At 45.9% G+C, this 144,179-nt stretch overlaps 6 protein-coding genes across 10 annotated transcripts; all 6 read left to right on the plus strand.

The window, feature by feature from the left end:
- Positions 1–735: 735 nt before the first annotated feature.
- On the plus strand, positions 736–7,224 carry fpr1 (formyl peptide receptor 1; the record flags this gene model as incomplete). The annotated part of the gene is made up of 4 exons (XM_083761289.1): positions 736–1,034; positions 2,286–2,703; positions 3,923–4,126; positions 6,934–7,224. The coding sequence occupies 4 exons, from the start codon at positions 736–738 to the stop codon at positions 7,222–7,224; spliced, it is 1,212 nt and encodes a 403-aa protein (XP_083617415.1).
- Positions 7,225–19,039: 11,815 nt separating this feature from the next.
- Positions 19,040–29,721, plus strand: LOC310855579 (uncharacterized protein). 4 transcript variants are annotated; one of them, XM_083760642.1, is made up of 3 exons: positions 19,040–19,172; positions 26,543–29,308; positions 29,360–29,721. In XM_083760642.1, the coding sequence occupies exons 2-3, from the start codon at positions 26,897–26,899 to the stop codon at positions 29,711–29,713; spliced, it is 2,766 nt and encodes a 921-aa protein (XP_083616768.1). In that variant the 5' UTR covers positions 19,040–19,172; positions 26,543–26,896; the 3' UTR covers positions 29,714–29,721. The 4 variants fall into 4 exon arrangements, with proteins under 4 accessions (XP_083616768.1, XP_083616770.1, XP_083616769.1 ...); XM_083760644.1 differs by having other exon boundaries at positions 26,543–29,032; positions 29,252–29,721; XM_083760643.1 differs by having other exon boundaries at positions 26,543–28,601; positions 28,797–29,721.
- An 11,953-nt stretch (positions 29,722–41,674) lies between these two features.
- Positions 41,675–62,736, plus strand: LOC310856073 (uncharacterized protein; the record flags this gene model as incomplete). Its single annotated transcript, XM_083761290.1, has 6 exons — positions 41,675–41,864; positions 46,243–46,310; positions 48,186–48,242; positions 59,199–59,275; positions 59,393–62,648; positions 62,732–62,736. Exons 5-6 carry the CDS (start codon positions 59,441–59,443, stop codon positions 62,734–62,736), a joined length of 3,213 nt encoding a protein of 1,070 aa, XP_083617416.1. The 5' UTR covers positions 41,675–41,864; positions 46,243–46,310; positions 48,186–48,242; positions 59,199–59,275; positions 59,393–59,440.
- Position 62,737: 1 nt separating this feature from the next.
- Positions 62,738–71,500, plus strand: znf1035 (zinc finger protein 1035). 2 transcript variants are annotated; one of them, XM_083760640.1, is made up of 3 exons: positions 62,738–69,455; positions 69,536–71,079; positions 71,348–71,500. In XM_083760640.1, the coding sequence occupies exon 1, from the start codon at positions 62,762–62,764 to the stop codon at positions 69,401–69,403; it is 6,642 nt and encodes a 2,213-aa protein (XP_083616766.1). In that variant the 5' UTR covers positions 62,738–62,761; the 3' UTR covers positions 69,404–69,455; positions 69,536–71,079; positions 71,348–71,500. The 2 variants fall into 2 exon arrangements, with proteins under 2 accessions (XP_083616766.1, XP_083616765.1); XM_083760639.1 differs by having other exon boundaries at positions 62,738–71,079.
- Positions 71,501–78,878: 7,378 nt separating this feature from the next.
- Positions 78,879–98,709, plus strand: LOC310856074 (uncharacterized protein). Its single transcript, XM_083761291.1, has 7 exons — positions 78,879–79,003; positions 82,961–83,008; positions 88,810–88,944; positions 90,578–93,169; positions 93,650–94,125; positions 96,225–96,566; positions 97,776–98,709. The coding sequence occupies exons 4-7, from the start codon at positions 90,616–90,618 to the stop codon at positions 98,592–98,594; spliced, it is 4,191 nt and encodes a 1,396-aa protein (XP_083617417.1). The 5' UTR covers positions 78,879–79,003; positions 82,961–83,008; positions 88,810–88,944; positions 90,578–90,615; the 3' UTR covers positions 98,595–98,709.
- Positions 98,710–106,158: 7,449 nt separating this feature from the next.
- Positions 106,159–118,816, plus strand: LOC310856075 (uncharacterized protein; the record flags this gene model as incomplete). The annotated part of the gene is made up of 5 exons (XM_083761292.1): positions 106,159–106,276; positions 112,089–112,229; positions 113,111–113,284; positions 114,765–115,025; positions 117,041–118,816. Exons 2-5 carry the CDS (start codon positions 112,158–112,160, stop codon positions 118,814–118,816), a joined length of 2,283 nt encoding a protein of 760 aa, XP_083617418.1. The 5' UTR covers positions 106,159–106,276; positions 112,089–112,157.
- Positions 118,817–144,179: the final 25,363 nt, after the last annotated feature.

Genomic DNA, 144,179 nt, shown 5'->3' on the forward strand with positions numbered 1-144,179 from the left:
ACCACGTCCAGGGACAGATTATCCATTGGGCCAGTGGGGCCGTGGCCCGGGGGCCCTTCATGGCTCTCAGGGGCCCTTCAGGGAAATCGGGTTCGTGCAGTACTAGGTTTGACGCTCTAAAAGGGCTCCTGGGACCCTTCATTGGCTGTTGATTTTGTTAAATCTAGGTTAAAAAGATGATAAAAACACGGAAAAACACGGAAATGTGGTGCGCACCGGCCCCAGGGGGCCCTCGTGGCGGTTAATCTGTCCCTGACCGCGTCTGATAAATAGTTTCACATTAAACAATGATTGTTTCCACTGAGCATGTGCCTGTTTGTTTCCCCCCTCCGCCACCTTAATAATAATAATAATAATAAACTTTATTTGTATAGCACCTTTCATACATAAATGCAGCTCAAAGTGCTTCACAAGGCAGGACACAAAAATAGAATACAATAAAACACAAGTAGTTAAAATGATAGAACAATGGCAAAGAACAAAATAAGAACATAAAAACATAGCGAAAAAACAAATAAAAACACCACATGCAGCAAATCAGTCAGGGCAGGAACGCACATATTAAAACTCAACTAAAAGCAAGAGTGAAGAAAGAGGTGAGTCTTGAGTTGGGATTTAAAAATGTCTACAGAGGGTGCGTGTCTGAGCTGGAATGGTAATTTATTCCAGGCTGTTGGGCCGTAGAAGCAGAAAGCTGCCTCACCATATTTTTTTACCTCGTAGGTTTCAGAAACCATGATGGAGTTCCTGAGCACCACGGAGCCCGTCTACCACCACCATAACTACCACAACGCCACCGATGGCTCCTCCTCCTCCTTCTCGGCGGGAGGCGGCGGCGACGGCGGCAACAACAACGGCTCCTTCGGCGAGGAGGAGTACGACGACTACCGCGACGAGCACGCCGAGCTGCGGCAGTCGCTCAACGTCATGTCGCTCATCGTCTACTGCCTGGCGTTCGTTCTGGGCGTGCTGGGCAACGGCGTGGTCATCTGGGTGACGGGCTTCAAGATGAAGAAGACCGTCAACACTGTGTGGTACGTTTACGTTTACGCTAAGACCGTCAACACCGTGTGGTACGTTTACGTTTACGCTGCAGCGGAGGACGTTGTTTTGGGATGTCGCTTTAGAAGTACGTTTGAACCTTAGAGTATATATGAATAGAGAAGGCACCCAGAGGAAACCCTGAGGCCAAATGGACATAGTGGCCGAATGAAGGTATTGCAGCCTGGCCCCAAACACATGAACAACGCGCTGGTCCGTTGACTATCATTGTACACGTTCACGACGGCAGCACGTTCGTCCGCGTTCGTGCACGTTCAACGGCAGCGCGTTCATGTGTTTGGGGCCAATCCATCCCAGAATGCTCTCTGTTCCTACCCGGAAGGAGGAGTGAAATCGCCTCATGCGCTTTTGAGCAACTTAATGCAAGTGGATGGAAGGAGAACTCGGATGCCATCTCTATTCATATATACTCTAAGGTTTGAACCCATTCTGGACGGGGGAAACACTTTTGGTGTTTTTAAGCAATGTTATACTTTAGCCATTGAAAAATAGCAGATTTACACAAGCTCGTAGCTTGTAGGTCTGCTATTTTTGAAAAAATCGTGAAAATGTGGCCCAAATGTTTGAATATATATTCAAACTGAATGAAGTGTCTGGTGCTGGGACTCTGTTGCAACGCACAGGTCCTCGCTCTACTCCTGGACTCCTACGTCTCTCCAGGAGTGGACCTGGTGAGACGTAGGAGGGGCCCGGACAGGAGACAACCCACAGAGCCTAGTCCCTCCATGTGCCAGAAGTGTACCTCCAAGCCCTGGCAGAGTAGTTCTGGAGTAGTTCCAACGGATTGTGTGGCCCTGGTTTTTCCCTAGTGGGACTGATCGAGGGTTTAGCTACTGGGATGTATAAGTCGGGACTTGATCACTCCCGGCTGGGTCGCCTGAGTGAGGGGTATGATGTTGGGTTGGATGTTGGAAGACCCGAAACCCCGTTGACCTCAGGATACATCACTGAGGATACGTCCCAGGTGATGACCTCAGGATACATCACTGAGGATACGTCCCAGGTGATGACCTCAGGATACATCACTGAGGATACGTCCCAGGTGATGACCTCAGGATACATCACTGAGGATACGTCCCAGGTGATGACCTCAGGATACATCACTGAGGATACGTCCCAGGTGATGACCTCAGGATACATCACTGAGGATACGTCCCAGGTGCATCCATGCGATGTTTTTTGTTATAATTCATCCATTCATTCATTCATCCATCTATCAACAGGTTCCTGAACCTGGCCGTGGCTGACTTCCTGTTCACGGCCTTCCTGCCGCTGAGCGTGGCCTACACGGCGCTGGACTTCCACTGGCCGTTCGGCCGCTTCCTGTGCAAGCTGAACTCCGCCGTGTCCTTCCTCAACATGTTCGCCTCCGTCTACGTGCTGGTGGTGATCAGCGCCGACCGCTGCGTCTCGGTGGCCTGGCCCGTGTGGGCGCAGAACCACCGCTCCGTGCGCGTGGCGTCGGGCGTCAGCCTGGCCGTGTGGAGCGTGGCGCTGGCGCTCAGCGCGCCCTACTTCGTGTTCCGCGACACGGGGCCCTCCTTCCACGACCAGGACATCACAAACTGCTTCAACAACTTCGCCTTCAGCGACGACTACGAGACGCCGGCCGTGGTGCGTCTCCGGCAGTTCAGACACCAGGTCAGTACGGTTCAGGGTTCTGGTTCAGACCGGTTCAGTGGGTTCAGGGTTCTGGTTCAGACCGGTTCAGTGGGTTCAGGGTTCTGGTTCAGACCGGTTCAGTGGGTTCAGGGTTCTAGTTCCCATTGCAGTCAGAACTGTCATACTGTCATATCGCGCCACCGAGTGGCGCGCTACGAGCTTGTAGGTTTTTTTTAAATCGAAGACACTTTTAGAATCTGATCTCAGGTCAGAATGGGTTCATCAGACCAGTGTGTGTGTCCAGTGGAAACCTCGTATGAATCTGATCTCAGGTCAGAATGGATTAAGAGCGTCTGCTAAATGCCTACATAGTAAATTGTAGTTCAGACCGGTTGTTGTTGTTGTTTTTGGCAGCAAAGTTATTCGTTTTAGTTTTTATTCATTAGTCTCTTGAATAGTTTTCATTTAGTTTTCAGTCACATTTTAGTCACCTGGCTGGAATGTTTTAGTTAATAGTCTAGTTTTAGTCGACTAAATGACATAGGATTTTAGTCGACTAAATCTACAGTTGATTTAGTCGACTGAAATGTATTTTGGCGGGCCTTGATGCCGTAGTAAAGACTGTTTTTACACTTGTAGATCGGCTGAAAATAGCCGATCTACAAGCTCACAATGAGCTTGATTGATTCTTGTTCAGACTGGTTGTTATTGTTTTTGGCAGCAAAGATTTTAGTTTTAGTTTTAGACATTAGTCTCTTGAATAGTTTTCATTTAGTTTTCACATTTTACTAGTCACCTGGAATGTGTTAGTGTTAGTCTAGTTTTAGTCGACTAAAATGTCATAGGATTTTAGTCGACTAAATCTACAGTTGATTTAGTCGACTGAATGTATTTTTGGCGGGCCTTGATGCCGTCGTAATATGTTTTTTACACATAAACGATCTACAAGCTCACAAGGAGCTTGATTGATGATCCTGATTGTAAAACTAAATTAACCCATTTTGGGGCGGGAACCCCTTTTGGTGTTAGCATCATGTTATGCTTTAGCTATTGAAAAATAGCAGATCTACAAGCTCATGAGCTATGAGCTATGAGCTTGTAGGTCTGCTATTTTTTGAAAAATCGAAGAACGACTGACATAGAAACATAGCTTTATCAGAAAACTGTCAGGATGTAGAAGACATGTTTAGAATCTGATCTCAGGTCAGAATGGGTTAATAACCTTTCCTGTCCAACTGCCCCCCGCCCCCCCCACCAGGCCATGACGGTGACCCGCTTCCTGCTGGGCTTCGTGGCGCCGTTCAGCGCCATCGTCTCCTGCTACGCCGTCATCGTGCACCGGCTGCGGCGGAACCGCTCGCTGGCCTCCCGCTCGGGCCGGCCCTTCAAGATCATCGCCGCCGTCATCACCGCCTTCTTCCTGTGCTGGGCGCCCTACCACGTGATGGCGCTCATCGAGATGGTACGTACGTCTGTTTGTGTCTGTTGTGTGTCTGTTGTGTGTCTGTATGTGTGTCTGTTGTGTGTCTGTTGTGTGTCTGTATGTGTGTCTGTTGTGTGTCTGTATGTGTGTCTGTTGTGTGTCTGTTGTGTGTCTGTTGTGTGTCTGTTGTGTGTCTGTTGTGTGTCTGTTGTGTGTCTGTATTTGTGTCTGTATTTGTGTCTGTATTTGTGTCTGTTGTGTGTCTGTTCCTGTGCTGGGCGCCGTACCGCGTGACGGCGCTCATCGAGATGGTAAGTCTGTATTTGTGGGAAATATGAAGATTCAAATCTATATAGTATATTATTGTTGTTCCATGCTATAGTCTGTCTGTTCGTGTCTGTGAGCAACGACACCTTAACCCATTCTGACCTGAGATCAGATTCATACGAGGTTTCCACTGGACACACACTGGTCTGATTAACCCATTCTGACCTGAGATCAGATTCTAAAAAATGTCAGTCATTCTTTCAATTTTTCAAAAATAGCAGACCTACAAGCTTGTAGGTCTGCTATTTTTCAATAGCTAAAGCATAACATGATGCTAATACCAAAATGGGTTCCCGTTCAAAATGGATTAATAATAATAATAATAATACATTTTATTTACAAGTAAGACGCGCAAACGCGGGAAGCGAACGCAGCTCGTAAATTGCAATAACAACAATTAGAATAAATTACGTACTTTTTTTTTCTTCTTTTTAGTTAGTAATTGCGTGTGTGTGTGTGTGTGTGTGTGTGTGTGTGTGTGTGTGTGTGTGTGTGTGTGTGTGTGTGTGTGTGTGTGGTTGTGTGTGTGTGTGTGTGTGGTTGTGTGTGTGTGTGTGTGTGTGTGTGTGTGTGTGTGTGTGTGTGTGTGTGTGTGTGTGTGTGTGTGTGTGTGTGTGTGTGTGTGTGTGTGTGTGTGTGTGTGTGTGCTACAGCTGCGCCCTCTGGTGGCTGGCGGGTGGTGTCACAGCGGGACAGACAGACACACAGACATGATCTGCAGGGTCTCATAGTTAGTGCTCATTGCGTTCGCAATCGCTGCGTTCGCAATAACGCACTTTACATTTGAAACAAATCTCAAAGTGCTACAGGCAGAAAAAAATGTAAAGGAAAAAAATTGTTAAAACAGTAATAAAACAGTTAAAACAGCACACAGGGCAGCTTAAAAGTCGGACTGGGCAAATGCCTTACTAAAGAGGAAGGTCTTTAGTCCCTTTGTTGGCCTGAAAGCCTGTCTTAATCCAATCAAGCTGTATGTAAAAGACCATGTCACACCTATTGTTTGTTAGGAGACCCTGCTGGGCCTGAACAGGTATCAATTCAATTCAATTCAAAGGGCTTTATTGGCATGAGAAAACATACGTTTACATTACCAAAGCAGAAAGAACAATACAACAATACAGCAATACAATCAAAACGAAAATGATGTACATTTGAAGGTCAGAATCTTCAATAGATCAAATTCTATGTACCAAGATCACTCGATGCAGGTATAGTGCAGGAATAATATACACAATGATTAGTCTTTAGGGTGGTTGTGTTCCATTTGATATCCTTCTCCTATCACAGCAACTCACAAATCTTGCTGCTGTGTTTTGCACATTGTTGTGTACATTGTATGTGTCTCTGATGTCTTATAGGTACAATGGAGAATGGACAGATGGTTAGGAAGTGTAGCTCGGTTTCCACTTCGTTTAGTGTGCAGTGGGTGCATAGTAGTCTGTCTTCTCTCGGGATACAGGTCTGCCTATGACGGCCTTTCTCGATCGCCAGACTTTGCTCACTGAGTCTGTACCTAGTTAAGATTTTTCTTTGTTTTGGGTCGGTCACGGTGCTCAGGTATTCTGCCACGGTGTATTCTCTGTTTAGCATTCTAGTTTACTCTGCTTTTGTGTTGCTTCTTTCCAATGTGTCAGATAGTTTTCCTTTTGCTGTTATCGGTATCACTAGGTAGGTTCCTGTCTCAGGGGGGGGGGGGGGGGGCGACAGCCAAGAGAGTCATTGTATTGTATACCTTTGTGATGGTGATGGTTATCTGTGGACCTGCTTTTGGGCTATAAGAGAGGACCTATAGGGAGAAGCTGAGGGGTCTGGTGGGAGGGAGACCACCAGAGAGAGAGATGGAACTGAGAGAGAACATTGAGTGAGACAGGCTAGGCCTGCTAGACTGAGAGATGTTGTTTAGCTTTGTTGCTGTTCTTCTGAATAAACGACTAAGCAGTGTTGTTTTCGTCGACTAAAACTAAGACGAAAAATGTTCGTCGACTACCTTTTTCCACTGAAGAAAACTAAATGGAAACTAAATTAAAACTGTGCTATGGTGACTAAAACTAAGACTAAATATACTGACAATTTCGTTGACAAATAAAAACTAGACTAAAATGTTAGGAAGGGACTAGTTTGACAACAGATCCAGTATAAGTCATTTTACACTTGGTTGCATGCTGAAAATAGCAGATCTACAAGCGCGACGCGTTGTGAGCTTGTAGATCTGCTATTTTCAGCAAGTGTAAAATAAGTCATTATGACGGCAACAAGGCCCGCCAAAAGAATACATTTTAGTCGACTAAATCACCTGTATATTTAGTCGACTAAAATCTTATGATATTTAGTCGGCTAAAACTAGACTAACAATAAAACATTCCAGGTGACTAAAATGTGACTAAAACTAAATGAAAACTTTTCAAGAGACTATAATGACTAAAACTAAAATAGAAATTTGCTGCCAAAAACAACACTGCTTCTAAGATATACATTCACCCAGATGGACATATAATACTATATTGATCTCCATGACCCAGGTGAACCACGCGGCGGTGGAGTTCAGCGAGACGCTGGACCACGTGACCACCATCGGCGTGCCCATCGCCACCTCGCTGGCCTTCCTGAACAGCTGCCTGAACCCGCTGCTCTACGTCTTCATGGGGCAGGACTTCAAGGACAAGGTGCGGCGCTCCGTGCTGAAGGTCCTGGAGCACGCCTTCACGGAGGAGCCCTCGCAGCGCTCCAACGTCACCTACACCAACTCGGGGGTCATCGGCGGCGGCGGCGGCCGCAGCAAGGAGAAGTCCTATTCCGACGCAGAGGTGTAGCGCCCTCCGGAGGCACGGAGGAGATCAGAAGAACTTTGGGGGGGTTTTTTTCTTCTTTTTTTTGTTCGTGTTTTTTTTGTGGTTTTCGCCTTTATTTTATATATTTAACCCATTCTGACCTGAGATCAGATTCATACGAGGTTTCCACTGGACACACACTGGTCTGATTGACCCATTCTGACCTGAGATCAGATTAAAAAAATGTCAGTCGTTCTTCGATTTTTTTCAAAAATAGCAGACCTACAAGCTCATAGCGCGCCACTCGGTGGTGCGCTACGAGCTTGTAGATCTGCTATTTTTCAATAGCTAAAGCATAACATGATGCTAACACCAAAATGACACGACAATGACAAGGAGAAGTCCTATTCCGACGCAGAGGTGTAGCCTCTCCGGAGGCACGGAGGAGATCAGAAGAACTTTGTGTTTTTTTCTTCTTTTTTTTGTTCGTGTTTTTTTGTGGCTTTCGCCTTTAAAGAGAATTATTTTTGCGGCTTTTACGCCTTTTATTGGTTCTAAGGGACAGACAGTAGGCTGACAGGAAACGGGAGAGAGAGATGGGGGGGGGGGGGATGACATGCAGTAAAGGCCGTGTCGGGTCCGGGAGTCGAACCCGCGGCACACTGCGACTGGATCACCAGTCGGGTGCCCAGACGGTTATTACGTCACCACCGCCTGGGCCAGAACTTTGTGTTTTTTTCTTCTTTTTTTGTCATGTTTTTTTGTGGCTTTTTTTTGCCTTTATTTTATTTATTTTATAGAGGGACAGAAAGTATACGCTGACAGGAAATGGGGGAGAGAAAGATGGGGGTGGGGGGGGGGGGGGGCGGGGGGGTGACAAGCAGTAAAGGCCGTCGTGGATCAGGAGTCGAACCCGCGGCACGAACGCTGCCAGACTGGATTACCGGCCGAGAACTTTTGTTGTTTTGTTTTTTAATATTTTTTTTGATCCCACGATTTTTCCACCCAGTGTCAATTATTTAATGTAATCCTGGGCGCTACACGCTTCCTCTGCCAACCTGGGGAGGGCGCAACGGACGGAATGACTGACCTCATGCTTCCTTCTATGCATGAGGAGTCCAAGCTGCTTCCTTCTTTTCACCTGACAGAGGGGAGGGAGTTTAACCCGGTTGGACCCGGTCGTAGCGCAGTAGCGCTAGGAACAGCGAAGGAACTCCGCGGTATTCCCGGAAATTCCCAGAACTTTTGCAGAGCACAAAACAATGACTGAGATCCTTTTTTTTTTGGCTGCGTTTTGTTTTGCTAAAGCCTTTTCCTGTCGGACACACACACACACACACACACACACACACACACACACACACACACACACACACACACACACACACACACACACACACACACACACACACACACACACACACACACACACACACACACACACACACACACACACACATTCACACACACACACACACAGCTATTTTTGTAAGATTCATCTGGCTTACAGGCTAATAAGGAGCCCCTCCTTGGACTTTATTTTATTATTGTGTACAATTGTAAATATATCTTTATTTTTTATTATACATGTATAATAGCGTCCGTTGTACTATACAATATGAGATTGAAACGATGATGACAGAATATTCAAAAGAATCCTATACTGTATGTTGTCGACGCCAGAGTTTTCAAAACACGGAATTGTTTGGAGACTAAGATTTTCCAGGTATGGGTTAAGAAATGATACATGTCAGTCAGTCACAAAACATGCTTATGTTTTGTATACCTTGTGCTGGCCGTTGGTTATTTGCGATGAATATAGTCTGGTGTATAGTATACGCAAAGTAAGTGTTGTTTAACCCATTCTGACCTGAGATCAGATTCTAAAAATGTCTTCTACATCCTGACAGTTTTCTGAAAAAGCTATGTTTCTATGTCAGTGGTTCTTCGATTTAAAAAAAAATAGCAGACCTACAAGCTCATAGCGCGCCACTCGGTGGCGCGCTATGAGCTTGTAGATCTGCTATTTTACAATAGCTAAAGCATAACACGATGCTAACACCAAAAGGGGTTCCCGCCCCAGAATGGGTTAAAGCAGTGATTCTCAAAGTGGGGTGCGAGGACCCCCAGGGGTCCATGGGGGTGTTCCAGGGGGATCGGTAAAAAAATGATAGTTAAGATATGAACTAATGGACCCTATATTTGGTCTGTAACTCAAGGTCCCTGGCATAGCTTTTCAAATGGGGTCCACAGGGCTAATAAAGTGTCAATTTGGGGGTCCAATTGACATGACACAGGTTGAGAACCATATGGTTTAAAGCTGACATCTGGAACTTGTTTTAATCGCTAAAACATTAATCGGTCCTTGAGGGAGTTCCAGGGGGTCCCCGGCTAAATGATAGTTTGGAACCGAATGGACCCTCATGGGTCTGTAACTCTGAGAGTGTACAAATGGACCCTTATGGGTCTGTAACTCTGAGAGTGTACAAATGGACCCTTATGGGTCTGTAACTCTGAGAGTGTACAAATGGAACCTGGTGATTTATCTATAAACAATGACCACTCAGCCATACGTTATCCTGCTTATCACACGGCTACTTAATACATAAATTAATAAATTGACCCAAAACCATAGACTGTACAAAATATGGACAAAGCGTTCCCCGGGTCTAACATGGACGTAAAATGAAGCCTGTAATTCCTTGCACTGTAAGTCGCCATCTTTCTAGATCCGTTTGGGCCCAGCTGGCCCATTGGCTGGCCCAGACAACGAGGCGGGACTTCCCCCCTTCTTCTTCGTTGGTTTTTATTTTGACTGAACGGGGGGGGGGGGGGGGGTGGCTCCCGTTCATAGACTGTAACGGTAGCCACGCCCCTCAGAACATGCGCAACTTTATGGTCATTTTTTTAATAAATGGGACCATAATTTTCCAAAAAGAATATTATGACATTAGAAATTAGACTTTAAACTAGTGACTGGAAGCAGAAAGTATTCATGACCATGTTTATTAAGGTAATACAGTCTAGGTGAAGTTGGGCCCAAATACATGGACTTCTATGGAGCTATGGGGTTTTTTTGGGCCCAATGACAGCGCCACAACAGGCCATTATATGAACTTTCAGGAAGTCCCGATTTCCTTAGTGGCTTCACAAAATATCTGTCTGACTGCCCCCCTGGTTAAATATCTGTCTGACTGCCCCCCTGGTTAAATATCTGTCTGACTGCCCCCCTGGTTAAATATCTGTCTGACTGCCCCCCCCCTGGTTAATTATCTGTCTGACTGCCCCCCTGGTTAAATATCTGTCTGACTGCCCCCCTGCCCAAAACACAACAAAACGAGGTATTTCCTTGCTTGGTAATGAGAGTATATTCCATAAGTGTCGCGCTGGCTGGCCATCTGCCCAGCTGCAGCACTGCAGTCGGAGAACGAGGAAGTGAGTTGATCAAATAGAATCCATTTTCTGGTACTGAAAAAAAAACATGTTTGAGAGCAATGTTTAGCTGTAAATGACATTGTGTGTGTGTGTGTGTGTGTGTGTGTGTGTGTGTGTGTGTGTGTGTGTGTGTGTGTGTGTGTGTGTGTGTGTGTGTGTGTGTGTGTGTGTGTGTTTACATGATGGCTGTCATGTTGGAAATAGCAGTAAATCAAGTGGGGCGCCAGTGTTGTTTTTGGCAGCAAATTTCTATTTTAGTTTTAGTCATAGTCTCCTGAATAGTTTTCACTTAGTCTTAGTCACATTAATTTTTAGTCACCTGGAATGTATTAGTGTTAGTCTAGTTTTAGTCGACTAAATGTCATATGATTTTAGTCGACTAAATCTACAGTTGATTTAGTCGACTAAAATGTGTTTTGACAGGCCTTGATGTCATTGTAATGACATATTTTACACTTTGGTTGCATGCTGAAAAAAGCAGATCTACAATCTCACAAGAGTGAGATTGTATATCTGCTATTTTCAACATGCAACCCAGCATAAAACTGGATCTCTTGTCCACTAGTCCCTTCCTAACATTTTAGTCTAGTTTTTATTTGTTGACGGAATTGTCAGTATATTTAGTCTCAGTTTTAGTCATCATAGCTTAGTTTTCATTTAGTTTCCATTTAGTTTTCTTCAGTGGAAAAGGTAGTCGGCGAACATTTTTCGTCTTAGTTTTAGTCGACGAAAACAACACTGGCGGGGCGGTCTGTTATCAAGAAATAACACACCGCTGAATTCTGCGATTGGCCAATCAGAATCAAGCATTCAACCAAGCCATGTAATAAATGTAATTAGTTACTTTTCACCACTATGAAATGCTCTATGATGGGTTATGGTTATTTGTTATGAAACATGATGAGTCGGTTCTTTTAACTATAATTATTATAATGTGTTGTTAGCATAAAGCATTATCACAGACAGACAGGCCTGTAACTACAGTTACCGAGTAGAGACGCGCCATTTTGAAATTATGACAGATCTGCGATTATGTCCGATATATTACATTATTAAATTATATTTATATTAAACTCATTGTCATTTTTCATCTTTTGTTCTGCTGGTGGAAGTAGATGGTACTAAACAGCCAATGATGATGTTTAGGTGAAATAAATAACAGGAAAAACATTTTTAGCACAAAGCCATCGAGTACAAAGCCATCGACCGCTCACTTTATTATTGATTGTTGACACAAATATCTTGAGATCGGTTGGATACCGATTTGCCGTGGATGCACTGGTGGGTTAGCAGAGAAATCTTATATTCATGTATGTACAGTATGTATGTATATGTATTTATATAAGATCTTGTTTAAAAAATAATCTGCCACTGGGGGACGGGTTTGGGAACTGACCACAGCCCTGCTATTAGTATCAATACTATCATGTATTGAACTGACCACAGCCCTCCTATTAGTATCAATACTATCATGTATTGAACTGACCACAGCCCTCCTATTAGTATCAATAGAGCACCGAAGTCTGACGTCACTTTCAGTAGAGGGCGCTAAGTCCCCAGGTTCATGTATTTGTTTAGTTGCATTGAAATCCCCATTGAGGCGATTTGAGATCGCCTCATATAACAACTGTGTTTGAAAAATGAACATGTCACCCCGGCCGCTTCACTCATATGGATATGAAGAATCAACTGACTGAGAGAAAACACTAATGTTACTGCTGCTGAATTAGTTACATTTTCGCTAGAAGCAGACTGTATCATATATGAGTGACTGACTGTTGCAAACGATACAGAGACACCTCCCTGACAATATAACGATACAGAGACACCTCCCTGACAATATAACGATACAGAGACACCTCCCTGACAATATAACGATACAGAGACACCTCCCCGACAATAACGCCGAGACAGCTTGTTTATTGTTGGACCACAACGCTTATAGTAGACAATATTAAGATCACCCCATGTTATTCTCCATATAGAAATTACTTCCGCGAACCAGGGGGGGAATCGAAGGGATGAGCGAGTTACGTCAGGACTTCGGTGCTCTATACTATCATGTATTGAACTGACCACAGCCCTCCTTTTAGTATCAATACTATCATGTATTGAACTGACCACAGCCCTCCTATTAGTATCAATACTGTCATGTATTGAACTGACCACAGCCCTCCTATTAGTATCAATACTATCATGTATTGAACTGACCACAGCCCTCCTATTAGTATCAATACTGTCATGTATTGAACTGACCACAGCCCTCCTATTAGTATCAATACTGTCATGTATTGAACTGACCACAGCCCTCCTATTAGTATCAATACTATCATGTATTGAACTGACCACAGCCCTCCTATTAGTATCAATACTTTCATGTATTGAACTGACCACAGCCCTCCTATTAGTATCAATACTGTCATGTATTGAACTGACCACAGCCCTCCTATTAGTATCAATACTATCATGTATTGAACTGACCACAGCCCTCCTATTAGTATCAATACTGTCATGTATTGAACTGACCACAGCCCTCCTATTAGTATCAATACTGTCATGTATTGAACTGACCACAGCCCTCCTATTAGTATCAATACTATCATGTATTGAACTGACCACAGCCCTCCTATTAGTATCAATACTGTCATGTATTGAACTGACCACAGCCCTCCTATTAGTATCAATACTATCATGTATTGAACTGACCACAGCCCTCCCATTAGTATCAATACTATCATGTATTGAACTGACCACAGCCCTCCTTTTAGTATCAATACTATCATGTATTGAACTGACCACAGCCCTCCTATTAGTATCAATACTGTCATGTATTGAACTGACCACAGCCCTCCTATTAGTATCAATACTGTCATGTATTGAACTGACCACAGCCCTCCTATTAGTATCAATACTGTCATGTATTGAACTGACCACAGCCCTCCTATTAGTATCAATAGAGCACCGAAGTCTGACGTCACTTTCAGTAGAGGGCGTCAGTCCCCAGGTTCATGTATTTGTTTAGTTGCATTGAAATCCCCATTGAGGCGATTTGAGATCGCCTCATATAACAACTGTGTTTGAAAAATAAACATGTCACCCCGGCCGCTTCACTCATATGGATATGAAGAATCAACTGACTGGGAGAAAACGCTAATGTTACTGCTGCTGAATTAGTTAGATTTTCGCTAGAAGCAGACTGTATCATATATGAGTGTCTGACTGTTGCAAACGATACAGAGACACCTCCCTGACAATATAACGATACAGAGACACCTCCCTGACAATATAACGATACAGAGACACCTCCCTGACAATATAACGATACAGAGACACCTCCCTGACAATATAACGATACAGAGACACCTCCCCGACAATAACGCAGAGACAGCTTGTTTATTGTTGGACCACAACGCTTATAGTAGACAATATTAAGATCACCCCATGTTATTCTCCATATAGAAATTACTTCCGCGAACCAGGGGGGGAATCGAAGGGATGAGCGAGTTACGTCAGGACTTCGGTGCTCTATACTATCATGTATTGAACTGACCACAGCCCTCCTATTAGTATCAATACTGTCATGTATTGAACTGACCACAGCCCATTAGTATCAATACTATCATGTATTGAACTGACCACAGCCCTCCTATTAGTATCAATACTATCATGTATTGAACTGACCACAGCCCTCCTATTAGTATCAATACTATCATGTATTGAACTGACCACAGCCCTCCTATTAGTATCAATACTATCATGTATTGAACTGACCACAGCCCTCCTATTAGTATCAATACTATCATGTATTGAACTGACCACAGCCCTCCTATTAGTATCAATACTGTCATGTATTGAACTGACCACAGCCCTCCTATTAGTATCAATACTATCATGTATTGAACTGACCACAGCCCTCCTATTAGTATCAATACTATCATGTATTGAACTGACCACAGCCCTCCTATTAGTATCAATACTATCATGTATTGAACTGACCACAGCCCTCCTATTAGTATCAATACTATCATGTATTGAACTGACCACAGCCCTCCTATTAGTATCAATACTATCATGTATTGAACTGACCACAGCCCTCCTATTAGTATCAATACTATCATGTATTGAACTGACCACAGCCCTCCTTTTAGTATCAATACTGTCATGTATTGAACTGACCACAGCCCTCCTATTAGTATCAATACTTTCATGTATTGAAAACAGATATTACCCGCCTATTACTATATGAGACACAGACCGAGTAGAGGAGGATTAACATAACTAGTCTGACCTTTGACCTTTGTCAGAAGAAAATCACCTGCTTACGCTGACACCGGCACTGCAAACAAAAAGCCAGATCTACAAGCTCTCACCGTGTCGCGTCCGCGACACGGTGAGAGCTTGTAGATCTGGCTTTTTTTTTACACGTGAGCTGTTCTCACAGATCGCCTGTCTTGCTTTTCTGTTATCTAATATTTTTGTCCCACGATTTTTGCAACCCATTTTTTTTTTTTTTTCACCCAGTGTCAATATTATCTAATGCAGTGGCGTGCACAGATAGACACTAGGGGGTGCTAGAGCACCCCCTGCACTTATGGCAATTTTGCTCTTTTATCAAATCTTGATAAAGAAACGCTTCTTCTATATTATTTAGGCCCCCCACAATCTAAAGCTATGTTTCTATGTCAGTGGTTCTTCGCTTAAAGAAAAATAGCAGACCTACAAGCTCATATCGCGCCACTCGGTGGCGCGCTATGAGCTTGTAGATCTGCTAATTTTCAATAGCTAAAGCACCAAAATGTGCTGCACAAGGTGCCCTTTTTTTCACTCGAGCACCTGCCCCTCTAAATGTCTGTGCACGCCACTGATCTAATGTAATCCTGGGCGCTATACAGTTCCTACACCAACCTGGGGAGAGCATCGGAATGACCTCATGCTTCTCACCTCTAGCTTTTCTGTCTTGGATTATGAACGCCCTACCAACAGCCATTAAGAAATGTGAATCCCTATAGCCTCCTTCCAAACCGCTCTGTACCCTCCACTGTGCACCAATTGTGTAATTTGTTTGCGTGTGTAAACTTGAAACATTATTGTAGGCCTACTAGAAAAAAAAATGTCTATTTTCCCTTCATCTTTATCCTTTTTAGTGTAATAGTATTAGTTTACTATAATTAGATTAATACACGATAATCAACACTAACACTTTATTTAGAACACACCCACATCATATTACGGAGACGGAGTGCATGCTCAATCAATTATTCAATCAAAGCAAACGGCATACACAATTACACACTATTAGTTTGCCTCTTTTACAAAAATAAAACATACAAGTTAGTCACAACAAGGCTGCATTCTGTCGCGCGTGCCAAGCTGTCATTCTCTTTCTCTTCTTTTTTTTTTATATATTTTTTATCCCACGATTTTGTAACCCATTTTTCACCCCTGTGTCAATCATCTAATGTGATCCTGGGCTCTACACACCCTCCACCAACCTAGTCCCCATATATGGGGGACAAGGGGAGACCAGCCTAGTCCCCATATATGGGGGACAAGGGGAGACCAACCTAGTCCCCATATATGGGGTACAAGGGGAGACCAACCTAGTCCCCATATATGGGGGACAAGGGGAGAGCAACCTAGTCCCCATATATGGGGGACAAGGGGAGACCAACCTAGTCCCCATATATGGGGGACAAGGGGAGAGCAACGGACTTGAACTCATGCTTCCTTCATGCCTGAGTGTCCAAGTTGCTCCTTTACACCTGAGTTTCCCTGGTTGGACGTAGCGCGTGGAAGGAACACGTTATTCCAACCAGTTCCTTTCCCCTCCATCAGGCGCCCCGGCTGGCCAGGGGGAGGCAGTTTAGTGACCAGGATTACTGCATGTTTTTGTGAGGGTACCTACCCTAGGGGACACGGGGAGAACATGCAAACTCCACACAGAAAGGCCCTTTCGCCAACCCCGCCTTCAGGTATGGGCACTGATGACGTGGAGGAGGAAACACGCCGCCAGCACCCACAGCACCCCCAGCGGGAATCGAACCCAGGACCTTCTAGCTGTGAGGCGACAGCACTACCAACTGTGCCACCGTACCGTCGTCCCTTTTCCATCTCGCCCCACTACTCTACCTAGCTGTAAATAACAAACAAAATTCATATGTTCAATTTACAATTTACAATTTAGGCATTTAGCAGACGCTCTTAATCCAGAGCGACTTACATTAAGCAAGAACAAAAAAGCATGGGAATACATCACATAAAAACATTTATCATGAAACATGCGTAAGCTAAGAAAGTAACAGTGGAATATCTATATAATTAAACTATACATATATACTATACATATATACTATACTATGCTATACATATGTACTGACGTGCTATGACTATATACAATGCAATACGAGACAGGCAAATCATTTACATCTCCCAAAGTTCCGTACTGGTCTGTGTCAGTTCTCCATCAGATACAGGGGGGCCCAGCTATGGAACACCTACACAGCAATCTCATCAAATTCTACTTCATTAAAACATTTCAAACATAAGTTTAGGACCCACTTAATTGACCAGATCACCTAATTATATTTCTTTGTATCATCTATTCTTTTCTCTAATCATGTAAATAACCAATGTTGTGTTTTTGTTTTGTTGTTTTGTTTATGTTTTATATACTGCATTCATGTTTTCTGGATATTCTATATCTCATGTACAATGTTTCATTTTAATTTATATAGGTAGAGGCCTCGTATAAGCCCCTTGGGCTTTTTTGCCTAAGCCTAGCACCTTACCCTTTTCATATTTATGTTCACTATGTTGTTTTTATACTGTGCTGAATAAATAAATACAATAAATACAAAATACAATTATAGTGCCGTCTACATAACATGCTATAAGTCTGTATCAAATGCTATCTAAGTCTACAGAAATGCTATCTAAGGGGGTAGGGTAAGTGCTATGGGCCATGATGGAGTCTGAAGAGGTGGGTTTTCAGGCTACGGCGGAAGATTGGGAGTGATGCTGCAGTTCATGTTCATGTTGGTGATTATGTAAAAGGTATTATCATATTAATGTATATCTTTGTTAAGTTCACTCTGTATATCCACGGGCATAATAGCATGATGATGCCATTATGATACCATTGGGCTACATGGAAATTAACTGCTAGAATTGGTTCTAAATTCACTAATTAATGAAGCAGTCACCGACTGTCTCTGTGTCATGTTGTTCTTTCTTTAATTGTACAGAGTATAGAGATCGACTATATATACAATCAAATAAATCTGTATACAAGATAATTTCAGATTTCAGAGAGGGAGGGGAAATACTAAATTAATTGTTAACTTAACTGTTAACTACATTAAACCATTCTGAACGGGAACCCATTTTATAGTGTTAGCATCATGTTATGCTTTAGCTATTGAAAAATAGCAGATCTACAAGCTCATAGTGGCGCGATACGAGCTTGTAGGTCTGCTATTTTTGAAAAAATTGAAGAACGACTGACATTTTTAGAATCTGATCTCAGGTCAGAATGGGTTAATCAGACGAGTGTGTGTCCAGTGGAAACCTCGTATGAATCTGATCTCAGGTGAGAATGTTTTAAAACTTTAGTGATAGTGTTGAGAGAGAAAGATCCAATAGACCAACAATGGATTATTTCGTTTTTTTTCGTTGGACCATTCTCACATGTCCCAGGAATGGTTGGACCAAATACCAGCTCCATTTCTTTCTCTCTTTTATTTATTTTAGGAACATTTTGTCAAATATTATGCACGTTTTTCACCGATTTTGCCCCTATTTTTCGTTTTTTTTGATTAATGGCCCATAGCACTTATACCCTACCCCCTTAGATAGCATTTCTGTAGACTTAGATAGCATTTGATACAGACTTATAGCATGTTATGTAGACAGCACTATAATTGCATTGTATGTAGTCATAGCACGTCATAGTACATATGTATAGCATAGTAGTATAGATGTATAGTTTATATGTAGCCTATAGTTTCATAGATATTCCACTGTTACTTTCTTAGCTTACGCATGATGTTTCATGATAAATGCTTTTTATGTGATGTATTCCCATGCTTTTTGTTCTTGCTTAATGTAAGTGGCTCTGGATTAAGAGCGTCTGATAAATGCCTAAATTGTAAATTGTAAGAGTACCTCAATTTGCCATGTAGCTATTGCTGTAGGGCCCACTTCAATATATTTTGATGAGATCTTTTTTTATGGAAATGTCAGTGTTTAGTGATGGTGTAACAACAAATGTTTACGGTTAAAAATAAAAATAATAATAATTATAATTATAATTTGAGAAATACTGATACTGAGAAATACTTTTCACTCAGTGGCCCCTTGCTTGCATTACTAGACGAGGACAGCAGAGGGCGCAGTTGTACTGTTGGTACTAGGGGGGCCATGTATGTAAAGTAAAGATGGCCGCGCTGTTCCTCCGCTGGTGATCACCAGTGAGTTGGATAATGATCGATTATTTCATTTATCGTCACATCGCGATCTTCTTCCTAACCGTGGCCTGTGCTAGATCACCGTGCACGGTAAGTTGTGCGTGTGTGTGTGTAAATAAAGTAAACATAAACGGTTTGGTTAAACCAACGTGTAGCTTTGTGGTGTTGTTTAGTGACATGACGTCACATCGTCTTCAATACAGCCCGAGATGGCTTTTTCTCTTTGCTCATATCCGGTCAAGCGCCCCGCCCACCGCATCCGGTAATGTTTTACGTTGTTGAGGGTGTTCGTTTCCGTATCCGCCTCTGGACCGGATATACAAACCGCACAGTGAATCGGCCCCGCCACGGGCCCTAGCATTATGAACGAAGCACCAAGCTAAGCTAAGCTAAGCTAAAGCTAGCCGTTTAGCTTAATACGTCTGTCTGTGACTGTCGCCTGTGGAAAGAAAAGAACAGATCTATAAAAAGCTAGCTGGGCTTGTAGATCTGTTCCTTTTTGACAAGCGACGCCGTGTTCCTACTATGTATAACTGTGTGGTGGTTGTTTGTTTTGTTAGCTTATGGAGGGAAAGCTAGCCATGTAGCAACTGTATGCTATGCTATGCTGTGTTGAAATCAGTGTTGTTTTCGTCGACTAAAACTAAGACGAAGAATGTTCGTCGACTACCTTTTTTCACTGACTAAAACTAAATAAAAACTAAATGAAAACGAATCTATGATGACTAAAACTAAGACTAAATATACTGACAATTTCGTCAACAAATAAAAACTAGACTAAAATGTTAGGAAGGGACTAGTGGACAAGAGATCCAGTTTTATGCTGGGTTGCATGCTGAAAATAGCAGATATACAATTTCGCAGCGCGACGCGTTGTGTGATTGTAGATCTGCTGTTTTCAGCATGCAACCAAAGTGTAAAATATGTCATTACAACGACATCAAGGCCTGTCAAAACACATTCTAGTCGACTAAATCAACTGTAGATTTAGTCGACTAAAATCGTATGACATTTAGTCGACTAACGCCAGGGCTCCACTGGGCGCGTCTGCGTCGCGTCTCCGTCAGTGTCGGGAATGTGCCCTTTTAATCAATGGAGGGTGGCCGGCTCGACTGCCCGCGTTGCGTCGCGTCTCCGTCACCATGAAATTTAACCGGTTCGTTTTTTTGACGCACGCACGCGTGACGCGACGCAGACGCGCCCTGTGGAGCCCTGGCGTTAAACTAGACTAAACACTAGAACATTCCAGGTGACTAAAATGTGACTGAAACTAAGTGAAAACTATTCAAGAGACTATAACTATAACTAAAATAGAAATTTGCTGCTAAAAACAACACTGGTTGAAATGGACATACTGGCGTTAAGCTATATTAGCACCCTGAACAATGCTAACAACACGTGAAATTAAAATTTTATAATGCACCTGGAATAAGTCCACAACAACAAGCAAACATTGTCTTAAAACAATCGTTTTAACACTCAAAAGTGTTAGAAACAAGTCACAGTGCATAGGTTTTAAATACTCTTGCAGACCTTGTATTGAACTGTACTTTCCTGTGCTCTTTTTTCTGACTGTTAATACAGTATTCAATCAATCAATCAATCAATCAGTGGGTGTCTAGATACTTCCTTAATGTAAAGTAAACAAAGTCCACACCCACAACACCAGAGGGAGTGCAACAAACCATGTACAACCCAGATTCGGCACAAACAAGGGACTAAATTCTTTTCGCTCCTATGCCACCAAAATGTGGAACGCCCTACCAACAGTCATTAAGACATGTGAATCCCTTGACTCCTTCAAAACCGCTCTCAAAGGGCACCTACGGACGGCTGCAATTCGAAACTGGCCTCTGTAAAATCTGAATCCCCCCTTCACCTTTTTCCCCTCACTGTATATGTATCCTTTCCCTTTTTGCTTCCTTTATGATGAATTTTTGTTCTGTTCTTTAACTACATAGAAGTGTCTATTTGTACGTCTCTAAATGTTTTGATTAATTGACCAATGTGGACCCTGTTGTAAACAAGTGTAATGCTTAATTGGGTCGTCCACTCACAGTTAACAGTCTTTGTATTGAGTTTGTGCTTGAAATGTAGCCTACTGTAATTCTGCAAACTGTTAATAAATATTTCAATCAATCAAAAAAAGTCAGTCTGGCAGAGTCCACCACAACGTTCACAATGACAGACTAGTGGTGAATGATAATCTCATGCAAAGGACAACTTTGGTTTTCTTCAACCAAGGTTCATGTTTTAGGTTATTAGATACAGTAAAATATGTTTTTGTTTTATTTATTTTTTCTCCATTTGCTGCTTTCTTTTGTTTTAGCAATTTTAGCTGGTCACAAAAGATCACAGGATCTACTGAATGTGAAGGTCTCGGGGAAGCCACACTGTGGGCTGTATTTTGCGTGTCTTAAGTACCAGGTCTTATTACCTAACTTGAGTAAACTAAAGACCTGGAGGGTGGAGGCGTGGTCAATGCTCTTTGGCCACTCAGAATAGCCAAATGGCATTGATCACGCCTCCAGGTCTTTAGTTTACTGAAGTTAGGGAATAAGACCTGATACTTAAGACACGCAAAATACAGCCCTGTGTGTCATAGGCTCAATATGTCAGTTTGACACATTCAGTAGATCCCGTGATCTTTTGTGGTCAAATATAATTTATTGGGGTCTACTAGGACTATAGTAAATAATTAAAAAAAGAGATAGCTATAAAATATTGTAAAAATAATACATATTTAGCCCCATGTTCGAATGCCCCCGCCCTCCTGTCAAAAACAGTTAAAATCCCTAAAACGAAAGAAAGCAGCAAATTAAAAATAATCAACACTCATCTTTTACTTTCTCTAATAACAACCTAAAACATGAACCTTGGTTGAAAAAAAACTAAAGTTGTCCTGGTCATAGATCTATTTAAATATGTGTGTTCACATTGTCAAAATTGTTGATGTTAAATTCTGCCAGAATTCACAGTCTTCAAACAAGGTTTCCTCGGGTTGATGTTGACCGTGATTTCGGATGGCGATTATCGATGAATAATTGATTTAAAAAAAAAATAACGGCCCACACGTGCGTTCCTCGGACAAACAGACAGACAGACAGCGTTACATTCACAGAAAAACACCCAATGATAGAACCGCAGGATTTTTTGATTAATTGTCAACTGTTAAGTTCAATTGAATAATTTCTTAATGCCGATTAACTATTATCATCCTTAACCGTGATGTTAACCTCCAATCAGTGGAATCTACATATTTCGGGTAAAGATTATGAAAATATTATGGTAAAAACTATGACATAAAAAGGAATAAGGACATTGCCATGGGCAACAACTGGCTGTCAGTTAAGCATAACAATCAAGCACGCTATGCTTAATTACAAAAAAAAGAAGTAGAGACATAATTTGTCTCTAAACCTCAGTGTGTGTGTGTGTGTGTGTGTGTGTGTGTGTGTGTGTGTGTGTGTGTGTGTGTGTGTGTGTGTGTGTGTGTGTGTGTGTGTGTGTGTGTGTGTGTGTGTGTGTGTGTGTGTGTGTGTGTGTGTGTGTGTGTGTGTGTGTGTGTGTGAAGAGGTAGGGGGGTGTGTTCGTGTGCGCGGCAGAGTAATAGAGGGATGTGGATCTCTTACTGATGTTAAGATGCGACCTAGAACCAAACGTAGTCAGTTTCCGGTTTGTCTGCTCTAAGCTTTAAACCGCTTAGGCCTAAAAAAAAAAAACTTTGGTTTCCGATTGGCTGTCATTTTTGGGCTGAGTAGGTAGGGAATTTATTTTATTTTATTTTTTTATTTTATTTTTCGTGGGAAAGTTGGGTAGCAAGGAATTTTTTTTTTTTTTTTTTTTTTTTTCGTGGGAAGGATGGGTAGAGAGGATTTTTTTTAAACTTTTTTTTTTCCTACGGCAATGATGGATAGGCTTCTTTTTTAATAACTTCAATATTTGCCTGAAATACCATATTTTAAATAATGAATGGTTCAAGTACACATAACACTACGTCTACATGCCTACAGCTAAACATTTGAAAACTTTGAATAGAATGTCCACACACTGGTTGAATACTTAATACGCATGTTTCATGATAAATTATTTTTATGTGATGTATTCCCATGCTTTTTGTTCTTGCTTAATGTAAATCGCTCTGGATTAAGAGCGTCTGATAAATGCCTAAATTGTAAATTGTACTGTCTTACAGTAACTAGAAGGCTCTGACAGTAATGAAATGCACAGTCACGTCAAACTGCTGCCCCTCCTCCTGCCTGCAACTCAGTTCATTTGAACTGTGGAATCATGGCAGGTCTAAGACTACATTTGCAAGCCCCCTATTTTATTTAGTTGCGCCTGTGTTTTGGGGTGGCATGAATCTTTCATGCTTGTAAACATTGTGAAATCACGTGTACTTCATTTATTGGCCATCCAGTTTTAGGTAACGGTGGTGTCAGCAACAACCCACCTAACGTAAAACAACCTCTGCTTTCCAGCTCATGTTTTGACATAAAAAGTTAGAACGTGTTGCTGGCATCAACATAGCTATAGTGCTAGTTATTAAAAGACAAAAACATAGCTAACGTTAGCCCCATATATGATATGTGCCCTCTCCTCTCCCTACGCCCATTCATGTTTTGACATAAAAAGTTAGAACGTGTTGCTGGCATCAACATAGCTATAGTGCTAGTTATTAAAAGACAAAAACATAGCTAACGTTAGCCCCATATGTGCCCTCTCCTCTCCCTACGCTCATTCTGTAGCTCCGAGCACATATATGGGGCTAAGCTAACGTTAGCTAACGTTCTGACGGGGTAGAAGCATGAGCCGAATGGGTTTCCTCCTCCTCGCATCTCAGGGCTATAGATACCGAAAGTCAAACATGCCCAGCACGCACCCAGCCTGGGCGCCTAGAGGCTCCAGGGTGGGGGGGGAGAGTATGTCGGCTGAGATGATAGTCCATTTATCCGCTCGGTCGTGTCTCCCTTCTGCGGACTTAAACCGACACCGGCACGGTTTCACCTCCTTAATTATGTCTTCAAATGTTTTTGTACTCAATCGTATGATCTGTGGCGGTGCTTTGCACGGGCAGTGGACAGTCACAGACACCGTGCACAGGTCCATGCTGTATGTTGTCACTGTTGTGTTGTGCGTCTCCTCGCGATGACGCATTCCAAAACATTTGCGCACGTGATATTTTAGACGAAAGAAAACTTTATTTTGACTTCGCGCGTCCCAATGGTCTCATCAAAGATAAATTTAATTTTAATAAAGACCTTTTGGGTCTTACTCGGTCGCATTCTGAGCTTCTTTTTTTTTTTTTTTTTTTCTCCACCAAATGCCAATAAAATAATATGAGTCGCGCATATTTAATAGAGTCGGTCGGCAACCGGAAACCAAAGTTTTTTTTTATTAGGCCTTAGATTTTCTCTGGACTGGTTAACGGGAATGGAATGGAATTAATAATAGCCTTCTACAGCGACCGATGCTGACAACATTGTGCTTACTTAACTGACGCTGCTAAATCCATCTGTCATATCTTTATTCTTTAGTAATATATTAACCCATTTAGGACGAAACCCCATTTTGGTGTTTTTTTAAGCATTAGGTTATACTTTAGCTATTGAAAAATTGCAGATCTACAAGCTCTAACTAAGACGCACTCTTTTCCCAGAGCTTACTACCAATGGGCGTGGTTATTCTTTTTTATATATATTTTTTATCCCACGATTTTGTAACCCATTTTTCACCCCTGTGTCAATCATCTAATAATGTGATCCTGGGCTCTACACACCCTCCACCAACCTAGTCCCCATATATGGGGGACAAGGGGAGAGCAACGGACTTGAACTCATGCTTCCTTCATGCCTGAGTGTCCAAGTTGCTCCTTTACACCTGACAGGGGGGAGTTTCCCTGGTTGGACGTAGCGCATGGTAGGAACACGTTATTCCAACCAGTTCCTTTCCCCTCCATCAGGCGGGGGAGGCAGTTTAGAGACCAGGATTACTGCATGTTTTTTGTGAGGGTACCTATACCCTAGGGGACACGTGGAAAACATGTGAGGGTACCTACCCTAGGGGACACGGGGAGAACATGTGAGGGTACCTACCCTAGGGGACACGGGGAGAACATGTGAGGGTACCTACCCTAGGGGACACGGGGAGAACACGTGAGGGTACCTACCCTAGGGGACACGGGGAGAACATGTGAGGGTACCTACCCTAGGGGACACGGGGAGAACATGTGAGGGTACCTACCCTAGGGGACACGGGGAGAACATGTGAGGGTAGGCCTACCTACCCTAGGGGACACGGGGAGAACATGTGAGGGTACCTACCCTAGGGGACACAGGGAGAACATGCAAACTACACACAGAAAGGCCCTTTCGCCAACCCCGCCTCGGGTAATGGGCGTGGTTTTGATGGTATTATTAGCACAGTAGCTTTGTTTGAATGGGTCGGCATTCAGTCAGAGCCAATCAGAATAAGCCAATGAAATAAAGCTGTATTAAGACAATGAACCGGAGCAGGTGATGGGTATATATATGTACAGTATGCCACCTTCTGGAGACCCTGGACTACTGTAGTTATGAACTTCTCCCCCAATCTCTCTCTCTCTCTCTCTCTCTCTCTCTCTCTCTCTCCATTGATGTGAATCATTATGAATTAACTGGGGAAAATGAACTCCTCAGAAACGGAATCCAAAGGAAAGTACGCACATCTCTAAAAAACGTTCAGGTGCTGAACAAAAAGATACAGTACTTACAGGAGAAGGAGAACTAGTCCGCTCTCAAAGTGCACCTACGGACGGCTGCAATTCGAAACTGGCCCCCGTAAAATCTGAATCCCCCCCCACCCCCCCTTTTTCCCCCTCACTGTATATGTTTCTTTTCCATTTTTGCTTCCTTTATGATTAATTCCTGTTTCTGTTCTTTAACTATATAGAAGTGTCTATTTGTACGTCTCTAAATGTTTTGATGAATTGAACATGGTGGACCCTCTTGTAAACAAGTGTAATGCTTAATTGGGTCGTCCACTCACAGTTAACAGTCTTTGTATTGAGTTTGTGCTTGAAATGTACTGTAATTCTGCAAACTGTTAATAAATATTTCAATCAATCAATCAATCAACCCTTCTAAATAAATAAAATTACTGTGGGAGCTACGAAAGTGTGCGGAGACTACTTCTCCTTCTCCAAAATTAACTTCTCAAACATGTCAACCCATTACTAATTCAACTCCCCCTAATTATACATAGATTTGTTGTCATACTTCTCCAGGAAATAAGTTATACATATACTGTAAGTGTGTAACGAGCGAGTGGCTGCTTTGGATGACGTTGAGAAATGGCACCAAGGTGATTCTGGCCCCATTCGTATCCCATCTCTAACGGTCCAGTAGCATGAATAGGTCTAGCTGTCTCGTGCTTGGTTGCTTTGATAAAATTCTAATTACGATTCTTTCAATCATTCCCAGGTGCTGATCTAACCAAGAAAGTAGCAGCGGTGACCTGGACATGAAGATTGGATAGTGACCTTTGACCTGGACATGAAGATTGGATAGTGACCTTTGACCTGGACATGAAGATTGGATAGTGACCTTTGACCTGGACATGAAGATTGGATAGTGACCTTTGACCTGGACATGAAGATTGGATAGTGACCTTTGGAGCCATTCCGTAACTACGTCCCCAAATACGCATTTGAAGTTCAGATACAACCCTCACGGACCAATACATTGCCGGCCTTTTCAAACGAACCAACTCCGATATGAACTGAACGCCCGGGTGTCTACTACGAATGCTAAGGGCTTACCGAGACTTGAGGATTAATGCCATCGTCGGCAGCAATGGAGAAACAGAAGTCGACGGATAACGCCGTCTCGCTGCCGCCCGAAGGGGATCTGGCCTTCATCTGCACAGAGTGCGGCGAGGGCTTCTGCCATTTCCCCAACATGCTGAAGCACATGGCCAGCCACGGACCGCTGGAGTCTTTTCCGTTAGACGGCTCGTCCAATGGATTCGAAGTGCCCAGAGAATATGTGCTGCACGAAAATGGAACGCTGACGATCGTAGGTGGATTTGAGCCGCCGCCACCGCACGCCCCTGGCAAGCCCGCGCTACCGCCGGCTTTGCCGACGCAGGTCCCCCCGTCTGCCAAGCCGGTGTCTCCGGCTGTCCCGTCACGATCATCATCGCCTCCGAGAGACGCCTCGAAGCCGAAGCCAACATACGCTAACTTGACTCTGAATAAAGACCACCAGGGCCACTACCGCTGTGAGATATGTAACAAATCGTTCGGCAGCCGGCGGGGTTTGAATCACCACCAGCAATATCGAAACACGGAGCGCGGCTACAAGTGCACGCTGTGCTGTACCGTCTTTGGCAGCAGAGAGGACCTGAAGAAGCACCTGCAGGACCACGCGCGCAAGCGCTTTCTCTGCTGCGGACAGTGCGGTAAGCGGTTCCTGAGAGCGGACGCGCTGGACGCTCACGACAGAGAAAACCACCAGTCTCTCAGGGGGCTGTCCGCTCAGGGCCGACCTCAGGTCAACCAGGAGAAAGTGCTGGGGAAAATGTATCCCTGTAGGAAGTGTGACTTGAGTTTCTTCTGGATGTCGGATTTCCAGATACACGCGCAATACCATTGCAGAGGAAACGAACCGGGTAGGCACCACCTGGCGCCTTCAGGACATGATCTGACCTCTAGGAAGAAGAAGCCAGAAGAGACATTGCACGACAAGAACCGCAATGGCCCGAGCAGCAATGGCCCGTCGGTTGACGTGAAGGGCTCCGATAGTGGTGCCGTTAAAGGTCCCGGTAATCTGGCTGATCGTGAAGAGTCCGCCACAGCGTACCGGTGTGGATTATGCGGAGATCACTTTCAGAGGTTAAGCGCTCTGAAAGACCACCATCTCACGCATCAGACCCAGGAAGACATGGACACGTTGACTCAAGAGTCACAGACACCAGTTAAGCGACGGGTCAACAAAGCGCCGATGATAGGCAGGAAGAAAAAACGAAGGAGTTCTCCTGGGGGAAAACTGTATGCTTGCAAACAGTGCCCTCGTGTGTTTAACCATTCCAGCAGCTTGTCTCGACACATGAGGTACCACAAAGGGACCATGCACACCTGTGTGGTATGCCATAAGGCTTTCTCCGAGCGCTGTGCCGTCAGAAGGCACATGGCCATGAATCACAAGTCCGAGTTGGAGAAGAAACCGTGGCTGAAACAATTGCCCCCTCAAGGAAGCGTCGTACCCGACGACCCGACGCGTCAGGACGGCGGCCGACCCGTCTTCGAGACGCACGGAGAGCGGAAGCGGCAGCGCCGGGGGAAGCCGGCGCCGAAGGCCAGGCTGCCCTACGAGTGCCAGGAGTGCGGGAAGACGTTTGGGCTGCAGAGCGTCTACCGAAGGCACCTGCGGTATCACATGAAGCTCGCAAACTCACACAACAAGTGCCCCGAATGTCCGGCTCACTTCAAGACTTCGTCTGGTCTGCTGGAACACCTGAAGAGCCACCACCCGAACACGGGTGACACGGATATGGGACAAGCGTCGGACACAGCCGGGGCCAGGCAGGAGGATACCCCAGCCGGGGCCAAGCAGGAGGACACCTCAGCCGGGGCCAGGCAGGAGGATACCCCAGCCGGGGCCAAGCAGGAGGACACCTCAGCCGGGGCCAAGCAGGAGGTCACCTCAGCCGTGGCCAGTCAGGAGGACACCCCAGCCGGGGCCAGGCAGGAGGTCACAGCCGGGGCCAGGCAGGAGGTCACAGCCGGGGCCAGGCAGGAGGTCACAGCCGGGGCCAGGCAGGAGGTCACAGCCGGGGCCAGGCAGGAGGACACCCCAGCCGGGGCCAGGCAGGAGGTCACAGCCGGGGCCAGGCAGGAGGTCACAGCCGGGGCCAGGCAGGAGGACACCCCAGCCGGGGCCAGGCAGGAGGTCACAGCCGGGGGCCCCAGGGTGTCCTACGAGTGCCAAGAGTGTGGGAAGAAGTTTGGGCTGCAGTGTGTCTACCAAAGGCACCTGCAGTATCACCTGAAGTTTGCAAATTCACACAAGTGCCCCAAATGTCCGGCTCACTTCAAGACTTCCTCTGGTCTGCTGGAACACCTGAAGAACCACCCGACCACCGATGACACGGATATGGGACAAGCGTCGGACACAGCCGGGGCCAGGCAGGAGGTCACAGCAGCCGGGGCCAAGCAGGAAGACACAGCAGCCGGGGCCAAGCAGGAGGTCACAGCTGGGGCCAAGCAGGAGGTCACAGCAGCCGGGGCCAAGCAGGAGGTCACAGCAGCCGGGGCCAAGCAGGAAGACACAGCAGCCGGGGCCAGGCAGGAAGACACAGCAGCCGGGGCCAGGCAGGAGGACACAGCAGCCAGGGCCAGGCAGGAGGACACCCCAGCCGGGGCCAAGCAGGAGGACACCCCAGCCGGGGCCAGGCAGGAGGACACTGGCCTAGAAAAGGACAACTTGGAGAGGACGGAAAGTACTAACAATGTTACTACCAATACGGATAGTGTAGAAGGAAACGCAGCGGATGCCCACTACAAATGCACTGAATGCACACGGACGTTCTCTAGCTCGGAGTCGTGTCTCGAGCACCAGAGTTCTCACGGCGGCGCCGAGAACCGTGGGTAAAATGTCATGTTGCTTTCCATGTGAGGAGTTGTGGTGGGTGGGGTGGATTTCTTTCTTTACATTTTGTAAACAATGGTGGAACAAATTGCTGTATGATGATGATGATCTTTCTTTGATCGTACGAATCCGATTGGGACCAATCGTTATAAGTGCTGCCTCATGGGAGAACACCACAGAACCTTTTGAGATTTGTAGAAATTAAATGTCCGTTCAAGTTTGTTTTGAGAAAAGCACCAATCAAACCCGGTTCCTGTTTCCTCCACCAGGTAATGTTTTGGTTTAACTTCAGTGACACAAAGAAAAAAAAACAATGTCTACTTATGTAACCATTGATCTTATTGTTGCATCTTCTTCTTGCATACATTTACTCATGTGACTTGAATGTTTTGTATTCTTCCCAGTGGGTTATCCTTTTATCAGCCATTAAATGACAATGCCATTCAGTAGATTGAGTGATTTCCCATTAAAACTGACCAGTGTGTGTCCAGTGGAAACCTCGTATGAATCTGATCTCAGGTCAGAATCGGTTAATCATCAGACCAGTGTGTGTCCAGTGGAAACCTCGTATGAATCTGATCTCAGGTCAGAATGGGTTAAAACTGAAACAAAATAAATATCGTTCCTGGCATTGCAGAGTCGTCTACTCTCGACTTTCCACGACTGACGTTTTTTTGGCACGATGTTGACTGTACTGTACTGTACTGTACTGTACATAGGAAGCCATGTCCTGTTTCTGTACTTTTCAGTTATATGAGTATTCGGCTTAGAGTATATATGAATAGAGATGACATCCGAGTTCTCCTCCCATCCACTTGCATTAAGTTGCTCAAAAGCGCATGAGGCAATTTCACTCCTCCTTCCGGGTAGGAACAGAGTGCATTCTGCGATGGATTGCAATAGTGAGTGGCCCCAAACACATGAACGCGCTGCCGTTGAACGAGCACGAGCGTGCTGCCGTCGTGAACGTGCACAATGATAGTCAACGCGGACCAGCGCGTTCATGTGTTTGGGGCCAGGCTGCAATATCAAATTCGGCCACTATGTCCATTTGGCCTCAGGGTTTCCTCTGGGTGCCTTCTCTATTCATATATATTCGGTCACAGGTGCGGCCCCCAATGACCCCTAGCGCCCCCTAGAGAGGTAGTTGAGATGAACCGGTACCATTCAATGGGAAATATAGCACAACATCCTGGGTTAAGTTTATTTTTTTAAATGGCCTGTGCTGCTGAATGCCACCACCTGTCCTCTCCACTGTCCCTTAAAGTTAAACCATAAATGCCTCAAGTAACACTTTCTCAATACTATAAGTAATAATAATAATAATAATAATAGTAATAATAAGGGGGGAGTATTATTATGTCAAAACCCACATCAACTCAAAACTGTTCCCGTGTGTATGTGTGTGGGGAAAGGGAAAATGTTTGGCCTGTCACAAAAATGAAAAGTGATATTGTTCTATATATCTGATTGACTTTCATACCACTTAAATAATATAAAAGATCCGTTCCTCCAGATCTGGTACGTTGCAGATCACAGATCGAATCATTTGGTGAAGTGAGAATCGGCCAATTTAAATCTGTGGCCGATCAATCGGAGCACATCTTAGACGAGACTGTCCAAACTTGCCTTCTCCATGTATGTTGGTGTGGAGGAAAAATTCAAAACTCGAGAGATATCAGAGAAACTTTGCAGAAATATTGCAGGCGTTATCGGACGGTCCATAATATAAAGACCGATATACAAAACAATACCAACGCAGAGATAGCCTGATCGAGTACCAGGCTGATTTCACTCCATAAACAATTAAACATGTTGCAACCCATTAAGCCCAGATCAGTTAAAAAAAACATAATCATTGCTTCCAGTGCTTGTCCTGTAGGCCTACAGATTGTAGTTGCAAAAGAGTAAAAACTAGAAAAAGTGCCCTTCTGGGCACAGGTCTCCACCAGGATAGGAATGTAGGACATTGCAGCTTGCCTTCATCTGGCGGTTGGATAAAAGGGCAACAAAAGTAAACTAGAGAGACTGTGTACCAATTTGCGCGATGTTTGGACAAAATCTGTAGGTGTACTGTGCAAAAACTTGTTTTGCACAAAGCGGCCTCCTGGTGGCGCTATAACAGGCCGTTCTGGAAATTATGGGGCAGAGGTTCATCGTTGGCATCCAGGGAGTGTGTGTGCAAAATTTGGCATCGACCGGGTTAACGGTGCCGGAGATTAGCTGCTCACGGACACACGAACGGACGGACGGAGTGCAAAACATACTCTCCCCCCATGCCTTCGGCCTGGTGGAGACAATAATGTTGCCGCTACCCTTCTAGAACGTCACATTGTGTTTCATTGTGTGCCCCTTCATAGTCTGTGAGAGCTGTTCGTCTTGTGTAGCAGTTGGGCTTGAAATACGTGTTTTGGAATTGAAGTTCACTGGAACTGGAACGAGCCTTGTCTAATGACCACTGATGACATTGATATCATTATGATGATGGGTGGTCTTTAATTCCACTAACCTCACAAAATACCAACCCAAGTTTCTCCAAAATATAATGCAATAGCGAGGAAACTGAAAGGATAGTCTGGGATACTAACCTCAACTGTGCAGATGTTCTTCCTCAGCTCTCCTCCCCCACGACCAACCAGTAGGAGTCAGTACAGTGCAGTGAATGGAAATCCAGCCTCATCCGCCTACCTACCTACATAGCTAGCTATAGCTAGCTACCTCCCTCCTAGCCTCAGTCCCAGCCTTACTCCTGTGCGAAGAGAAAAGCCTGGTCACAACCTTAAGGCAGAGAGTGTGTGTCGGCGGCGGTGTTGGGCCGGAACATCCATTATAACACCGGTTACGATATTCTTTCGACCAATCGCAACACTTGTTTCATTCACGGACATTGTTAACAGATTCGTAAAGTGTCGACGTCATTTCCTTGAGTCGTACTTACGCCAGAATCGCGCTATACACGTTTGTTAGTTTGAGCGCCCAGTTAATTAAGCCAGAGGCACCGCAGCTGAGAGTTACATCCGGGTCTGTTGCTTTGACCCAAGACTCTGTTGGCGGAACTCAGACTTACTACAAGAACATTGTCTGACCCAATAGAAACCAGTATAATAATAATGAATTTAATTTTCACAGCGCTTTTCCAAGTGCTCAAAGCACTTTACAATGGTTCGTTCATTCATTCATTCATACATTGGGAGGTGAAGTGGCGAACAGTCGACACCATTAAGCGTCCTCACTTCCCACATTCACACACCGATGATGGCGAGCTCACACCCGACCGACTCATTGGAGGCAATGTAGGGTTCAGTGTCTTGCCCAAGGACACTTCGACATGTGGACAGGAGGAGGAGTCAGGATTCAAACCGGGGACCCAGGGATCATTGGACGACCTGCTCTACCTCCTGAGCCACGGCCGCCCGGTATAGATGCATACAGCTGAATGCATAATGAGAAGTGGGAGTTACGGTGGTGGTTCTGGTGGTTCTGGTTCAGTGGCCTTTAGTTTTGGTCCATATAAAGCGTTAGAAGGACTTCTCCTCAGTGCTATATGGGCCTGTCGACTGTAGTGCTATTTGGCTCTGCAACGTGGGAGGCGTAAAAACATCGCTCAACCAGGAGGAGTGTCTCCGCCCGGTGGATGATTTTACATGTTGGCCAAAAGGTATATTTTAGACATGAGGTGGGACTCTCAAGAGTGTTCCCAGATGTTCCCATCTCCACAAAACAGCCTTTGTATTTGTGAGTAGCGAAAGTGTACTTTTTATCTTTTCTTACTGAAGTTGACAGGCTGTTGCAGCCTGTGTGTGATGCGTGCGCAGAGGCCCGAAAGCCGCATAGTGTTGAGGAGAAGCCCTTTTAACTACTATATGGACCACAGCTAAGTAACCTTTCAGGTTTGACTTTCCCCTTTAGACTGGTCCCCCTTTCCTCTTAAATGCATCCACCACACAGAAGCACTGATCACACTTAAAGGTTTTATGACATGCATTTTCATTTCTTTTTCTTTTTTCTTTTAGGTTTTATGACCTCAATTACACCCAAAAAACCTGAACTTTGAACATTCAGTGGATTTTCTGTGGTCTGAAGTTTTCTTTGGGTTTTTTTGGGCCTTTTGAGCTACAATGAAAACAGGCAACACAGTGAAACTGTGACATCTGCTGGCAAATCCCATTGACATATATGGGATTTGCAGTAAGTGATGTCACTTACTGCCGGCAAATCAGACAGTCTCTGTTTGAGCCAGAAAACCCCAGATCACAGAAAATCTACTGAATGTTAAAAGTTCATGTTTTTTGGGTGCAATTGAGATTAGAAAACCTAAAAAAAGAACAATTCCAAAACCTTTTTTAAAATGTCACAATCCCTTTAAATAACTACCTCTGGAAGTGGACATGGGTGATGGGTTTGACCACATTGATAACAAGACACAACACAAATGCAGTGTATATTGATAGTTATTATTGGGCAAAATACCTTTCACAGAAAATGCCACTTTTTCCAGAATGAAAACTGTGTAAGACCAATTTTTTGATTGTGATGGATTGGATATGCCCTTATGTTGCTTTGAAGTCCCTGTGCCGCCTTCACAAAACAAATGGGACCGGTAAAAGGAAAGACAACAGCATAATGAATGGGGTATAGTGTTTAGTTTAACGTTTGGGTTGTAAGAAAGCGTTTTTTTTTTATTCAGAATGCATAAACAGTTGACAATATATCTGACTAACGTACACTCCTTTAGCCTGGCCAGGATGCATGTTATTGCCATGCCGTACGGTGTAAGCAGGGTTTTTATGGTTGGCTAATCGTATCTGTCTCGTCTTTCCTCGGTGTAGGGGTGCACTGCTTTGACACTCTGCCTACCCAGAGAGTTAACGTGAACACCTGGTCTGTGTTGGATCTAGTTCACTGCTCCTGTCACAGTCATGCTTTTTACAGGCAAAACCTTTTCTTCCTAAAGGTTGTTGAGTTGGTGCATGGTTTATCATGTGCTGTACGTGCTTCAACATATAAATTCTACAACTCAGTATATATATTGTTTTGATCACCACTAGATGGCGCATCTACATGCACCCTGACTTTTTCAAAGCAACCGAAAGTTACGTCACCACTCCAAAATGGTGGAGGCACTTAGGTTACTATGGGATTCGTCTCTTGTTATGAAAAATCTCTTTGGCTTCAATCAGGAATCTCAGGACCCACTACTGTATATAAGACATCTATCTCGGATCTCCCCACTGGTTTATAGGCCTACTATGCTGTGGTTCTATCAGATAGGACATCCCATTCCCTAGCCGAACACAGGTGGACTTATTGTGGCTTATGATCCCTGTCAGTCAAAGCTATGATGTGCAATTAGGCACAGCACTCTTAAGATGCATGGTTCATCCACCTATAAAGATCATCTTTGAAGATTTATTTTGGGTCATTTCTGCTTCATTCCGATGAGACAGAAACAGAGAAGCAAGCTTTTGCGGATGCAGGCGTCACAGAAGGACTTCGACTTCGGTAGGCCAATCAGAGGCAATGTCAACGTTTTGTTATCTCATGCCAGTAAAGCTCATTTGCTCATTCATTTTGTTTGCAGTTGGTTGTGCAATGCTATCAACTGCTGTAACTCAACTCTTGGTGTATGTTTCCCAAGAAAGGCATGGATTGTGTTACTGTGCAAACCAATCTTGTAGAGTTTCCAGCAGCAAAGATGGCGGAATCTCTGGTGACTTCAGCGCTGAGTGGTAGATGCAAAAGGCTTTATGAAAGTTGGAAGTGGCCTCAACCAGGTTCAACCCAAGGGGCCAGTGAGGCACTCCGACGTTGAAGCGCTGGGCCCTAGTGGTAAGAGGGAGGACTGCAGGCGGACGGTCGCGGACCCGTGGATTCATGACGAGGAAACCCCGTGCATCTGGGCTTTAACATTGAGCGCTCGGTTGCACTTCCGCATTTGGGCACCAAAATGTGATGCCCAAATGCTGAATCGGCGAAAAAAGGCGGAAATAGGGTGCTTCAAAACGCCACTGAGCAACTTCCACTGACATTAATAGCGGGGGGGGGGGGGGGGGGGGGGGAGCTTCGCGCCAGATCAGTCTCTATCCTTTTTATACTCTATGGTTCAACCTGACAAGAGTACCAAATTCGAGTGATTTCCTGTATCTGTGTGACATGGGGCGGCGGTGGCTCAGGGGTAGAGTGGCTGGATGGTAACCGCAAGGTTGCCAGTTCGAACCCTTTGGGCTCCCCCAGAGTTTGTGTCGAAGTGTCCTTGAGCAAGACACTGAACCCCAAATTGCTCGTGATGTGCTGGTTGGTGCCTTGCATGGTTTCCGCCGCCATCAGTGTATGGATGGGTGAATTGATGCACAATCTATGTAAAGCGCCTTGGATAAAGGCGCTATATAAATGCACCATTTACCATTTTACATGTGGGCATCTCCAAAAGTAGGTCTTAATTCCAATCGTTGTACTAATGGTGAAGTATAGGATTGGCTATCTTGGTATAAGTAATTAACAATGCAAATCTGTCTGGGTGATACAGACAGTTACATGTTGATCCCAACTCCCAAATGATCTAATCCTAATGCAACGATGGTGTTTATTGCCTATATTCTTGTCTTCTTGAATCAAAGCCAACCTAAACCTCAAATAATCTCACCCACTTTACAACTGCAATCCAAAAAGACCAGTGCTTCTACGTTCAACTTTCTACTCTTGTAGCTGATTTGGTCCTTTTGGAGTCCCGATGTAAAATGCTGATGAAGCCATCTTCGGCCTTCAAATGGTTCAATGTGTTGAACCACAACAATTCACTCTTATCCTGTGTGAACGTTTTAACTAATGATGGGTCAGTAACAACCTATTTACCTTCCATGAGGAATGATGAAACCACCTTCAGCTAGCTGCTATGCTAGTTGAGAGATAGTTGCCCGGTCATGGCTAGATGGAACCTGACTTCAGTCAATGCTGACATCATTCTCTCAAACACCCTTTCCAGGTCCATACTCTAAACTTAACTAAACTTTTAATCAACCTTTCAAGATTGAGCCTCAGCCTTGGAGAAAGTCAGCCACATCTACGCTACCCTTAGCTCTTGTTAAGAACGAGAAGTCCTTAGCTACACTACCCTGTGCCCCGTTTGACAACATAAGTGAACAGATTGTATGTAAATCAAATGTCCGGTCCAATCACAACCTGAACTCTCTTAGCCACTAAAGACTTGACGATTTTTACCCCCAACCCTAACTGCATAGAATAGCTGCCCATGGTCAGGCGACTTATCCCTTGGTTATGGCTTATGCTAACGTATGCTAGCTCGACTGATTAGCCTACCTACTAATGCTAGGGCTAGGCTAACAAGCATGCGATGACTATTCGGGTACTGTCAAGAAGTTCTGATCTTGTGATTGAAGGATCATTCATTCTGATGATTCGACATGGGAGGGTAGACAAAGGGTTAAATGAAACCCAAGCTAGGTGTGGCCATAGAGTATTAAAAGGATAGAGACTGATCTGGCGCGAAGCTCCGCCCCCTCCGCTATTCATGTCAGTGGAAGTTGCTCAGTGGCGTTTTGAAGCACCCGGAAGGACCGTCTACTTCCGCCTTTTTTCGCCGATTCAGCATTTGGGCACCAGATTTTGGTGCCCAAATGCGGAAGTGCAGCTGGGCTTTAACATTGAGCGCTCGGTTGCACGGGGTTTCCTCTTCAAGAATCCACGGGTCCGCCTGCAGTCCTTCCTCTTAGCACTAGGGCCCAGCGCTTCAACATTGGAGTGCCTAGCTGGCCCCTTGGGTGTGGCCTGCATCAAATGTTCTCTGCCCTCTATGCACTGTCCTACCGTCCTGATCTAGTGGAAACATAACCCCTCTGCCCGATATATCGTAATAGCTTTGTTATGAATGTTTTATGAATGTTTGCATAAGGTAGCATTAAGGACAAAACAGACCGTGTCAACTGACCACACCCACAAAGACTGACAGTGATTTAATTCCAACTGCATCGACGGGTCGCCTCCAGTTTTGCACAACAAAGCGATTACTTCTTCTGGTGAAGAATGCTTGCAGCCCCGTTCTCCTACTCAACGTATGACATTTGACCAACTACAGGTGACGACCACGAAGCCTTGTGAATTCACCTTGTGAATCGGTCTCCCGACCTGTTCTGCGCGATTCAACCACATCGCCACTGTTTCAAGTGGAGGCTTGGAGTATTTCAAGCTTGGCACCTGGGAGCTGACTAGTGTTTACTAATCTCTGCCCAGATCTGTTGGAACAATTGGTCATTTTCCTCGATTGAGCATCTCAGCAGAAAATTAGGGCGTGGAAGAATTGCACCTATAGCCCGGATTTTCCTAAAAGTATGTGGATTCGAACCGGCAACCTTTGGGATCATGCACCTGTCACTGTGCCTCAACTGCTGTTTAATTCAACTGTAACTTCAATTTAGGTCTCAGGACATTTATCTGTGTATTGTAGAGCAGAGAGACCCAATGTTTTCCCCATGAGCAAGCATTAAGGTGACGGAGGTAAGAGGAAAACTAAAGAAGAAAGTCTAGGCTCTTGGGTGGGTGGCCATCTGTCTCGACCACGTTGGGAAGGAAATAGAGAGAGAAATCCTTAAGAGCTGTAACATGTCTCTTCAGAAAGTCACTGCTGCTTTGAGTGCAATAAAGGCCTTTACACACATTTTTAGGTATGTCAGTTACACAGGAATTTTGCTGTGCTCAAGTACATCCCATCCCCCCCCCCCACCCCACCCCCTGACATTCCACCTGTACATATGATCATGTCAGACCACAATAACCAATTTAAATTGTCCTTTTTCATTTCTTCATGTTTTGTTTTTTTCCTTTTCTCCAAATTTGTCATTATGACATTTCCCAATTCCCAGTTTATCTTGAGAAAGATTAAACCTTTATCTTTTAATGAATTCAATGCTGATGGCTTCCAGTGTACATGCTGGCATTATTTTTCTTTTTGATACCCGGTGTAATCACTATCACTCTCTGTGACCCCTACTCGTTGGTCTTGGGTAGGATGTAGAGTGGACAACCAAGTCTCTTCCGTTACGTGAGACATCTCCAGCCACTGTTTCCCCCGCCTGACAGCAGTTTTGCTGGGATAACACATAATGCTGCACTTCCCAATTCTGCTCTCGGCTGAAGGTGCCCCCATCGGCCTGTAGGAGTTGCTAGAGCAGCAACAGAGATGGGGTTGGGATGGGATGACCATTGGGGGAAAGGTTTCAGCTTCACCCAGCTGATGGCTGCTCAGATGGTCATGATGAGCGCTCAGCGGCAAGCTGTTAGGGGTTAAGTATCTTGCTCAAGGACACTTGACAAGAATCGGCAGACGGGGAGGCGAACCGGTGACCTGATCACCAGGCGGCCTCTCCTACCCACCAAGCCACACCCACCTCAGATCACCCTCCTAAACCACCAAGCCACGCCCCAGCCCCAGATCCCCCCCCCCCTACCCACCAAGCCACGCCCCCACCCCAGATCTCACCCTCCTACCCACCAAGCCACGCCCCCGTCCCAGATCACCCTGCTACCGACCAAGCCACACCCCCCTCAGATCACCCTCCTACCGACCAAGCCACACCCCCCTCAGATCACCCTCCCTGATTGGCTGCTCATCCACGAAAACACAGCCTATTGGTTGTTGGAGTGCCTGATGCACCGTTTGAGGGTTCAAATCCCAGTCTCCACAGTGGCGGCCAGGAACTTTCCTTCAGACTCCTGTTGAAAGAATAACGATAACGATAACTACCGTTTCCTGTGCGTTGGCAACCAAAGGGTGCTAAATTGCTCTTTTTTGGGGGTATTCTTTCCTAGTTCCTCTCCATTTCCTGCAGTGGGTGGGGTTGGGGACAGAGCCAATCAGTGGGTGGGGTTGGAGACAGAGCCAATTCTCTGTGTACGGTGGTCGCTGCCAACCCTGTGCACAGCTGGGCAGGGGGCGGTGTCAACCGTCTCTTCCTGTGATGTACACAGAGTTTCCCTCATTGAACAGGCACCTCCCTCCACCGACCAGCAGGAGTCGCCAGTGCAAGAACATGCACACTGCTGCCTTTGTAACATTAGAGATTCGCGTGAGAAGCCAAACACATCTATCACTAAGCCCCCCCCACGCCACCCCACCCCACCCCCCCAGCCAGTCAGGGATAAATGAATGCTCTTGAAAACCAATCCGGGTCACTGTACCAATTTAACACCAAAAGGTTCTAACTCCCCCTCCCCCCCCCCCCCCCAAAGGAAATCCCTCCCCCTTGAGAACAGTAGCTGTTAGGCTTCAGGCAGAGCTACTCTGCCACACCTTGTCACCTGCAAATTGTCAAAGTTCACTGATGTGACCCTGAGTCTCTGCAGTGGAGGTCAAAGTGCTTTTTCTCTACCAGCTCAAAGGCACCCATAGTTACAGCAGAGACTGAGACGGTGTGTAGGAAAAAACAAAGGCAGTGCTGGCTGTGGAAGTATGCACACTTCTGCATGTGTGTTCACTCGTGCACAATGGGTCGGTCCGTCCTGCATTACGTCGCATTTTGCCCAATCTGGCCTGGCCTGTACCACTTGTCTGCGCCAGTGGTTCTCAAAGTGGGGTTCGGGGACCCTCAGGGTTCCAAATAGAACCCTTACGGGTTTGCAACTCTTGAGAGTGTATGAGTGGGAACCAAACGGGTTCCCTTGCGGGTCAATGTCCATTTGGTTCCGTGGGGGTCTTTGAAATTAAAAGGTTTTGAGAACCAGTGCTCAATACCAACCGAACAGCTCCCAGCTCCTCCACCCATGCTCGGAACAGAAGGAGTCGACAAATCAAGTTTGTTTGCATTGTTGACTTGTAGAGCCCTCAACCCCCCCTGAGGGGGGCAGTGTCTAACCACTGAAACACTGACCTCAACCCCCCCTGAGGGGGGCAGTGTCTAACCACTGAAACACTGATGCTTTCCCCACAGTTGCTCTTTTTCTGTTTGTGGATTACCTAAATCTGGAGAAAAGAAAATCAATATGAATTTTGATTAAAAAACTTTTTTGAACTTGATTAAAACTTCTCTCGTGTTCCAACATCAAAGGACCTATCGCACAAATAGCCTTGAGCCGAGTTAAAAAAAATGCATCAAATGCATTAAGGAATACAATTGAGTAAAAGTTGAGCAACTAAGTCCTTTAACCCCAGCCCTTCGAACAAAGTAATAATGATATACATTTTGAATATATACCATTTCTTTTCCCTTTGAAATTGGTGCAGCATTCAGCAGAACCGCAGCGTCCCTCTTCCAGGCAGCACATCAGAGCAGTGGAGAAAAAAAGGGCACCATCTTGTATCTGCCGCGTGCTTCTTGCTCCCTCTATGTTCTTGTTGCTCCCAAAATGGTGGATCAGCAGACGCAGGCACGCAGGCAGCCAGAACATTAACCCTTTACAACCACTTTGGTGTCCACGTACGTACGTACGTGCGCAGCACTGTCACAACAAGAGCGGGGCTGCAGTGAAAACAGACTTATCTGATACCTTACCAACCCCAGCACCCCCTCATATATCCATTAAAATGAGATGTTACAGAGATAGAGCGACCTGGCTGGCTGACTGACACTGACTGCAGGGACTGACTGACTGACTGAGGCTCTCCTTTCTTCTCCGGCAGCCATTGCACCCGACCTGCCGGCTGGCTGGCCGGCAGCAGCAGCAGTCGTCCTGCAGTAGCCACAGGCCGCCACCAGGGCACCAGACCAGAGACTGCCTCCTCCTTGGCTGGCTCCCCGGATGATGCTCCAGTCCAGTGAGTCCAGGATCCGGTGGATCGCGTTGTTTGTTGACTGACTGACAGCCATAGATAGAACGTCGTGGAAGGAGGAGGAGGAGGGGCGGGTTCTGCCGACGTCCAACTACCTTGTTATTGGTTATATCGGCGCAGTTGTGTAACACTAACGCGCAGACGGAATTAGTACGGCCGGGGCACGTTGGTTGGTAAAGAAATAGCAAGAAAAAAACAATTTCCTCCAAAAGAATTCAGAGACCTTTTGTTTCTCCTTTTATTTTGAAAGAGAGGAAGATATTAAATAAGAACAACTATATGGCTGGTATATAGCCATATAGTAACGGATACAATACAACACAATTAAACCACGCAAGGAACCAACCAGCCACGGAAGGAACAATCTTTTATCTGGTAAGAAGAGGAGGGTATCTTTAGACCGTGTAGCCGGAGCCATTAGTAGTTGTGCTAGCTTGGCTAGCCTATAGCTACATGCTAGCCTACTTAGTACACATGTAGCTACATGCTATAGCTAGTAGTATATAGACACTGTTACATTGTGTCCACATTCGGCAGCAAAACGCGCCACATCGTGTCAGATTAGCGCGCTGTGGTAACGGCGGAATAACCGTTGTTTGATAGCACCGTTAGATTCCCCGTTATGCATTACTACTATTATTATTATTATTGTTATTGTTGCCCCTTTCAGACCAACAACCTTCCGGCTAACGGTAGCTAGGCTGGCTAACGAGCAAAGCATTATAGTTACAGATGTCATTGTTGTGAATGGGATTAATGTGTGTGTTTAAATTCAGTTGATTATAGTGAAACTATATGGAGTTGTTGTTCATTGGTTTCTCGTGTTTTATTCATTTGTTTGACATGCGATACATGATGTCTCTTTATTAAGGCGAGGTGTGATGGTAATATTATGTTTATTATATCGGTGTTTCTTTCTTCTTCTCATAACTGACTGTTCTCACTTGCTTCGTGTCGTGTGTGATTGTCATTTAAACCATTAGATAATACTAAAGTGCTCTTATTATAAATGGATAATGTACTGAACAAAGAATAGTAGATAAATAAATGACTTGTCATACAATAGAGGGATGGCACACGTCGTTTTGCATCATGACAAGATGAGAGTGGACACTTTCTGTTGTAGCCTAAATGTTTAATTAATCACACGAGGTATAACTAAGACTTATAATAACATTATAAATGAGTAATATCATATCAGTGTTGTTGTGTAGTGGTTTGGGTGTCGTGAAAGAAAGATGGCTTTTTGAGAGGAGGAGATCAAAGTTTATTTAATTCACAAGGATTGATTTAACCTTTTATTGAAACCTTTCCTGGAGAGACATGGTTTGGACAACAGCATTCTGTCAATGACATTTATTACTGTTTACATTTTAGGCATTTATCCAGAGCGATTTACAGTAAACAAGGCGAACAACACAATGCAGAAACAGTGTAGCGTCTCAGTAAACTATAGGATCATAGAATGCAGAGAGACAGTGTAGTGTCTCAGTAAACTATAGGATCATAGAATGCAGAGAGACAGTGTAGCGTCTCAGTAAACTATAGGATCATAGAATGCAGAGAGACAGTGTAGCGTCTCAGTAAACTATAGGATCATAGAATGCAGAGAGACAGTGTAGCGTCTCAGTAAACTATAGGATCATAGAATGCAGAGAGACAGTGTAGCGTCTCAGTAAACTATAGGATCATAGAATGCAGATAGACAGTGTAGTGTCTCAGTAAACTATAGGATCATAGAATGCAGAGAGACAGTGTAGCGTCTCAGTAAACTATAGGATCATAGAATGCAGAGAGACAGTGTAGCGTCTCAGTAAACTATAGGATCATAGAATGCAGAGAGACAGTAAACTATAGGATCATAGAATGCAGAGAGACAGTGTAGCGTCTCAGTAAACTATAGGATCATAGAATGCAGAGAGACAGTAAACTATAGGATCATAGAATGCAGAGAGACAGTGTAGTGTCTCAGTAAACTATAGGATCATAGAATGCAGAGAGACAGTGTAGCGTCTCAGTAAACTATAGGATCATAGAATGCAGAGAGACAGTGCAGCGTCTCAGTAAACTATAGGATCATAGAATGCAGAGAGACAGTGTAGCGTCTCAGTAAACTATAGGATCATAGAATGCAGAGAGACAGTAAACTATAGGATCATAGAATGCAGAGAGACAGTGTAGCGTCTCAGTAAACTATAGGATCATAGAATGCAGAGACAGTGTAGCGTCTCAGTAAACTATAGGATCATAGAATGCAGAGAGACAGTAAACTATAGGATCATAGAATGCAGAGAGACAGTAAACTATAGGATCATAGAATGCAGAGAGACAGTAAACTATAGGATCATAGAATGCAGAGAGACAGTAAACTATAGGATCATAGAATGCAGAGAGACAGTGTAGCATCTCAGTAAACTATAGGATCATAGAATGCAGAGAGACAGTAAACTATAGGATCATAGAATGCAGAGAGACAGTGTAGCGTCTCAGTAAACTATAGGATCACAGGTAAACCAAGGACCTAGCATATCAGTCCGGTTCCCAAACGTTTCAGGTGAAAAGACCCCAAAGGGACATTTTAGACATTTGGCCTCGTACCCGAGCTAGTGAAAGTGGCCCATCACAATGTGCCACAAGCTTGTAGATTGACTATTTTCATTTGTGGCATTTCCTAGATTTGTATTGATTCAAAGCGATAGGAACCACTTTGCAACTGTGCGTGTGTGTGTGTGTGTGTGTGTGTGTGTGTGTGTGTGTGTGTGTGTGGGGGGGGGGGGGGGGGGGGGCTCAACTATCCAACGTATAGGATGCCAGGTGAACAAGAAACGCACCTGGCATCTGTCTAAAATAAAATAACATGCTATAGTTCCATTTTATATAGATAGATCAATATCAAGCTCAAAGTGTACAAAGTGCTAACAAAATGAAAACTGCTTAGTTTCAAGTGAAATCTTCCTGCTTTTGCAAAATAAGTGCAGACTAAGATTTTTGAAGAGGAATCACTAGCTGGACAGCTTTAGTTCCTTCTGGCGCCTAACGATAAGAACACAGGTTTTAGCATTTGTAAATAAACCATTGGCCGCTGGGGTTGCTGGGGCAGGTGAAGTTAACCCATTCTGACCTGAGATCAGATTCATACGAAGGTTTCCACTGGACACACACTGGTCTGATGAACCCATTCTGACCTGAGATCAGATTCTAAAAAATGTCAGTCGCTCTTCGATTTTTCAAAAATAGCAGACCTACAAGCTCGTATCGCGCCACTCGGTGGCGCGATATGAGCTTGTAGATCTGCTATTTTTAAATAGCTAAAGCATAACATGATGCTGACACCAAAATGGGTGCCCGTTCAGAATGGGTTAACCCCTACAGGTGTAGGTTAACCTTTTTAAACCTGCTAAAAGTGAAACCTGAGTGTATTCTTTTTTTATATATTTATTTCTTATCCCACGATTTTGTAACCCATTTTTCACCCCTGTGTCAATCATCTAATGTGATCCTGGGCTCTACACACCCTCCACCAACCTAGTCCCCATATATGGGGGACAAGGGGAGACCAACCTAGTCCCCATATATGGGGGACAAGGGGAAAGCAACGGACTTGAACTCATGCTTCCTTCATGCCTGAAGGCTCATACATAGTCTGGATTTTCGGTGGTGGGGTGACCACCGAACTACAACATGACGTCACGAGCCGCGGTGAAGATCAAACCACCGGCACCGCTCCAGCCCTTCTCTCTGTTTTTACTCACCACCGCTCAACGTTATTTCAGCTCCGGTGGTCAGCTCACCACCGGAGCGGTGGTCACCTCATCACCGAAAATCCAGACTATGAATAGGCCTTGAGTGTCCAAGTTGCTCCTTTACACCTGACAGGGAGGAGATTCCCTGGTTGGACGTAGCGTGTGGGAGGAACACGTTATTCCAACCAGTTCCTTTCCCCTCCATCAGGCGCCCCGGCTGGCCAGGGAGAGGCAGTTTAGAGACCAGGAATACACCTGAGTGTATTTTAAGTTCTAATAATAATAATAATAAAACTTTATTTGTATAGCACCTTTCATGACATGAAATGCAGCTCAAAGTGCTTTACAGAGCAATGGAGAAGAAAAGAAAAGCAAGGCATAAAACATAAAATAATAATAGCAGTTGTAATGCAATACAGTGAGGACATGAATAACAAAACAATTAAAAGATCAATTAAAAGCAATGCTGTAGAAGTGGGTCTTGAGCTGAGCTTTAAAAATGTCCATAGAGGCTGCGTGTCGAAGGTACAGTGGGAGTTTGTCCCACGCTGTCGGCCGTAAAAGCAAAAAGCTGCTTTGCTTTAGGCAAAGCCAGGGACCCCTCCAGAAGCAAAGTTTGAGTTAAAAACGTTCGCTGTAAAAGAATATATATATATTCAAAGATTTGCCCACGTTTTTACGATTTTTCAAAAAATAGCAGATCTACAAGATCATAGCGCGGCACTTGGTGGCACGCTATGAGCTTGTAGGTCTGCTATTTTTGAAAAATCGTAAAAATGTGGCGCACATCTTTGAATAATATATATTCTTTCAAAGTGAATGTTTTTAACTCAGGTCTAAATGGGGTAAAACCATCGTTCTTCTGGTCATCTGGTGTATTCACAAATGTAATTTACTTCATAGCTTTGCTCTTTATTCATTTATATAATATTAATTAATATGAATTAATGTAATTGACTTCATAGCTGTGCTCTTTAGTAAAAATGCATTTTGTCCATTGTCTCTTGCAGGCTGACAGGATTGACAGTCATTCAACATATCAAAGTTTGGATTAAAGCGAATGCTTGTTGACAATAAGGTAAAACAATATTATTTGTGTGTGTGTGCTTTGTGTTGTACTTGTCTTATTATGCATGACTTTTCACAATAGGCAGTTATGATTGGGTCATAAATTAAATTGATGAATGGATCTGGACTGAATTGTTAACAGGCGTTTGCCCAACATTTGGATAAGTTATTTAAGTTATTAATTATAATGTAGCCCAGACATTATTTTTTAACTTTAGAGTTACTTGACAAACTCAACAAGATCTACTCACCAAAAATAAATAAATCCAATTGCTGAAAATAGTTAACCCATTCTGACCTGAGATCAGATTCATACGAGGTTTCCACTGGACACACACACTGGTCTGATTAACCCATTCTGACCTGAGATCAGATTCTAAAAAATGTCAGTCATTCTTCGATTTTTCAAAAATAGCAGACCTACAAGCTACGAGCTATGAGCTTGTAGATCTGCTATTTTTAAATAGCTAAAGCATAACATAATGCCAACACCAAAACGGGTTCGCGTTCAGAATGGGTTAAACAATAAACAATGTACCTGAGGGGGCTATAAGACAAATCTAGGGTTTTCTTTATAACTTTGTAATGTCGTTTGTGATAAAATACTTGAACACAAAGTACTGCATTGGGGGTTTCAGCTGACAGACCCTTTGAAAACCCTTTGAAAACAAAGTACTGCATTGGGGGTTTCAGCTGACAGACCCTTTGTAAACAAAGTACTGCATTGGGGGTTTCAGCTGACAGACCCTTTGAAAACCCTTTGAAAACAAAGTACTGCATTGGGGGTTTCAGCTGACAGACCCTTTGAAAACCCTTTGTAAACAAAGTACTGCATTGGGGGTTTCAGCTGACAGACCCTTTGAAAACCCTTTGAAAACAAAGTACTGCATTGGGGGTTTCAGCTGACAGACCCTTTGTAAACAAAGTACTGCATTGGGGGTTTCAGCTGACAGACCCTTTGAAAACCCTTTGAAAACAAAGTACTGCATTGGGGGTTTCAGCTGACAGACCCTTTGTAAACCCTTTGAAAACAAAGTACTGCATTGGGGGTTTCAGCTGACAGACCCTTTGAAAACCCTTTGAAAACAAAGTACTGCATTGGGGGTTTCAGCTGACAGACCCTTTGTAAACCCTTTGAAAACAAAGTACTGCATTGGGGGTTTCAGCTGACAGACCCTTTGAAAACCCTTTGAAAACAAAGTACTGCATTGGGGGTTTCAGCTGACAGACCCTTTTTTATGTCAATCAATCAAGTCACCTTTACTACAAGTGTTTTACACTGGGGGCGGCGGTGGTTCAGCGGTAGAGTGGCCGGATGGTATAACCGTACAAGGTTGCCAGTTCGAACCCCATGTGGGCTCCCCCAGAGTTAGTGTCGAAGTGTCCTTGAGCAAGACTCTGCGTATGTGTGAATGGGTGAATGTAATGCACAATCTATGTAAAGCGCCTTGGATAAAGGTGCTATATAAATGCACCATTTAACCCATTCTGACCGGGCACCCATGTTTGGTGTCAGCATCATGTTATGCTTTAGCTATTTAAAAATAGCAGATCTACAAGCTCATATCGCGCCACCGAGTGGCGCGATACGAGCTTGTAGGTCTGCTATTTTTTTTAAATCGAAGAGCGACTGACATTTTTAGAATCTGATCTCAGGTCAGAATGGGTTCATCAGACCAGTGTGTGTGTCCGGCGGAAACCTCGTGTGAATCTGATCTCAGGTCAGAATGGGTTAACATTACATTTACCATTTTTTTACATTTAAATAATATCTTTTTAGGGTCATGTCATGCGATCTACCTGCACAGCCTTTGTGATCTGCTGGTAGATCAGATATAAATGAATGAATGAATTGTAAAGTGAAATTGGGCCGTTGTCTCTGCAGGCTGGCAGAGGAGGGGACGGACGGAGACATTCAACCATCTGGACTGAAGACACGAAGGTACGAGTGGGTTGTGTTTGTCTGTCCTCTGTCTGAAGACACGAAGGTACGAGTGGGTTGTGTTTGTCTGTCCTCTGTCTTATTTGGTTTTGCTGTGGTTGTAATAGAAGTCTGACGTCAATATCGGTAGAGGGCGCAAATCCACAGGTTCATGTACTTTTTATTTGCATTATAATCCCCATAGGAGGATTTTAGATCGCCTCATATAAGAACTGTGTTTGAAAAATAAACATGTCATCCCGGCCGTTTCACTCATATGGATATGAAGCATCAACTGACTGAGAGAAAACGCTAATGTTACTGCTGCTGAATTAGTTAGATTTTCGCTAGAAGCAGACTGTATCATATATGAGTGACTGACTGTTGCAAACGATACAGAGACACCTCCCTGACAATATAACGACACAGAGACACCTCCCTGACAATATAACGATACAGAGACACCTCCCTGACAATATAACGATACAGAGACACCTCCCTGACAATATAACGATACAGAGACACCTCCCTGACTATAACGATACAGAGACACCTCCCTGACAATATAACGATACAGAGACACCTCCCTGACAATATAACGATACAGAGACACCTCCCTGACAATATAACGATACAGAGACACCTCCCTGACTATAACGATACAGAGACACCTCCCTGACAATATAACGATACAGAGACACCTCCCTGACAATATAACGATACAGAGACACCTCCCTGACAATATAACGATACAGAGACACCTCCCTGACAATATAACGATACAGAGACACCTCCCTGACAATATAACGATACAGAGACACCTCCCTAACAATAACGCCGAGGCAGCTTGTTTATGTTTGGATCACAAAATAGTAGACGATATTAAGATCACCCCATGTTATTCTCCATAGAGAAATTACTTCCGCGAACCAGGGGAATCGTCGGGATGAGCGAGTTACGTCAGGACTTTAGAACCAGGGGAATCGAAGGGATGAGCGAGTTACGTCAGGACTTTAGAACCAGGGGAATCGAAGGGATGAGCGAGTTACGTCAGGACTTTAGAACCAGGGGAATCGAAGGGATGAGCGAGTTACGTCAGGACTTTAGAACCAGGGGAATCGAAGGGATGAGCGAGTTACGTCAGGACTTTAGAACCAGGGGAATCGAAGGGATGAGTGAGTTATGCCAGGACTTCTGTGCTCTATTAGAGCTGTTACGATTACAAATTTAACCCATTTTGACCTGGGAACGATTATACAAATGTCTTCTAAATCCTGACAGTTTTCTGAAAAATCCTATGTCAGTGGTTATCAAACATTTTCATGTCAAGGACACCCGAGATTATATGTAATTGGCCGCCGACCCCCATCTGAAAATATGATGTTCCAGGGACCCCCCCCCTGCCCAGAAGCAAAGATTTTAGTTAAAAACTTTGGCTGTGAAAGAATATAGGCCTATATTCAAAGATGTGTGCCACATTTTCACGTTTTTTCTAAAATAGCAGACCTACAAGCGCGGCACTCAGTTAAGTTATTAAGCTATGAGCTTGTAGATCTGCTATTTTTCAATGGCTAAAGTATAACGACGCTTAAAACACCAAAAGGAGCGGTGTGGTCTTTGGCAGCATATCTACTTTAGTTGTAGTCTCTTGAATAGTTTTCATTTGCTTTTAGTCACATTTTAGTCATCTGGGCTGTTGGTCATCTGCTAGAGTCAGCAGGAACTAAGGCGCGCTGACATGGAGAGTTTTATAGAGCGCCAAAGTCTGACGTCATTCACACATCCACCCTACCTGGCTCACGTTTTTCTCCCTCCCCCCATTTTGAATTCCAATCGTGTCAATTAAGCCATTCTGGGCGAGAACCTTTTTTGGTGTTAGCAATATGTTATACTTTAGCTATTGAAAAATAGCAGATCTACGAGCTTGTAGGTCTGCTATTTTTTACATAGAAACATAGCTTTTTCAGAAAACTGTCAGGATGTTGAAGACATAAATGACACATTATGACGTACATTTTCCCTTCATTGTCACTGGCGTTTACAACACAAACATTGAACTAAAGACAAACATTAACCCATTCTGAACGGGAACCCGTTTTGGTGTTAGCAATTATGTTATGCTTTAGCTAAAATAGCAGATCTAGGTGCTATCTGCTATTTTTTTTAAAGCGAAGAAAGACTGACATAGAAACATAGCTTTTACAGAAAACTGTCAGGATGTAGAAGACATTTTTAGAATCTGATCTCAGGTCAGAATGGAAAACTGTCAGGATGTAGAAGACATTTGTAGAATCTGATCTCAGGTGTATAGGAGGGGCTCGTGCCCCTCAAAGTGTGAAGTGAGGGGCGCTCTCATCATCGTATAACATCATGATGTATAACGTAACGTCTATTTGCTCAGACACATAATATGGTGTAAATTCTCCATTCATTGTCGATGGGGAATTTTATTTAGTTTGTGTCAGACGGAAATCTACACTAATGGCTGAACTGCAGGAGGCCCTCAAAAATATACAATAACACGTGTGAACCTATCGTCATACTCATACATAGCTATGGAACGATAAAATGTGCCTATAGTTCATTTTCAATGAGACGTGCGTTTTTAGCGCGGAGAAGTCGTAAAAGAAGTTAAACGTTTTTAACTCAAATCTTTGCTTCCACAATCTTTGCACCACTCAGTTCACACGTGTGTTGTTTTGTTTTTTTTTGCTAAAGAGATTTCTTGAGGGGTGTGAAAATGGAGTGACCTTTTCCAATGCTGCCAGCTCTCTGTAGCAGGTTAGATCATGTCATGATGCACACCAACTGCATGGGATCCAGCTCAGAAAGGCCCTGTGTGTGTGTGTGTTTACTGGTCCTGGTACCGGTCCTGGTACCGGTAGGGAGGCAGCGACTAACCGGGCCAAAACGTTATTATCGGCTGATACTCGACTTGTTGTCCGCCGTCGGCGTAATCGGTAAAAACGACGGTGGCGCTTACCGATGTATCTACGTGATTTAATTTGTACATTTACCCATTTTGGGGCGGGAACCCCTTTGGGGTGTTAGCATTATGTTATGCTTTAGCTATTGTAAAATAGCAGATCTACAAGCTCGTAGCGTGCCACCGAGTGGCGCGCTACGAGCTTGTAGGTCTGCTATTTTTTTTTTATCGAAGAACGACTGACATAGAAACATAGCTTTTTCAGAAAACTGTCAGGATGTAGAAGACATTTATAGAATCTGATCTCAGGTCAGAATGGGTTAACCCATTTAGACCGAAGGACGTGTGGGAACGTCATAACTAGTAACTAGTAACTTCTCCCCGGAGAAGTCTTGCCTCCGCGCACCGTTGGAGGCTCGTAGCGCCGGCTTCCATGCTGCTGCTGATCTACAAGCTCTCCAACGTGTCGCGTCCTGCCTGTTTTTGCAGCGCTGTTCGCTACGCGTTGAGAGCTTGTAGATCTGTCTATTTTTGCAGCGCTGGTGTCGGGGTGCGTCCGTAGGTGTTGGCCCTACGGTCAGCCTTATGCGGCTGAACGTATTTAACCCTAACCTCAGTCTTAACCCGCCACGTCTGGCACGTCTTAAAGGACCACTTCACCACTTTTCAACCTATCTTCATATAATAGGTCCTCACTAATAATCATGATAAAATGGCACAATTTTTTTCTACTCAGTCTGTGTCTCATAGGAGGGCTGTGGCCAGTTTAGAAACCGTCTTCCAGTGACATCATCATTAGACAGATTTTTTCTTAAACAAGATTTTTTTACAAAAATGTTTAGATTTTCATTATCGTGAGAACGATGGCTTCAATTTTTGCATTGCAACTTTTCAGGACTAGAAAGCCTGCAGTTTTTATTAGCTTGTATTACCCATCGATGATGTCACTGGAAGACGGTTTCTAAACTGCCCACAGCCCTCCTATGAGACACAGACTGAGTAGAAAAAGATTGCGCAATTTCTTTCAAGAGTTTTAGTGAGGATCTATTATATGAAGATAGGTTGAAAAGTGGTGAAGTGGTCCTTTAACGATGGTTAAGAGTTTTGGTAAAAGATCAAATATCCTGGCTGGTAGAGTGTCCTGTCAGAGTAGATACTGTTGTTGTTTGGCGTTTATGTGCTTTTTTTCTCAGTCTGTTTATGATGGCTTTGGCCTTTACAGGCGTGTGTATGTAAATTGGTTGGTCTAATTGCCTATAATGATCCTGGTTGTTGAGCTGTCTCTCACCTTCCAACAGGTATTGGCGTCTGTCCATAATTACTTATACAGGAGCCTTCATCTGCTGGCTTGATCACAGTTGGTTTGTTGTTGCTATGGCTTGTTCTGTTGTGAGGAGTGACCTTTTTCAATGCTGCCATTCTCGTCTAAATGGGAGTGAGCCAAGCTCTCTGTAGCAGGTTAGATCATGTCATGATGCACATCAACTGCATGGGGTCCAGCTCCCAAGGACGCCCTCAGAAAGACCCTGTGTGTGTGTGTGTGTGTGTTTACTTTCTTTGGTCCCTGGTACCGGTCCTGGTACCGGTCTTGGTACCGGTAGGGAGGCACCGATTAACCGGACAAAACGTTATCGGCTGATACTCGACTTGTTGTCCGCCGTCGGTGTAGGAAGGGACTAGTGGACAAGAGATCCAGTATAAGTCATTTTACACTTGGTTGCATGCTGAAAATAGCCGATCTACAAGCTCACAACGCGTCGCAGCGCGACGCGTTGTGAGCTTGTAGATCGGCTATTTTCAACAAATGTAAAAACAGTCATTACGACGGCATCAAGGCCCGCCAAAATACATTTTAGTCGACTAAATCACCTGTAGATTTAGTCGACTAAAATCTCATGACATTTAGTCGACTAAAACTATAGACTAACAATAAAACATTCCCGGTGACTAAAATGTGACTAAAACTAAATGAAAACTATTCAAAAGACAAAGACTAAAAACTAAAATAGAAATTTGATGCCAAAAACAAACACTGTTTCACATCACAGGCTCTCTGTTCACCTCAGCCGAGCTTCATGGGCTGCAGGCTGCAGGCTGCACGCTGCACGCTGCAGGCTGCACACTGCAGGCTGCACGCTGCAGGCTGCATGCTGCAGGCTGCACGCTGCAGGCTGCACGCTGCAGGCTGCATGCTGCAGGCTGCACGCTGCAGGCTGCACGCTGCAGGCTGCAGGCTGCACGCTGCAGGCTGCAGGCTGCAGGCTGCACGCTGCAGGCTGCACGCTGCAGGCTGCACGCTGCACACTGCAGGCTGCAGGCTGCACGCTGCAGGCTGCACACTGCACGCTGCAGGCTGCACACTGCAGGCTGCTGCAGGCAGACATACTCCAGTTTTTGGTGATGGCTTTATCACCGCGGTGTAGTTTTTAACCCATTCTGACCTGAGATCAGATTCATACGAGGTTTTCCACTGGACACACACTGGTCTGATGAACCCATTCTGACCTGAGATCAGATTCATACGAGGTTTCCACTGGACACACACTGGTCTGATTAACCCATTCTGACCTGAGATCAGATTCTAAAAATGTCAGTCGTTCTTCGATTTTTCAAAAAATAGCAGACCTACAAGCTCGTAGCGCGCCACTCGGTGGCGCGATACGAGCTTGTAGGTCTGCTATTTTTCAATAGCTATAAAGCACGACATGATGCTGACACCAAAATGGGTTCCCGTTCAGAATGGGTTAAGCCCTAAACCACGCGGTTTCGGGCAAAGGGTCGAGGCGGTTTTTAGCGTTAACTCATTGCAACCGTTTGGACCATAGAGTTTTAAAAGGATAGAGACTGATCTGGCGCGAAGCTCCGCCCCCTCCCCGCTATTCATGTCAGTGGAAGTTGCTCAGTGGCGTTTTGAAGCACCCGGAAGGACCGTCTATTTTCCGCCTTTTTTCGCCAAATTTTGGTGCCCAAATGCGGAAGTGCAACCGAGCGCTCAATGTTAAAGCCCAGCTGCCGCACGGGGTTTCCTCCTCATGAATCCACGGGTCCGCCTGCAGTCCTTCCTCTTACCACTAGGGCCCTGCAGTGCTTCAACGTTGGAGTGCCTCACTGGCCCCTTGGTTTGGACCCAAGGAGTTGCATGGTGACCGTTTGGTGTTGGTCAGGGCTTTAGTGCCAAAGTGTCCTCGAGCAAGACAACTGAATTAGCAGTGAGATTGGTTGGTTGGCCTTGCGTGGTTTCCTCTGCTGCCCGTGGTTTGTGAATGGGTGAATCTAATCGACTATAGAAATGCAACCATCTACCGTTTTTCCTGAGAAATGCAACGGGAACAGCAACCATCTGTTCTCCCGTTTACTAGTACATGGTTTATTTATACCTTTATCCAAGGCGCTTTACATAGATTGTGCATTACATTCATACACCGATGGCGGCGGAAACCATGCAAGGCACCAACCAGCACATCGGGAGCAATTAGGGGTTCAGTGTCTTTGCCCAAGGACACTTCGACATGTAGACAGGAGGAGGAGGAGCCGGGATTCGAACCGCCGACCCATTGATCATTGGACGACCTGCTCTACCTCTTGAGCCACAGTCGCCCCAGCTGAGTCATGCTTCAGTACGACCATATTTGGCCATACTATACTCAGCTCTTGACCAATGAGCTGGTTGAAACTCGACACGGAGAGATTATTGCCCTCTTTGTGATAAAAGGAGAGGAACCAGGGCAGTAGAGAGAGTTCAGCTTTTGCACTTTGCCCTGAATGCAGACAGAGGTAGAGGAGTGGTGTACTGTACTGTACTGTACTGTACTGTACTGTACTGTACTGTACTGTACTGTACTGTGCTGTGCTGTGCTGTGCTGTGCTGTGCTGTGCTGTGCTGTGCTGTGCTGTATTGTAGACCCGTTATTAGGGGAGTGGCGTAGACCTCGGTGGAAAGAAACCCAATCCAGCGTGCAGAGAATTCAGTGAGCTTGTAGATCTGCCGCTTTTCACGGGGGTTGTCCGCCTATCGTGACGAAATAGCCCCGATCTACAAGCTCACAAAACGTCCCGGACTCCCGTTGAGCTTGTAGATCTGCTGTTTTCCGCAGAATCAGGGCGTGCCGAGAACAGGGACATCCAGGTTCAAGTGGTTTTAACCCATTTAGGAGTTAGCATTACGTTATGCTTTAGCTATTGAAAAATAGCAGATCTACAAGCTCATAGCGCGCCACTCGGTGGCGCGCTATGAGCTTGTAGATCTGCTATTTTTGAAAGAATCTAAGAACGACTGACATGGAAACATAGCTTTTTACAGAAAACTGTCAGGATGTAGAAGACATTTTTAGAATCTGATCTCGGGTCAAAATGGGTTAATATTGATGCAGCCAGGAAACCCTGAGTTTGTGCTTGGCTTCATCACTACTGTATAAAGAATGATCATATTTCCTAGAGTACCTTATTGCCCTGGTCTCTCTATAATCCCAATATGGGTCCAGAGCAGACATTCTGGAGCTATCTCTGGAGCAACAATGGATTACTAGTTACTGTGATCTCCATAGGAACGGAGGGGGAAGGACGGGTGGAAAGGCCTCAGTCAGATCCCAGCCGTGCTCTCTCAGGAAGAAGAAGAAAGCCCGGGGAATGGTGGCGGTAGACAGCGTGTATGGGCAGGGCCGTGGCAGAGCTGTAGAGAGGAGGAGATAGACAGCGTGTATGGGCAGGGCCTTGGCAGAGCTGTAGAGAGGAAGAAGGAGAAAGCCCGGGGAATGGTGGAGATAGACAGCGTGTATGGGCAGGGCCTTGGCAGAGCTGTAGAGAGGAGGAGGAGGAGAAGGAAAGGGAAAAAAACAGCTTCTGGTTTGAATACTCTGCGTCACCGCTCTCTGGGTTTAGCCACGCCTGACGGAGTGAGCCGTTCGCTGTCTGCTCTTTCTGTCCACCATTTCCACTGTGAGGTTCCCCAGACCTCCCTCCCTCACTCACTCCCTCACTCCCTCCCTCCCTCCCTCCCTCACTCCCTCCCTCCCTCCCTCCCTCCCTCCCTCACTCCATCCCTCACTCCATCCCTCACTCCCTCCATCACTCCCCCTCCCTTCCTCCCCTCAGAGCGGAGTGTGACTGCAGGCTGGCCTCCCTCAGGGCCGGCCGCGTGAGACTGGCCCTGAAGGTGACACGCATCACAGGCAGGCAGACTCACTGGGGCAGGCGGCCGGTTTGCCTGGAGAAACCCAGAGACTTGCAGCCATGACGGGGTGGGGGAGGGGAGGGGAGGGGAGGGGGGGGGAGCTCTCTGTTGACTAGCTTTCCCCTGACAGGCAGTCAGTGAGTGTGGTTCAGCTTGAGAAATGGCTCTTCATGAGGAAAGGAGAACCTGATGAGCAGAAATACCAGGCAGATGGAAAGGAAGTCGTTTGAAAGCTGTGCGTACTCGCGCTCGCGCGCGCGTGTGTGTGTGTGTGTGTGTGTGTGCATGCGCGTGTGCGTGTGCAGCTGTTACGCCTGTAAGGCTGTCTCTGGAATCAGGACATCAGATCCCGGAGCGAAAGACCATCTCGCGTTTCAGCGGTCACATTTCCTACAAAACAAAATGGCTACCCCAGGAAGCTCGATCCTTGCATAATGACGCAGCTAGGCTCTCTCTCTCTCTCTCTCTCTGTCTGCACCCATTGTGTTAGAATGCCCACATTAAACTGCTGCATTTACCCCCAACTAACCCGGGCCTGTTTGGAAGTAGGAGGCACAACAATATCCGTGATGTGCCGGTGTGAATTATATGGCCAAAACAGTTGAGCCAAAGGCCGTCCCAGTTGCCTTACTAGTCACCACAGCCTCAATATCGGTGGTTATCTGGTCCAGGCTCTCTGCCAGGTTCTGGCTCATACATACTCCAGTTTTAAGGCTCATACATAGTCTGGATTTCCGGTGGTGAGGTGACCACCGAACTACAACATGACGTCACTGAGGTGACCACCGAACTACAACATGACGTCACTGAGGTGACCACCGAACTACAACATGACGTCACTGAGGTGACCACCGAACTACAACATGACGTCACTGAGGTGACCACCGAACTACAACATCACGTCACTGAGGTGACCACACCGAACTACAACATGACGTCACTGAGGTGACCACCGAACTACAACATCACGTCACTGAGGTGACCACCGAACTACAACATGACGTCACTGAGCCGCGGTTAAGATCAAACCACCGCCACTGCTCCAGCCCTTCTCTCTGTTTTTACTCACCACCGCTCAACGTTATTTCGCGGTGGTCAGCGGTGGTCGCGGTGGTCAGCTCACCACCGATAATAATCCAGACTATGAATAGGCCTTTAGTTGATAGAATCACCTTTTTTAGGTGATAGCTTCTCACCAAAAACGGTGATAATGAGTCCAGGCCATCATACTTGCGGTGATGTCCCATCATACTCGCGGTGATAAGCCATCACCTGAAACTGGAGCGCGAATAGAGTAGCTAGGTTAGCTGTTGTTCAGGCATCTGCCTGGCGTGTTGTTTGCAAACAAACAACATACCGACATCGTGGATCAATGTCGTGAGATGTAGTTAGATGTAGTTGGATGTAGTTGAGATGTAGTTAGATGTAGTTAGATGTAGTTGGATGTAGTTGAGATGTAGTTAGATGTAGTTAGATGTAGTTAGATGTAGTTAGATGTAGTTGAGATGTAGTTAGATGTAGTTAGATGTAGTTGGATGTAGTTGAGATGTAGTTGAGATGTAGTTAGATGTAGTTAGATGTAGTTAGATGTAGTTGGATGTAGTTGAGATGTAGTTAGATGTAGTTAGATGTAGTTGCCGGTAAAGGTGCGTTCCCACTGAAGGATACGCAGTGGCTCAGCGGTGGAGTGGCCTGTAGAGAGGACGGATGGGAACACTAAAGGTTCCCAGTTCGATCCCTGTGGGCTCCCCCGGAGTTAGTGTCGAAGTGTTCTTGAGCAAGACACTGAACCCCCAATTGCTCCTGATGTGCTGGCTGGTGCCTTGCATGGTTTCCTCCGACATTGGTGTATGAATGTGTGGGTGAATGTAATCTATGTAAAAAGCTTTGAATAAAAGTGTTGAAATGAATACCATTTAAAGTAAATAAAAGATCCTTTCAGCGACTTGAATCGGTCTACTTTGGTCGTGTTGTTGGGAGAGGGGGGAGTGGAGGTTAGTTTGCGCTGCTGCACCAATTTGCATCTTTGCATTGACTATGTCGGTGGGCACACGCCGTCATGCTGCGTTCACATTGGCAGCTACAAAGATGCAGTCAAGCATTAATTTTCAAAGGAATCCGGCGACATGAATTTACAATGCTACCAAAGAACGTTGAACATGTTTTGATTTCAGATACACCGCTACAAACATGCTGTGTAGCTTAATTGTAGCTATTGTATCTGCAAGTGTGAACGCGGCATTAGACTCATGTAACGGGTCATATTAATACTGCACCACAAGGGCGCTCCGTTGCTGCGGTGCAGGGGTGAAGTCCTTGCCCAACACCACAGAGGCTAGAGCCAAATTCCAATACCCAGAATCTCGGCTACTCGCTCGCTCGCACTAAGTCACTCCAGCAAGGTGGTGTTATGGTGGAATTGGTGACCTGCTGAAATATGTGACAACCGTGTAGACAATCACATAATGCAAATGTGTCCTAATGTCAATTGTTTGTTCATTAGCAGAGTTCAACCTAACTGTATTTACAGTAGGCCATGTAATAGTTCCATGTAATAGTTGCGTGAACAAGATGGTCACATATTTGGCAGGTCACCAATTTCACCGTCATTTGCCATGCTGGAGTGAGCGAGTGTGAGTGAGCGAGTGGCCGAGATATTGGGTATTGGAATTTGGCTTATGGGTTTGAATCGTCCTTCGAGGACGCCACAGTTGGCCTGGGAGGGTATGGGTATCAGGGTTTATTCATACTAAGCTCAGGCTCAAGTTCACGTAGCATTTTCTTGGGGTATTCACTTTTTGCTACACAAGACCTATCATCTCTTTAATATCTGGTGCCAAGTTTAGAACCACAGACTAAATCTGAATGCCTGTCGTTCTAGGTTGCTGTTGGCGATGTAACCCCGTCTGCATGGATCAACTCTGGACGCGGCACATGTTGAACGACCATGTAGAAGTGGTGAGTATCTGCTCGGTATCGGGGTGGACATGATTCCATTGTGTTAATGTTGTGTTTCATATATTACTATTGTCTTTCTAAAACAGCGGTTGTTGTTTTTGTGTGCTCTTTTCTCAGGTGTCAAAGACGTGAGTTAAGCCCCCCGGAGTTCATCCCCTGGAGACGATGGCGCATGGTTGGGACTCCTACTATCGTAATCTTGCACCGCCTCCATCGGACGCGAGCACCTTGAGAGTACCGTTAGACGCTGAGGGGAACCTACCCCCGCGTATAGACAACTTGAGTGGACATCATGGCTTTCCCAGCATGGTGTCTTCTCATGAAGGCCCTGCAACGAACATGAACTTTGGCACGAACTTTTACCCAGACTCTGGTCTTGGCAGTCCAGGTGCCGTTTACCCAAACTACTACGGGAATGTGCCGTGGCAAGGTAATCATCAGCAACAACCGGTCAAAGACTATAACATTCCGAACTTTGCCCCCGAGGAATTTCCCCCTCCACACCATTTTTCCGCTCCGGACCACTCGGCTTTCGCAGCGGAACTTAAGCAAGAGTATGGATTGCTCAATTCACCTTTTCTCGAGGAGTTCTCGGACGTCAGTAGCTGCACAGACACAGATCTCAATGACATGAGGCCGTCCTGTAAATTCATTCACGGTAATTTGGCAAAAACACCCTTTCATCACGTTGACGTAGCTAAGCACCACGGCACTCCACTATGGCCTTCAATGTCCACTGACCATATTCCATCTCCCTTTAGCAAGACTTCAGACACTGCCTTTGCTGTACAAAGTCGGTGCCTGTCAAAGACGGGGACAAAACAAAAGCTGCCTGGTTTTGTACCCGACAGGACGGTAACCACAGAAAGTGTCCAACGTCTGTCTCCGTCGAAGACTGAGGCAAAACTAACACTGTCTGATCATGAACAGGACAGGATGGAAAAAACAGAAAGTGTCCAACGTCTGTCTCCGTCAAAGACTGCGACAAAACGAACACACTCCGATTGTGAACGGGACAGGACGGAAACGGCAAAAACTGCGAGAACGTCCTTAGGAAATGAGCAACTCCCGAACCATTGTAGAAGTGCGATGGCTTCAGAGAGTGAGACAACGTTGCAGGACGGCATTGAGCATTTCACTGCTCGGCAAACCAAAGACCGAAAGCTTGGAGATGCGGACGACGAAGGTGGGGCCATCGTAATAAAGAAGATGATGGACGGCCATTTAGCCGTCCATCAAAACTCTGATGAAATGGAGGATCTAGATGGTTATCCAATGTCATCTGATTCTGAAATGGAGGAGGATTCTAATGATGAGGAGGAAGTATCCGGCCATCACGAATCCTCTGTTGATCTGTTGGAGAAGGAGCCCGAGGGCAAAGAGGAAGAACAGTTGGGCCGTCAACAAAATAGATCCCAAGAGACTACAGTAGTTGCATCAAATGGTATACCTGATGATGATGGTGATGGAGAAGGTAATCTAGTTAACGCAGGAAAAGGGAATGACAAAGAAAACGAAGCTTGTGATGAAGGGGAAAACTTAAGTCCTGCCCCCACAGTCAGTCCAGGCCTCGCCCCCACAGTCAGTAACGATAAAGACTATGTTTCAAAGACGGAAGATCACAAGGACGCTGTGCAGTCCATCTCGGAAGCCTCTGATTCTCAAGATGCTCCTGATAAGCTGAAGGAAGATTCTACCCCTGATAAACTGAAGGAAGATTCTACTCCTGATAAACTGAAGGAAGATTCTACTCCTGATAAGCTGAAGGAAGACTCTACTCCTAACTCTGATAAACTGAAGGAATATTCTACTCCTGATAAACTGAAAGAAGATTCTTCTCCTAACTCTGATAAACTGAAGGAAGATTCTACTCCTGATAAACTGAAGGAAGATTCTACTCCTGATAAACTGAAGGAAGATTCTACTCCTGCTAAACTGAAGGAAGATTCTACTCCTGATAAGCTGAAGGAAGATTCTACTCCTAACTCTGACGTTCACAGTTTAGAAAGCAGTAATCAAGGTGATGAAAGTTCACAGCACAACCTTCCGAGTCATCGTCTCGGGGACAGAGATTGTAATTCTGCCGATGATGGCGTGACCCCTAAAGAACAGCCCTGTTTAGACCCAAATGACTCGATCGCAGAACCGAAGCCCTGCTTGGAAAATGACGCCACCGATGAAGGGGAAATATCCTCCTTTGTGGACCAGGACAATGCAACGCGATCGAGTCAAGTGGCCTCGGACCAGGAAAAGCCAACGCAACAAAATCAAAAGACCATGGACCCGGAAAGGTCAACGCAACAGAGCCAATTGGCCACCAACCAAGTAGACCCAACGCCACAGAGCCAAGAGTCCATGGGTCAGTCTGACCCAACACCACAGAACCAAGAGTCCAGGGACAAGGTTGACCCAACACCACAGAACCAAGAGTCCATGGGTCAGTCTGACCCAACACCACAGAACCAAGAGTCCATGGGTCAGTCTGACCCAACACCACAGACCCAAGAGTCCATAGACAAGGTTGACCCAACACCACAGAACCAAGAGCCCATGGGTCAGTCTGACCCAACACAACAGAACCAAGAGTCCATGGGTCAGTCTGACCCAACACCACAGAACCAAGAGTCCAGGGACAAGGTTGACCCAACACCACAGAACCAAGAGCCCATGGACAAGGTTGACCCAACGCCACAGAGCCAAGAGTCCATGGACAAGGTTGACCCAACACCACAGAACCAAGAGTCCATGGACAAGGTTGACCCAACACCACAGAACCAAGAGTCCATGGGTCAATCTGACCCAACACCACAGAACCAAGAGTCCATGGGTCAGTCTGACCCAACACCACAGAACCAAGAGTCCATGGGTCAGTCTGACCCAACACCACAGAGCAAAGAGCCAATGGACAAGGTTGACCCAACACCACAGAACCAAGAGTCCATGGGTCAGTCTGACCCAACACCACAGAACCAAGAGTCCTTGGGTCAGTCTGACCCAACACGACAGAGCAAAGAGCCCATGGGTCAGTCTGACCCAACACCACAGAACCAAGAGTCCATGGACCAGGTTGACCCAACACCACAGAACCAAGAGTCCATAGACAAGGTTGACCCGACACCACAGAACCAAGAGTCCTTAGGTCAGTCTGACCCAACACCACAGAACCAAGAGCCCATGGGTCAGGTTAACCCCACACCACAGAACCAAGAGCCCATGGGTCAGGTTAACCCCACACCACAGAACCAAGAGTCCATGGGTCAGTCTGACCCAACGCCACAGAACCAAGAGTCCAGGGACAAGGTTGACCCAACACCACAGAGCAAAGAGCCCATGGGTCAGTCTGACCCCACACCACAGAACCAAGAGTCCATGGGTCAGTCTGACCCAACGCCACAGAACCAAGAGTCCAGGGACAAGGTTGACCCAACACCACAGAGCAAAGAGCCCATGGGTCAGTCTGACCCCACACCACAGAACCAAGAGCCCATGGACCAGGAAGAACCAACGCAACAACAGAGCCAAGAGTCTATGGGTCAGGTTGACCCAACACCACAGAGCAAAGAGCCCATGGGTCAGGTTGACCCCACACCACAGAACCAAGAGCCCATGGACCAGGAAGAACCAACGCAACAACAGAGCCAAGTAGCCATGGAGCTACAAAGTGTTGATGACAATGTTCCTTTTGGAGAACCCCTTGAAGAGGAGGATGGAACTTCTGAACCGGAGCAGTCCGAACTGGGCTTGTGGTGCGGTGAACCGCTGTCATCAGGAGATGATGAGGGTGACGATGATGATGATGACTCTGAATCTGGTCAACTGGAGGCCAGTCGACCCACAACGGAGCCGGCAACTCCTCTCCTGAAGACCTCGGTTCAGATGAGAAAACGCCTGCAACCTGTGGTGGTCGTGAAGCTCTTGGAACCCAGAGACGGCGTGAAGCAGACGTATCAGTGTGCGGACTGCGAACTGACCACCGAGAGCATGGATAGTTTGATTGAGCACCACCACCGCAGGCATTTCAATAAAACATTCCATTTATGTCAAACCTGTGACACCTATTTTAACGGCCAAGCACAAAAACACACGTGCTTTGCAAGTGACGAGGCCTCTGAACTGTCATGTGACGCTCCCGCGCAAAAGAAACCAAAAACTATTACAAGGATCTGCAAAGTCTGCCACAAAACGTTCAACAAAAAGCATCAGTATATCAGGCACATGCGAACTCATACCGGCAAAACGCCGTACAAGTGTGGGGCATGCGGTTGGTATTTTGCACAGCCAGTTACCCTGCGAAGACATAAAACTATACCTGGTCGGTGTCTGGGCCCAAACGCTAAGCATAGAGTGAACCCTAAAGAGTCTATCATGAAAAAGAAAAACATGGCTGCCAAATTGAAGAAAGAAATATCCAACAGCGTACACATCCGTGAGTGCTACGTGAAGCTCGTAGACATCCGCAATTCAAAAACGTGCTCCTATTGTTTGCGACGGTTCCCCACGCTCAGGCAACGCCAGAAACACGAGTACAACGTGCACAGAAGTAAGAATAAGAACAAGAGTTATTTTCAGAATTATTCTTTGCCTAGGAGACAGAATAACAGCGGTGTCTCTGCGAGTTCCTTTGCGGAGACTAACAAGAATCTCCTTGAGGACGAAAAAGACAACGGAGAGAAGGCAGGAAAGTTTAAATGCCCTTTCTGTCCACGTACTTTCAACTGGTCTTACAACAGGGCTCGACATCTGCGTGACTGTGTCAGAGACTTGACATTTGGCAGCAAACTAAAAGTCGGCGATAAATTCAGGTGTCCCTTGTGTCGAGCGACTTTCTCATTAGCGCAAAACAGAAAGAGACACATAGAAAACTCCTGCCTGAAAGAATATGTCTTACAACTGGCAAAGACCGTCCGGGTCGTACACGGCTCGCAGCCGTTGTCTCGAACGGCAAAGAAAAAGGTGAACACCAGACGCAGGACGGAACGCAAACCGGCGCAAACGTCAACCCCTCTTGACGGCAAGCCACAGTTCCACTGCCTCCATTGCCCGGCGGTTTTTGCCCATGCTTCTGGGAAATACAGACATATGAAGAAACATGAATTGTATAAAATGACCGGCAAGTTGTTCAGGTTCATGCACACGGTACATTCATACGACTACAAGCCAAGGAAGGCGAACGGCAAGAAGAAGGAACAAGCGGAGGCTTCGCCTCCACCTTCACCACCCCCCCGCCATGTCCACCGCTACCGCTGCAATCTCTGCCCGGCTACTTTCGTCAATCCTTCTGGAAAATACAAGCACATGCAAAAACACAAAACCACTGGCCAACTGAATATACAGTACAAGAATTCAGCCACTAGTCAAAGAAAATCGAACAGTGAAAAGAGTGTGAACACCAGAGAGCGCGAGGAGACGTCCTCTGCGAATGCAACCGAAGGAAGCCCGGCTTTCCCGTGTCGCTTTTGTGGGAAATGTTTCGACGACCCGAGCGCATTGACGAAACACGAACGCACGCAGAAACACACGGGCGAGAGGCCGTACCATTGTTTGGAATGTGGAAAGCGGTTTAAGACTTCCAACCATCTCTCCACCCACAAGAAAACTCACCAGCGAAGGATACAGTGCACCACTTGCAAAAAGATCGTGCAGAGCATCGGGGAATTGATCGATCACAGACGGACGCACATCAAGAAGGGACTGCTCCAGTGCCCCGACTGCCCCATGCAGTTCCAGTTCCCTGTGTATCTGCGCAGACACATGGAATCCCGCCACAAAGTGCCACAGAAAGTGCCACAGAAACCTGTGCAAAAAGAACAAAAGCAGGTCCAGTGTTCGATATGCAACGAAGTATTTCCCGAAGCCCATTCTCTCCAGAGCCACTATCTGATCGATCACGACGAAGACGAATCCTTTCCATGTGGCGGCTGCAGGAAAACGTTTTACAGCAAACGTGAGCTTCACCTTCACCGTGGCAAATGGTCGGGTACCAGCACATGCCCAGGCATGAAAGGAGGATTCCATGAGAAAGAAGTCATTCAGTGTTCATACTGTCCACGGATGTTTAAAAGACTAAGCCATCTGAAAAACCACCACCGTGCCCACAAGAGCCGCGCCTTGAAGCCGTGTTCCAAATGTGGCGCCTTCTATGGATATACGAAGCTCACATATCATGTAAGAAACTGCACGGGAGGGCTGGAACTCACCGCTGGTCTGTCGCCCAGCGAGCATAGCGGCGGAAGCCCACTTCTCAGGCAGCGTCTCACCGGCCACGCTGGTGGATCGCGTCATGCGTGCATGCACTGTGGAAGGAAATTCGCCGACCGGGCCATGTGCTTTCAGCACGAGGCTTTCTGCGACGGCGATTACAGAGAAGGGCAATCGGTGGCCAAGACGCGGCCGAGAACGGAGTTGTCGAGAGTGTCGGGTGGCAAAGAGCCAGCCGAAGGTCAATTCAAATGTAAATTCTGCACAAAGAGCTTCGTGAAATCGCGGAACCTGCGACACCACATTCTGACGCACACTGAAGTGAACCCGTATCGATGTAAGACCTGCGGGAGTTGCTTCTCGAGGCACGATCACATGACCCTGCACGAGAGTCGCTGCAAAGGGGTACGACTGCGATTACAAGTCTGTGTGCCCAAAATCAGTTTAGATGATGTCGGACAAGGCTGGAAAAAGAAACTTGAGACATCGAAGATGGACGAGGAAGAGGAAGAGGACCAGAGATTTGAGTGCGGCGTCTGCTTTAAAGTCTTGTCCAGTGAGAGTAATTTGGCCAGACATTTTTCCATGATCCACGATTCGGAAAAATCCTTTGTTTGCAAACGCTGTGGCGTTTCATTGACCACAGAGAAATCCCTCAAAAGACATCGCAGCATGGTGCAATGCCAAAGGCCGAGAGGAAGCGTGGCGAAACCAAGTGGATTGCTGCAGCGGATCAAGAAATATCCCGACAAAAGGAGGAAATATGGTTGTAAACATTGCCCTCGGTCCTTTACCACTACCGGCCAACGGACGCAGCACACGCGCCTACACACCGGAGAGAAACCATATGGCTGTGACCGGTGCGGCGTGAGATTCATCCGGAAGGATTACTTGATGCGGCATTCCCTCAAGTGCCCCTTGAACGCAGGGGACGACATGTACTCTGTGCTCTGTGACCGGTGTGGCGGGGTTTTCACGGAGGACGCGCTCGAAGCCCATCACAAGCGTTGCCGGACTGAGCCGGGCTCGGCAAAGCGCAGCCAGAAGCCCGCCACCCCTCAGAGTCCACCGAAGGGCTTCTCCTGTGCTTACTGTGGCTCCCGTTTCCTGTTGTTCTCACAGCTCCAACAACACTTCCTGAGCACGCACAGGCAGGACACCGCCAAGGAGCCGCCAGCGGCCACCGCTCCCCTCCAGCAGCAGCTGTCCAACATGGTGAGAATCAAGGAGGAGCCTTTGGATCTGGAGTATGGCACGGCTCTGATCGGCGACGGTAACCCCTTGTTTGATCAAGACGCCGGTTTAGACGACGGGGTGGAAAAGCCTGTCGCATGCCCTCAGTGCGACATGCGCTTCGTGCACGTAGGAGCACTGCATTTGCATTCGCGTTCACATGCGAAGTCTTATCCGTTTAGCTGTAGGAACTGCAACAAAGGCTTCATGAATAAATCTCTACATCGCAGACATAGCAGCAAATGCACAAGACTGAAGAACAGAAACGCCTCCGTCACCGCAGACATGGACCTAGCCCTGGCCCCTGGGCTCCTGGTGTTCAACCAGGGCTCTCAGACCACGGGCACGGGGGTTCTGCGGACCAACTTCAAATGCAAAGATGAACCGACGTCCGAGGATTCGGAGCAAAGCGCCTCGTCCGCCAAGAGGAAGTCCGCACGTTACCAGTGTTCAGAATGCGACAAGAGCTTCACGGATGGCCTGCTGCTCATCAGTCACCTGGAAGACCACGGCAGAGAGGAGCAGGAGAAGAGGGAGCGACGCTGCATCAAATGCGGGAGGACGTTCACCAGCTACGGTGCCCTCGTGAAGCACATGGCCAACATGCACGGAGACACCAAGAGGTTCGGCTGCCCCGACTGCAAGAAGCTCTTCTACGGCCAGACGGACCTGGACATCCACCGGACGTGTCACGATCCCAACAGGCCGTTCAACTGCAAGCTGTGCGGCCAGAGGTTCTGGAACACCCGGGCGCTGAGCAACCACTGCAGCGAAAGCCACCCGGAGTCCCTGCACAAGTGCCGCGTCTGCGACAAGAGCTTTTCCTTGAAGAAATCACTTGCCAGACACTACAAGATGAGGCACGCGGACGATGTGCCGCCGGCGGCGGACGAGCCTCTCCTCCCCGCTGCCGTGAGGGAGACCAGGAACGCTGCGAGACTCGGAACGCAGCCGTCCAGCATCGAGGTCAGCGTCTCGGGGGAGAGTGGCACGGAGCATGAGGATGAAAACGACCACGTCGATGCCGACGGAGACGGAGACAGCGACGATTCAGACACGGCGCCCTACTTCCCCTGCCACGTCTGTAGCAAGACGTTCCCCACGTTCGAGAGCCTCGAGGATCACCAGCGGTTTCACCTCGGCGAAAAGCCCCATCTGTGTACCGAATGCGGAAAGTGCTTCTTCCAGTCGTCGCAGCTGACGAGTCATCTGCGAATGCACAAGTCGGAGTTCCAGTGCCAGACCTGCGGCCGGGGCTTCGTGTCTCTCTTTGCGCTGCGCAAACACAAGCATTCCCACGGGAAGAGTCGCCCGTTCCGCTGCACCAAGTGCAGCCTTTTCTTCCCGGGGGCGGCGCAGATGGCCGAACACATGGCCGTCGCGCACAGAGAGGAGAACTTTCCGTGTGACATATGCAATCGCTCGTTCCGCTCCAAGGGCAGTCGCGCTGAGCACCGGAAAATTGCTCACAAGGAGCTGAGCAGTAATCTCCCTCCTCCGGTAAACACAAAGCCTCTCAGAGCATCTCCCTCAGCATGCCCTCCTCCTCCTCCGAACGGCGGCCCGGAAAAACTGTCCTGTGGAATTTGTTTCGAGACGTTCGACGGCCCCGACAAGGTCTTAGAGCACGGCTGCAAGCCTTCGAGAGACAGACCCTATTCGTGTCCGGACTGCGATAAACATTTTGTGTTTGCGTCTCACCTGAGGAAGCACAACGCCATCCACCAGCAGTCGCAGCCCTATGCGTTGGAGTGTAATCGATGCCGGATGAATTTCTCCTACCGCGCGAGCTTCGTCAGCCACATAAAGAAGCACGCCGAGGAGGAGGCGGAGACTAAAGGCCGTGCCAGCGGGACGGACGAGGATGAGAACTTTTACAAATGCCCGCTGTGCCCTCGCCAGTTCTCCACGCCCAACAAGCTGGTGGACCATTTCTCGGCTCATTCCGAGAACACCCACGAGTGCAAGACGTGCAAGCTGACGTACGCCTCCAAGAGCGAGCTCGAGGAACACGAGCGCGGTCACATGACCGCGGCGACGCAGTTCGAGTGCACCGAGTGCGGCAACAGCTACTTGGGAAGCGACGCTTTCCGCCAGCACCGCTGCTCTCACCAGCGGAAAGCACCGGCGACGACGGACGCCGGACCCTCGGATCCACCGGCTCGGGAGCCCGCCGCCGCCGCCGTCGGAGCGCCGCAAGCGTCGGGCGACGAGTCGGACGTGGACGTCACCGGAGACGACTCCTACGACTGCTCCTTTTGCTCGCGGCAGTTCACGTCCAAGAGTAGCCTCCTGGAGCACCACAACAGCCAGCACGGCGCCGAGCGCCCCTTCAAGTGCCAATACTGCGGGAAGGGCTTCGCCGTGAAGAAGTACCTGCGGGAGCACGAGCGGCGGGAGCGCCTGAAGATGGCGCCCGAGGAGAAGACGGTGTTCAAGTGCTCGCAGTGCGGCCTCCGCTTCGCCGCCGCCAAAGACCTGAGCGTGCACATGAGGAAGCATGCGGAGAAAGGCGCGGGCGACCACCGCTGCTTCATGTGCTACAAGTCGTTCAACAAGCTGGCTCTGCTGCGGCAGCACGAGGAGAGCCACGTGGGCCAGGTGGTGTACGAGTGCACGGAATGCGACGAGGCCTTCTCCTTCCCTCACCTGCTGGAGGAGCACCAGCGCAGCCACGCCGGCCCCTCCTCCGCTTGACATTATTATTATTGACGACAGTTTTGGAAGAAACCCCCAGAAACCCTGAGGGGTCTTCCCCGAACCCCACGTTGTGTCCCAGAAACCCCGAGGGGTCTCCCGAACCCCACGTTGTCTCCCAGAAACCCCGAGGGGTCTCCCGAACCCCACGTTGTCTCCCAGAAACCCTGAGGGGTCTTCCCCGAACCACACGTTGTCTCCCAGAAACCCTGAGGGGTCTTCCCCGAACCCCACGTTGTCTCCCAGAAACCCTGAGGGGTCTCCCGAACCACACGTTGTCTCCCAGAAACGCTGAGGGGTCTCCCGAACCCCACGTTGTCTCCCAGAAACCCTGAGGGGTCTCCCGAACCCCACGTTGTCTCCCAGAAACCCTGAGGGGTCTCCCGAACCCCACGTTGTCTCCCAGAAACCCTGAGGGGTCTTCCCCGAACCCCACGTTGTCTCCCAGAAACCCTGAGGGGTCTCCCGAACCCCACGTTGTCTCCCAGAAACCCTGAGGGGTCTCCCAGAAACCCTGAGGGGTCTCCCAGAAACCCTGAGGGGTCTCCCGAACCCCACATTGTCCCCTTTTCCACCGGGGGTTGAACCAGTTTTTTTCCCCCCTGCCTAACATTGAACCAGCTCAGAACATTGAACCAGAACATTGAACCAGCTCAGAACATTGAACCAGAACATTGAACCAGCTCAGAGTGTTTCCACTGAAAATGAACTGGTTCGTAACCCTGAAAAGTTGTTCTTTTTTTCTTTTCTTTTTTTTTTTGGGAAAGGGGGCCTGTGAGAACCGTTGGACTTAATAGAAGAAATATCAAATTGAATTGAAGGACATAAAAGCGTTGGAATAACATTCCCACTCCTACTAATAACAAAGGCATCGTGACATGTCATGATGAATATGAACCCTTTTAAAATGACTTGCCACCATCGATGTGGTTCATAGTCTTGTATGATATTTGTATAAAGGTATGGAACACTGTGCGGTGAATACAACGCATGGTGTTTTAAGGGATCAGGCATTTTCCACAAGGGGGCAGAAGGTGTGTTAACTGTGACATTTTTTGATAAACTTTGTTCTGCGTTAATTCATAATGATGTAATATTTTCCTCACTGTAAAGGCGTTTGTAAATACAACAGGGCGATTGTTTGTAGTCCATTTGTACTGTATAATATCCCACTAAAGCGTCGTAGGTTTTTCATCATTCGAAATTTCCAGGGACGTGCCCACATCGAAGGGGGCTTCAGCCCCCTGCCATTTTAGCCCGTCTGTAAAACAACTGCCCTTTTACCCGTCTGTAAAACAACTGCCCTCTCCAGACCACCAACGCAGCGTTTACTACATGGTGAAAGAGATGCCCCTCCCTCTCTTTTCCATGCCATACCCCCGAGAATTTATTTTTTCCTGAACTCTCCTGATCTTGAACGCAGCATTTAGCGTTTGAAAGAGTGTGTTTAGAAATCCATGTCATCGTTTAGAATTCCACTACATCTCCTCCAGTTAGCCAACGAGTGCGGTGGGGGGGGGTCGCGCCCCGGAAAATAGCCGATCTACAAGCTCTCTCAACGCGTCGCAGCAGCGCGTTGAGAGAGAGCTTGTAGATCGGCTATTTTCTTCCAAAAGTGCCCTCTTACGGTTTCAGCCCCTGTCTCTCAACACTCTGCACGTCCCTGGACCTTTGGGGTTTAACCCATTCTGACCTGAGATCAGATTCATACGAGGTTTCCAACTGGACACACACTGGTCTGATGAACCCATTCTGACCTGAGATCAGATTCTAAAAATGTCAGTCGTTCTTCGATTTTTCAAAAAATAGCAGACCTACAAGCTCATAGCGCGCCACTCGGTGGCGCGCTATGAGCTTGTAGATCTGCTATTTTTCAATAGCTAAAGCATGACATGATGCTAACACCAACATGGGTTCCCGTTCAGAATGGGTTAAAACATTCAGTGTCCTGGGCTGGCCTCGCTCTCCTTTTAAAATCTACTCCGGGATACATTTCATTGTAGTGTTTTAGCTGTTCATGTCTTGTACAGATGAATGAAGAGGATGTTCTTTAAAAAAAAGAAGAAGAAAAAAGGCATATTTTTTATGGTTGACATTCTAGTTTGTGCATTCATAATAAAAAATAAACGTGTCAACTGAATCATCTTCAGAGTGCTGTGCGTTATCTGAAACATGCCTAGAGCACGTGGGTGGGTCATTATCTGAAACATGCCTAGAGCACGTGGGTGGGTCATTATCTGAAACATGCCTAGAGCACGTGGGTGGGTCATTATCTGAAACATGCCTAGAGCACGTGGGTGGGTCATTATCTGAAACATGCCTAGAGCACGTGGGTGCCACTGTTCTTTCTCTTGGCCAGCGGTGCCCAAAGGGTAGATGGTGATCTACCAGTAGACCACAAAGACCGCATGACATGCCCCTGAAAATCGAAATATATATATTAGGGCTGTCAATCGATTAAAATATTTAATCTGATTAATCGCATATTATTTATCCGTTCTAAATATACCTTAAATCAGTGGTTTTCAAGATTTTTCATATCAAGGTCCATTATTTATTCTGCATTTGAGCCACGGAACCACCATTTGATGACATTTAGCCTTCCAGACCCAAACTAAAGAACTGTATTGATGTTGGCCAATGGTACCATTTCGAGAGATAACAGGCCATGTTGATCAAAATAACATGTTTTCTAAGTTTTCTAATTGTGTAGACTCACTGGGAGAGAGAGAGAGGGGGAGAGAGGCGGGGCTCACTGACTGCCTGCATTCACATGCATGCGTCTCTCAACCATTCTGTCAAACTTCACAGTACGTTTATCGCGCATTAAAAAAAATAGTGCCGTTAAAAGGATTGTGAGTTAACTAGTTAATAGTGCGTTAACTTTGACAGCCCTAATATATATACATCTGCCACTTGAATTAAGTTAATCAAGTCACCTTTTTTGGGCGGTGGGGGGGGAGAAGGCCAGCTATAGCACATTAAACATCAACACATACTACTACTAGTACTACTGCTACTACTAATAATAATAATAATAACTAGAACTGCACTCTGTCGAGTGCATACTTGCTTGTTGCGCACTAGTAGGCCATAAATGGCCAACTAGTGCGCAAGCAGAGCGCGCAAGTACTTTCGACCGCTGTAAACTGTCAAATCTCAGTATCTCTGTGAAGGAACGTTTGAAATGTCTAATTATTAGGTGTGACCATTTGCTACCTACCTACTTTATGCATATAAACACCTAGTATTATTGAGTATGGTTCAAGTTTCTATCTATATAAGAAATACAGTTTTATCGATGTAGATATATTCTGGATCCCTTTTTAGTTTTTTAAAGAGAAATAAATCATTGATATGTGATGAAAGAAAAGGTATATAAACTATGTTATACAGTATAATTATTCTATTATTTATTCTAAATTGTCAATTGTTTTAAATGTATTTCATCTTGGAATATAGTGATATTAATACTAAATCATGATCAGAGTAATAGGTGTCTCTAACTTCAATTTCTGTAATAATACTTTCACATTTGTTAAAATATACATGATCTAAAATACTTCCGTAATCTGTAGTTGGATTTGTATTTAATTGTTTAAAGCCTAATCTTGACTTGAATGTGACGTAAGACATACGTATACATATACATATACTATATAGAGTATGTAGTTGTAAGTTGATTAGCGGTATACTGTGGTTACTTTGCGCCAAAAACCGTGACAGCCAACCCGCCATTTGATGCGTATGCAAATAAAACAGCAGATTTGTGCCTGGTTTGCTGGGACCAGATTACACAAATGACCATATTTCTTACGTCATCATTGAGAGCTAGTCATACATATACACACCACGTACTCTGGTCCCAGCAGATCAGGCACAATTTGCTATTTTATTTTTACTGATTATGTATATAGTATACATATGACTAGCTCTAAATGATGACGTAAGACATATGGTCATTTATGTAATCTGGTCCCAGCAAAACAGGCACGGATTTGCTGTTTTTTTTTGCATACACATCAAATGGCGGGTTGGCTGTCACGGTGAACGAAGACCGGGCGAAATTATTACTTGCGCGCTCTGCTTGCGCAAGTAGTAATAATAATAATACTAATATTATAATACCCACTGAGTGTTCTCCAGGTGAAATGCCTCGATGTCCAACTCCCGGCCTTGTATTAAACAGCCAAGTGCATCACATGCATGCTCTCTTTAACCTATAAGGTTTCATATGAAAACCAGGCTCTATTGCAGTCGTTTTCAACCTTATTCATTATGCATTCATCATTTGAGCCACGGGACCACCATTTAATGACATTTAGCCTCTCGGACACTATAAAAAACGATAATATTTTGTTGTGGTTGAATAATATTTTGTCCACTAGTATCCATGCTGTATTGATGTTGGTATACCGTTAGGGGAGATAACAGGCAAACATTGATCAAAATAACAATTCCTCTACATTTTGTAATTTTGTGGACTTTGCAGATGTTTAAAACACATTTTGGGCGGGAACCCCTTTTGGCGTTAGCATTACGTTATGCTTTAGCTATTGAAAAATAGCAGATCTAGAAGCTCATAGTGCGCCACCGAGTGGCGCGCTACGAGCTTGTAGGTCTGCTATTTTTGAAAGATCGAAGAGCGACTGACATAGAAACTTTTTTCAGAAAACTGTCACGATATAGAAAACATTTTTAGAATCTGATCTCAGGTCAGAATGGGTTAACAACAATAATGTAACTCTTGAGAACAGTTAAAGATCTGTAAGGGTCCATTTGGTTACCTTAACTGCATGGGGACCACCTGGAACCCCCTCAAGGACCACTGATTGAAAACTACTGCACTATTGCATGCCTTAACCACTTCACAAGCTCTGCTATTTTGTAGATCTGCACTTCTGGTGAGAGGGCAAGAAAGTGGTTTATTTTCGGGGTTTTTAATTTTTTATCCCACGATTTCGTAACCCATTTTTCACCCCTGTGTCAATCATCTAATGTGATCCTGGGCTCTACACACCCTCCACCAACCTAGTCCCCATATATGGGGGACAAGGGGAGACCAACCTAGTCCCCATATATGGGGGACAAGGGGAGAGCAACAGACTTGAACTCATGCTTCCTTCATGCCTGAGTGTCCAAGTTGCTCCTTTACACCTGACAGGGGGGAGTTTCCCTGGTTGGACGTCGTAGCGTGTGGAAGGAACACGTTATTCCAACCAGTTCCTTTCCCCTCCATCAGGCGCCCCGGCTGGCCAGGGGGAGGCAGTTTAGAGACCAGGATTACTGCATGTTTTTTGTGAGGGTACCTACCCTAGGGGACACGGGGACAACATGCAAACTCCACACAGAAAGGCCCTTTCGCCAACCCTGCCTTCAGGTATGGGCACTGATGACGCAGGGGAGGAAAACACGCCGCCAGCACCCACAGCACCCACAGCGGGAATCAAACCCAGGACCTTCTAGCTGTGAGGCGACAGCACACTGTGCCACTGTGCCCCCAGTGGTTCATTTTCAGTGGGCAAATTGAATTAGCCACTCACAAGCCACTTTGATTGATTGATTGATTGATTGATTGATTGATTGAATACTTGCAAAAAGATCACATAAAGTAGAGGTATGCTAACAGGAATATAAACCCAATACGGTCCTTAATGCTCAATTCATCGAAACAACAATGCGATACAAAACACGATAGAAACTATTATTATTTATTTTAATTTATTATTAGAACATTTTATATTATATTATTATACATTTATAATAATTATTATTAATTATTGTTATTACAATTGAAGAAGATCTGCTATTTCCCGCGCACGTTTTTTTTTTTTTGTATATTTCTCCGGACAGTAGGTCTAGGTGGAAATCTAGGTTTCAGTGCTCACGGATCCCTTCTAGAGCTCCACCTAGGCTACTGCATCCGGGCAAATCTCCAGGCACACATACGTTGAGGGCACACAGACCGTTTCCGTATCCGCCTCTCGACCGGATCTGCAACCTGCAACGGGAAAGGAAATGACGCCCTCAAGTGTGGCGCCGCCGGCCAGGTCTCCCTGCGCGTGCGCATCACGCCCATTTAGCTGAATAGCGCGCGCCAGCCGAGGCGCAGTGTTGCCAAGTCTGCTTATTATAAGCAGAAATTGGGCTTTGTTTTTTTCTGTAATCTGTCAAGACCACTGCCTTAAACATGTAGTGTTGTTGTTAGTAGAAATGAACACAGTCTCTTTAGGGTCCCTGCATGGTGCGTCTTTTCAAATGGGGGTCCACGTCAGCGGAATAATTCATTCCTTTTTTTTTGATGAATTGAGTGACTGGCCATAAGCCATATATGGAGCGTGTCTTGAGTGTACAGGGTTTGATGAGGTCAGATGAACATATGGAATGTCAGAACAGGTCAGCTCCATATATGGAGATCTAAGGGTGGCAGTGGGGGCAGTGTCTTGAGTGTACAGGGTTTGATGAGGGCCGGGCTTCAATTTCCAGGCCTGTTGAGAACTCTAGTTTTCGCGGGCCCGTCTAGAGTTTAAATGGACAGGTATCAGTCAACAGGCCCGTCTAGAGTTTGAATGGACAGGTATCAGTCAACAGGCCCGTCTAGAGTTTAAATGGACAGGTATCAGTCAACAGGCCCGTCTAGAGTTTAAATGGACAGGTATCAGTCAACAGGCCCGTCTATAGAGTTTAAATGGACAGGTATCAGTCAACAGGCCCGTCTAGAGTTTAAATGGACAGGTATCAGTCAACAGGCCCGTCTAGAGTTTAAATGGACAGGTATCAGTCAACAGGCCCGTCTAGAGTTTAAATGGACAGGTATCAGTCAACATGCCCGTCTAGAGTTTAAATGGACAGGTATCAGTCAACAGGCCCGTCTACAGTTTAAATGGACAGGTATCAGTCAACAGGCCCGTCTAGAGTTTAAATGAACAGGTATCAGTCAACAGGCCCGTCTAGAGTTTAAATGGACAGGTATCAGTTAACAGCCCCGTCTAGAGTTTAAATGGACAGGTATCAGTCAACAGGCCCATCTAGAGTTTAAATGAACAGGTATCAGTCAAAAGGGAGACATCGAAGAGGAAGGATGGATGGGGAAGGATCAACATATGGAATGTCAGAACAGGTTCTGACATCACCATATACTTTGATGACATCAGGGATCTCCATATATGGGCTTAATTGCAACAGAAGGTCACATTTACTGTGATAGGATCCCTGATTTACCTTCATCCCTGATGATGTCATAGTGATGTCACGAGACCAAAGAACGCAAGGTTTCATAGCTGACAAAAACATGTTTGATAACCATCGTAATTAAAGTATTCAATAAAGCAATTTCAATGCAATTCAAAGGCATTATTGGCATGAGAAAACATGCGTTTACATTGCCAAAGCAGAAAGTGGAACAATACGATCAAAACAAATTGTGTACTACTGTGTAGTGAGAGGCGAGATCACTCGATGCAGGTCTGCAGGAATACACACAGTGATTAGTATAGTCCTTATTAGGCTGGTTGTGTTCCATTTGATGTCCTTACATCACAGCAGCTCACGCAATCTTGCACATTGTTGTACTTCGCCCAAGCAGATATGGGAGTAAAGGCCTATTTATAGTCTGGATTTCCGGTGGTGAGGTGACCACCGGAGCTGAAATAACGTTGAGCGGTGGTGAGTAAAAACAGAGAGAAGGGCTGGAGCGGTGGCGGTGGTTTGCTCTTCACCGCGGCTCAGTGACATCATGTTGTAGTTCGGTGGTCACCACCAATCCAGACTATGTATGAGCCTTAAAGGTCCCCGCACACAGAGCTCGTTTTTCGGATTTCTGGCGGTGTTTCTCCGTCGGTTTTCCGAGAAAAGCGCCCAGTGTGCAACCACCTTTACTTGTTGTTGGTGACCAGCCGAGAGATGGTTGACAGCCTGAATGTAGTCTGGGTTAGAGATGGTTGACAGCCTGAATGTAGTCTGGGTTAGAGATGGTTGACAGCCTGCATGTAGTCTGGGGTTAGAGATGGTTGACAGCCTGAATGTAGTCTGGGGTTAGAGATGGTTGACAGCCTGAATGTAGTCTGGGGTTAGAGATGGTTGACAGCCTGCATGTAGTCTGGGGTTAGAGATGGTTGACAGCCTGAATGTAGTCTGGGTTAGAGATGGTTGACAGCCTGCATGTAGTCTGGGTTAGAGATGGTTGACAGCCTGCATGTAGTCTGGGTTAGAGATGGTTGACAGCCTGAATGTAGTGTGGGGTTAGAGATGGTTGACAGCCTGAATGTAGTGTGGGGTTAGAGATGGTTGACAGCCTGAATGTAGTCTGGGGTTAGAGATGGTTGACAGCCTGAATGTAGTCTGGGGTTAGAGATGGTTGACAGCCTGAATGTAGTCTGGGGTTAGAGATGGTTGACAGCCTGAATGTAGTCTGGGGTTAGAGATGGTTGACAGCCTGAATGTAGTCTGGGGTTATAGCGCCCCCAGGCTGTGTCCGCCGTGAGGAGGAAGCCCAAAAAACCCACGTGAGGCCTTTAGGAGGGCCATTCAAGCCGCAAGTGGAGCCTGCGGCACCACCGTTTCCCTGCCAGTGGGGCCTGCGGAATCCACCACTCCCGAATAAAGTTTCTGGTGCTGGGAATCTGGTGCAACGCACAGGTCCTGGCTGAACCTGGTGAGAGCAGGAATCTGGTGCAACGCACAGGTCCTGGCTGCACCTGGGGAGAGCAGGAATCTGGTGCAACGCACAGGTCCTGGCTGCACCTGGGAGAGCAGGAATCTGGTGCAACGCACAGGTCCTGGCTGCACCTGGGGAGAGCAGGAATCTGGTGCAACGCACAGGTCCTGGCTGCACCTGGGGAGAGCAGGGATCTGGTGCAACGCACAGGTCCTGGCTGCACCTGGGGAGAGCAGGAGAGGACCTGGTGAGGTGCCCGGCCAGGAGTCAACCCACAGTCCCTTGTCCCTCCACGCGCCAGATGGCCCGCCCAGTACCCGCCCAGTACCCGATGGCCCGCCCAGTATACCGGGTACCGAGTAGTTCTGGAGCAGCGGATTGTGTGCCCCTGGTTTTTCCCCTAATGGGACTGATCCAGGGTATAGCTACTGGGACATTATTCAGGACTTGATCACCCCTGCTGGGTCACCCCGAGCGAGGGGTATGATCGATGATCGATCAATCAATCGATCGATCAATCGATCAATCAATCGATCAATCAATCAATCAATCAAAAGTCATATAGTCGCTTGCTTGCTTCTCTCTCAATCTGGCAACACGCCGTGTGGAGTGCAGGACGCCCCGCCCACCCCACAGAGACCGAGAGAGAGAGAGAGAGAGAGACACACACACAGAGAGAGAGAGAGAGAGAGAGAGACACACACACAGAGAGAGAGAGAGAGAGAGACTCACACACACACACACACACAGAGAGAGAGAGAGAGAGAGACACACACCCACACACACACACAGAGAGAGAGAGAGAGACACACACACAGAGAGAGAGAGACAGAGAGACAGAATAATATCTCCATTTGTCACAATATCCAGCCGTTTCTAACGCCTTTCAGAGAGCATTAAAACACCACACCGTGCCGCGCGGCTCTGATGGCGGAGGACAGACGGTAAGAGAGGCTGTTATTGTTGTTCTAAAACCCTCTGTCTGTGCTCTCCTCCCGGGGAGGCTTCCACAGAGAGCAGCGCTGTAGCATGACGGCTAGCTCTGTTAGCATCAATGCACTGTCTGCAGAAGTCCTCATTAATTAATTCATTAATGTGTGTTTGTTTTTAATGAAAACCCTTTTGGCGGTGGCTTGGTGAGTTTTTTATTGATAATTCTGGGTTAAGGCGTCATGGCCACTGACTGGACGTCTATGGCACGCACGCACGCACACGCACTGTACACACACACAATAGCAAAGTATGTGCACTGTCTCTGCTAACCGTGTAGCTATTGCTAGTTAGCATGATGCTAGCTATAGGTGAACGTGCAGCCTCTGGGGCTGCTGTGAGTCAAATCAACCCAGATGTTATTAACGTCAGGTTGTTATTATTATTATTATCGTCACTGACTGAGTGTCACTTTAACGTCATTTTAAAGTCGTTGTCTAATCTATTAATATTATGTAACCATGGGAAGCCTTGCTGCTGTTGTATACACACATAGCTTGTCCTAAAAAAACAACAGATCTACAAGCCTCCACCGTGGGGAGACACTATAGGACAGGATACTAGATCTACAAGCCCCCACCGTGGGGAGACACTATAGGACAGGATACTAGATCTACAAGCCCCCACCGTGGGGAGACACTATAGGACAGGATACTAGATCTACAAGCCTCCACCGTGGGGAGACACTATAGGACAGGATACTAGATCTACAAGCCTCCACCGTGGGGAGACACTATAGGACAGATCTACAAGCCTCCACCATGGGGAGACACTATAGGACAGATCTACAAGCCTCCACCGTGGGGAGACACTATAGGACAGGATACTAGATCTACAAGCCCCCACCGTGGGGAGACACTATAGGACAGGATACTAGATCTACAAGCCCCCACCGTGGGGAGACACTAGTATAGAACAGGACAGGCCAGTCAGGAGAGTCTTGAAGATCTGTCATTTGTTGGCAAGCGACGCCGTTTTTTGTGCGATGGATGGATGGAGTGTTTGACATTTGATTGATTGATTAATTGATTGATTGAAATGTGTAGCAGTTCAAAGGAAGTACATGTAGGTCGATATGATACAAGTTAAACACAGCACTAAGACTTGTTGACTTGTGACAGTGACCACACCCCCCCCCCCCCCCCCCCCCTTGTGAATTGTTTACATAATGACACTGTGGGACATGTGCACTTTGTATTAGCATTTAACCCATTGATTAACCCATTCTGACCTGTCTAAATACTTCCTTAATGTAAACGAAGTCCACACCCACAACACCAGAGGGAATGCAACAAACCATGTACAACCCAGATTCGGCACAAACAAGGGACTAAATTATTTTCGCTCCTATGCCACCAAATGTGGAACGCCCTACCAAGAGTCATTAAGACATGTGAATCCCTTGACTCCTTCAAAACCGCTCTCAAAGGGCACCTACGGACGGCTGCAATTCGAAACTGGCCTCTGTAAAATCTGAATCCCCCACCCCCCCCCACCCCCATTTCCCCTCACTGTATATGTATCCTTTCCCTTTTTGCTTCCTATATGATGAATTCCTGTTCTGTTCTTTAGCTACATAGAAGTGTCTATTTGTATGTCTCTAAATGTTTTGATGAATTGAACAATGTGGACCCTGTTGTAAACAAGTGTAATGCTTAATTGGGTCGTCCACTCACAGTTAACAGTCTTTGTATTGAGTTTGTGCTTAAAATGTACTGTAAATTCTACAAACTGTTAATAAATATTTCAATCAATCAGATCAGATTCATACGAGGTTTTCGCTGGACGGACACTGGTCTGATGAACCCATTCTGACCTGAGATCAGATTCTAAAAATGTCAGTCGTTCTTCGATTTTTGAAAAAAAAAGCAGACCTACAAGCTCGTAGCGCGCCACTCGGTGGCGCGCTATGAGCTTGTAGATCTGCTATTTTTAAATAGCTAAAGCATAACGTAATGCTGACACCAAAATGGGTTCCCGTTCAGAATGGGTTAAGACCTTGATCTTTTGATGAATTGAACAAGGTGGACCCTCTTGGAAACAAGTGTAATGCTTTGTTGGTGTCGTCCACTCACAGTTGACAGTCTTTATGTATTGAGTTTGTGCTTTAAATGTAGTGTAATTCTGCAAACTGTTAATAGTTTTGACTTCTTCTCACTCCTTCTCGGATTTGCTATTATTAGTCTCTTTTTTTTTCCAATCACCTGAGACCAGATTCTAAATCCTATAACAGTTTTCTGAAAACCTTATGTTTCTATGTCAGTGGTTCTCCAACTATTTCATGTCAATGACCCCACAAATGATAATGAAATTGTAATTGACCGTCTATAAACTCAACACGATATCTGTCTCTAAACGCCTGAACGTGGCCGGAGCGCTCTGTCTTCTGGGCTGTGGAATGTAAAACAAGAGCACTGTTTACCTATAATGTGCTGTTTTTACTGTTGCTACACTTAAATATATGAAATAACAAAGTGTGAACTCATAGTCATATTCATAGCTAGCTATATGTATTCAGCATCCAAAAAAAGACTGTTTTTTATCGCACAGCCCCAGAAAGTAAATCAAATAAGTGTTAAATAAAATTGAACGGTAATTCAAAATGTACCTATCGTTTAATTAACTTCGGGCGGGTGGGCATGACCTTTACTTAACCCGACGGACCTCGGTGTCAAACGTCAACCCCTGTTAGTAGGTACACGTATTTTCAAAAACAGCAGATCTACAAGATTGTAGCGCAGCACTCTGTGACGCGCTTGTATATCTGCTATTTTTCAACAGCTAAAGTTTAAAACAATGGTTATTAAGGAAGGTGGTTAAAAGCTAGTCTGACTGTGTCCCCTTAAAAGTTTAACCCCTTCAACCATTACCTTTAAACTGTGTGACAATCTGTTTGTCACACAGATGTGTTCAAGGTCTTAATGGGTTAACTATTCCATAGCTTAGTCAGTACTGTCTGTTGTGTTTTAAAGGCTGAGAGTTTTCTTAAAAACACCAGGGGATCGATCAGGACTCAGAGTTGTATTTTGAGGACTGCACAGCAAAGGGTAGATTGAATAATAATGTTTTAGATTAAATAATAATTTCGATTGAATAATAATTAATTACACCCCCGTCACACAGACTACATACTGTATAGGAGTCATGGTAAATGTGTGTTTTCGCCGTGCACAAAGATGCTAACGCATTATGCTGGTGTTAGCATTATGTTATGCTTTAGCTATTGAAAAATAGCAGATCTACAAGCTCTTAGCGCGCCACCGAGTGGCGCGCTATGAGCTTGTAGGTCTGCTATTTTTGAAAAAAATCGAAGAACGACTGACATGGAAACATAGCTTTTTCAGAAAACTGTCAGGATGTAGAAGACTTTTTTTTTTTAAGAATCTGATCTCAGGTCAATATGGGTTAATGTGGCGGCGGTGGCTCAGGGGTAGAGTGCCTGGATGGTAACCGTAAGGTTGCCAGTTCGAACCCGGGCTCCCCCAGAGTTACTGTCGAAGTGTCCTTGAGCAAGAGACACTGAACCCCTAATTGCTCCCGATGTGCTGGTTGGTGCCTTGCATGGTTTCCGCTGCCATCGGTGTATGAATGTGTGTGTGAATGGGTGAATGTAATGCACAATCTATGTAAAGGTGTATGAATGTGTGTGTGAATGGGTGAATGTAATGCACAATCTCTGTAAAGCGCCTTGGATAAAGGCGCTATATAAATGCACCATTTTAATAATTGTATCAGGTGTGTTTATGTGTGCATCTGACTGCAGTATCTCTGAGGACCCCCTAGGGGCCCCCTAGGGGCCCCGGAGTCCGGACCCCTGTTGGAAGACAGACCCTGGTATAGTTAGTTTAATAATTGTATCAGGTGTGTCTGTGTGTCATGTGACTCATAGGGCCTGCGTTTACGTCCCGTAGGCTCAGTGGGAGGCTGCAGACGGCGTGCTGTCCCGCGAGGCGTTGCTGGTGAGTTTACAGATGTTTAGGCCTTAAACTAGCAGGTGGTCCCGGGCCGGGACCCCCAAGGGGTCCCAGAGGGGATTCCAGAGGGTCCCCAGGGGGTCCACAGAGGGTCCCCAGAGGGTCCCCAGCAAAACATGACGTGGCTTTGTCTGTTTTAACCCATTTCGGGCGGGTAGTACCCCTTTTGGTGTTTTAACCCATTCTGACCTGAGATCAGATTCATACGAGGTTTCCGCCGGACACACGCTGGTCTGATGAACCCATTCTGACCTGAGATCAGATTCATACGAGGTTTCCGCCGGACACACGCTGGTCTGATGAACCCATTCTGACCTGAGATCAGATTCTAAAAATGTCAGTCGCTCTTCGATTTTTCAAAAATAGCAGACCTACAAGCTCGTAGCGCGCCACTCGGTGGCGCGATATGAGCTTGTAGATCTGCTATTTTTAAATAGCTAAAGCACGACATGATGCTGACACCAAAATGGGTGCCCGGTCAGAATGGGTTAAGCATGCTGTTCTACTTTAGCTATTGAAAAATGGCAAATCTACAAGCTCATACATTTACCATTTCCTATAATATGATTATTATAACTAAAGCTATAGCATAATAAACTAGAATAATAAAAAACAGTACAGTAGTGCATCCCGTGGATCCCAGACCAGAGGTCGTTGTTTTATTGCGTTCCTTTAACTGTAAACTGCGTTTTGGGATGCAAAATGCACCCTATTTTAATCTCTGCCTCCCACTGAGTGGTTAAACCATTTTGCGCGGGAACCCCTTTTGGTGTTGGCACTATGTTATGCTTTAGCTATTGAAAAATAGCAGATCTACAAGCTCGTAGCGCGCCACTCGGTGGCGCGCTACGAGCTTGTAGGTCTGCTATTTTTTAAACTGACATAGAAACCTAGCTTTTTCAGAAAACTGTCGGGATGTAGAAGACATTTTTAGAATCTGATCTCAGGTCAGAATGGAAAACTGTCAGGATGTAGAAGACATTTTTTAGAATCTGATCTCAGGTCAGAATGGAAAACTGTCAGGATGTAGAAGACATTTTTAGAATCTGATCTCAGGTCAGAATGGGTTAAGAAACTGTTGGACGACAGTTTCTTAACCACGACATTGAAATCAGTGAGTTCCATCACAGCACAGGGGCCTGGGTCAGGTTATTGTGAGTCAGTCGTGTCCTCATTAGGTTGGATGGATTGAATAGTTTATTATACAGAGAGTCTGTATTCCAGCGGTTATGTTAACCCATTTAGACAGTTTTCTGAAAAACCCCTATGTTTCTATATCAGTGGTTCTCAAACTATATTTCATGTCTAAGGACCCCTCAAGAAGATTAGTATTTGGCTGCCGACCCCCATCTGAAAATATGCTGTTCCTTCCAGGGACCTCTCAGAAGATTTGAGTTCAACACGTTTCGCTCAGAAAGAATATATATTTGCGCCACATTTTAACGATTTTTCAAAAATAACAGACCTACATGCTCATAGCGCGGCACTCGGTGCCGCGCTATGAGCTTGTAGATCTGCTATTTTTCAATAGTTTAAGTGTAAAATAATGTTAAAACACCAAAAGGGGTATTAACCCATTCTGAACGGGCACCCATTTTGGTGTTAGCATCGTGTTATGCTTTAGCTATTGAAAAATAGCAGATCTACAAGCTCATATCGCGCCACCGAGTGGCGCGATACGAGCTTGTAGGTCTGCTATTTTTTGAAAAATCGAAGAACGACTGACATTTTTTAGGATCTGATCTCAGGTCAGAATGGGTTAATCAGACCAGTGTGTGTCCAGTGGAAACCTCGTATGAATCTGATCTCAGGTCAGAATGGGTTAACCATGCAGGGATTCCTGGACTGAATCTCAGTACTGTCAGAAAGTTGGCCTGGAATCAGGTCCTCACATCTGTTGATGATGTCTAATGCAGCAGCATCTGCTGTTCACAGCAGTGTTGTTTTTGGCAGCAAATTTCTATTTCAGTTTAGTCATAGTCTTTGGACTGAAACTTCATTTAGTTTTAGTCACATTTTAGTCACCTGGAATGTCTTAGTGTTAGTCTAGTTTTAGTCGACTAAATGTCATAAGATTTTAGTCGACTAAATCTACAGTTGATTTAGTCGACTAAAATGTATTTTGGCGGATCTTGATGCCGTCGTAATGAGTGTTTTTACACTTGCTGAAAATAGCTGATCTACAAGCTCACAACACGTCGCGTTGCGAGCTTGTAGATCAGCTATTTCCACATGCAACCAAGAGTAAAATGACTTATACTGGATATCTTGTCCACTAGTCCCTTCCTAACATTTAGTTAGGAAGTTAGTTAGTTAGTTAGTTAGTTTTTATTTGTTGATGAAATTGTCAGTATATTTAGTCTTAGTTTTAGTCATCGTAGCTTAGTTTTAATTTAGTTTCCATTTGTTTTTGTCAGTGAAAAAGGTAGTCGACGAACATTTTTCGTCTTAATTTTGGGCCTTTTGAGCTACAATGAAAACAGGCAACACAGTGAAAACAGTGACATCTGCTTTCAAATCCCATTGACATATATGGGATTTGCAGGCTCTTACATCACAATCTGCCGGCAAATCAGAGCACCTGTTTGAGCCAGAAAACCCCAGGTCACAGAAAATCTACTGAATGTTAAAAGTTCATGTTTTTTGGGTGCAATTGAGATTAGAAAACCTAAAAAAAATAAGAACAATTCCCACGGTTACATAACAAAAGAAAGGAACTGGAGGTGATCAAAAGGAATAGGCTGCTATTGAAAAATAGGTCTGCTATATATCTTTTTATCGTAAAATGTGGCGCAAACCTTTTAAATATATATTCTTTCAGAGCTAGCAGATGGGGGGTCGGCAGCCAAATACATTTTTTGGGGTCCTTGACATGAAATATTGAGCACGACTGATATAGAAACATGGGCATTACAGAAAACTGTTAAAACGACGTAAGGCCTAAATGGGTTAAACAAAAAACGATGTACATAAAGTAAATTAATTTCCTGGTCTCGATTGATTGAATACTTTAGTTTGTTAGTCAGAAATGTAAATGCCACTTGGTATAGTCAGACATTACAGCTAAAAGGATAACAAAACAGTCCTGGGGACTTGTTTTGAATTTTGTAAACGGCGACCTGTATCGTCGTCTTTATTTCCTAAAGCGTAGTTCCTTAGCTGCATGTGTGCATTATAATTCAACTTCAATAGTGACGCACAGTACAGCCTAGTAAACCTTTATTCGAACACACAGAAAATCATCGCCCTAACCTAGAGTCACTGTTCTGGGGTGAGCACACATTTGGCGTGAATAGCCGATCTTGGCAACCTGACTGTAGAAAGTAACAGTACAGTAAAGAACCTGGGGGTTATTATTATTGATTCTGAATTGAATTTTAATTCACACATTAATCATGTTACCAAGATTGCCTTTTTTCACCTTAGAAATATTGCACGAATCAGAGCCTATTTGTCCTTGGACGATGCAAAAACGCTAATCCACGCCTTTGTTTTTTCTCGGCTTGACTACTGCAATGCGCTCTTTTCAGGACTGCCTAAGAAAACAACTGACAGATTACAACTTGTCCAAAATGCAGCAGCCAGAGTTTTAACTAGAACTAAGATGAGAGAACATATTACTCCAGTTTTGGCATCACTGCACTGGCTTCCGGTTGTTTTTAGGATTGATTTTTAAATGATTTTACTTGTCTATAAAGCTCTCAATGGTCTCGCACCTTCCTACCTACATGACTGCCTGCCTAAATATGTCCCAAACCGGCCCCTAAGGTCTTCCACTGCTGGCCTGCTCGCTTTGCCTAAAAATATGGCAACAAAAAAATACGGGGAAGCAGCTTTTTGCTTCTACGGGCCGTCGGCATGGAACAAACTCCCACTGTACCTTCGTCAGGCAGCCTCTGTAGACATTTTTAAGGCTCAGCTCAAGACCCACTTCTACAACATTGCTTTTAAGTGATCTTATATTTTTTTGTTATTCATGTCCTCACTGTATTGCATTACTGCTTGTTTTTTAATGTCGTTGCCTTGCTTTTCTTTTATTCTCCATTGTTCTGTAAAGCAGTTTTGAGCTGCAAATAATACAAATAAAGTTTTATTATTATTATTATTATTATTACAAGATCACAGCATGACACGTTGTGAAGACTGTAGAATGGTAGATGGTCTGTTTTTTTTTTCCGGTGAAGAGATGTGTGGGAAAGGAAATGGTAAATGTAGAAGATCGACTGATGATTTTGACCTTTTTAAATGGTAAAAGGTGCATTTACATAGCACCTTTATCCAAGGCGCTTTACAGAGATTTACATAGATGGATACTAGTGATGCACCGAATATTCGGCCGCAGATAATATTCGGCAGAAAATGGCTAAAAATGCATTTTCGGCCTATTCGGTTTCGGCTCGAATAGGCAGAGAATATATCACCGAATAGTGTATGCAATTAATGCATTCAAAAGAGAAGAATAAATGTTTTATGGACCCATAACAGTGATTATTATTTAAGTTAAGTTTTGCCATAACCATTTATTTTGCCATAATCATGTAGCTTTAAGGTGCGGCCATGACGGCAATGGTAGGAAAAAAGATATATACTATTAATCATATTCGGGATATTTGGTATTCGGTTTTCGGCCAACTGTTTCCTATATTCGGTTTCGGACAAGAATTTCCGTTTCGGTGCATCCCTAATAGATACAGATACATTCATTCACACGTTCATACACAAATGGCAGCGGAAACCATGCAAGGTACCGACCTGCACATCAGGAGCAATTAGGGGTTCAGAGTCTTGCTCAAGGACCAGTGCAGTGCAGTGCAGTACAGTACAGTGCAGTGCAGTGCAGTGCCGTGCAGTGCAGTGCAGTGCAGTGCAGTGCAGTGACCGCCACACGGTAACTCTGTCATTTCTCTACTGTTTTGGACACGGGGCGGCTCGCCGGAACCGGTGCGGCACCGTGGGTGCGTTCCTGTGGGTTTGCACCACTCACTTCACACGGGTGTGATTTATTTTATTTTATTGGATGTGTGCAGGTGTCGCTCTCCTCAAAATAGCCGATCTACAAGCTCACAATGTGTTGCACTGCGACACGTTGTGAGCTTGAGTTAAATAGCTCTATTGCTTGCTATATATCCGTGTTTGTTCTGTAACCGCTGTCTCCCCATCTCCAGCTAGTTTATAAAGTGACAAAAAGAACAGATCTACAAACAGGGGTTGACACTGAGGTCTCAGAGGCACTTTCCCGAAAAGTAAAACAATGAATAATTGTCCATTGTAAAACGGAAATGTATACCTACAATTTCTATACCAAACACATACACGGTACACGGTAGCTATGAATGACTATGGGTTCACACTTGATATATTTTATAATTCTAAGTGTAGCAACAGTGAAAGGAAAACGGCACGTTGTAGGTAAACGGTGCTCTTATTTTCATTTCACAGAGCAGAAGGCAGAGCGCTCTGGTCTGTTATATATATTTAGTGTCGTGTTCATAGGTGGTTGTGTTCCCTCTCAGAAGAGCACTGGGCCGGTCGGGGCAAACTGGAAGCACAGACTCCACCGTCCTGCCACAAAGGGTTATTTCACAGCAATGGTACAAAAAACTATATTCGGTTTCGGTGCATAGTCTGCATACCTAGACCTAATGTCGTCTCGCCCTGTGTTCCAGATGCTTTGTAGATCTAATGTCGTCTTGCCCTGTGTTCCAGATGCTTTGTAGATCTAATGTCGTCTTGCCCTGTGTTCCAGATGCTTTGTAGATCTAATGTCGTCTTGCCCTGTGTTCCAGATGTTTTGTAGATCTGTTCCAGTTCCTCTGCTGATGGAACCATTCACACCACCTGGTGACTCAACGGCTCAGTTAGACCAGACCTCCGGTGCCTGTGGAGCGCCCTGCACCCCCCTTTAGGTAATATTATTATCAGTCGTTCTCAAACATTTTCATGTCAAGGACCCCCAAGATTATAAGTAATTGGCCACCGACCACCATCTGAAAATATGTTGTTCCAGGGACACCCCAGAAGCAAAGATTTGAGTTAAAAACCTTTGACAGTTTTCTTAAAAACACCAGGATTCTATGTCAGTCATTCTCAACCATTTTCATGTTTTGAGTTAAAAACGTTGGCTCTGAAAGAATATATATATTCAAAGATTTGCGCCACATTTTCACGATTAAAAAGAAAAAAGGCAGCTTTTTGCTTCTAGGGGCCGACGGCATGGAACAAACTCCCACTGTTCCTTCGACAGGCAGCCTCTGTGGACATTTTTAAAGCACAGCTCAAGACCCACTTCTACACCCTTGCTTTTAATTGATCTTTTAATGTTTTGTTATTCATGTCCTCACTGTATTGCATTACTGCTCTTATTGTTTTTTAATGTTTATGCCTTGCTTTTCTTTTCTTATTTTTCTCCATTGCTCTGTAAATAGTGTTGTTTTCGTCGACTAAAACTAAGACGAAAAATGTTCGTCGACTACCTTTTTTCACTGACGAAAACAAATGGAAACTAAATGAAAACTAAGCTATGATGACTAAAACTAAGACTAAATATACTGACAATTTCGTAGACAGATAAAAACTAGACTAAAATGTTAGGAAGGGACTAGTGGACAAGATGCAGTATAAGTCATTTTACACTTTTACACGTTGCATGCTGAAAATAGCTGATCTACAAGCAATTTTCAAGTGTAAAAACACTCATTACGACGGCATCAAGACCCGCCAAAATACATTTTAGTCGACTAAATCAACTGTAGATTTAGTCGACTAAAATCTTATGACATTTAGTCGACTAAAACTAGACTAACACTAAGACATTCCAGGTGACTAAAATGTGACTAAAACTAAATGAAGTTTCAGTCCAAAGACTATGACTAAACTAAAATAGAAGACTATGACTAAACTAAAATAGAAATTTGCTGCCAAAAACAACACTGTCTGTAAAGCACTTTGAGCTGCACTTCATGTCATGAAACGTGCCATACAAATAAAGTATTATTATTACTAGTCCTTACCCGTTGTGAGATATTTGCCCCCCCCCCCCCTGTGGCCGTGAAGGGTACTGCGCCCGGGTGCGTTTGTAATTGACTAATACATTAATTAATAATCATTAATGTGTCAAATCGGAAAAAAGGGCTTCGTTACGCCCTCCACATTCATATGGTCAATGCCTGTGTGAAAAGTGGAGAAGGCATACTTTGGTTAGACATAGCATTGGTTAGACATGGGTTACGGTTAGGTTTAGGTGTGCTGCCCCGTGGGAGGTTAGGGTGAGGGTTTGAGATAGGTTGTAGATGTAGGACTAGTGACTGGTCTAACCAATGACTAGTCTAAACCAAAAACTGTCTAAACTAAGTACTGCACCCGAAAAGTGGGAGTGATTGGTGCAGGCAGTAAGGAGTTACGGCACTGTTTCTGACAGACACACAGACACACACACACACAGACACACACTCAGACATTCGGTTAATTATAGTATGATTATTATTGGTTGTGCAGGCGTTGTGCAGCTCAGACTGACCCCTGTGTTTCCACAGGACGCCCCGGGGACAGACAGAGAGAGAGAGGACCGTGAGGTGATCCTAGCCGCCGCCGCCATGCTGGGCCTCCAGGGAACCTCGTCCTCCTCCAAGGTGTACCGCTGCATGGCCTGCTCCTCCACCTTCACCGGCCTGGCCTCGCTGCTGGTGCACCAGGCCACGCACGCCGCCGCCATCTCCTCCGCTCCCCCGCTGCCCGTCCTGCCCTCCTCCAAGCCCCCCCCCCAGCACCCCCACCACCACCACCACCTCCAGGACCACCCGCTGAGTCGCCACCACCACCATCAGCCCCTCCCCCCCGCCCCCCCCAGCTCGGCCATCGTCCTGTTCGAGAGCCCGTCCGACTCGCTCTACATCTGCGACTGTGGCGACGAGTTCAGGGACTTCAACCTCATGCTGGAGCACAAGAGGGTCCACCTCTCCGACCCGGGGCTGCTGCAGCCCCGCCGCGACACCCACGATGCCCGCAACGCCGCCCCGGAGGCTCCGCCCCTACGAGAGGCTCCTCCCCTACGAGAGCTGACCCGGCCGGTGGCGGCGCTCCCAACGCCCCCGCCTCTCCCAACGCCCCCGCCTCTCCAGCGGTCATGTGACCCCCGGGCGCCGGTCCCCGCCCCAACTCCACCCCCGTCAGACACCAGAACAACTGCGCCTGACGCCGGTGCCCAGGAGGATGCCGGTGCCCAGGAGGATGCCGCCGGTGCCCAGGAGGACGATGACGCTGCACCTCCAGAACGAAGCCACGCCCCCCAACGGCCACCACCGCACGAGGAACCGGACGGCTCGTCTCTCGCCGTGAGAGAGATGACGTCGCCGGAAGACATGCTCCTCGAACCTGTACCGGACATCTCGGAGGCTATACAGCACATGTCGGACGCAATACAGGAGATGTCCGAGGCTATACAGGACAGGCCTCAACCTGTACAGGAGATGTCTGAGGCTATACAGGACAGGCCTCAACCTGTACAGGAGATGTCTGAGGCTATACAGGACAGGCCTCAACCTGTACAGGAGATGTCTGAGGCTATACAGGACAGGCCTCAACCTGTACAGGAGATGTCTGAGGCTATACAAGACAGGCCTCAACCTGTACAGGAGATGTCTGAGGCTATACAGGACAGGCCTCAACCTGTACAGGAGATGTCTGAGGCTATACAGGACAGGCCTCAACCTGTACAGGAGATGTCTGAGGCTATACAGGACAGGCCTCAACCTGTACAGGAGATGTCTGAGGCTATACAGGACAGGCCTCAACCTGTACAGGAGATGTCTGAGGCTATACAGGACAGGCCTCAACCTGTACAGGAGATGTCTGAGGCTATACAGGACAGGCCTCAACCTGTCCAAGACGTGTCCGAGGCTGTACACGAAGACGTTCCTTCCTGCGCCGACCGGAGGGACTCCGCCCCCGGCAGCAGCAGTTCGGTTTCGAAGGGCGACCATCTGCCCAAAAACAATAACTTCATGAAGCTGCTGGCGACCGCCTACATGAGGCGCTTTCCCCGCGTCGTCCCCCCCCCTCCGCCCGAAGCAGCGGTGCCGCCCCGCGTACCTCCTCCGCCCGAAGCAGCGGCGGTGCCCGGCGACAACAACAAGCCCCCCCTCTGTGTCCCCAAAGCCGAACTCGTCCCGGTCGAAATCACGCGAGAAGAGGCTTCATCGCCGCTCAGCGCAGACGACCCCTCCTCCTCCTCCTCCTCCGTGTCTCGGCTCAGAACGCTCCTCAAGAAGCCGAAGACGGGGACGACCACGAAGCCCACCAAGTCGCCCGGCGTGGGGCGCATCCTGGACTCCAGCACCAAGAGCATCGTGTCCCTGACCAAGAGCTTCTCCCCCGTGGTGCTGCTGGAGACGCGCATGGCCCTGGTGGACCCCACGGGGGCCGCCCACGGCGGCACGGCGCCCGGGGGCGGGGCGTACCAGTGCTGCCGCTGCCGCCGCGTCTTCAGGGACGTGGACGCGCTGACGGAGCACCACTCGCAGCACCGCAAGGAGAGGATCAAGTGCTGCCGCCACTGCAAGAAGCTGATCATCGGGAAGATGCCCTTCCCCGACAACCACGTCTGCCCCGCGCTGCTGCCCCCCCCCTCCTCGGGGGGGAAGGCGGCGTCGAGCTACCCGCAGACGACGAACGCCGCCAAGAACGCCTTCACTCACCTCCGGCTGCAGAACAGCCAGCAGAGCAACCAGAAGAGGGTCTTCTTCTGCCCGACGTGCAAGCACAGCTACGCGCGGCGGTACAACCTCAAGATGCACAAGTGCCGAGTCTCCTCGGCTCCGCCCCACCGCGGTACACCCGCCGCCGCCGCCGCGCACCAGACGCGGCTGACGTCCGTCCAGAACGGCCACAACAACAACAACAGAGTCCCGGGCGTGGCGGAGATGCCCATCCTGGGCATCTCCAAGAGCGTGGCGGTGGGCACGGAGCGGGTGAAGGTGGAGCCGCCCAGCCTGCCCGAGTTCTCCGACGCGCTGTGGTCCTCCTCCGGCCACGGCACGGCCAAGGGCTTCCCGCCGTTCTCCCCCCCCCACACGGACCCGTCTCAGGCCGCCGGCTCGCGGCTCCTCCCGGACGCTGAGGAGCTCCCGTGGGACGGACGGGACGGAGAAGGTTTGGTTTGGGTTTCTTTATTTAGCATGTAGTACAAAAAATAGACAATAACATTATCAAAGAACAAAAATACAATGCAAGGAAGGGAAGAAGCCAGCTGGCTTATTTGGAATCCTTTCCTGTAGGAAGAGGTCATTGGTTTAAACAGATTAAAAGTTCATAAAGAACAGTACATAAATCTACAAGTTGGCAAAGGGGGGGCAGCTGTGCAGTAAAGAAATAAAAACACAGACTGCTCAAAAAACAGAAATAAACAATACAACGACAAACACACAAAAGAAAAAATAACGCATCAAAGTAAAACATGTAATCTACAGAGAGGAAGAAATAAGATATTTCTATGTTTTTTTAATATTGGCCTAAGGATAATGAGGATTTAAGTGTTCCATAGATGAGGGCCTCCTCTATACATTTGATGAAAGATTGATGTTTGTTGGAAGTGCGACAATAACAGGGAAATAACAAAAACATAATTTACAGGACAGTGGACCGTCCCGCTGGGCGAGGAGATGGAGGCGCTGAGCGAGAGCGACCTGGCCGAGATGGAGGAGGACGTGGAGGAGGAGCTAAACGCCGCGGACGACGACGACGATGACGACGACGGCGACGACGACGGCGGCCTGGAGAACTCCTCCCCGGCCAACGCTGGTCGCCCGCTGCCGTTCTTCGTCAGCAACGGCGTGAAGCGCTACCCGTGCGGCCGCTGCCAGAAGACCTACAGCCGCCAGTCCACGCTGCGGCGCCACCTGATGCTGTGCGGCGCCACCAGGGGGGGGCAGGCCTCGGCCGGCGGCCTCGGGGGGCTCCTCCCCCCCGCTGCGGCGGTAACGGCGGCGGGCGCTAGCCTCGGCGGACCCGTCCAGCACTTCTTCGGAGCCGTCCCGCCCGGCAACAAGGCGCCACCAAAACAACAACAACAACACATGTTTGGCGGCAGCGCCGTGGCGCCAAATAAGGTTAGTTTTTTTTTTTTTTTTTTTTTTACAATATATTTATTGCATTTTTCTTTTTTTGACAAACAGACAATACACAATACATCAGTGTTGTTTTCGTCGACTAAAACTAAGACGAAATATGTTCCTCGACTACCTTTTTTCACTGACTAAAACTAAATAAAAACGAATCTATGATGACTAAAACTGAGACTAAATATAGTGACAATTTCGTCAACAAATAAAAACTAGACTAAAATGTTAGGAATGGACTAGTGGACAGGAGATCCAGTTTTATGCTGGCTGCGACGCGTTGTGAGATTGTATATCTGCTATTTTCAGCATGCAACCAAAGTGTAAAATATGTCATTACAACGACATCAAGGCCTGTCAAAACACATTTTAGTCGACTAAATCAACTGTAGATTTAGTCGACAAAAATCTCATGACATTTAGTCGACTAAAACTAGACTAAACACTAGAACATTCCAGGCGACTAAAATGTGACTAAAACTAAGTGAAAACTATTCAGGAGACTATGACTAAAACTAAAATAGAGATTTGCTGCAAAAAACAACTCTGCAATACATCAGACGATACAATACAATACAATTACTTAAAATGAAAAACAAACAAAAAACTAAACGATAACATACAGTACATACATACATATACATATATAAGTACAGTATAATAAAATAAGGGCACTTAGAATGGTAACGACAACAGAGTCCTTATGGCCACAAGACCACAAATAAGGTTAGTTAGTTAGTTAGTTAGTTTATTTATCTCAGTCATTTACAGTACAGTACATTTCAGAATGAGGGTTTTTACAGAATTACAGTTTGATTGAAAAGGTTTGGGCTGATTAAGCTGAAGCTTAATTATGCCCACTTTATTAATGATTAAAATGATGAACAGAAAATACATATTTAGCTGATTTTGCCTTACACTAGTTACGCCCACATAGATTTATTTTTTTAGGGTAGGTACCCTAAAAAACATGCAGTAATCCTGGTCTCTAAAACTACCTCCCCCTGGCCAGCCGGGGCGCCTGATGGAGGGGAAAGGAACTGGTCGGAATAACGTGTTCCTTCCACACGCTACGTCCGGCCGGGGAAATTCCCCTCTGTCAGGTGAAAAGAAGCAGCTTGGACTCCTCATGCATAGAAGGAGGCATGAGGTCAGTCCACTGCCCCCCCCCCCCCCCAGGTTGGCAGAGGAAGTGTAGCGCCCAGGATTACATTAGATAATTGGCACTGGGTGAAAAGGAAACTGGGTTACAAATTTGTCGGATAAAAAAAAAAAAAAAAAGATTTAGCTTTTTATTTTTATTTTTTATTTTTTTAAAGCGTGCTTTTATTTTTGAAGTGGTTGCTTCAAATATAGTGTGTATTATTCAGTGTTGTTTTTGGCAGCAAATTTCTATTTTAGTTTTAGTCATAGTCTCCTGAATAGTTTTCAGATTGTATATCTGCTATTTTCAGCATGAAACCCAGCATAAAACTGGATCTCTTGTCCACTAGTCCCTTACTAACATTTTAGTCTAGTTTTTATTTGTTGACGAAATTATCAGTATATTTAGTCTTAGTTTTAGTCATCATAGATTCGTTTTTATTTCGTTTTTATTTCGTTTTTGTCAGTGAAAAAAGGTAGTCGACGAACATTTTTCGTCTTAGTTTTAGTCGACGAAAACAACACTGGTATTATTGTTTACTTTTTACTGCATAATTATGTGTTTGTATGTTTAGGTCACTAAGGTCAAGCCCATGTTCTACTGCTACGTCTGTATCACATGTGTTTGTATGTTTAGGTCAATAAGGTCAAGCCCATGTTAGACTGCTACGTCTGTATCATATGTGTTTGTATGTTTAGGTCAATAAGGTCAAGCCCATGTTCCACTGCTACGTCTGTATCATATGTGTTTGTATGTTTAGGTCACTAAGGTCAAGCCCATGTTCCACTGCTACGTCTGTATCATATGTGTTTGTATGTTTAGGTCACTAAGGTCAAGCCCATGTTCCACTGCTACGTCTGTATCATATGTGTTTGTATGTTTAGGTCACTAAGGTCAAGCCCATGTTCCACTGCTACGTCTGTATCATATGTGTTTGTATGTTTAGGTCACTAAGGTCAAGCCCATGTTCGACTGCTACGTCTGCGGCAAGACCTTCAACCGCAAAGACAACATGCTGGTCCACCGGAACAAGTGTGAGCTGAACCGGACCGTACCGACCGGACCGGCGGGCCGCGAGGGGGGGGGCCAGAAGGAGGACGGCGGCGGCGGCGGGAACAGCTGGGGCATCATGTCGCTGCCCTCGGTGCTGCCGCGCCGTGTCACCTGTGAGTGCGGCGTGGGCTTCACGTCGCCGCGGTTACTGCTGGAACACCTGCAGAGGCACGCCCAGGAGAGCTACACCTGTCCCACGTGTGGGGAGACCGTGGGCTCCTGGGCAGACTACGAGGTACAATTTACATTTACAATTTAGGCATTTAGCAGACGCTCTTAATCCAGAGCGACTTACATTAAGCAAGAACAAAAAGCATGGGAATACATCACATAAAAGCATTTATCATGAAACATGCGTAAGCTAAGAAAGTAACAGTGGAATATCTATATAATGAAACTATACATATAAACTATACATCTTTACTACTATGCTATACATATGTACTATGGCGTGCTATGACTACATACAATACAATTATAGTGCTGTCTACATAACATGCTATAAGTCTGTATCAGATGCTATCTAAGTCTACAGAAATGCTATCTAAGGGGTTAGGGTAAGTGCTATGGGCCATGATGGAGTCTGAAAAGGTGGGTTTTCAGACTACGGCGGAAGATTGGGAGTGATGCTGCAGTTCTGACTGCAATGGGAAGTGCATTCCACAGTTTTGGAGCCAGAAGGGAGAAGAGTTTGGGACGTGTGGAGCGTTGTTGTCCCGGCGTTTTTAGTGAGGGTACTTCCAGCTTCCCTGCGTTGGCTGATCTGAGTGCGCGGGAGGGTTTGTAGGGTTCAATCATACTTGCAAGATATGGGGGAGCCATACCTTTGGTTGCTTTGAATGCCAGCATCAGAGTTTTGTATTCTGTGCGGGCAGCGACCGGGAGCCAGTGATCTTTTTAAATTTTTACTATAGTCCTACTAGACTATTTGACCACAAAAGATCACGGGATCTACTGAATGTGTCAAACTGACATATTGAGCCTATGACACACAGTGTGGCTTCCCCCCCAGTAGTCCTCCTTCACATTCAGTAGATCCTGTGATCTACTGAAATGAATCTGCCCATAACCCATTCTGGGCGGGAACCCCTTTTGGTGTTTTTAGCATTATGTTATACTTAAGCTGTTGAAAAATAGCAGATCTACAAGCTCATAGCTTGGTACGTCTGCTATTTTTGAAAAATCGTGAAAATGCGGCCCAAATGTTGGAATCTATTCTTTCAGAGCGAACGTGTTTAAGTCAAATCTTTGCTTCTGGGGGCGTCCCTTTAACAACATATTTTCAGATTGAGGTCGGCAGCCAAATACATAATAATCTTGGGTATCCTTGACATTAAACAGTTTGAGAACCACTGACGTAGAAAGATAAGGTTTTCCTGAAAACCTTTTTGCATTTTAGAAGACCTTTATTACATTCTCTGCTGTCGTTCCACCCTGTCTGCAGGTCCACCTGCAGATCCACATGCACCCTCACCACCAGCTGTACCCGGGGGGCCTGCAGCCGCGGCGCTCCCAGCCGCTGCTGCTTCGCTTCCAGCAGCAGCCGCCGCCGCCGTCGTCCGCGCCTCGTCGACCCCACCCCCCTCCTCCTCCTCCTCCTGCTCCGCCCAAACACCACCCCCACCGTCCTCCTCCTCCTCCTCTCCCTGCTCTGATGAAGATGAAGACTCCCTCCATGGCGGCGGCCGCCGTGCAGCAGCAGCAGAGCGCCAACAACAACAAGAAGCGCTTCACGTGCACGCGCTGCAACAACACCTTCTCCTCGCGCTGCTCGCTGTCCCGCCACGTCTCCCTGAACCGCTGCAAGGGCTCGGCCTCGCGCCTCGCCGCCAACCACCAGCACCACCAGCAGGCCAAGACCAACCACTGCACCCGCTGCAACGCCCACTTCCCCAGCACCATGGCGCTGGTGTTCCACCAGCGGAGCGGCGCCTGCTGCAAGCCGCCGCCGCCGCCCTCCTCCTCCGGGGGCGTGGGCGGAGGCGGAGTTAAACCCATGCGCTGCCACGTGTGCGCCCGCTGGTTCGGCTCGCCCGACGGCCTGCAGAGACACATGCTGTCGCACAGCAACCGCCACCGCCAAGGGGGTGGGGGAGGGGGGCCGCTCCCGTACCGCTGTGACGTCTGCGACGGCAGCTACCCCAACCTGAAGTCGCTGAAGAACCACCGACGGAGGGTGCACCGCATCATGGCCGGCGACATGATGATGGCGGCGGCGCCCAGGCACAAACTAGAGCGCCTCCTGGTGGAGGAGAGCGTTTAGGACATGATGATGGCGGCGGCGCCCAGGCACAAACTAGAGCGCCTCCTGGTGGAGGAGAGCGTTTAGGACATGATGGTGGTGGCGGCGCCCAGGCCCAAACTAGAGCGCCTCCTGGTGGAGGAGAGCGTTTAGGACATGATGATGGTGGCGGCGCCCAGGCACAAACTAGAGCGCCTCCTGGTGGAGGAGAGCGTTTAGGACATGATGGTGGCGGCGGCGCCCAGGCCCAAACTAGAGCGCCTCCTGGTGGAGGAGAGCGTTTAGGACATGATGATGGTGGCGGCGCCCCCCAGGCCCAAACTAGAGCGCCTCCTGGTGGAGGAGAGCGTTTAGGACATGATGATGGTGGCGGCGCCCCCCAGGCCCAAACTAGAGCGCCTCCTGGTGGCGGAGGAGAGCGTTTAGGCAGCAAACTAGCTTGACGATTTGCCTCGGAAGCGTTTAAACTTTAAAATAACTGAAAACGTTCCTTTCGTTTTTGAGGACCCTCCTCGTCGTCGACGATTATGATTTAGGTTTTCTTTTTCTTTTTTTTTTACAAATGGGCTTCTTTTATAATTATGTGTAAGACATGTTTTTTGGTGTGCATTTTCTATGCTTAGAAAAAACATTAAGTGTACTCTATGCGGAGAGGAGAGAGTATCATGTGAGACAAGATGGGAGTCGGATTTGAACCCCCCGCGTCCTCACGCTCTCATTATGCACAGCGTGGTCGGGCAGCCATGTTTAAAGGTCCAGTTTGGACCTTATGGACTTAACCCATTCTGAACGGGAACCCCTTTTGGTGTTAGCATCATGTTATGCTTTAGCTATTGAAAAATAGCAGATCTACAAGCTCATAGCGCGCCACCGAGTGGCGCGCTACGAGCTTGTAGGTCTGCTATTTTTTGAAAAATCGAAGAACGACTGACATTTTTTAGAATCTGATCTCAGGTCAGAATGGGTTAATCAGACCAGTGTGTGTGTGTCCAGTGGAAACCTCGTATAAATCTGATCTCAGGTCAGAATGGGTTACAGCTGTAGGTGGAGGAAATACTGGCCATTATTGTAGTGGTAAAAAAAAGGAATTTGTTGATTAATTGACGTGTGTTTTTGTGCTGCTGGCGTAGTGATACTGCTCACAGAAAACTAGTCCCATGTGACAGAGGGGTCAAAGCTGAAGGGAAGTTGTGCTATATCGTAGAAATGGGTCAACAATACAAATAATAATTTTGAATCTGGATTATTGTATTTGTAATGAACACATCAAATGTATGACCGGAACTACTTAATATTCACCAAAACCCTGAACCCACCACAGGACTCGGACAACCAATTAAAACCCATTTTGGGCAGGAACCACCTTTTGGTGTTTAAAGCATTATGTTGTACTTTAGCTGTTTGAAAAATAGCAGATCTACAAGCTCATAGCACGGCACTCGGTGCCGCACTATGAGCTTGTAGATCTGCTATTTTAGAAAAATCTTAAATGTGTCGCAAATCTTTTGAATATATATTCTTTCAGAGCGAACGTTTTTAACTCAAATCTTTGCTTCTGGGAGAGGGGGTCCCTGGAACGACATTGTCAGATGGGGTCCAGGCGGCCAAATACAGATATATTTTTGGGTGTCCTTGACATGAAAATGTTTGAGAACGACTGACATAGAAACATGTTTTTTTTCTTTTTAGAAAACTGTCAGGATTTAGAAGATATTTGTAGAATCATCCTCGGGTCTAAATGTCTTCGTTAATACCTTTGCAACCACTGTATTAATGGCAAGTATTTCCTTCCAGCTTTAGCCCATTCTGAACGGGAACCCATTTTGGTGTTAGCATCATGTTATGCTTTAGCTATTGAAAAATAGCAGATCTACAAGCTCATAGCGCGCCACCGAGTGGCGCGCTACGAGCTTGTAGGTCTGCTATTTTGGAAAAATCGAAGAGCGACTGACATTTTTTAGAATCTGATCTCAGGTCAGAATGGGTTAATCAGACCAGTGTGTGTCCAGTGGAAACCTCGTATGAATCTGATCTCAGGTCAGAATGGGTTAATACCTTTGCAACCACTATATTAATGGCAAGTATTTCCTTCCAGCTTTAAGTCCAGAAAATATGAACCAACCCTTTTTTTTAGGCATTTAGACTTTATTTAGGGCAGAGCACAGGGTGCGATTTGAAGTGTCCACAATCACTTTGATATTATATACAGTAATGTCAGTTTATTTTCTTTTATTTTGTATTGTTTTTGTGCCATAATGTGATCTTGGTTCATCTTCAACTATTATAACTGTTGCCACTTGTAAAAAGAGATACCGTATACCTTGTTTAGGTTTTTGTTGCCACTGTAAAAAATTAACTTGTTTAGATTTTTGGACCCAGGTTTAAACCATACCTTTAAAAAAAAAACATGTAAATATTTCTCACTACCAGCCGGGGTCCAAATGGCTAAAGCAGACTTTATCGTAGAAGTAGTAGGCTAGTAGCCTAGCTTGTGTTTGCTTGTTGACAAGTTAATAAATATGCAGATTTGTGCATTGTCTCTTCTTTCATTTCACCTGGCGCTGGTTTTAAATATCTTACTGTAAAACCAGTCCTTTTGGGGTCAACGCCCAACAGCTGGTTTTAAATGGCTTACTGTAAACCAGTCCTTTGAGGTTCAACGCCCCACAGCTGGTTTTAAATAGCTTACTGTAAAACCAGTCCTTTTGGGGTCAATGCCCCACAGGTGATGGATGAGCAACATTGTTTTGTTTGCACGTAGATATTCAACATAATTAATACTTTGGACCTACCGGTGTGTTAACCTTTTTCACTTTGAATATCTACATAAAGTAGCAATTTTATCTTTACATACTGTATCTCACCAGATGAAAAGGGACTTAGTGGATCTATTTTGTACTATTTTTGTATGACTAGTGAATTTTCACAGGATGGTTGCATGTGAGATGGAAATGGAAAAGCTTTAGCAGCTTCATCAGTTATTTCACCTTCGGGCGACAACAACAGCAGTACAGTTCATATAATACAGATCGAGGCATTTTGACTCGGAGAGGAAAACCATGATCAGCCACTTTAGCAATGTAGCTTATGAAATATGCTCAACTTGAAAAATATATTTTTATGGCACTTTTATGATTCAAAGCATTTTACTGATGGATAATAAAAAATAGGATCCATCTTTAATAATGATAGCTTTGAAAGGACTGTATAATTTGTAAAGACATACTGTAAATTCTATAACTTCAAATAACCCAGCAGGGAGCAATTAAATACCGTGCTGTATTTACCTTGGAAATGAGTGAGTAGCCCTTTAAATGACCATCACTGTACCAAGAATAGAAACATACCTTAAAAAATGATTTGGAGGCAGGATGAAATAAAGTTCGGAGAGAGCTTAAGGTTTAACAATTATTTTAGTCGGTATAAAGTCAATTTACATAGAGAATGTGCTACATGGTTCAGAATAATAGTATTTACAATCATACTTTAGAATAATCAATTGTTGATTCCAAATGAATCACCGAAGCTGAACTGAACTCCTCTTCACAGTATTGTTCCAGGCTAAATACTGTAGATCACGTCAGATTTGTTGATAATGTTCATTGGCTGTAGATGTTTCATGTCCGCAATGTCAGATGACAAAACCAGTGTTGGCCGTCTTTCATTAGCTAGTCCAACGCCTAGAGGATGAGGATGGCGTAGCGACGCAGAGTTCATCTTCCTTGGTTCAGTCATTGATGCCCATTGAGGCCTGGAGAGCGGCAGCGCCTAGGCAGGCGTTGCGAGGCAACCTGTAGATAACTTCTTTCCCTGTACCAAGTTACTAGGCCAACTGGCCAAGGTCAAACTAGACTGATAACACAGCAGCTGCATATTAAATTTAAAAAAAAAACAGCGCCTACAGTATTGAAAGTTTTGTGGCTGAAGGCAGACCCCATGGAGACTGAATAAGGAGTCAACACGATATGAAATGAAAACCTTTAGAAAAATCGAAGAACAACTGACATTTTTTTAAATCTGATCTCAGGTCAGAATGGGTTTAATCAGACCAGTGTGTGTGTGTGTCCAGTGGAAACCTCGTATGAATCTGATCTCAGGTCAGAATGGGTTAAAACGTAACGTGCTGTGCACCGGTAAACTCTTGTTTTTAATTTGCCATTTTATGGACTGTGATGAGTTTTTCCTAATTTGTGGAAATGAATAATCCTTTCTGGGTCTGCTCTGTGTAATGAATAGTAGACATCAGCTGTACACTATTAGGATGCTTATTATTTTCAAGGAAATAAATACTCTGAAGTCAGAATATATTGCCAGTGCGTTTGCGTTGATGTAAAACAGTGTTTTTTAACCAGTGGTACTTTCTAAATTATGAAAAGTTGGCAACCAAATGGACCCTTATGCTGTAGATCTTAATCAAATTATTGTTAAACATCTGCATTACTTTGATAATGTAAGAATTGTTATATATATTAGGGCTGTCAATCGATTAAAATATTTAATCTGATTAATCGCATGATTGTCCATAGTTAACTGTGATTAATCGCAAATTAATCACATATTTTTTATCCGTTCTTAATATACCTTAAATCAGTGGTTTTCAAGATTTTTCATATCAAGGCCCATTATTTATTCTGCATTTGAGCCACGGAACCACCATTTGATGACATTTAGCCTTCCAGACCCAAACTAAAGAACTGTATTGATGTTGGCCAATGGTACCATTACGAGAGATAACAGGCCATGTTGATCAAAATAACATGTTTTCTAAGTTTTCTAATTGTGTAGACTTAAATTAACTTAAGTAATGCAGCTGTTTAACAATTATTCAACTCTTCAGTGTAAAATTGCCATGCGTCTCTCAACCATTCTGTCAAACTTCACAGTTCGTTAATCGTGCGTCAAAAAAAAATAGTGCCGTTAAAAGGATTGTGAGTTAACTAGTTAATAGTGCGTTAACTTTGACTGCCCTAATATATATTGATCGTTTGCCTGTTACCTCTCCTAATGGTACCAACATCAAATGCTGTAGAGTAGACTAATATGCATGTCAAACTGGGGGTCCTTGAAATTAAACAGGTTGAGAATCACCACTAGAGCAAAATCGTCTCTTATGGGGGGTCCCTGGCATATATCTTTCAAATGGGGGTCCACAGGCTCATTAGTGTCAATTTGGGGGTCCTCGACGTGAAAAAGTTTGGGATCCACTGTTCCTGACAACGACAACAACATATTCTTTAGTTTTGTGTCTGAGAGGCTAAATGTCAGCACATGGTGGTCGCTGGTCGGTTGGTGGCTCAAATGTCCAATGAATAATATTGTGGACCTTGACATGAAAAGGGTTGAAAACAAAAACCACTGATGTAAAACATAAACTTCTGTCCAGTAGATGGCAGTAGACTCAATGCTAAGCAAAACTGCTCTGTAACTCTGAGAGTGTAACACATGGAACCAAAAACACATGAGACCCCCACCTTCACTTAATGCGGCCCTCAGGTTAATATCAGAATACTGATATAATATTGATTTGCAAACATGACCCGCTTCAATTGCTTCAGTCTGAATTAGTAGCTTAAAGGACAACTTTAGTTTTTTTCAACCAAGGTTCATGTTTTAGGTTGTTATTAGAGAAAGTAAAAGGTGAGTGTAATATTTTTTTCATTTGCTGTTTTCTTTCGTTTTAGGGATTTTATCTGTTTTTTACAGGGGGGTGGGGGCATTCGAGCACGGGGCTAAATATGTATTTCTTTACAAAATTGTATAGTGATTTATTTTTTTATTCTTTACTATAGACCTAATAAACCCCAATAAGTGTGGCTTCCCCCCAGTAGGCTACCTTCACATTCAGTAGATCCTGTGATCTTTTGTGGCCAGATGTAATTTCCTGGGGTTTATTAGGACTATAGTAAAGAATTAAAAAAGTAATCGCTATAAAATGTTGTAAAGAAATACATATTTAGCCCCATGCTCGAATGCCCCGCCCCCCCCCCCCTGTCTTTATTACAATTACACTCATCTTTTACTTTATCTCATAACAACCTAAAATATGAACCTTTGTTGAAAAAAACTAAAGTTGTCCTTTAATGAGTAGAATTATTCCGTGCAAATGTGTTTGTATTTGGTTCATAAAGTTAACATAACACTAAAGTAGCCTAGTTAACACTATAGAGGCATTTGAAAGGCATTTGAAATTAAATAACAATTGAACTTTTCAGGATTTCAATTCAAATAATAGCACACCCATTTTTTTTACCTTTTTTACTTTCATTACATGATGACGTCCTGTTTTTTCATAGAAGTGTATATTTGTACGTCTTTAATTGTTATGATGAATTGAAAATGGTGGACCCTCTTGTATTGACTTCATGCTTTCTTTCGAAATGTACCCATTCTACTGTCTGTGAAATTAATTAATCAATCAATCAATCATATATATACAGGGTATAAAGCTTTTTTAAACGAATAGCACCAATCCGTTGCAGTTTGCAGTCATTTACAGTAGTATCGAGTTGATAATTTTTTTATGATGAATTGAACATGGACCCTATTGTAAACAAGTGTTTTGATTGATTGATTGAAATATTTATTAACAGTTTGTAGAATTTACAGTACATTTTAAGCACAAACTCAATACAGAGACTGTTAACTGTGAGTGGACGACCCAATTAAGCATTACACTTGTTTACAACAGGGTCCACATTGTTCAATTAATCAAAACATTTAGAGACGTACAAATAGACACTTCTATGTAGTTAAAGAACAGAACAGGAATTCATCATAAAGGAAGCAAAAAGGGAAAAGAAACTTATACAGTGAGGGGGAAATGGGGTGGGGGGGTGGGGAGGATTCAGATTTTACAGAGGCCAGTTTCGAATTGCAGCCATCCGTAGGTGCCCTTTGAGAGCGGTTTTGAAGGAGTCAAGGGATTCACATGTCTTAATGACTGTTGGTAGGGCGTTCCACATTTTGGTGGCATAGGAGCGAAAATAATTTAGTCCCTTGTTTGTGCCGAATCTGGGTTGTACATGGTTTGTTGCACTCCCTCTGGTGTTGTGAGTGTAAAGCTTTATGTTGTCGTCCACATAGTTAACAGTCCACAGTTAACAGTTATTGAGTTGTGCTTGAAATGTAGGCCTACTGTAATTCTCCAATCTGTCAATCAATCAATCAATCAATCAATCAATCAATCAATCAATCAATCAATCAAATCAATCAAATCAATCAATCGTCCTCCTCGGCAGCCGGTCCTCCCGCCCGCCCGGCAGGTGGCAGCACAACGTGGCAGCCCCGCGGCCGCCGGCCGAACGGGGCTTGAGGTGAAAACGCGCCAAAAAGCTGCAGAAGAAGAAGAAGAAGCAGCAGCTCCATCCTTTAGCTGCTCTCTGCCCTGTGACTGCAGCTAGCCTAGCCACTTAGCTTAGCCACTTAGCTTAGCACGTTAGCATCCTCCCTGCACTGCCTGACTGACTGACTGCTAGCTTAGCTAAGCCCGTTAGCATCCCCCAGTTAGCCGGCCACCACCACGCCAAAAACGGGACCGCGCAGCGCAAAGCCATTAATTAACGTCACAAAAACAACCGTTATAATATAATAACGTCGTTGTTATCGTTATTATAGCCACAACACGTCGCCTGCCGCCCGGTGCCGCTCCGTGTGGGAACAGGGGACTGACTGTTATGGTCACACGGGACGCCGCGGCTCGCCAGGTAGGCTAAATGATGCTACATGCTAATGCTAGCTCTGCTCTGCTGTAGCACATTGTGTGTGTGTGTGTGAGTGAAATGTGTCGGGGCTTCTAAAAATAATAATAATAATAATTTCGTTATATTCGTTCTCTAAAACGACGACAGTTTGGGCTTCGTGTCGTGTTGATAAGGTGAGGTTTTGGCTCTCCAGACGAAAATAAACGGATAGACGTTATTATGTCAAAACAAATGATCCTTTTCTCTAGAGAGAGAGAGAGTGGTTTTGCTAAAGACGATCAGCTAAAGCTGTTAAAAGACATAATTTCAGCATATTATCAACACATAATCCGTTGCTCTTTGAATGACACCAATAACACTGTAATAGACGGTGTGTCTTACTGTATGCATGGATGTGTAACTGGTGTTATAAGCCGGTGCGAGTTAATTAAGTGGTGGCCAAATAACTAGCACGTTTAGCTATACTTTAGCTGTCATATTTTATGTATTAGAATGACATCCTGGGCTTAATATCTATATATGTCACATAACGGCTATAGCTGGGCTGATAATTCACACGTATATGTTTTTCATAACAAGCCATCACCATCCATTTCCATCCTGCACTGAAAGTGCAGGTCCAATTAGAAATGGAAAGTTCTGAAATAGTAGTGGGGTCCCTTGAACCGACCGTTACAGGTCTGTCTGAACAATGTATAGACATTACAGTAAGCAAGGTTAGCACGCGTTAATCGAATGCATAGAAATAGTCCTCTAGGGTCATAAATAAACCAAGAACGAGGCGTCAGTGTAACAGTAAATATAATATAAACACAGAAATAGTCACATCTATCATATACAATTAAGAACCTATCATCGGACTAACAGTAGACCTAACTTTTCATATCAAGGCCCATTATGTATTAGGCATTTTGAGCCACGGACCACCATTTGATGACATTTTAGCCTCTCAGACCAAAACATGTAGAATATTTAATGAAGCAAGATTGTTTAACAATAATTTAACTCTTGAGAGCATTTTACGCTCTCAAGAGTTGAAGATCTAATAAGGGTCCATTTGGTTACCAACTTTCCATCATTTAGCTGTATGGGGACCACTTGGAACCCCCTCAAGGACCAGTGATGTAAATAGGTTTTCAATGTAATGAAAGTCCCGGGATGCAGGGATGGTCTTTTAGAAATGAGTCCCAGGATGCAGGGATGGTCTTTTAGAAATGAGTCCCAGGATGCAGGGATGGTCTTTTAGAAATGAGTCCCAGACTCCCAGGATGCAGGGATGGTCTTTTAGAAATGAGTCCCAGGATGCAGGGATGGTCTTTTAGAAATGAGTCCCAGGATGCAGGGATGGTCTTTTAGAAATGAGTCCCAGGATGCAGGGATGGTCTTTTAGAAATGAGTCCCAGGATGCAGGGATGGTCTTTTAGAAATGAGTCCCAGGATGCAGGGATGGTCTTTTAGAGATGAGTCCCAGGATGCAGGGATGGTCTTTTAGAAATGAGTCCCGGGATGCAGGGATGGTCTTTTAGAAATGAGTCCCAGGATGCAGGGATGGTCTTTTAGAAATGAGTCCCAGGGACATTTTATGAGTCCCACTTCAACAACGTTAGGAGTCATATTTTGCCATTTTCTTTATACAAATAGCAGCATTTAACTCCCATTTCATTTTATATGGTTATAAGGTGGTTATATTCATGTAGAAAACAGAAGAAGAAATTATTATTATAACTAGTAAGTAGCCTTGCCGAGCCATGAGGCCCATAGGGGGCAGGAGCCTATCTCCTGTTTCTGTAGCGTGAGGCAGCTTGATGTACAAGTACACCCCCTGGACATGACGCTAGTATGTCGTCGCAGGGACTTACCCCCCCAATCCAACCCTTGATGCTGAGTGTCAAGCAGGGAGGCACTGGGTCCCATTTTTACAGTCTTTGGTATGACCCGCCCGGGGATTGAACCCCGACCTCCCAGTCTCAGGGCGGACACTCTAACCACAAGGCCACTGCAGCTGGTCTTATTATAACTAAAATAACTAGAATAAAAAAACAGTACAGTAGTACAGTAGGTCGTTGTTTTATTGGCGTGAATTCCGTTTGTGTCCGAGCATAGGCATGGCAACGCCCCGCCTGCCTGTGATTGGCCTACTGTCCTCCGAGCTCCGTCCGAGGTGGATATGATGGATGCCTGGATAGTCTGATGCGAGGTTACTCCGTGGTGGGAAATAATACAAGTGGTATGGTATGATACAAGAGAACGCTAACTTTAATATAACTTAAATAATACAAGTGGTATGGTATGATACAAGAGAACGCTGACTTTAATATAACTTAAATAATACAAGTGGTATGGTATGATACAAGAGAACGCTGACTTTAATATAACTTAAATAATACAAGTGGTATGGTATGATACAAGAGAACGCTGACTTTAATATAACTTAAATAATACAAGTGGTATGGTATGATACAAGAGAACGCTGACTTTAATATAACTTAAATAATACAAGTGGTATGGTATGATACAAGAGAACGCTGACTTTAATATAACTTAAATAATACAAGTGGTATGGTGTGATACAAGAGAACGCTGACTTTAATATAACTTAAATAATACAAGTGGTATGGTATGATACAAGAGAACGCTAACTTTAATATAACTTAAATAATACAAGTGGTATGGTATGATACAAGAGAACGCTGACTTTAATATAACTTAAATAATACAAGTGGTATGGTATGATACAAGAGAACGCTGACTTTAATATAACTTAAATAATACAAGTGGTATGGTATGATACAAGAGAACGCTGACTTTAATATAACTTAAATAATACAAGTGGTATGGTATGATACAAGAGAACGCTAACTTTAATATAACTTAAATAATACAAGTGGTATGGTATGATACAAGAGAACGCTAACTTTAATATAACTTAAATAATACAAGTGGTATGGTATGATACAAGAGAACGCTAACTTTAATATAACTTAAATAATACAAGTGGTATGGTATGATACAAGAGAACGCTGACTTTAATATAACTTAAATAATACAAGTGGTATGGTATGATACAAGAGAACGCTGACTTTAATATAACTTAAATAATACAAGTGGTATGGTATGATACAAGAGAACGCTGACTTTAATATAACTTAAATAATACAAGTGGTATGGTATGATACAAGAGAACGCTAACTTTAATATAACTTAAATAATACAAGTGGTATGGTATGATACAAGAGAACGCTGACTTTAATATAACTTAAATAATACAAGTGGTATGGTATGATACAAGAGAACGCTGACTTTAATATAACTTAAATAATACAAGTGGTATGGTATGATACAAGAGAACGCTGACTTTAATATAACTTAAATAATACAAGTGGTATGGTATGATACAAGAGAACGCTAACTTTAATATAACTTAAATAATACAAGTGGTATGGTATGATACAAGAGAACGCTGACTTTAATATAACTTAAATAATACAAGTGGTATGGTATGATACAAGAGAACGCTAACTTTAATATAACTTAAATAATACAAGTGGTATGGTATGATACAAGAGAACGCTGACTTTAATATAACTTAAATAATACAAGTGGTATGGTATGATACAAGAGAACGCTGACTTTAATATAACTTAAATAATACAAGTGGTATGGTATGATACAAGAGAACGCTGACTTTTGTAGAAGAGGCAAACTATTCCTTCAAAGCTAACGGCATAAACAATATTAATTGATTGAACATGCACGCCATAATATGATTTGGGTGTGTTCCAAAATAAAGTGTTTGTGTTGAAACATTATTGTACTATAAAAAGGTATATTCTCCCTTCATCTTTTATCCTTTTTAGTGTAAATAGTATTAGTTTACTATAATTAGATTAATACACGATAATCAACACTAAAGGTGGTTGCAGTTTACACTTTATTTTCCCAAATCAAATCATAGTACAACATAACGTATTCAATCAAAGCAAACGGCATAAACAATAAGTTTGCCTCTTCTACAAAAATAAAACGTACAAGTTAGTTACAGGGCTGCATTCTGTCGCGCGTGCCAAGCTGTCGTTCTCTTGTCGTATTATTTATTTCTCAATCTCACCACGGAGTCACCTCGCGTCTTGGAGGACATTCAAGACGGGGCAGTGACAGTAGACCAATCACAGGCAGGCGGGGCATTGCCATGCCTATGCTCAGACACAAACGGAATTGACGCGTTTAACTATCAACTGCGTTTTGGGATCTATTTTAATCTCTGAAGGACCACTGGTGGTCCCCGGACCACTGGTTGAAAACCACTGATCTGATCTGATCTGATCATCAGTAAACCAAGAACCTATCATCGGACTAACGGTAGAATATCAAATAAATAATCAATAATCTGTATATTGAAACTTATGCCTCCCCCTGGCCAGCCGGGGCACCTGATGGAGGGGAAAGGAACTGGTTGGAATAACGTGTTCCTTCCACGCGCTACGTCCAACCAGGGAAACTCCCCCCTGTCAGGTGTAAAGGAGCAACTTGGACACTCAGGCATGAAGGAAGCATGAGTTCAAGTCCGTTGCTCTCCCCTTGTCCCCCATATATGGGGACTAGGTTGGTCTCCCCTTGTCCCCCATATATGGGGACTAGGTTGCTCTCCCCTTGTCCCCCATATATGGGGACTAGGTTGGTCTCCCCTTGTCCCCCATATATGGGGACTAGGTTGGTCTCCCCTTGTCCCCCATATATGGGGACTAGGTTGGTGGAGGGTGTGTAGAGCCCAGGATCACATTAGATGATTAACACAGGGGTGAAAAATGGGTTACAAAATCGTGGGATAAAAAATATATTAAAAAAATAAATAAACGTATGCACGCTATAGGATGGCAGGTCAAGGTCAAAACGCGTCGCAATGCGACGCGTTTTGAGCTTGTAGATCAGCCATTTTTGCTATATTTGAATTGAAACCCTGACTAATGTTTTGCTATTTTATAATTGGAATCCTGAAAAGTAACCTTTTGCATTTAGTTATAGTTATGTTAACTTTATGAACTGTTAACATAACTTACATTGGACTCAAAAAGACAATAACATTAAGTACTAGTCATTTTAATACTAGTTATGAAGTAATCAAAGCGGGTTTGGTGAAATTGTAAACAGCTGAAATCAATACTATATCAGTATTCTGATATTAACCTATTTTTGAAAAATCGAAGAACGACTGACATAGAAACATAGCTTTGTCAGAAAACTGTCAGGATGTAGAAGACGTTTATTGAATCTGATCTCAGGTCAGAATGGGTTAATCAGACCAGTGTGTGTCCAGTGGAAACCTCGTATGAATCTGATCTCAGGTCAGAATGGGTTAAGTGTAGGTGGGGGCCGCATGTGGCCCACCCCTGAACTCTAACAATAGGACCCAGTGCTGCCTCCCTGCTCGGCACTCGGCATCAAGGGTTGGCGTGGGGGTATAAGTCCCTGTGACATATACTACTATAGCCTCATATGCACATTTCTATTTTAGTTTTAGTCATAGTCTCTATTTTAGTTTTAGTCATAGTCTCTTGAAACGTTTTAATTTAGTTTCAGTCACATTTTAGTCACCCGGAAGGTTTCAGTGTTTCGTCTAGTTTTCGTCGACTGAATCTACAGGTGGTCGATTTACACAAATAGCCGATCTACAAGCTCACAACTATGAGCTTGTAGATCTGCTATTTTTCAATGGCTAAAGCATAACATAATGCTACAACACCAAAAAGGGGTTTTCCCGCTTGTGTGACTTGTTGTGCAGAAGGACGGCGTTAACTTGTTTTCTGCTCGTCCGTAGAACTCAGACTCGCTGAAGCGGAGGTCGCTTGGACAGCAGTGAAGAAGACCCAGCGGTTCCACCGCCGCCATGTTCAGTCAGTTCAGCGTGGGAGGGAGACCCAAGTCCACGCAGAGACCCCGGGTGGGCCTCACCATGAAGGTGAGTCTCAGAGACCCCCTAGTGGGCCTCACCATGAAGGTGAGTCTCAGAGACCCCGGGTGGGCCTCACCATGAAGGTGAGTCTCAGAGACCCCCTAGTGGCCACTGGGCCTAGATATGAAAAGGGTTGAAAACCACTGCGACGGATAAGCGATAATAATAATAATAATAATAATAATGAATTTTATTTATATTGCACTTTTCATTCACAAGGAATCTCAGAGTGCTACAAGGTTAAAAACATATGATCTATCATAAAAGGTTAAAAACAGGGTTAACAAAAACAGTGCAAAGCGACAGTTCAGCACAAAAAGGCCTTCTGAAACAGGAAGGTTTTCAGGCCTGTTTTAAAACATTCCACAGTCTGCGGCACTCTCAGGTCCATGGGGAGGCCGTTCCATAGGTCCAGTCTCAGGTCCATGGGGAGGCCGTTCCATAGGTCCACTCTCAGGTCCATGGGGAGGCCGTTCCATAGGTCCACTCTCAGGTCCATGGGGAGGCCGTTCCATAGGTCCACTCTCAGGTCCATGGGGAGGCCGTTCCATAGGTCCACTCTCAGGTCCATGGGGAGGCCGTTCCATAGACGTGGCGCTGCTGAGCAAAAGGCCCGGTCCCCCATGGTGCTCAGTTTGGTGTCAGTGCAGTGTGAAGAGGATGGGTGTGATATGGTCATGTTTGCGGACTCTCATTAGGACCCTGGCAGCGCTGTTCTGTATGTACTGCATCTTAATAATAACGACCATCTCTCCTCTTCCAGGTGATGAAGGACCAGCCCCAGCTGTGCTTAAACGATAATAACGACCATCTCTCCTCTCCCAGGTGATGAAGGACCAGCCCCAGCTGTGTTTAAACGATAATAACGACCATCTCTCCTCTCCCAGGTGATGAAGGACCAGCCCCAGCTGTGCTTCAGCTGTGAGCAGCTGTTCCCGAGCCGCGCGCGGCTGGAGGACCACATCTGTCCCGCGGCCGCCTTCATCTGCTCCTGTGGCACGGAGTTCGCCGACTACGGAGACATGCTGACGCACAGCAACACGCACGAGCCGGGCCACAAGGTGTGTTATGGACATCAATATATTATATATTATCCATCCGGGTGAATGTTTATATCTTAGAAGTTTTATTCAGAAGAACAGCATCAAAGCTAAACAACATCTCTCAGTCTAGCAGGCCTAGCCTGTCTCCCTCACTCAATGTTCTCTCTCAGTTCCATCTCTCTCTGGTGGTCTCCTTGGCTCCCACCAAGGTATACAATACAATGACTTGTACGGGCATTAGCGCCATAATACAATATGACTTTATTCTCGCTCATTCCGTCGAGTCTCGCCTCCTCTCTCTCATTCTCACTCCCTCTCTCTCTGCCTGTCTGTCTGCACCTTAGAGTATATATGCACCGGTCTGCACACGACACGCAAAACTCAAAAACATCAGCTGTACAAGTGTACATAAGTTTCCCTGGAGCGCACACCTTTTTAACTGCGATGATGATGCTGTCGCTGAATCCACGAAGACAGCAGACACAGAACATATGGGGGACTGCGCCTCGTCCCCGACCCCAAACACGGTAAACTAGTTGTTGAAAAATAGCTTCCTATAGCTTGTTATTTTGCGTCGAGTAGCGCTGTGTGCAGGCCATAGACTGTATGCAGGCCAGGCTACATGCATGATCGCCTCGAACAAAACACATCTCCCACGTGAAACCTGGTATATTCTTCGTCGTACGACGTGGTGTTGCATGCTGAAAATAGCAGATTTACAAGCTCACAACGCGTCGCGTCCACCACACGTTGTGAGCTTGTAGATCATTTAGTTTCAGCACATGGAAATATGCAGGCTGCCGTTTAGAAACTTTCCCCGTCACAATAAAAGCACATCAGCTTTCACATGTTCATTCCATATAAAGAAAAGACAGGAGGAAAGTGGGCAAGGATTATGAATTCGGTGGCATTTCACATTGCAAAAGGGTGCAGGAAGAGTGGGCAGTGGGCACCTCAGTGTTAAATATCCTTATTGGCCATTAGGTTGAACATGCCCATGCAGAAGGTAAGGGGTGTGTCTCATTTCTGTTTCATATAGCCAAATGATGATAACGATGCACTATAGGTTAATTAATTATAATAATTTCCTATAGAATGTGTGTGAGTGAGAAATATAACATGTTATGTGCTTAATTTAAGGCATTTATGCTTCAGCCAAGAAAACCTTTGCTAGCCTTGGTGATAAGGTCATGTATTAATACAGTGCTGCGGTGCTATACAAAAAAAAAGTTGGTGCTACCTAATTTGTGGTGGCGCTACCAACTGAAAATGTAGGTGGCACCAGTGCTACCTGTGAAAAGGTTAGTCTGGAGCCCTGCCCAGCAGGGTCTCATAACAAACAATAGGTGTGACATGGTCTTTTACATACAGCTTGAGTGTATTAAGACAGGCTTTCAGGCCACGGTATTGTTGCTCACAGACACGACCAGACAGACTATAGCATGGAACAACAATACTACCGGTATATAGATTTGAGTCTTCGTATTTCCCACAACAGGTGCTGGACCACAAGACCATCGTCATGCGCCGCTCGGCGCACATGCGCCACGACCAGGAGCAGCTGAGGAGGCTGGGGGGCGGCGGCCCGGCGGCGGCGTCTTACCACCACCACCACCAATCGCAGCAGAGCATGCAGAGCGCCTGGACGCTGGCTCCGCCCCACGGAGGCGGAGCCGGAGCGACCGCCGCCGCCCTGATGCGAGGCTCGCCGTACATGCTGAGCGCTTCCTCCTCCTCCTCCTCCTCTGTGGGCGCAAAGGTGAATGCATCCATGAATGGTTTATGGTTTTTTTAGACGTCTTAGATAATGTACCAGTGCAGTGGTTTTCATTCAACCAGTTGTCCTTGAGGGGGTTCCAGGTGGTCCGGGGACCGCCAGGGGTCCTTGAGGGGGTTCCAGGTGGTCCCGGGGACTACCAGTGGTCCTTGAGGGGGTTCCAGGTGGTCCGGGGACCGCCAGGGGTCCTTGAGGGGGTTCCAGGTGGTCCGGGGACCACCAGTGGTCCTTGAGGGGGTTCCAGGTGGTCCCGGGGACTACCAGTGGTCCTTGAGAGGGTTCCAGGTGGTCCGGGGACCACCAGTGGTCCTTGAGGGGGTTCCAGGTGGTCCGGGGACCACCAGTGGTCCTTGAGAGGGTTCCAGGTGGTCCCGGGGACTACCAGTGGTCCTTGAGAGGGTTCCAGGTGGTCCGGGGACCACCAGTGGTCCTTGAGGGGGTTCCAAAATTTTAATTTAAAACAAGGAACATATCAGTTGTGACAATATCAGAACAAAAACAAACAAGGCAGAACAGAAACATAGGGCTATAAAAATGAATGTAGGCTGTCTGTCATTGTATTTTCTGTGAATTAACTCACAGTTTAATCCAGTGATCCTCAGCCATTTTAACTTCAAGGACCCCCAATTTAAATGTATATGAATTAGCCTAGGGTGACAGGGTCCTAGAGGCCATTTCATTATGATTTTCATCTCTGCACTGGGACCCCATGTTACAGACATGTTTACAATATTTTACAACAGTAGCTACTTATATTTTGTTATTTAAAGCTGTGATTATTTATTTAAGAAGCACTGTTCTGAACCAATGTTCGCCTTTAAATTAAAAAAAAAAGTAATCATCCTTAACCTTTAAGCTAAGGGGACTTAAAATCATTGTTTTAATCGATGGCCTTCATGCCCTGGCAATTGGCCTTGTGCCCTCAAAAAGCTGACCACACTAAAGGCCAAGTGGCTCCCCCCCACCCCGCGAACCCCCACACAGAGTTGCACCACTGTTTCTTTTGGGACTCATAAGAATGTTTTGGGACTCATTTGAATGATCACCTGTGCATCCCGGGACCCATTACATTGAAAACCTATTTACATCACTGTTCATGTCATATGGGTGTTTTAATGGAAATTGCTCTCAGAAACAGCTCGACTGATTTTGGCCTCATCATGATGTCATCAATGTCACCCTACTTTGTATAATTCCTCCTTTTCTTCAGTCTTCAGTTCCAAATTTGCATTTCCACTTTGTTTACAATGTCCACCATTGTTGATTTTCTAAGCTGGCATGGAATGGAAACAAGCCTGGTTTTATCTAGCATCAGTATTATAATGACTAAAATATTAAATAATCTGCATATCAGCAAAAACAAAGCATGGCAATGCATCACATTACATAAAAAGTATTTATCATGAATCATGTATAAACTAAGAACGTAACAGTGGAGTATCTATGTCAACTATACATACTATACTATATTATACAATATACATCTACTATAAGGTTCTATGACTACATGAAATGCAATTCTAGTGCTGTCTACGTAACGAGCTATGAGTCTGTCTAAAATACTATCTAAGTCGACATGAAGTGCTATCTAAGGGGCTAGGCTGGACATTTATTAAGTGGAATCACACGTTGGAGATAATACAGTTTAGGTTTATAATAAACCTAAGAATTTTCTTTAACCCATTTTGGGCGAGAACCCCTTTTGGTGTTTTAAACATTGTTATAATTTAGCTATTGAAAAATAGCAGATCTACAAGCTCATAGCACGCCACTCGGTGGCGTGCTATGAGCTTGTAGTTCTGCTATTTTTGAAAACATCGTGAAAATGTGGCACAAATCTTTGAGATTTGTTTTATTTCAGAAGACTTTTTATTTTATTTTATTTTTTTACGTCAGGTCTAAATGGGTTAATGTATAGATTGAATTCCACACTTTTTGGTCACATCGTCAACAAACTAATCCATGTTTCTTCTTCTTCTTCTGCTCGCCCATAAAAGGTCAACGCCCGTCTGCCGGCGCTGGCCTCCAAGGTGAACGCCCTGATGCTGCCCTCCGGCTCGAAGCAGCAGCCGCAGCCACAGCGCCCCCTGCAGGCCCCTCCGGCCGCCGCCACGGCGGCCTCGCCCACGGCCGACCTGTGGACGCTCTACCAGCCCGTGGTGGTCCTGAAGAAGGCGGACGTCCGCTTCAACCGCGACGCGCGCTTCATCTGCGCCAAGTGCGACATGCGCTTCAAGACGCGGCGGGAGCTGACGGCGCACCACAACGGCACGCACATCACGGACAAGGTGTTCGGCTGCATCGGCTGCGGCGTGCTGCTGTCCAGCAAGAAGTCGGTGCCGCGCTACCACCAGTGCCACGCCTCCACAGGCTCCTCCTCCTCGCTCAAGATGAGGCTGATCACGGCGCGGCCGTTCGCCGAGCGCAAGCCGCCCCACGGCGCTGCCGCCAACAAGGCCAACAACGGGCGCATCGACCTGACCCGCGCCCACAGCGCCGCCTCCTCCTACCGCCGGGCCGCCATGCAGCTGCCGCCGCGGCGGTCCGCGGCCGGCGTGCCCCCGCGGCCGCTGCAGGCCAGCGCGCGCATGCAGACGGAGTTCATGCTGGCCAACCTGGCCAACAAGGCTCCGGCCGGCGTGGCCATGCTGGGCGCCGGCAGCAAGAACAAGAACGGCGGCTTCACGTGTCAGATCTGCCACATAGACTTCGACGCGCTGCAGATGCTGCAGCGGCACAAGTGCGCCAAGGCGCGCGAGTTCGTGGAGCAGCAGCTGCAGCTGGGCAAGCTGCCCAACCGCTTCAGGAAGCTCACCCAGCCCTCCCCCTCCCCCTCGGGGGGGAAGGTCCCCGTGTACCCCGTGCTGCATCTGAACAGGAACGGCAACAGTAAACTGGGCCTAGCGGCCGCCCCCGGGGGGGGCATGAAGGCCGCCTTCGCCCGGCCCGCGGCGGCGGCGGCCGACGGACGCAAAGCGCACGCCGCGGCGATGCCGGCGGTGACAAGGGGGGTGGCGGCGGCGGCGGGGGACGATGACGACGACGACGACGACGAGTGTTTCATCGTGGAAAGCAGCCCGGCCGCCGTCGTCCAAAAGTTAAGCAGCCCCGCGGCCGCTGAGGTTCAGAAGTCGAGCAGCCCGGCTGCCCCGTTGGTGGTGACCGCGCCTGTCGTTGAGAAGTTAAGCGGTCCGGCGGTAACAGCGCCTGTCGTTGAGAAGTTAAGCAGTCCGGCGGTAACAGCGCCTGACGTTGAGAAGTTAAGCAGTCCGGCGGTAACAGCGCCTGTCGTTGAGAAGTTAAGCAGTCCGGCGGTAACAGCGCCTGACGTTGAGAATATAATCAGTCCGGTGGTCAGCGTGCCCATCGTCGAGAAGTCAAGCAGCCCGGTATCGTCAGAGCCTGACGTTCCGAATTTAAGCAGCCCCGTTTCGTCAGATTCTGACGTTCCAAATTTAAACTGCTGTGTGTCGTCAGAGCCCGACGTTCCAAACAGCCCCGCGTCGTCAGAGCCTGATGTTCCGAATTTAAGCAGCCCCGCGTCGTCAGAGCCTGACGTTCCGAATTTAAGCAGCCCCGTGTCTTCAGAGCTCGACGTTCCGAATTTAAGCAGCGCAGTGTCGTCAGCGCCTGACGACAGCCCGGTAGCGCCCCCAGTGGTTAGCCCCGCCGCGCCCATCGTCCAAAAGTTCCAGAGCCTGAACGCGCCGTCGCCCACGCCTGTCCAGATGTTCCAGAGCTTGAACTCGTCCCTCCATATCGTTCAGATGTAAACAAACCCCCCACCCCCCTCCCCCCCACCACCACTCAACCTCAGACAAGTGCATAAAGTTGACGTAAAAAGACGTGTCTTCATTTGAACAGTTTTTGGTCTATAAATAAATAAATAAATAAATGGGTACAAATGCTTAAGCATTCTCCTAAAAAAATTAAACCAACTTTTTGGCTACTTCAGTATGCAGTATATGAAGGCTTGTGACGGAAAAAACTCAATAAAATATAATATACTTGTTGTATGTTAGGGCTGCACTATTATGACTAAAGTGATCATCTCGGGACTGTTAACTGCTTCATGTAACCATGATTATTAATCACCATTATTGGTAACGATGAGTTATTTGTGTAGTTTTTTTTCTTTTTCTTATCGTTTTGTTCATGTCTTTTGTTTCTCGTTCATAAACCGTTATTACCATATTATTTATATCTGACGGCCTCTGTTATTTGACTGAGCCTGATGGCTGTGAAGATGGTGGTTCAACCTATAGGGGGCAGCGCAGGCATAGAGTGAGTGGCGTTTATTAACGTTGTTTAACCCATTCTGACCTGAGATCAGATTCATACGAGGTTTCCGCCAGACACACACTGGTCTGATTAACCCATTCTGACCTGAGATCAGATTAAAAAAAAATGTCAGTCGTTCTTCGATTTTTCAAAAATAGCAGACCTACAAGCTCGTATCGCGCCACTCGGTGGCGCGATATGAGCTTGTAGATCTGCTATTTTTCAATAGCTAAAGCATAACGTGATGCCGACACCAAAATGGGTGCCCGGTCAGAATGGGTTAAAGGACCACTTCACCACTTTTCAACCTATCTTCATATAATAGGTCCTCACTAATAATCATGATAAAATGGCACGATTATTTTCTACTCAGTCTGTGTCTCATAGGAGGGCTGTGGGAAGTTCAGAAACCGTCTTCCAGTGACTTCATTAGACAGATTCTTTTTTAAACAAGATTTTTTTTACAAAAATGTTTAGATTTTAATTATTGTGAGAACGATGGCTTCCATTTTCGCATTGCCACTTTTCAGGACTAGAAAGCCTGCATTTTCTATTAGCTTGTATTCCCCATCGATGATGTCACTGGAAGACGGTTTCTAAACTGCCCACAGCCCTCCTATGAGACACAGACCGAGTAGAAAAATATTGCGCCATTTTTTTCATGATTATTAGTGAGGACCTATTATATGAAGATAGGTTGAAAAGTGGTGAAGTGGTCCTTTAATGCAATCTGATAGATTTGGATGTATGGGGTGTCAAATCAGATAAAGACTTCTCTGTGTGGATGTATGGACTGTCAAATCAGATAAAGACTTTTCTGTGTGGATGTATGGACTGTCAAATCAGATAAGGACTTCTCTGTGTGGATGTATGGACTGTCAAATCAGATAAGGACTTCTCTGTGTGGATGTATGGACTGTCAAATCAGATAAGGACTTCTCTGTGTGGATGCATTGGGCTGTCGAGGCCAGAAAGTAGTTTTTTTTGCCACTCAGTAGGCGGTCCCGCTTAACTTCCAGGTATGATGAGTCTTAACCAGCCACGTATCTTAACCAGCCACGTATACCCTTTATTAGGGTCATTGCAGTCGTCTTCTGCGAGACTGGGGTGACCAAGGCGGTAGGTAGCGCAGTCCTGACCGCACGCGTGGACACTGTGGGGGTTGAGTCTTAACCCGCCACGTTGAGTCCTGACCGCACACGGGGGGACACCGTGGGGTTGAGTCTTAACCCGCCACGTTGCAGCGGGATTAGCGGGAGGTCTGTCTAATGCACGGTCCCCGACCATGACAGGGTTCCAACAACAGCTGACCAAAATAAGACGTTTGGACTGAATTGAACCAAGAAAACAATAATTATTATTATATATTAATTGTGCAGCCCTACTGTGTCTGTATATATATATATATATATATATATTGGGAGGTTATTGCTTTATTTAGATGGAATAATAAGACAAGTTCTCCAACTAAGATCTGAATTATTAAAAACCAACGCGACTCCCAATCTGGACCGGAAAGGAAATCTGAACACCTTGCCGGTCTGAACACCTTTTAACCCATTCTGACCTGAGATCAGATTCATACGAGGTTTCCACTGGACACACACTGGTCTGATGAACCCATTCTGACCTGAGATCAGATATTTTCAAAAAATAGCAGACCTACAAGCTTGTAGATCTGCTATTTTCCAATAGCTAAAGCATAACATGATGCTATAACACCAACATGGGTTCCCGTTCAGAATGGGTTAAGGGGGGGGGGAAGAGAGACCTTAAAATGAACGTTTTGAGAACCACAGAACTACATCGGCCCGTTTTGCCCACCCAGCTAAACCTCGTTCTAATTCTAAAGCCACGTGTGAGCAAAAAAAATGCCCAACAAGTTGTTTGATAAACATTTCCTTTCTTGTATCTGTACAGTCAATGCACAAACATCTATATGTACATACGTTTAAAAAAAAAACACTAGGTTTGCATAGATACATATTGTAGGGATTATTTTTTTCTTTTCTTTTCTTTTCATTTCTTTTTTTTTGTAAACGTGCTTTTTTTTATGTATGGTGAGAGGTTGACCACAATGCCTTGTGAGTTCTTACCACAGCTTTGTCAGGATTTACAGTGAGAAAATAAAGCTATATTTTCAGGATGACTGTGTGATGGTGTAGAATGGTGTAAAGTAACATCTGATGGTGTAGAATGATGTACAGTAAGATATATGATGGTGTAGAATGATGTAAAGCGGTGTATCCCAACCTTTTTTGTCCCAGGGAACACTTTTCATAGCCTAAAAATCTCGGGGGACACCTAGATATATTTATTTACCTTTTTTCCACATGACGTATGAAACGACAAGTGCAATGTGCATTATTTTATGGCTTGACCATTTTCTCTCTTTTGAATAATTCTGTGCAATTGGCACATTCAACACAAACAACTGTTTCCATAAAACAAACTAACATAGGCTACTTCTCTATAAGCACTGAAGCAGAATCATGAATAGGCCTATTTAATTTATACAAAAGGAGAAGAGAGAGAGCAATGTGTTTGTGGCTCAAACTTTGTCTAATATTGTTTTAGAGCAGTGGTTCTCATTCATTTTCATGCCAAGAGCAAAGGACCCCCAATATTTCAATTTATTTATATTTTTATCTAGCTGTGCAGGTAGACCACATGACATGCCCCTAAAAAGATATACTTTAAATATAAAAAGTCATCTGCCACTTTTAATTAAGGCATTTTGAAAGTATCTCTGAAGTCAAAGAAGTGTATATGTGTCCATGGTATACTATAGACTATAGAGCGTCGCAGTCCAGGCCCGGAAAATTATTCTCCGTTCATTTTCCTCATAGACTTTTCAAAAAGTATTTATTTAAAGAGAGATTTATTTAAAGCCAACTCTTGTCGTGACAAATCATGACAATATAAACACAATGTTTTTGGGCCGAACAAATGATTAGAAGAAAAACAACACTTTTTTTGTGTTTTTCTTTCTTTGTGATTATTTGTTTGGTCCAAAATATTGTGTTTTGTTGTCATGATTTGTCACGACAAATGTCTATGGGGAAAATGCATAGGGAATTATTTCCTGGTTCTGGCGACGCTCTATACAGGGCAAGGTTATAAACTTAAAACGGTTTTCACTAGTTTGTTTTTTGTTAAAGGGCCAATATTCTGATAATCACTGCTATAGTGCGTTAAACCATTCTGGAATGAAGGAACCCATTTTGGGGGGTCTTGTTGCTATATGTACACGACAGTAGCCTATACGCATAATAACGTTTTTTATTTCTTTATGTTTTTTAATATTTGACGTTTTTCAGAAAACTTTAAAGGATTTAGAAGGCCTCAGTGCTATCCTAAATGACATGCGTATTCAGGTGGGATGCCAATTTCAGCCAATCAGTGGAGAGTGCCCATTTCTCAGGTTAAATTCTATATGTTCTGGTTTCCCAGTGTTTCTGTTTGCTCATTTATTTGTGTCTCCAGCAGTTTATCTCGTTTGTCCTGAATCCTGTGTCTCCATTCTTCACACCCATTACTTAATTAATGATACACCCTTATGGTTTTAACCCATTCTGACCTGAGATCAGATTCATACAAGGTTTCCACTGGACACACACTGGTCTGATTATTAACCCATTCTGACCTGAGATCAGATTCATACGAGGTTTCCACTGGACACACACTGGTCTGATTATTAACCCATTCTGACCTGAGATCAGATTCATACGAGGTTTCCACTGGACACACACTGGTCTGATTAAGCATGTTTTCAAACCACTGCTCAGATCTACAGCTAAATGATGGGTTTATCCCATCATTTATAGCCTTTATCCAAAGCGCTTTACAGAGATTGTGCATTACATTCACCCATTCACACACACATTCACACACCTTTACATAGATTGTGCATTACATTCACCCATTCACACACACATTCATACACCTTTACATAGATTATGCATTACATTCACCCATTTACACACACATTCACACACCTTTACATAGATTGTGCATTACATTCACCCATTCACACACACATTCATACACCTTTACATAGATTGTGCATTACATTCACCCATTCACACACACATTCACACACCTTTACATAGATTGTGCATTACATTCACCCATTCACACACACACACATTCATACACCTTTACATAGATTGTGCATTACATTCACCCATTCACACACACACATTCACACACCTTTACATAGATTGTGCATTACATTCACCCATTCACACACACATTCATACACCTTTACATAGATTGTGCATTACATTCACCCATTCACACACACATTCACACACCTTTACATAGATTGTGCATTACATTCACCCATTCACACACACATTCATACACCTTTACATAGATTGTGCATTACATTCACCCATTCACACACACATTCATACACCTTTACATAGATTGTGCATTACATTCACCCATTCACACACACATTCATACACCTTTACATAGATTGTGCATTACATTCACCCATTCACACACACACATTCATACACCTTTACATAGATTGTGCATTACATTCACCCATTCACACACACACATTCACACACCTTTACATAGATTGTGCATTACATTCACCCATTCACACACACATTCATACACCTTTACATAGATTGTGCATTACATTCACCCATTCACACACACACATTCACACACCTTTACATAGATTGTGCATTACATTCACCCATTCACACACATTCACACACCGATGGCGGCGGAAACCATGCAAGGCACCAACCAGCACATCGGGAGCAATTAGGGGTTCAGTGTCTTGCTCAAGGACACTTGCTCAAGGACAACTCTGGGGGAGACCACAGGGTTCGAACTGGCAACCAAATTGAACTTCTTAGATCTTTTAAACTCTTTTAAATCTTTAGTTATTAAAGTGGACATTTATATACGGTTCTATTTGGTTTCAGTTTATACACTCCAGAGTTAAATTATTGTTAAACATCTGCGTTACTTAAAACTTATACAAGAAGGCTACACAATTAATTATACAATATTAGAAGAATTGTTATTTTGATCAAAGCTTGCCTGGAAATCTCTCCTAATGGTAGCCTATCGCGTCACGGAATTGTGGACAGCATAGCCTATTATCCAATACAGGACAACAAAATATTCTTTAGTTCTTGGGTCTGAGAGGCTAAATGTCATCAAATGGTGGTCCGGCCGTGGCTCAGATGGTGAATACATAATAGACCTTGATATGAAACGGGTTGAAAACATATTACTGTATAATATTATGATGGCTGATCTGGTCTCTCGTTGCAGCCGCACTACCCCCACATGTCCAGCAGAGGTCAGTGACGTTGCACAGCAACATGCTATAGTGTCCACTCTAATGACGAGGCAGAATGCTATGGATTATAGCAGGCCAGTCAATCTATGATTTGATCTAATGACGAGGCAGAATGCTATGGATTATAGCAGGCCAGTCAATCTATGATTTGATCTAATGACGAGGCAGAATGCTATGGATTATAGCAGGCCAGTCAATCTATGATTTGTCCCACAAGGAATTGCAATAGTATAATCATTCAAGGATGTTTTTTGATCCTTATGGGGTCATCCAAATGACATATTAAAAATTGTGAATTATATACATTTTAAATTAAATGTATTTTGGATCATATAAATTCAGGGTTTGAAAGTTGGGTATACCATTAACATCCTATTAAGGCAAAAACATGTCTTTAATTATGCTTTAAGTTGCATCATGTGTCAAACTTTGATTCAGAATCCATTGCAAGCATTTGTTTTGCACGAAAAACACCAAAAGTGGCCCTGAATTCACCATGATCCAAAATTCATTACATTTTTTTGCTGTGTGTGTGTGTGTGTGTGTGTGTGTGTGTGTGTGTGTGTGTGTGTGTGTGTGTGTGTGTGTGTGTGTGTGTGTGTGTGTGTGTGTGTGTGTGTGTGTGTGTGTGTGTGTGTGTGTGTGTGTGGGTGTGTGTGTGTGTGTGTGTGTGCTGGGTGGCTGGGTGCGTCTTAGCACGAAAACAGCATGGTTGTTTTTCACCACCTGTGCGCAACCTAACACACACACACACACACACACACACACGCACAAACACACACACTTCACCACTCTTCAACCTATCTTCATATAATAGGTCCTCACTAATAATCTTGAAAAAATGGCGCAATACTTTCCTACTCGGTCTGTGTCTCACAGGAGGGCTGTGGGCAGTTCAGAAACCATCTTCCAGTGACATCATCGATGGGGAATACAAGCTAAGAGAACCTGCAGGCTTTCTAGTCCTGAAAAGTTGCAATGTGAAAATGGAAGCCATCGTTCTCACGATAATGAAAATCTAAACATTTTTGTAAAAAAAATCTTGTTTAAAAAATAATCTGCCTAATGAAGATGTCACTGGAAGACGGTTTCTAAACTGCCCACAGCCTTCCTGTGAGACACAGACTGAGTAGAAAGAAATCGTGCCATTTTTTCATGATTATCAGTGAGGACCTATTATATGAAGATAGGTTGAAAAGTGGTGAAGTGGTCCTTTAACACTTTGCAAAAAGTAGCCTACAGCGGGTGGTAGAGATTATGACGCTAAAAACATATTTTACACAAAAAGCCACGTGAGCTTAATGTGATGTGTATCCTACATTCATCAAGACATTTAAGGACATAAAATATATGTATAGTTTGGCTAATAAAAAAATAAATAAAAAAGAGCTCATGACACCTTGTGTTGTTGTAAGCTTATCTTATCTGATTTTATTTGGTCAACATTATTATTATTATTATTATTATTATTATTAAACTAACTAAATCCATTTTTAAACTAAAGTAGCTATTCTCTTATGGAGGAGATCCCTGGAACACATACCAAAACTAGAAAAAGTGCCCTTCTGGGCACAGGTCTCCACCAGGATAGGAATGTAGGACATTGCAGCTTGCCTTCATCTGGTGGTTGGATAAAAGGGCAACAAAAGTAAACTAGGGAGTTGGCATACAAAGTTATCCACAGATCCGTGTAGTTAGAGGTAAAAACACTTTTCGGCCAGTTATAGCGCCACCTTGAGGCTGAGTTGAAATTGTTCATGTGGCATTTCTTCCTCGGCCTAGTGGGAATGTGCGTGCACAATTTCACGGAAATCACGCGATGTGTTCATGATTTGCAGCATTTTGTTTGAAACTGAGCACTCCTGTGAACTTTGGAAGCCAATCTTAACCAATCAGGACGGAGTCTGAGAAATCTGAAAGACCCGTTTCGTTGAATGGCTCTAGAGAGTCTGTGTACCAATTTGCACGATGTTTGGACAAAATCTGTAGGTGTACTGTGCAAAAACTTGTTTTGCACAAAGCGGCCTCCTGGTGGCGCTATAACAGGCCGTTCTGGAAAGTTTGGGGCAGAGGTTCATCGTTGGCATCCAGGGAGTGTGTGTGCAAAATTTGGCATCGACCGGGTTAACGGTGGCCGAGATTAGCTGCTCACGGACACACACACGGACACACACACACACGGACGGACGGAGTGCAAAACATACTCTCCCCCCATGCCTTCGGCCTGGTGGAGACAAAAACCGATGTGGCTCCGCAGCCAAATTAATAGTAACCTATAGCCGGCCTATATATTTGGAGGGAGGGGGGGGCGGTCAAAATGACCCACGCCCCCCTCTTGCCCCCAGTGTTGGGCAAGTTACTTTGAAAGCGTAGCTTGTAAAGCTACAAGTAGCTCACCATGGCAGTAGCTTGATCAAGCTACATAGCTACCACCGGAGAGATGTAGCTTGTAAAGCTACAGCTACATGGAAAAAGTAGCTCAAAGTAGCTCAGCTACTTTTTATTTTTCAGCGTTAAATTGAGAATGTACATGCGGGAGACCCCTCCTCCCCTCTGGGAGACCCCTCCCCTCTGGGAGACCCCTCCTCCCCTCTGGGAGACCCCTCCCACCCTGCTCCCCTCGGGGAGACCCCTCCTCCCCCTGCTCCCCTCTGGGAGACCCCTCCTCCCCCTGCTCCCCTCTGGGAGACCCCTCCTCACCCTGCTCCCCTCTGGGAGACCCCTCCTCACCCTGCTCCCCTCTGGGAGACCCCTCCTCCCCCTGCTCCCCTCTGGGAGACCCCTCCTCCCACCCTGCTCCCCTCTGGGAGACCCCTCCTCACCCTGCTCCCCTCTGGGAGACCCCCCCACCCTGCTCCCCTCTGGGAGACCCCCCCACCCTGCTCCCCTCTGGGAGACCCCTCCTCCCCCTGCTCCCCTCTGGGAGACCCCCCCACCCTGCTCCCCTCTGGGAGACCCCTCCTCACCCTGCTCCCCTCTGGGAGACCCCCCCACCCTGCTCCCCTCTGGGAGACCCCTCCTCCCCCTGCTCCCCTCTGGGAGACCCCCCCACCCTGCTCCCCTCTGGGAGACCCCTCCTCACCCTGCTCCCCTCTGGGAGACCCCCCCACCCTGCTCCCCTCTGGGAGACCCCTCCTCCCCCTGCTCCCCTCTGGGAGACCCCCCCACCCTGCTCCCCTCTGGGAGACCCCTCCTCCCCCTGCTCCCCTCTGGGAGACCCCTCCTCCCCCTGCTCCCCTCTGGGAGACCCCTCCTCCCCTCTAGGAGACCCCTGCTCCCCCCTGGGAGACCCCTCCCACCCTGTGATACCAGGGCCAATCAGAGGCCAATTAGAGGCAGCTGTCAAGTGCTGATATGCCCTCAAAGCAATCAGAAAAAGGAACAGTCCTTGATTTTTCAAAGGGGGTTCTAGTACAAGAATTAACACAGCAACCAATGGTCAAAATTTATATATTTCTTTCATGTTATTGCCCAAAATTGTAGCTTGTAACTTCAGTAGCTAAGCTACAAAAAATGACCCAAAAGGTAGCTGAGCTACTTGACGAGGTACACAAATATGAATGTAGCTAAAATACCACAAGCTACAGCAAAATGTAGCTCAGCTACGTAGCTCAGCTACATGTAGCTTAATACTCCCCAACACTGCTTGCCCCCCCCCCCCCCACACACACACACTGCACGCTGTAGCGGCGCAGCTCGGTTTGGTGGCCTCGCTGTGAGGTGCAGTGTGGTGGTGTTGGGCGGCTCTGCTACTCCAGACATGCAGCGTTGCATTGCATTTAGCAGCAGCAGCAGCAGCAGCATGCTACTAGTACACTGGCTAACCCAGTGAAAACCAGCAACACAGCGACACTTTCTCCTCTCCCGACAACAACAACAACAACAACAACAACAACCAGCACTACACCACCTCCACCTCCACCTCCACCACCACCATGGACTCTATGGAGCCAGGGAGCCCCGCGGCGGTGAGTCAGGGCTGGGTTAAAAACAGCCACAATCTGTCGCTGTTTGGCGGAGAGACTGATGTGGCCTAGTGCTGAACTGCTGCATGCATTGTTATGGTTCAGTTTCATTAAGACAACATGTTCATTTTATTCAACACACAGGTCTAAAAAAAACAATTAGCGTCTGTTTGTTAAAACGTGTCTTTTCTTTTTTTTAATACACGTACGTGCACGGCTTTCCGATGCGTGCATGCTGCAGGCAACGACGTACGTGCACGATCATGCAGCATCCATTCATTAAATAAATCATAATAATCATATCAGTTTATGATCGTGCAGTGCAGAGATGGATGGATGGTTGCAACAGTGTTGCACAGAAGACACACATGGTTTAACCATGTGTGTCTTCTGTGCAACACTGTTGTGTCTTCAGTGCAACACTGTTGTGTCTTCTGTGCAACACTCAACACTGTTGTGTCTTCAGTGCAACACTGTTGTGTCTTCTGTGCAACACTCAACACTGTTGCAACACAACATCAAACAGGCTACAATGTAACCATGATGGTTACATTGTAGCCCGTTTGATGTTGTGTTGTTGACTACATTCACACAGCTACATTTTACAGTTACACTAGCCTATACTGGCCATATTCCAGATGTTGTAACATGTGTACATTTAGGTATACAATGTACACATGTTACAACATCTGGAGCCCGCCAGGGGGGGGGGGGGGGGGGGGGGTCCCTGAGGCTGTTCCAGGTGGGTCCCCGCAGCTAAATGATAGTTTGGAACCAAATGGACCCTTGTGGGTCTGTGCATTAATTTTACAATATAAATCGGGGGTCCCAGAGTCCAGAGATATAAATGCCATTAAATGGGGGGTCCGTAGACTAATGCATGTCAAACTGGGGGGTCCTTGAAATTAAACGGGTTGAGAACAGGGGGGCAGTCAGACAGATATTTAACCAGGGGGGCAGTCAGACAGATATTTAACCAGGGGGGCAGTCAGACAGATATTTAACCAGGGGGGCAGTCAGACAGATATTTAACCAGGGGGGGGCAGTCAGACAGATATTTAACCAGGGGGGGGGGCAGTCAGACAGATATTTAACCAGGGGGGCAGTCAGACAGATATTTAACCAGGGGGGCAGTCAGACAGATATTTAACCAGGGGGGCACTCAGACAGATATTTAACCAGGGGGGGGGGCACTCAGACAGATATTTAACCAGGGGGGCAGTCAGACAGATATTTAACCATGGGGGCAGTCAGACAGATATTTAACCAGGGGGGCAGTCAGACAGATATTTAACCAGGGGGGCAGTCAGACAGATATTTAACCAGGGGGGGCAGTCAGACAGATATTTAACCAGGGGGTCAGTCAGACAGATAACCAGGGGGGCAGTCAGACAGATATTTAACCAGGGGGGCAGTCAGACAGATATTTAACCAGGGGGGCAGTCAGACAGATATTTAACCAGGGGGGCAGTCAGACAGATATTTAACCAGGGGGGCAGTCAGACAGATATTTAACCAGGGGGGCAGTCAGACAGATATTCAACCAGGGGGGCAGTCAGACAGATATTTAACCAGGGGGGCAGTCAGACAGATATTTTGTGAAGCCACTAAGGAAATCGTAGTTCATATAATGGCCTGTTGTGGCGCTGTCATTGGGCCCAGAAAAACCCATAGCCCCATAGAAGTCCATGTATTTGGGCCCAACTTCACCTAGACTGTATTACCTTAATAAACATGGTCATGAATACTTTCTGCTTCCAGTCACTAGTTTAAAGTCTCATTTCTAATGTCATAATATTCTTTTTGGAAAATTATGGTCCCATTAATTAAAAAAATGACCATAAAGTCGAGTATGTTCTGAGGGGCGTGGCTACCATTACAGTCTATGATCGGGATTCCCCTCCCACTCGAGTCAAAATAAAAACCAACGGAGAAGAAGGGGGGAAGTCCCGCCTCGTTGTCTGGGCAGCCAATGGCCAGCTGGGCCACAACGGAGCCAGCCAATGGCCAGCTGGGCCCAAACGGATCTAGAAAGATGGCGACTTACAGTGCAAGGAATAACAGGCTTCATTTTACGTCCACGTTAGACCCGGGGAACGCTTTGTCCATATTTTTTACAGTCTATGGTTGAGAATCACTGCTAGAGCCGTAACAATCTTCTCTTATGGGGGTCCCTGGTATATATCTCTGCTATAGAGCTGTAACAATCTTCTCTTATGGGGGTCCCTGGTATATCTCTGCTGTAGAGCTGTAATAATCTTCTCTTATGGGGGTCCCTGGCATATCTCTGCTATAGAGCTGTAATAATCTTCTCTTATGGGGGTCCCTGGTATATCTCTGCTATAGAGCTGTAATAATCTTCTCTTATGGGGGTCCCTGGTATATCTCTGCTATAGAGCTGTAATAATCTTCTCTTATGGGGGTCCCTGGCATATCTCTGCTATAGAGCTGTAATAATCTTCTCTTATGGGGGTCCCTGGCATATCTCTGCTATAGAGCTGTAATAATCTTCTCTTATGGGGGTCCCTGGCATATCTCTGCTATAGAGCTGTAACAATCTTCTCTTATGGGGGTCCCTGGTATATCTCTGCTATAGAGCTGTAACAATCTTCTCTTATGGGGGTCCCTGGCATATCTCTGCTGTAGAGCTGTAATAATCTTCTCTTATGGGGGTCCCTGGTATATCTCTGCTATAGAGCTGTAATAATCTTCTCTTATGGGGGTCCCTGGTATATCTCTGCTATAGAGCTGTAATAATCTTCTCTTATGGGGGTCCCTGGCATATCTCTGCTATAGAGCTGTAATAATCTTCTCTTATGGGGGTCCCTGGTATATCTCTGCTATAGAGCTGTAATAATCTTCTCTTATGGGGGTCCCTGGCATATCTCTGCTATAGAGCTGTAATAATCTTCTCTTATGGGGGTCCCTGGTATATCTCTGCTGTAGAGCTGTAATAATCTTCTCTTATGGGGGTCCCTGGCATATCTCTGCTATAGAGCTGTAATAATCTTCTCTTATGGGGGTCCCTGGTATATCTCTGCTATAGAGCTGTAATAATCTTCTCTTATGGGGGTCCCTGGCATATCTCTGCTGTAGAGCTGTAACAATCTTCTCTTATGGGGGTCCCTGGTATATCTCTGCTATAGAGCTGTAATAATCTTCTCTTATGGGGGTCCCTGGCATATCTCTGCTATAGAGCTGTAACAATCTTCTCTTATGGGGGTCCCTGGTATATCTCTGCTGTAGAGCTGTAATAATCTTCTCTTATGGGGGTCCCTGGTATATCTCTGCTATAGAGCTGTAACAATCTTCTCTTATGGGGGTCCCTGGCATATCTCTGCTATAGAGCTGTAATAATCTTCTCTTATGGGGGTCCCTGGCATATCTCTGCTGTAGAGCTGTAATAATCTTCTCTTATGGGGGTCCCTGGCATATCTCTGCTATAGAGCTGTAACAATCTTCTCTTATGGGGGTCCCTGGCATATCTCTGCTATAGAGCTGTAATAATCTTCTCTTATGGGGGTCCCTGGTATATCTCTGCTATAGAGCTGTAATAATCTTCTCTTATGGGGGTCCCTGGTATATCTCTGCTATAGAGCTGTAATAATCTTCTCTTATGGGGGTCCCTGGCATATCTCTGCTATAGAGCTGTAATAATCTTCTCTTATGGGGGTCCCTGGTATATCTCTGCTATAGAGCTGTAATAATCTTCTCTTATGGGGGTCCCTGGTATATCTCTGCTATAGAGCTGTAATAATCTTCTCTTATGGGGGTCCCTGGTATATCTCTGCTATAGAGCTGTAACAATCTTCTCTTATGGGGGTCCCTGGCATATCTCTGCTATAGAGCTGTAACAATCTTCTCTTTTGGGGGTCCCTGGTATATCTCTGCTATAGAGCTGTAATAATCTTCTCTTATGGGGGTCCCTGGTATATCTCTGCTGTAGAGCCGTAATAATCTTCTCTTATGGGGGTCCCTGGTATATCTCTGCTGTAGAGCCGTAATAATCTTCTCTTATGGGGGTCCCTGGCATATCTCTGCTATAGAGCTGTAATAATCTTCTCTTATGGGGGTCCCTGGTATATCTCTGCTGTAGAGCCGTAATAATCTTCTCTTATGGGGGTCCCTGGCATATCTCTGCTATAGAGCTGTAATAATCTTCTCTTATGGGGGTCCCTGGTATATATCTCTGCTATAGAGCTGTAATAATCTTCTCTTATGGGGGTCCCTGGTATATCTCTGCTATAGAGCTGTAATAATCTTCTCTTATGGGGGTCCCTGGTATATCTCTGCTGTAGAGCTGTAACAATCTTCTCTTATGGGGGTCCCTGGCATATCTCTGCTATAGAGCTGTAATAATCTTCTCTTATGGGGGTCCCTGGTATATCTCTGCTATAGAGCTGTAATAATCTTCTCTTATGGGGGTCCCTGGCATATCTCTGCTATAGAGCTGTAACAATCTTCTCTTATGGGGGTCCCTGGCATATCTCTGCTATAGAGCTGTAATAATCTTCTCTTATGGGGGTCCCTGGTATATCTCTGCTATAGAGCTGTAATAATCTTCTCTTATGGGGGTCCCTGGTATATCTCTGCTGTAGAGCTGTAACAATCTTCTCTTATGGGGGTCCCTGGCATATCTCTGCTATAGAGCTGTAATAATCTTCTCTTATGGGGGTCCCTGGTATATCTCTGCTATAGAGCTGTAATAATCTTCTCTTATGGGGGTCCCTGGCATATCTCTGCTATAGAGCTGTAACAATCTTCTCTTATGGGGGTCCCTGGCATATCTCTGCTATAGAGCTGTAACAATCTTCTCTTATGGGGGTCCCTGGTATATATCTCTGCTATAGAGCTGTAACAATCTTCTCTTATGGGGGTCCCTGGTATATCTCTGCTGTAGAGCTGTAATAATCTTCTCTTATGGGGGTCCCTGGCATATCTCTGCTATAGAGCTGTAATAATCTTCTCTTATGGGGGTCCCTGGTATATCTCTGCTATAGAGCTGTAATAATCTTCTCTTATGGGGGTCCCTGGCATATCTCTGCTATAGAGCTGTAATAATCTTCTCTTATGGGGGTCCCTGGTATATCTCTGCTGTAGAGCTGTAATAATCTTCTCTTATGGGGGTCCCTGGTATATCTCTGCTATAGAGCTGTAACAATCTTCTCTTATGGGGGTCCCTGGCATATCTCTGCTATAGAGCTGTAATAATCTTCTCTTATGGGGGTCCCTGGTATATCTCTGCTATAGAGCTGTAATAATCTTCTCTTATGGGGGTCCCTGGTATATCTCTGCTGTAGAGCTGTAATAATCTTCTCTTATGGGGGTCCCTGGTATATCTCTGCTATAGAGCTGTAATAATCTTCTCTTATGGGGGTCCCTGGTATATCTCTGCTGTAGAGCTGTAACAATCTTCTCTTATGGGGGTCCCTGGCATATCTCTGCTATAGAGCTGTAATAATCTTCTCTTATGGGGGTCCCTGGCATATCTCTGCTATAGAGCTGTAATAATCTTCTCTTATGGGGGTCCCTGGTATATCTCTGCTATAGAGCTGTAACAATCTTCTCTTATGGGAGTCCCTGGCATATCTCTGCTATAGAGCTGTAACAATCTTCTCTTATGGGGGTCCCTGGCATATCTCTGCTATAGAGCTGTAATAATCTTCTCTTATGGGGGTCCCTGGTATATCTCTGCTGTAGAGCTGTAACAATCTTCTCTTATGGGGGTCCCTGGTATATCTCTGCTATAGAGCTGTAATAATCTTCTCTTATGGGGGTCCCTGGCATATCTCTGCTATAGAGCTGTAATAATCTTCTCTTATGGGGGTCCCTGGCATATCTCTGCTGTAGAGCCATAATAATCTTCTCTTATGGGGGTCCCTGGCATATCTCTGCTATAGAGCTGTAATAATCTTCTCTTATGGGGGTCCCTGGCATATCTCTGCTATAGAGCTGTAATAATCTTCTCTTATGGGGGTCCCTGGCATATCTCTGCTGTAGAGCTGTAATAATCTTCTCTTATGGGGGTCCCTGGTATATCTCTGCTGTAGAGCTGTAATAATCTTCTCTTATGGGGGTCCCTGGTATATCTCTGCTGTAGAGCTGTAATAATCTTCTCTTATGGGGGTCCCTGGCATATCTCTGCTATAGAGCTGTAATAATCTTCTCTTATGGGGGTCCCTGGCATATCTCTTCAAATGGGGGTCCCCGGGGCTGATTAGTGTCAATTTGGGGGTCCTTGACATGGAAAAGGGGGGGGGGGGGGTCCCTATTCCCAAAAGGATGTGGTGGTCATTGATATGAAATATGATTTGAGAAGCACTATAGTTTGACTGTCACTGTTGTTGTTTTGCTCTTGTTTAGTTTTTCTTACTCTTTTGGTTTCTGTGTCTCTGGTTAATACATTCTGAGACCTTTTGATTGGCACACTGTTGAAGTCTCTGTACTGCCTCCCCCTGGCCAGCCGGGGCGCCTGATGGAGGGGAAAGGAACTGGTTGGAATAACGTGTTCCTTCCACGCGCTATACGTCCAACCAGGGAAACTCCCCCCTGTCAGGTGTAAAGGAGCAACTTGGACACTCAGGCATGAAGGAAGCATGAGTTCAAGTCCGTTGCTCTCCCCTTGTCCCCCATATATGGGGACTAGGTTGGTCTCCCATTGTCCCCCATATATGGGGACTAGGTTGGTCTCCCCTTGTCCCCCATATCTGCTATAGAGCTGTAATAATCTTCTCTTATGGGGGTCCCTGGTATATCTCTGCTATAGAGCTGTAATAATCTTCTCTATGGGGGTCCCTGGCATATCTCTGCTATAGAGCTGTAACAATCTTCTCTTATGGGGGTCCCTGGTATATCTCTGCTATAGAGCTGTAATAATCTTCTCTTATGGGGGTCCCTGGCATATCTCTGCTATAGAGCTGTAATAATCTTCTCTTATGGGGGTCCCTGGTATATCTCTGCTATAGAGCTGTAATAATCTTCTCTTATGGGGGTCCCTGGTATATCTCTGCTGTAGAGCTGTAATAATCTTCTCTTATGGGGGTCCCTGGTATATCTCTGCTATAGAGCTGTAATAATCTTCTCTTATGGGGGTCCCTGGTATATCTCTGCTATAGAGCTGTAACAAGCTTATTACGATACACGTTTACACGATACACGATACACGATACGCGTTTTTTTTATGGTTATTTTTCAAGTTACTTAACAGTACAAGGTAACAAAAAATTAAGAAATACCATTTAGACTGTATTTAGACATTTAAATACCATGAGAAACTCCTCATCGGTATGTGCACGAGCACACACACACGCACACGCACACACACACACACCACACTATTATAATGTAGCTGTCAGCAGAAACCGCTTGTCGTCATTTTTTTATATTTTATGTCTTGCAAATGTATGCTCTAACGTACTATAGCATCACACAAAAGCAACAGAAATAGCAGATCCGCAAGCTCTGCTTATCGTCTCTGTCGGGTGGAAAAAATCCCATATGTCCAAAACTGTTAAGGATTCAAATTAAAAAAGGGCTAAAGTAGCAGATCTACAAGCTCAAATCATGTCACTTCACTCACACATCTCGAGCTTGTGGATCTTCTACTTTTGGTGCTTTTGTGTGACGCTGTATCAGTGATGTAAATAGGTTTTCAATGTAATGGGTCCCGGGATGCACAGGTGGTCATTCAAATGAGTCCCATTTGGCCTTTAGTGTGGTCAACTTTTTGAGGGCACAAGGCCAAGTGCCAGGGCATGAAGGCCATCAATTAAAACAATGATTTTAAGTCCCCGGTCATCATTATTTTAGCTTAAAGGTTAAGGATGATTACATTTTTTTTAAATTTAAAGGCGAACATTGGTTCAGAACAGTGCTTCTTAAATAAATAATCACAGCTTTAAATAACAAAATATAAGTAGCTACTGTTGTAAAATATTGTAAACATGTCTGTAACATGGGGTCCCAGTGCAGAGATGAAAATCACAATGAAAAGGCCTGGGACCCTGTCACCCTGGGCTAATTCATATACATTTAATTTGGGGGTCCTTGAAATTAAAATGGCTGCGGATCACTGGATTAAACTGAGTTAATTCACAGAAAATACAATGACAGACAGCCTACATTCATCTGTATAGCCCTATGTTTCTGTTCTGCCTTGTTTGTTTTTGTTCTGCTATATTGTCACAACTGTGATTGATATGTTCCTTGTTTTTAATGTTCTTCTATTGTTTATATTGTGCAAATTGTTCAGCACCTTCTAACTTTGTTTCTTAAGGTGCTTTATAAAAATAACATTTAATTTTACTTACTTACATGACTTTTGAATGAGGGCTTGGTTTAGAAAAGATTATTTTGTAGTAATATATTGAATAACATGTAGATGTTAAGGCTAAACTGGCATATGGCATTGTGGGGGTGCAGGACTGGACTGAGGACTCTGGAGATGAGTCAAGTGTAAAAAGCATTTTGTACACTTGTGTGCTTATGAACATTTACCACGTTATGTCCGCATTGATACAGAAATGAACGATCGAGCGACCCGTGTACAGTGAGAGCGCTCTGGTGCTTGGCTACTAGCGTTTGCCTAGCGATATTAACAACGCCAGGGCTCCACCGGGCGTGTTGCGTCTCCGTCGCGTGCGTCAACAAACGAACCGGTTCAATTTTAATGGTGACTGAGACGCGACGCGGGCAGTGGAGCCACCCTTCATTGATTAAAAGGGGAACATTCTGTGACGGTGACGGAGACGCGATGCTGACGCGCCCGGTGGAGCCCCGGTGCAATACGGACAGTTTACTCTGTCAACTAACGTAGCAGACGATAGCGTGGTAAATGGTGGAGGAGACGTCCTGCAGTCTATGCTGTTGCGTGGTGTTGTGGAGGAGACGTCCTGCAGTCTATGCTGTTGCGTGGTGTTGTTTCGTGAGTTTATATCCACGAAGACGAGTCACGTTGGTCTTAACACACGGGCTTTGTCTTAGTAAGGGCATTTTATCCGGTATTTGACCAATCTGGGAACTAAATCGTTACCAAGACATTTCTTCACCAATGTGTTTCTAAAGGTGTCTAATAACATGTACTAAAAGTTTGAAATTCAACTCCTGTGGGAAATTGAGTTATTAGCATAATATGTGACCATACCCATAACATCCTATATAAAGAAAAAAAGTCCAAATCTCATCATTCTTTCAGTAGCATGTGACATATGAAACTAGGGGGTTTTCATGATTCTGAATCTATTCCAAGCATTAGTTTTGCACAAAAAAACACTCCTTGGGAGGAAAACGGCCATAGCCGTCATCACAAACGTGATGAGGTCAGCACATTTGGTCAAGTGGATATGGCCTAATTTAGCCCAAGGAGTGTTTTTTGTGCAAAACTAATGCTTGGAATGGATTCAGAATCATGAAAACCCCCTAGTTTCATATGTCACATGCTACTGAAAGGACTTTGGGAGTGCTGAGAACTCAACAGAGTTATAAGCAAACCACGTCGTCCATTGGAGTGCCGTAGCAACGTGTGGTTAGCTTGTAGATCTTTTATTTTTTGTGAACGAAACCGTCGTACTGCAGAAGTAAAAAAATTACGGCATAGAACTGCATATATAGAGTGTGCATTCACTGTGTCTGATGCAGCACATTTATCGTGATGGAAACGATGACTCTAAAAAGCCATATCGTGGAGACGTTGTATCGTCCCGACGATAATTATCGCCATATGTTCACCTATGTGTTGGTTCACCTAATGTATGTGTTGGTTCATGAGCACCAGTATATGACACTGACTACCAGTAGGGGCGCTGTTGTGCCAGAAACAGAGAGAGAGATAGTATTAGTGCTGCACTGTTGCCTGCTAATGAGAGAGAGAGAGGGGGGAGGGGGGAGAGGGGAGTTGCACCACTCAGTTCACACAGGTGTGATTTTATGTAATCCACAGCGTTCTGACGTGGAGAATAAAGTCTTATTTGTAATCCACAGCGTTCTGACGTGGAGAATAAAGTCTTATTTGTAATCCACAGCGTTCTGACGTGGAGAATAAAGTCTTATTTGTATTCCACAGCGTTCTGACGTGGAGAATAAAGTCTCCTTACAACACAGAGGTGGTCGAATTGTCCAGCAGCACACCGCCCCATCCCCTGAAAGGACGCCCGGTGGCCGATGTGTCCAGCAGCACAGCGTCCCATCCCCTGAAAGGACGCCCGGTGGTCGATGTGTCCAGCAGCGTAGCGCCCCATCCCCTGAAAGGACGCCCGGTGGCCGATGTGTCCAGCAGCACAGCGTCCCATCCCCTGAAAGGACGCCCGGTGGTCGATGTGTCCAGCAGCATAGTGTCCCATCCTCTGAAGTGACGTCTGTTCCAGTGTGCGGTCCGGTCTCTCCACGCCATTCGTCCATGAGCTGCATCGTGCAGGTAGTGGTTTTCAACCTTTTTCACATCAAGGTCCGTTATTTATTTGAGCCACGGACCACTGATGAAATGCTGATTTTGTATCTTCAATATATCCTGTTTTTATTCAGCATCATGAAAACCCCCTAGTTTGACATGTCACATGCTACTTAAAGCAAATGGAAATATTTGCCTTTTATATAGGATGTCTATGGTGGCCAAACTGTACATTCCATTTTCAACACTTCCCCCTCAGACAATTCCAGGCAACTTTCTTTCTGTTATTCAGGATATATTGAAGATACAAAATCAGCTGAGTTTGGTTCTTTTGCAATTAGTTTGAGGTCAAATTACATTATTATTATTACTGGACTAAAGATTAAACTCTTGAGAGCGTAAACTCAATGACTGAATGACATAATTTAGTTGGGGACCACCGGAGACCCTCTGGACCACTGCCCTGAGGGGTTCAATACTCTTCTTCTTTCATATTAAATGATTTTTTTGTTTCAACAGACTGCTGGAGAGAAGCTTCACAGAGTGGACCACAGCAGGCATGAAGGTCCATCCTCTGGAGAGAAGCTTCACAGAGTAGACCACAGCAGGCATGAAGGTCCATCCTCTGGAGAGAAGCTTCACAGCGTGGACCACAGCAGACATGAAGGTCCATCCTCTGGAGAGAGGCTTCACAGCGTGGACCACAGCAGGCATGAAGGTCCATCCTCTGGAGAGAAGCTGGACCACAGCAGGCATGAAGGTCCATCCTCTGGAGAGAAGCTTCACAGAGTGGACCACAGCAGACATGAAGGTCCATCCTCTGGAGAGAGGCTTCACAGAGTAGACCACAGCAGACATGAAGGTCCATCCTCTGGAGAGAGGCTTCACAGAGTGGACCACAGCAGACATGAAGGTCCATCCTCTGGAGAGAAGCTTCACAGAGTAGACCACAGCAGACATGAAGGTCCATCCTCTGGAGAGAAGCTTCACAGAGTGGACCACAGCAGGCATGAAGGTCCATCCTCTGGAGAGAAGCTTCACAGAGTAGACCACAGCAGGCATGAAGGTCCATCCTCTGGAGAGAGGCTTCACAGCGTGGACCACAGCAGGCATGAAGGTCCATCCTCTGGAGAGAAGCTGGACCACAGCAGACATGAAGGTCCATCCTCTGGAGAGAAGCTTCATAGAGTGGACCACAGCAGGCATGAAGGTCCATCCTCTGGAGAGAAGCTTCATAGAGTGGACCACAGCAGACATGAAGGTCCATCCTCTGGAGAGAGGCTTCACAGAGTAGACCACAGCAGGCATGAAGGTCCATCCTCTGGAGAGAGGCTTCATAGAGTGGACCACAGCAGACATGAAGGTCCATCCTCTGGAGAGAAGCTGGACCACAGCAGACATGAAGGTCCATCCTCTGGAGAGAAGCTTCACAGAATGGACCACAGCAGACATGAAGGTCCATCCTCTGGAGAGAAGCTTCATAGAGTGGACCACAGCAGACATGAAGGTCCATCCTCTGGAGAGAGGCTTCACAGAGTAGACTACAGCAGGCATGAAGGTCCATCCTCTGGAGAGAAGCTTCATAGAGTGGACCACAGCAGACATGAAGGTCCATCCTCTGGAGAGAAGCTTCACAGAGTAGACCACAGCAGGCATGAAGGTCCATCCTCTGGAGAGAGGCTTCACAGAGTAGACCACAGCAGACATGAAGGTCCATCCTCTGGAGAGAAGCTGGACCACAGCAGACATGAAGGTCCATCCTCTGGAGAGAAGCTGGACCACAGCAGGCATGAAGGTCCATCCTCTGGAGAGAAGCTGGACCACAGCAGGCATGAAGGTCCATCCTCTGGAGAGAAGCTGGACCACAGCAGGCATGAAGGTCCATCCTCTGGAGAGAGGCTTCACAGAGTAGACCACAGCAGACATGAAGGTCCATCCTCTGGAGAGAAGCTGGACCACAGCAGGCATGAAGGTCCATCCTCTGGAGAGAAGCTGGACCACAGCAGACATGAAGGTCCATCCTCTGGAGAGAAGCTTCATAGAGTAGACCACAGCAGGCATGAAGGTCCATCCTGTGGAGAGAAGCTTCACATAGTGGACCACAGCAGGCATGAAGGTCCATCCTCTGGAGAGAAGCTGGACCACAGCAGACATGAAGGTCCGTGCTCTACACGGGGAGGCGTCGTCACAGAGACGCCCCGCCCCCCAGCGGACACACCCTTCTCCCCGGGACACCCGTGCGTCTCGTTTACACCCGACACAGACGGCGCTAACGTCCAACACGGTGCCCACACGAGGACACAGCCAGCGGAGGACGACACGAGAGACATTTCCGGAGAGACGTCGCAGTTCAACAACAATAGCAACAACGCTCAAGGCTTTTCGCCGGACGCCGCCACCACCGCTGCCCCGTTGCAGTCTGGGACGGTTCGCAGGAAACGCGGCCGGCCGTTTAAGAGAAGGCCAGAGGGTCAGACCGCCGGCGGCGCCGCTGCAGCTCCGGCGGACGCTTGTGTCGCCGTCGACCGAACGACGGAGAGTCCGCCTGTGGCGGCTGCAGATCCAAAACCCTCGGAGAGGAGGAGGAGGAGGAAGAACGACCCTGTTAAAGATCCATGCGGACTGGTTCAGTCTGAACCTGACCGCGTCGCCTTGCACCACCACGCTCTACCTGCGATGGACGTGGTGGCCAACGCTACCGGAGGAGACGTCGTTCAAGCCTCTTCGACAGACGCTGCAGTAGCGCAGTCCGAGAAGCCTCGTAGAAAACGCGGTCGCCCGTTTAAAATAAAATGCGTCCTACCGTTGGCTGACGAGGACGCACCGGCGGGACATCTGGAAGCGCGGGGCCCGATTCACCGTGAAACGACAGCAGCAGCGAAGGAGGAGGAGGAGACGGCGGAGCGGTGTGGAGCGACTTCGGAGCAGATCGTTGGAGCCTTCTCGACGGACGTCCCTGCGAGCTGTGGGAAGCCTCGTAGGAAACCTGGTCGCCCGTTTAAAAGAAAGCAGAAGCACGCGTCCCGAGCGTTAGCCGACGCGGACGCCGCGGCGGCGGGACATCTGGAAGCGCGGGGGGGCTCGGTTCAGCCCGAAGCGGACGGTGTCCGCGCGGCGGAGGACGAAGTCGCGACGGACACGAAGCCCGGAGAGACGTCGGAGCTGAAGACCGCCGAAGCCTTTCCGACGGACGGGACGACGTCGTCTGCGCCGTGTGGGATGAAGGCTCGCAGGAGACGCGACCAACGCCGACCGTTTGGCAGGAGGAAAAAGAGACAGACGGGGGCCGTTCAGGATCCACTCGACGCTTGTTTGAGTGTAGCTAAAACGGACACGTTGCCAGGGACCGACGGCGACGACGCGCACCACGGCACGTCTAAAAGGAAGAAGAGACGGGCCGAGGTCGCCACAGACCCGGGCAGTGTTTGTTTCGGTACGGGTAGCTTAGACCCTTTGTCGGAGAGACGGATAGAGGCCTTACCGGCACCCGAGGAAGTCCAGGAAGCACAGAGACGAAAAAAGAGACGGCCCGAGACTTTTACAGATCAACATTGTTTGAGCGCAGCTAGTACAGACCCTCTGACGGATGCCTTACCGATGACACAGGCGGTCCAGAAAGCACCTAGACGGAAAAAAAGACCGCCACAGACCGCTGCAGGTCAACGTGACGTCCGTTCTGCTCACGGCGCAGAACCTCTCTCGGAGAGCGGGGCGGACGCCTTGCCGACGACACAATCGGTCCAGAAAGCACGGCGGCGAAAAGTGAGAGAGGCCAACAAGGCCGTTACGGGCGAGGTCGACGCTTGTTCGAGTGCAGTTCCTGACTCCGCGGGTCCTTTCCCGGAGATCGTCGCGGACCACAAACCACCTGGGAGGAAAAAGACGCAATCTGAGACCACCGCTCGACGTTTAGCTGATGCTGGTTTCAGGTCGGGTGCGGGAGACGGTTCGCCACAGAGTAACCCTGGTCCCCTGGCAGACGCTGGTGCAGCCCCCAAAGTAGAAATCTTCCCAGAGCCTCTCCCGCCCCCCAACGCTGTTTTAGAGAGCGCCCCAGACCCCCTGCCAGTCCCCAACACTGTTTTAGAGAGCGCCCCAGACCCCCTGCCAGCCCCCAACGCTGCTGTAGAAGGTGTCGGGGAAACGCCTCCGGAAAAGAGGCGGCCAGGGAGGCCGAGGAAACGTCCGCTCGCCGTAACGCCGGAACGAGACGCTGCGGCGGTCGCAGCCGAGGATCACGTCGTCGATCATCAGGTCGAGGATCCTGTCGTCGACGGCGGCGGCGGCGATTATTCTCTGAGAACGCTGAGGACGAGGAGAGGAGCCGACGGATGTTTCATTCCGCACATTCGGCCGAACGAGGATAAGCCTCGCATCGCCGCCGGCGCCAAAAGGCGGAGGAGGCGCCGACCGCCCGTTCAGCAGATCGCCCCCGGCGGCGGCACCGCAGATGCGTCGGGCGTCGGTGCCGTCGGCGAGGCGGCGGCGGTGCCGGTGCCGAGCGGTGCCGACGTGGGTTTTGCCGAAGAGGACGGAGCGCCCGTTCAGCCCCGGGATGAAGAGGAGGGAGCGCCCGTTGGTGATGAAGACGAGGGAGCGCCCGTTCAGCGCCGGGACAGAAGGAAGCGGGCCAGAAAGAAGCGGAGGATCATGTGGGGCAGGAAACGTCCGAAGCAAGAGAGGCCGGCCTGGACGGGGCAGAGGGCGGTTCTGACGGGGCAGAGGGCGGTTCTGACGGGGCAGAGGACTGCTCGGACTGGGCAGCAGCCCGACACCGACAGCGGGTCCAGGTCGCCCAGCGCCACCGACACGGCGCCCTCGCCCTCCCCGTGTCTTTCCACCGGCAGCTCGGAGCCGTTCAGGACGGCCGAGGTGCTCTCCCGCGTCAAGTCCGAGGACGTGGAGACGGAGCTGGACTGTTTCAATCCCCTCCCGCCGCCAACGCCACACGGGTGCCCGAGGAGCAAGGCCGACGCGAGGGTCAAGGCGGAGCGGCGCCCCAGCAGCCGTTACAACGGCGAGACGGCCCGAACCACTCCCGCGGCGGCCCGGCAGAGAAAAATGCCACGCAGAAAAGCCAGATGGGGACGCAGCCTGCATCGCAGGAAGCAGCGGAGCATAAATCCGCTTCCGAGCGGCGCTCCAGAGGCGAGGTTGAAACGGGAGCCGGACGG

Source organism: Protomyctophum parallelum (assembly GCF_964188405.1).
Source record: "Protomyctophum parallelum genome assembly, chromosome: 3".
NCBI classification, from domain to species: domain Eukaryota; kingdom Metazoa; phylum Chordata; class Actinopteri; order Myctophiformes; family Myctophidae; genus Protomyctophum; species Protomyctophum parallelum.

Coding starts and splice junctions, on each gene's coding strand:
- LOC310855579 (XM_083760641.1), top strand. CDS start 26,897: ATGCCATCGTCGGCAGCAATGGAGAAACAGAAGTCGACGGATAACGCC.
- znf1035 (XM_083760639.1), top strand. CDS start 62,762: ATGGACCAGGAAGAACCAACGCAACAACAGAGCCAAGAGTCTATGGGT.
- LOC310856074 (XM_083761291.1), top strand. CDS start 90,616: ATGCTGGGCCTCCAGGGAACCTCGTCCTCCTCCAAGGTGTACCGCTGC. Junction 93,170..93,649: donor GGACGGACGGGACGGAGAAG/GTTTGGTTTGGG, acceptor CATAATTTACAG/GACAGTGGACCGTCCCGCTG. Junction 94,126..96,224: donor GCGCCGTGGCGCCAAATAAG/GTTAGTTTTTTT, acceptor TTGTATGTTTAG/GTCACTAAGGTCAAGCCCAT.